This window comes from Ammodytes marinus, assembly GCF_949987685.1.
Source record: "Ammodytes marinus genome assembly, chromosome: 6".
Taxonomy (NCBI): domain Eukaryota; kingdom Metazoa; phylum Chordata; class Actinopteri; order Uranoscopiformes; family Ammodytidae; genus Ammodytes; species Ammodytes marinus.
The window spans coordinates 15381969-15517749 of NC_137235.1; the positions used below are offsets into that span (position 1 = coordinate 15381969).

General features: G+C 40.8%; 2 protein-coding genes across 2 annotated transcripts; one reads left to right on the top strand and one right to left on the bottom strand.

The window, feature by feature from the left end:
• Window positions 1-1495: 1495 nt before the first annotated feature.
• On the top strand, window positions 1496-41399 carry camk2d2 (calcium/calmodulin-dependent protein kinase (CaM kinase) II delta 2). The gene is made up of 20 exons (XM_080028773.1): window positions 1496-1856; window positions 5010-5104; window positions 19475-19534; window positions 20275-20329; window positions 21101-21166; window positions 21721-21793; window positions 23327-23429; window positions 23589-23672; window positions 23925-24019; window positions 24671-24793; window positions 25156-25239; window positions 25522-25564; window positions 26760-26800; window positions 29161-29220; window positions 30601-30645; window positions 30772-30820; window positions 35269-35344; window positions 35451-35545; window positions 38455-38693; window positions 39781-41399. The coding sequence occupies exons 1-19, from the start codon at window positions 1795-1797 to the stop codon at window positions 38685-38687; spliced, it is 1542 nt and encodes a 513-aa protein (XP_079884899.1). The 5' UTR covers window positions 1496-1794; the 3' UTR covers window positions 38688-38693; window positions 39781-41399.
• Window positions 41400-43863: 2464 nt separating this feature from the next.
• Window positions 43864-121475, bottom strand: ank2a (ankyrin 2a, neuronal; the record flags this gene model as incomplete). Its single annotated transcript, XM_080028804.1, has 56 exons — window positions 43864-44204; window positions 45768-45859; window positions 46061-46234; window positions 46378-46542; window positions 46657-46740; window positions 47113-47202; window positions 47732-48417; window positions 48871-49543; window positions 84928-85006; window positions 85170-85380; window positions 85481-85621; window positions 86072-86203; window positions 87238-87315; window positions 88092-89049; window positions 92878-93157; window positions 93937-93992; window positions 94192-95684; window positions 97311-97332; window positions 97417-97449; window positions 97554-97676; window positions 97779-97904; window positions 98289-98517; window positions 98684-98780; window positions 98957-99164; window positions 99254-99465; window positions 99543-99697; window positions 100175-100273; window positions 100472-100696; window positions 102097-102132; window positions 102473-102576; window positions 102732-102810; window positions 102995-103121; window positions 104139-104211; window positions 104336-104434; window positions 104551-104649; window positions 104732-104830; window positions 105224-105322; window positions 105613-105810; window positions 106073-106171; window positions 106410-106508; window positions 106648-106845; window positions 107091-107189; window positions 107323-107421; window positions 107586-107684; window positions 107947-108144; window positions 108578-108676; window positions 108799-108897; window positions 109351-109449; window positions 109894-109902; window positions 110400-110423; window positions 110776-110961; window positions 111083-111181; window positions 111293-111391; window positions 112296-112394; window positions 119351-119452; window positions 121350-121475. The coding sequence occupies 56 exons, from the start codon at window positions 121473-121475 to the stop codon at window positions 44000-44002; spliced, it is 10071 nt and encodes a 3356-aa protein (XP_079884930.1). The 3' UTR covers window positions 43864-43999.
• Window positions 121476-135781: the final 14306 nt, after the last annotated feature.

Here is a 135781-nt window from a genome sequence, read left to right on the forward strand (position 1 = left end):
ATTCCTTGTGGTGTAAAACCCTTCTTGGCAATAAAATCCTTTCTGATTCTGATTCTGATTTTGACAGATTTTTTTTCTGTGCTACCTAACACATAGGTTTTTTTTTTGGTGTGTTACCTACTACATAGGGTGTTAGGTAGCACACAAAAAAACCCTATGCAGTAGGTAACACAACAACAAAAAAACCTATGTGTTAGGTAGCACAAAAAAAACTTGTGTAGTAGGTAACACACCAAAAAAAAACCTATGTGTTAGGTAGCACAAAAAAACCTATGTAGTAGGTAACACATATCTATACTCAACAAAAATATAAACGCAACACTTTTGTTTTTGCTCCCATTTTTCATGAGATGGACTTAAAGATCTAAAATTCATTCCAGATACACAATTGTACCATTTCTCTCAAACATTGTTCACAAATCTGTCTAAATGTGTGATAGTGAGCACTTCTGCTTTGCTGAGATAATCCATCCCACCTCACAGGTGTGCCACATCAAGATGCTGATCTGACATCATGATTAGTGCACAGGTGTGCCTTAGACTGTCCACAATAAAAGGCCACCCTGAAATATGCAGTTTTGTCTCACAGCAAAATGCCACAGATGCCACAAGCATTGAGGGAGCGTGCAATTGGCATGCTGACAGCAGGAATGTCAACCAGATCTGTTGCTTGTGCATTGAATGTTCATTTCTCCACCATAAGCCGTCTCCAGCAACTTCGCACAGCCATTGAAGAGGAGTGGACCAACATTCCACAGGCCACAATTGACAATCTGATAAACTCTATGCGAAGAAGATGTGTTGCACTGCATGAGGCAAATGGTGGTCACACCGGATACTGACTGGTTCTGAGTCCCCAGACCCCCAATAAAGCAAAAAAAATGCACATTTCAGAGTGGCCTTTTATTGTGGACAGTCTAAGGCACACCTGTGCACTAATCATGATGTCAGATCAGCATCTTGATGTGGCACACCTGTGAGGTGGGATGGATTATCTCAGCAAAGCAGAAGTGCTCACTATCACACATTTAGACAGATTTGTGAACAATGTTTGAGAGAAATGGTACAATTGTGTATCTGGAATGAATTTTAGATCTTTAAGTCCATCTCATGAAAAATGGGAGCAAAAACAAAAGTGTTGCGTTTATATTTTTGTTGAGTGTGTGTTTCTGCCTTGAATATTTTTGTATTTAACAACCTGTCTTGACCTTGTTTTTCCAGATTGGCAGCTTTATTAAAGGTCTGTAAAAAATACTATTGATTATATAAATAAAACAATGTTATTATTAATATTACTATTGTTATTATTATTGTTGTTGGTTTGTAATTAGCCTGTGTGAGGATCATGGACTGTATGGTGAGGAAGGATGCAGGCAAAGGGGCGGGGCCGAGCGCACAGCCGGGGGTAGGTGCAGCGTCTGATGCGCGCAGAGAGACGACCCTCACAACGCTCGACGGACACGCACCAGAGAAACCGGAATGCACACAAAATGCTTCGTCTACGACCTATGACAAGCCGCTGCCTGTAGGGAAAATAAATCAACCGCAAAGGATCACGCCGGAAGCTCTGTCGTTAGGATTGAAGCGCTCGCGCAGGCAGTGTAGCCTATTTGCCGCAGAAATCATCCCACCAGAGCTCCCGCTGCCGATGCGCTGCAGCTGTGCATGAATCCTTCCGTTTGGCTTGCAGGTCCAGGACAAAACCGGGCGTCGTTTACGGCTGTGTGAGGTGGATACCGTTTGAGAGTGCACCTTATCCGCGTCTCCGCACACCCATTGGCACCCTCCTTCAGGATGGCGTTAACGATCTGCACGAGATTTACCGATGAATATCAGCTCTTTGAGGAGCTGGGGAAGTAAGAAATCATGTTTTTTTTAATCCTCTGGCATCATCTGTGTATAAAATGTCAGACTGTTATGTAATAGGCCGCCTTGGCATAGGGTCTTGGATGTTGGGCTTTGTGTGTTTAAATGCGTGTGCAAGCTGCTGATAGTGTAGCCGTGTAAACTATGATGCAGGGGGCTAAATACGATCATGTGTCAGGCAGGCCTGTGCAATGGCATCTTGTTTGATTTAATCACACATATGAAGCCCTGCTTACGGTTTGTGCGTTCAAAAGATGTCGAGGGAAGCGTCTCACGATTTGCCTCCATCCTGTGCAGCCACTGACGCTCCATTTTCGACCTTTGGGGTGCCAGGATAGCTCCCGTGTTGTAAACTAAACCAGAGTGAAATATGCACCGGGGTGTGTAAAATGGAGATATTTGAAAACCCACCCTCTCCCCCCTTATCTACCTCTTCCCCCTCCGCGTGACAAAAATACACACTCGGTAATGCGACAGCAGACCATGTAGTTGGCGATGACACATTCCCCAGCCAAGCACCGGGCTGCGGTCAATTATCAGACACAGCCAGGGAATTCCTCACCCGGGAGAGAGAGAGAGAGACAGAGCGGGATAGAGAGAGACGGGATAGAGAGAGACAGACAGAGAGAACGAGAGAGAGAGAGAGAGAGAGATAGAGAGAGAGAGATAGAGAGAGAGAGAGAGAGAGAGAGAGAGAGAGAGAGAGAGAGAGGCACCTTTTCATAGCCTACCTGACCTGCAGTCTGCCCAGCACCCCGTGGTCAGTGTACACAGTCCCAGATGCTTGAAGCCTGGGTTGACTTTCATCCAAAGCAGAAAGAGAGATAGAAGTGTAGCCTGCTCCCAGTTTCCACAGTGTCTCCCACTTTACATTCTTCCCAAGGTCCTGTTTCTAGTGAAGATATCTCCTCTACAACCCCCCTACCTCTACGATCCTTGCCATTTTCATCTTACGCTATATGTCATCAATAATGCAGCCACATTGCTTTTATAGTACCATTTAAATCAACTGGTCTCTTCACTGTTTGCACCCACCCCACCAAGTACCAGCTGGTAGCCTACTGATAAAATAAAGTTAATACTACAATGTTTTTTGAACCACATACCTGAATATTATTATCCAGAAACGATTATTTATAGGAGATAACACTCAATGCTGGTACCTAACTAACATTTAGCAATTAAAAGACAATACCAGTCTGTTTGCATTTTCTACCAAATTAACTTCATCAATCAATCATGTATACTTAGCCTTTATTATTGATTGCAAGCTCTTTAGTTTGGGATTTCTGGATGTATATTTCCTTACAATCTGGTTTATTTTAAAATCAAATAGGACACACTGGAAATATGCTGAAGTTGTGCATTGTGCAATGCATCACAGTGAAGATCAAGTCTTGGTTTTAATTCTGCCAGTGTTACATTATTGCTGAGCGGTTATGCAGTTTGAATAGTTTTTCAGTGAAATAAAAGTAATAATTCATTCATATTTCTAACACTTGTTTCTTGTAATTAGACGTAAACATGCAACACCATCGACACTATAATAGAAAACAGCATTCAAACTCTTTTAAAATGGTAAAACCCATAATTACTGAAATTCTCATATCAGTATTTGAGTTCAGTTCACATTTGGTTACCCACAAACCACGCCTCTGCATCCCTGCGGCAAGAAGTTTTCATCTTTGCGATTTATTTCTACTCTCAGACGGATGAAAGTAGTCATGTCCAGTGTTTACCATCTTATTTTGGATCCATATTTGTCAGAGAACATGAACACACACACAGAACCTTCCTCGTTGTGGATGGTTCGGCTGCTAACCCTGAACCTTGATCCAGCTAGCTATTTTTACTTTACTTTTACATACAAAAGCGCAATACATTTTAGTGTAGCTTCCATACATTCACATTTGTACTTCAAAGCACTATACTACCAAACTGCAGTCAAGTCAAGTACAATTATTATGTAACATGTTATGCTATGATCATTTCCTTTACCAAATCCCTTACAAATCAGAGGTAAGCTTTAGTGGCAAGCTGCTCACTCCAGAGGACGTTAGGTAACATGTTTATGTTACATGTCAGTATATACTCAGCAATAGCTGGTGAAAACATAGTTCCAAAGCTTAAGTTATTTCTTATATGTAGCACTGATTTAAACAATTAATGTCACATTGTGCATTAACATCACGCCACAATTGTCAGCCGTTAGAGGTGCAGTGAGGGAAAGAACTTACTGAACTGTTCGTGATAGCTCTGCTGTTGTATGGAGCCAGACAAGGAGGGGAAGAGCTTTTATTTGAAAGAGAAGGCGTGCACAGACAGACATGGAGGTTGAATAGCAAAGCGGCCTGCATGGCTGGCTGCAGAGCTGAGGGGTACTTCTTCTGTATTTAGAGATGAGAGATGCAGCACTATGCTCTTCTCCTCCCTCAAATATAGCTGACCTAGTTTTTTGATCCTCATACATGTGCCTGAAATGCCAGAACAACACATGGATTAAACAACAGAATCATAGCTGGTATGCACGTTCGTTGGTGTCAATGATCATCTCACCTTGTGTGTAGTCATGAGGACAGTGTGTTCTATAGGTATGGAGGGTGCGTGTGTTTGTGGGAGTAACTGCAAACATACAGCATCCATGCTTTTGTGCCATGCACTTTTGAAATGTGACTGAAACATACATTTTTCTCCCCTTTCTATGACATCCGAGAGCTGTTTCATGAAGCAAATGATCCCTTTAAACCATTTTCAGTAAATCTGTCTCCTTTCAGGGAATCCTGTTTCTCAAAGCAAAGCATGTTGCGACACATTTGATCTAAGTTACCATGGAAACTTATCCCACCAGCCTAGCTTGATTCCAGTCAAGCAACTTTTAAGGCTTAGCTTCACCTTAGGCTTATACTGAAAAGCAGTATTTTCTCAGAAAAATGCAGTGAATAATATGACAAGCTGTCATATTATTAGCTATGACCGTTATGAAGTATCTGATTCACTTTTATTAGACGAAACTTAAGCCAGGTTTTTTACACTTAGCTTTGGTTTTCTAAGCCAAGGATCACACCTCACATTGTTCATTTGAGCTGTTTTGAACACCAATAAGTATTTCTGTGTGTGTGTGTGTGTGTGTGTGTTCATTTCAGGGGCGCCTTTTCTGTGGTCAGGAGGTGCGTGAAGATCTCCAATGGACAGGAATTTGCTGCCAAAATCATCAACACCAAGAAGCTTTCTGCCAGAGGTAGGAAACACATACAAATGTACAGAAACACAGACCAACACACGTTCGGAAAACACACACCGTAGAAAAAAATAACATGCCCCAAGTGTCACCACGTTACGTGCGGATGAGCTGTGAACATTGCTGCCCCTGAAACAGGCTTTTGGGCTCCGAGAGAAAACATGTTTCTGTGTGTAAGTCAAAGAGTGAGAGAGAGAGAGAGAGAGAGAGAGAGAGAGAGAGAGAGAGAGAGAGAGAGAGAGAATGCCTTTACTGTTTTCGCCTAATTGCACTTATTGTGCTGCTTGGTATTTTGTGTGTACTGCTTCCTTTTTTGTGCTATTCATACCTGTCCTTTAGTTTTGTATAATGTTCGTCAAACAAAACCTTGTGTGTGCGTGTGTGTGTCTCCTTGGGTGCGTGTGCATGTGTTCCGTATTGATTCAGGGCTCTGGCTGGTCTTGTCGTCCCAGGGGCAGAGCTCTTGCGAAGCCGACCCAGTTCTTTCACATCCGTCACTGTAATTGTAGCTGCTGGCCTGGTTGCCTTAGGCTTGACACACACACACACACACGCACACGCGCGCGCACGCACGCACACACACACACACACGCATGGCCCAGGAACCCCCAGCATTAACCAATGATGTGTTGCGCCTTTGCTGATCCTTCTCCTCTTCAGCCAATGGCATGTTTTGTCACCTCCTGTGATGACCAAATAACTGCAGTCCTATACAACACAAGGAGTCAAGACATTCTGTAGATGGGAGCTGTACCATTGAATTAGTAGTAATTTACTGGAAATCATGTGGGCAGCTGTTGAGCACTTGTTATGCCATTACCTATAGTTACATTGCGATTATGAAAATCTATGTTTCTATAGTGTTGTAGCATGTGTATATACAGTATAAGCAAGCACTCACCCGACCTCTTTGCACTATTTGATCTTTCATCAATTATTTTCTTTTTTCCAGTCTCCCCCCTCCCTCTCCGTGTTCTTTGCTGTTTTGCATTTACTATTCTGCCTTATCTTGCGTTTTCTTTTTCGGCCTCTTTTATATCTGCTCTGTCTCTTTATATTTCTCACCAGGAACTTCAACCCGCCCGCTCCTTCCTGCACATTTTCTCCTATGCTAATACCTCGTCACCATTTATGCCTGGCTTCATTCCTCCATCACTCTCTCTTATCTCTCCTCCTCTTCGCTCCCTTCATGCTGCATCTCTTTTCTTTTCAATACTTTGCCCTTCCCCTCCTGCTGTCTCTCTTCCGCCCATATTGACCCTTCTGCTTGCTGAGTGCAGTGTTAGAAATAGACACTTCGGCAGACGGATCAGTGTCTCGCCACTTGCATGCTGGGACAGATTTTCCAAAAATACTGCAAAGGGTTATCTCGCCACACACATGCATTTGGATCTGCGAAGGTTCACAAACACACTCTTTGGCTCTTTCCTGTTGTCCTATGTGTATTTGTTTGTCTAGAGGTTAACATACTGGGCATGCTTGTGTGTCAGATATGGTCTTACCCTCTTCCCGCGATAAGCCCTAGAATTGCAGCTCTGATTCCCTCTTATCTAGCAGGATCATGAACTTCCCCAACCCCACTCCAGCCCACCAATGTGTGTGTGCGTTTGCAAGTGCATGCGTGTATATCATTTAAAAGGGTTTAGGGTAAGATGGTGTCTAGGCAAGATCAAGGCATTATATGTGTGTGTGTGTGTGCGCGCACGCTTGTGCATGTGTGCTTGTGTGTTTGGTTATTCTGCTTATGGATGCACACATGTGTGGTTGGCCTACAGGACCAGACACAGTTCTGCAATCTGCAATCCTGATTATGCAGTATTTCATTAAGAGCAGCAGATGAATCAGTAAATGAGAGGAAGCAGTGGAGAGAGCGAGGGGAAGAAAAGGAATGGAAGCAGAGGGGGAGAGACGGATAATCAGAGAAAGAGAAGATGGAAAGTCAGCATTTAAGTGTATGTGTGAGCGTGTTCACGCTCAATCCCTGACAGCAGCTGAATATTTGTCCTCTCCCTTCATGCATGCGCGTCAGTGTCCTGTCACTATGTCTGCTATCTTTTGTCACTTTGTGTTTGCTTCTTATATGCTGTGTGTGTGCGTACATATGTGCAACTTTGTGTGTGTCTGTTTGTGCAAATGATAGTCCTTCATTGTGAATCTATACACTTGCATCATTGCCTGAATACTGTGATCGTTTCAGCTTGTCTTAACAGTCGATTGAATTTCCGAAAGCTTTTCTTTCAAAGAAAATTGCACTGCATTGTGGGAGTGACAGTGATAAGGAGAGGGAGTGAAGATATAATTAAGTAGGGAGGAGTCAAAACATAGATTTATGAATTATTGTTCTTATTATATTGGAAGTCCCATTCATTCTACAGAGACTGCATTATCGTGATTCTGTCACTGACCATCCTTCATTGCGAACAGTATCTGTGCAGGCTTTTGCTGTTGTCATTTATTATTTTTTTATGTGGAGGTGTCATGGTTACAGAGATGATAGCTGTTGCTGTGGAGTAAGCCAGTCTGCCTTTCTGTCTCTCTCTCTCTATATATACTGTATATTTATACACAGTATATGTATGATAAAGATTTTCGTCACGTTTTTTATTTTCTCCCAGAACGTCTTTATTCCTGTCTTTCTCTGGTGTCACTGCTACTCCGTTTTGCCTCACTCTAAAGTGAAGGGAAGAAGAAGAGCGAGAGCGAGAAGGAAAGAAGATGCTTTTGTGGTAGAGAGAAAGATAGGGGAGAGATGGAGAAATATGAGGGAAGGGAAAGAAGGATTGATCATTGGAAAGAAGAGGGGGGGGGGGGTCACATGACTCACTGGGTACTTGAAGGCTAAAAATATTTTCACTCTGTTTGTCTCTCTCTCTCTCTCTCTCACACTCACACACACACACACACACACACACACACACACACACACACACACACACACACACACACACACACACACACACACACACACACACACACACACACACACACACACACACACACACACACACACACACACACACACACACACACACACACACGTATTTAAAGGAAAGGTCGATTAGCAGATTCACACCTGTCTGGCCAACCAGATTGGATAGGGAGGAGAAAGCATGGCTGGGCTTTAGCCTACTGTAGCATGGCTGTTTTTTAAATTCTGTGTACGATGTGTAATATGCGTGTTTGAATAAAATAATTTAGTGCTAAGAACTGAGTAATGAACAATGGTTATAGTGTGGTCTATATTTTTCCAATAAAACCAACATTGGCGGAACATCACTAGTATAAAATAGTCTCTAGATTAAAAGACCACGCTACCCAGACAACATCCTTGAAGCTCATTTGTAGCCAAGTTGTTATAGCTATATGTGGTGATAGTTTCAGCTGCCAACATCAGGAGTAGCTAGTTGCTGTTGTTAAAACATATATGAATAATATGATAAAAGAATTTTTGAAATGTCAACATTTCGATGCATTAAAAATTGATCCTTCAGCCTGAAAAAAACCTATAGAGTATGACTAACAAAGGTAACGACAGGGGAATTCTCAATTACAGTCCTGCATCTCCTTCTGTCTCTCTCCCTCTCCCTCTTCATTCCTCTCTGCCCTTTTCTATTGCAACCTTTTATTGTTTTTATTTTGAATTTTTGTCGTTTGATTTCCCATTTCTATACCTTACAACTTTCTCCCCTCTGTCCTCCCACCTCTCCTTCTTTCTCCCTCAGTTATTCTCCCTCAGTTGTTCCCTGGCAGAGGATCAGTCTGGGGCATATCATGGTGGAAATATTTAGACTTGTCTCCCAACTCATCACTTAGATTTCATGCCGTTGCCGTCACCGTCTTTATCTGACACTTGTGAAACTTCCAGAGATGGATAGTTGGATGTTAATGCGGCTACGAGTAACATTTAAATATCTTTTAAACAGCCTCATGTTTCCTCTGATAATCATAAATTACCTTTAACAGCAAACGAGACCATCAGTGCAAAGAAAGACGTTTTTATATAGTTTTTATTACTGCGTTTGGTCTGGTCTAGTCTGGCATGACCACTTCCGCCAGCGTCTATTCGCCTGCGTCGAAAAGCTACGCAGCCCTGACGCAGCCCCCTCCTTTTCCGGTTGCTGGCTTTCCCCTATTGTGATCCCCCTCAAATTCGGAAACAATTCACTCACAGTCAACCCGTGTGCTTATGAGCAGCGCTCTTTCTCTCTCACACACACACACACACACACACACAGGGTGTGAGAAGTCACATTACTGTAGACAGAAATAAAGTGTGGCGATACTTCGGGATAATAATATTGGCGGCGGCGGTCCGGGATGCATCCTAGCTTAGCCTAGCTGTCCAACTTCATTGTACAACTACCCCCGGGCAGAAATACCCTCATAAACTCTGGAAAATGAAGCGTGGGGGTTTGAATTGAGCACCGGACCTTATAACCGGCTAGATTAAGATCCGCCGTTCCCTTTCTTTGGTGAATTAGGGACTATGCAGCGGTGTTTTAGCGACGGGGAAAGATTCCAACGGCTTCCACTATCACCTAGCAACTACGGCTACTTGCTGCAGTTGGTGTAGCGCTCACAACGTCAAAACCCTGTTCTGCCTGTAAACAGACGGACTACGGCTCTGACTACAGCGATAGGAGGTGGTGACATAAGTTCTCGAATGCTAAAAATTCTACTCGACCGCCGTAGCCGTCCTCTCAACCGCCGATGATAATGTTACCAGAGATAACACTACGTGGGTGGCTAGTTAACTCCGGTTAAGTTATCCCGTGAGCTCCTCGGGGGCTAAAGTGTATGGTGTCTTGACATGCTGGTTAGAAAGCAACACACTATGTATATTCCTTTTGTCTTTAATAGTTTTTGTGTGGCGTTTGCGGGTTTAGCCATTTCTCTGACAGTCTCTGGACGTGAAGACGTTCCATCAAAATAAGTCTCCCCCCGGCACTATTTTGCAGAACACCGCTGCTGCTTCCCGGGGTTAGCCCCGCCCTAGATGATTGTGATTGGTTTAAACAAATACAAACAGGCTAGCCCAGTTTCCCCCGGTTTCCCCACCCGAATAGACGGCTCTAAACAGAGTGCTTCCAGACCCTACTACTTGCTGTAGTTTGGTCTGGCTTTGCGAGACTAGGTCTGGTCACACCCTGTCCGATATTCGGTTCACGCGTGCATGCTCTATGGTCACATATCCGTATTGGTCGCAGATTTCAGTGTGGCGCAGCAACGCGATTTGAGAAGCCTATCCCTCCAGGTGAGGGAAGGGGAGCGGGAGCCTTGTTTGAGACAGTTATTTGTCGTCATAATGACTGATAACGGGGCTAAACCATCAAAGAAAAAAAAGAAAATGCAATGAAGAAAAGCTAAAAGGGAGAGTGATAGGCGGGCGGGAGGGCGTTGCCAAGCAACGTATACACAATTATCACGGGAGCGAACTAGACTGCAGTGTTTACTCCTAAATGAATGAGCGGTAGCCTACTAAAACAAAGTTTACTTTGCCTCACCAGCATCATCAGATGACCATTATTCATCTGAAATAGTCATTATTTACAACAACATAAACACATTACCTCATCGTGATCCATACTAACTGCCGTCTCTCGTTCATTCGCTTTGTGTGACAATTAACTATAAGCTGAATGGAAAACTCAGGCACATTCTCTTTGGGCTTTGGACATTGTGGATAAATGTAGCAAGAATTCAGCTCTGGTAGATGAAGAAAATGTCGAATTTGTAATAAGCAACGATGATTTCTTGAGTGTTTGCTCGTATGTCTTTTAAAGTCTGTGCATAATTACATAGTTATATTTAGCAATGGCTTCCTTACTTATAAACCTTCGCTGGTTGCTATGCCAGCGTTTTGGTAACCAGGGAGCTACATAGTAGCATAATTAAGTAGAGCAGGGGTTTTCAAAGTGTGAGAGAGTGAGCCCCCCCTCAGAGAACAAATTTCAGCTGAGCCCCCTCCCCCAAAAAAGTTCTAAATCCCTGTGTGTTTTGAAAGATCTTTTAATTATTTTACACATTTTAAGCAACTCTGTTCCTATTTTACACATTCTAAACATCTTTGTGCCTTTTTAAACACATTTTTTTAAACATTTTAACATCTTTATCTAAGTATGTTTTTGTTTAGCTTTTTTAAAATACATTTGAACATCTTAATCCAGTGGTTTAATCATGCTTCCTTTAAGCATGGATAGAAGTGACTGAGCGTGCAGCTGAGTGAGAAAGATAGGCCGACAGCCTTGCCCAAATTATTGACTTTTGTTAAATGTCCTTCTCACACCCAGTGTTTTTTCGCTAGTGCCTCCAATGTCCTGCTGGGTGAAAATAGTAGCCAGCGGAGAACCAGAAACTCCTAGGGGGGTCCGGGGGTATTCCCCCCTGGGAGATTTTTTTTTTACCTTTTTGAAGTGAAATGCATGAATCTGGTGCACTTTGAGATGAAAATTAAGAGGCTTAATCTGAGGAATTTTGTGTGAACAAATAATTTGGAGACACTGGGTCGGATGAATTAGAAGCTATTGAAGAAAGACAAATACATTTTTCATAAAAATATTAATTTAAAATAAAATATTATGCAGGGTCGTCTGGGTTGGGCTTGGAGCTTTTTCTTTTATGGGACATATTTTTCTGTAATATAATGGATGCATTTAAATGCAGTGAGAGGCACAAAGCAGAAGAACTCTTGTCCCGCTATCTTTTTTTTCACAGACGAGGCTGAAATAGGCTTTAGACTATACACAGTGCATGGGCAACTGAGGGCAGCCCCATTTCCAAATGTTTTTAAATAAACTCAATACACACCGTGCTAGGACGTGAACGTGACGTCACATGATCAGTTAACCTCGGATTATCTCCCAGATGATCTGATTCAATTATTAGGCTATTAACTATCTAAACCAAAACATTTTATTCCTTTTTTGTATGATAACTTACATTTGCTTAATATGATTTTAATATAAAAAACAAACTAAAAAAAAAAATATTTTTTTTTCACATATTCATCCGCGCCTCCCCCCCCCCTGCCATAACTCCACGCCCCCCCAGGGGTGTGCGCCCCACAGTTTGAAAACCACTGAAGTAGAGGAACATTTTGTGCTGTGATAGTGGAAACAGTCATTTGATACCTTGTACCACATACTACCACATAGGTGATGTAGCCATTATCATAATTGTTTTTTGTTAATTCTGTATGTTTTCCTGTCAATATATGTGACTGTTTTTGAGTCTCTCCTGGTCAGGGTGTGTCTCCAGACTGCCACCCTCAGATTAAACCACTTTTACATATTAGTGTAATGTGCGTGCAGCTGCATTACGCTGGATAAGATAATGGCAGACATTACCGTATATTATGAGCCTCCCAGCAATACACCGGGGGCACTTTTATCTCTTGACACCAGCCACCTTTTGTTTCTCCTCAGAAGAGAAAGCAAGGGAATTATCTGTCGCATAATTCTTCCTCTATTGGGAACCAGCAGAGGGTGACGGAGTCTCAGCGTCCTGGAGGGTTTCATTAGACCCCCGAGTTTTTCTGGACGTTAAATAGAACCATATGGAGGAAGCACCACTTAGCTGCTGGCCACAGAGGATGTAACCCTTAACCCACTACATCCTTTTAATTAAAACTCTTAATTAAATTGGAGCAGAACAATTCCTAAACCCTGATGTGGTATGTGTCGAGGTTCGATTTGTTTGTGTATTAGGGTTAGGACTTCAACTAAGGTTTATTTTCCTTAATTGATTAAATTACTGATTGCTTAAGCGGATGAATCAAATCAAGCCCATAACCAAATCAAGGAGGTTTTCAAACTGTCCGACCAACAGTGATATAAAGAACAATACTTTTGAGAAGCTGCAACAAACAAATTTGTCACCCGGGGTTTACATGAGCCCAGGCTATGGTTAGGTTTAGGCAACACTTTATTATCATTGTTTCAATTACATGTTAGACATTTTACTGATACGGCCTATATCAAGGACATCAATTTTGCTTTTGAGGGAATTTTAGGTTTTGGTTAATCAGACCCCTCGATGAGGGGTCTGATTAACACAAGATGCCAGAAATCAGATGACCACCACAACTTGGTCAGCCAGGTGACGGGTCAAACTTTCTCTATTTCTGTCCCTGTTTCTTGCTTGTAATCCCTATCTCTTTCTATGTCTGCTCATGACTTAATCTGTCTGTCCCCAACTGTGGCATTAATAGAATTACAGGACATCAAACACATACGTACATTTACATTTTAAGAAACCCATTGAGATTAGATATATTTATTTCAAGGACATGCAGCAGCATAATAAAAAAAAACACATAGTTACAGGGAAGAAACACACATACACACAGAGCAGTACACTCTGCTGCAGTGCTATTGCAGACGCCACACATCAGAAGTGACAGAAAGAGAATCAAGCAGCGGTCTAGAGTTTGTCTGGTTATGTATGTGTGAGAAACTTTTCAATACAACTATCAAAAGTGTAAGCGAACTCCGTAAGAAAACAGGTGCCTCAATCTGGAATATTTGTATTTTCAGAGTTTAAGGAATCCGTCTTCCTTCCTGCAAAGTGTATAAACAAATTGATTCAGACACATAATTAGGAAACAAACTGATCGTCATTTGAATAATAGCACACTAACTAACTGCCATCTTTGATTTATTTTTATATACAGATCAAAAGAAAGTGTTGCATATGGAAAAGCCAGGATGGAAGGATAAAATAAAATAACTTAATCTGTAAAAGGGATCACTGCCCTATAGGCCTATACTACCCTTTTAAAAACATGTAGTAACACTCATATAGATGTTCCTAGTTCTATCGCTTAAATAACATTATTCTATCGCCCTTAAATAAATATAGAAATGTTCTTCAGTAGAGGACTAAAATGTTTGTTTTGAATTGCACATGTGATATGCCTCACTTCTTGGTAAAACGGCATCTGAACATCCATTTGATTTGTTGTTTGGGATACAAAGAAAATGACTGCATAATGCATATTGCACAATAAATGTGTCCAGTTTCATGAAATGTTCAGGAGGAATCTAGTTTCCTTGAAACGTTACTGCAATGAAGCATTACTGAGAAAGAAGAACCATTATTAAGTACTATCAAAAGACTGGCTTTGTGTTTCTTTTTATATTTCCGCAACAAACATTTTGGACTCTGAGTTGATTTTCTACAGTTTCCACAGTCCTTTACTTGTTATTTTATGTTCTAAATGATAATATGGACATTCTGCATTTTCTCTTATTTTCAGAACCTATAATATAGGATTATGAGTTGATATTGTATTTATTTATAATTGAATTATTATTCCAAAAGTGCTAAAACATTTTTTTTTACATATCATCACGTGACTTTCTTGATCCACATTTTGTGTAATTTGAGATTATCGTTGTTTTGTCTTAATGGTCAAAATTACTCATTTAGAATGGTCTATGTGATGCACTACCACGTTTGTATTCAGATGCCTGATCTCAAAAAGGAGTATGGCATGTAGCTTGGGCCCAACACTGTCTCTGGTCATGGTGTCAGCAGGGTGGATGGGGGTTTCAGATTTGAGCGAGGGAAGACGTTTGTTCAGTTTGCTGTCACATCGCTTGACCCACTTTTTATGAAAAGAAAATTGCTGAAGTGAAAGTTCTGTCTCATACAGTGTTACACATCCTTGCATGTTTTAAGGTGGGCATATGGAAATCCTGAAGCTTCCTTAGTGGGTGTACTCTGTATGCCTGCGTATCACAGACTACACCACTCTACTAACTAACATAGACATACATGACAACTTGGGCTGTCCTAAATATGGTACAAAGTGTGGAATCATAATCTGGGCAGGACAGATGCATACTTGCGATGCTTATGCAAAGAAATAGATTGTTTAAGACAAGATAGTTTACGACGTGACAAATGCAAGAGGTCAGTCAGTGGCCTAAAGACAGCAAAGCAGCTGACAAAGATAAAGCACATCATGTGTCCCTGCACCACTCTGTTCATTCCACAGTTAAGTGAGAGATGTGTATTCATGTCCTTATATATTCCAAATGTGTCCTTTTTAAAGACACATTTTTTTTTTTAATTTCTTGTTAGACGGAGCAGGCTTCTCTTCCACCAGTGGAGATAGAGCAGAAGATCAACAATAACAAAACACACTTTCAGCATGTTTGAAAAAGTAAGAAGAAAAAAATTACTAAGTGGGAGCAACCAGGAAACAACTCAGTATATTGTAGAACGAGTCACTTTTATATGATGAATAATGACTGATAGACAGAGTAACATGCAGACACCCAGACACACAGCCTAGATCAGGCCAAAAGGTCTGGAGAGTCTAGAACGATAACTGCTGACAGGGGGAGCTTCACATTTGTCTTCACAGTTACATTGGCTTCACATTATGTGAGATGTTGCTGTCAGTTTACACTATGTAAGCAAAAAGCCTCTCACCAGTGGCAGTGGTAGTGGGGCTAAAGCTGACATACACACACACAGTTATTTGAAAGGAAATGTTGTCAGCCAGTCAAAACTCATTGTTGTCAGTCTGAGACTGTTTGAGTCAGGCAGATTGCAGAGTCTTCTGCAGCAAGAGTTGATTCAGGGGAAGGAATAAAATACAAAACATTAAAATTGTCAGTCAGGCTAACATACAGACAATCGAACCTCAACCTATTTCTCCAATTTAGAAGAAATTAAGTTTGAAAAATAATGGTAAACCCTTCTTGTTACAACGAATGGTGCTAAACTTCAACATAACTCTATTAAAACATTCACAAAGTTGAATACAATATGTTGCTTTCAATGCAGCTAATGTTTGTCGCATCAGGCTCTCTTTGACAGTAAGTCTCTAACAGAGCTAGGCCATATAACAACTGTATCTTGGCACTTAACTGTTGCAATACAAGCCCCCCCCCCTTTTAAATTGTTTAACTTTCTAGCCTATACGGTTAAATGGTTTGATGCTCTAGAGGAATGTGTGAAGAGTATGCTCCTGCAGAATGAGTTACTTGTCCTCGCCTGTCTGTACGTATTGAGAGTTTGATAGTTGCGCGTGAACTCTCGATGTCGGCCATTTGCATGCAAGGCTGGTTCCACTGCAGAGGAGAGGGGAGGCCTGACGCTCTGATTGGTGCAGGAGTTGCTAGACAACAGATGTCCAGCCGGCTGGGAGGTGGACTACCTGTGGAGGATGGAGAGAGTAGAGAGGGAAGAGTGAAAGAAAGGTGGAGGTGGGAAATGATGGAGTGAAGCTGACAGACATTAAGTGTGAGATACAGAACAGAGAAAAATACAAACAAACTAACATGAACACCGGTGTGTGAACCGTGTTTATTTATTATTTACTTTTTGATTTTTGCACATTTTATTCATGCTATCAAATGTGTCTGTGACTGATAAATGGTATTGGCAACAGAAATAGTTGATTATTATGTCCACGATATGTTATGTTAAAAATGGACACAGTTGTAACCACTCTGAGGTTTTTTGTATTACACCCCTGTCATTGATTGGAATCTAAATGATCACAATTGAATAAAACCACATAAACTGTTCTTCCTATACCACAACTATATGTCTATGTAATCAAGTCCCACCTTTAACATTTTAAGACTAGCCTGTTGAACTGGTGAAAAAATAAATAGTTTAAAGAGACTTCTGTGTTTTTATGTCCTTGTTTTTTGCTGTGCCTGTCAGAATGCCCTTTATGGCTTTTGGCTTGTCAGCAAAGCACGGCAGTACACTTCAAACACAATCAAACTTGGCGTGTTCTCACATATGGCTGACGGGTGACCACACAAAAGAGCTGCATCAGATCAGTTTGTTGCAACTTTTGTCAGAAGTTGTCACACCCCTGAGGGTAGTTTACACTGTAATGGTTAATTGTGCTCTTTGGCCTTGGGGTGTGGGCATAGTGATGGACTTAAACTTTACCCTTGAGCGGAAAGTTGATCATTTTGTGTTTTATTGCTTTCTTAATCGAATGGATATCATTTTTTACCTGGATGGATGGGAAATATTTCTAATGCAAGGAATCACTTGTCAGACAGGCTGGAACTTCATCTATGGCTTGCGTCTCCTTTTTTGTGCTTTTAGCTAACTAACAGGGCTGGTTTTAAATCAACATCTTCCTTGTGTAGTTATTTTGAGCTTTCAACTGTAGTGCAGCCAAGGCTCATCCTGTACTTGTTTTGCATGTTACTGTTGGTGTTACTGCGACTGATGAAGTCCAGTCTTTGATGTGGAATAGCAGCCTTGGAGTCACAGTGAACAAACTTTTACTGGTATTTATTTATTTTTTACAGAGGATTTGAGAGCATGCCAGGTTTCATTGCGTTTTAAAGTGTACCACAGGCCTACAAGGGTGTATGTTGCTTCTCATAGATACCTGTACCTATAATAGGAACAAGCTGCCTGGTGTTCTCGCCTCTAAGCTGCACCGAGTCCACAGTTTCCATAGCATCCAGAAGAGCAGAGGAAGGAGACACGGATGAGAGTGAAAAATAGGCATCCTATTTTATTTTGGGAAAAAAAGACAAAAGTAGAACCTGCTGCCCCTCCTTTTCTCCCTCACTTTCTCTCTCTCTCTCTCTTGCTCTTGAGTTGGTGTCTAGGGGCAAAGCTGAAATGGGTCGCCTCAACGCCATACTGCATCCCTTTAACGACTGCTGCTCTCACTCACTTGTCCAGAATCGAGTCACTGATCTGAGTCACCTCTTATTTTACAAAGCCAGATCAAATCAATCTCACTCTGAGAGAAAGATGTGAGATTCTCTCTGAGGGCTGCAAATTGGCCACCCATTCAGGGCTCACAGTACAGACACCTTAATACCGTTTGTTTTTTTGTCTCTCTCTGAAGACAGTGTCATGTTCAGCTAATGACATCTGATGCTTCTCCTGTTGACAGGTGTGCACATGTACAAACTGATTAACACCAGTTGTTAAACTGTGCCCTTTGATTTGTTTTTTCAATTTTGATTAAGCACAATACAATGTTTTCAAATGTATTGTCCATTTTCAAAATAGGTCCACAAGGCTAACTACCGATCACTTGGGAAGTGCTAAAGTAGATATACTGTAGAGATAAAGAGCATTTTAGTATGTTATAGCTCATTGTTTGAATTTCCGTTGCACAACTTTCCTGTTTAGTTTCACTCTCACAGCAGCTCTAAGTGTTGTTTTTAGCCGCAGAACAAGGGATCCAAAAACCCAAGGTACACTACCTGCCCCGTATTAAACTGGAGTGAGACACACAGTTAGTAATAGCTTGTGGGAATATTGGAGCATTTAGCAGCTAAAAAGCCACATATATCTCCACCAAAGGTTGGACACGAAAAACAGAGCTAAAACGAGTAATTATTGGGGTTAGATTCACTTGGCAGTCAGATACATGACTCTTAACATGTTTGCCATGTTCAAAAATTCACAAGGTGCTTTTTTCCCAGATTTTAATGTCAGTTTTTGGTTTATCCATTAAAATAGATATCGGACCCATTAAAGTTCTTTATCACATGATTGATGCACAAATCCAATTCTGCAGTTTTCAACATTTTCATGTAGCTCTTCAATGCAACATGTTAGCAAAAATGTAATTCAATGTGACATAGCTATGAGCAATACATAAAACAATTGAAACATTTCTAGTGTGCTCTGTAGGGCTGGCCGATAGTTGTTAGTTATAAATGTTTATTATTTCCTTATTGCCTTCAAGCAAAATGTAATTAAAAATGTGTTATTGAATCACGTGTTTGCAATGTAAAGCAGTGAAACACACTTATTTGGACTGTACATCAATTTGATGATAGGAAATGAGATTTTGCCAATATATGTCACATTACCCAATCAGAGTCTGCTGTACATGAACAAGGCAACATTTAGAGGTGGAAAAACTTAATGTTCCTTCCATTTAGACTTGGCTTTGTTTATATAAATGCAACATTTAAATTTAAGTGACATCCTTGCAAATGTATTTTGTCCTCAAGGCAGCAAAGGGAGTTCATATTAAGCCCATCATTGGAGAATCCACTGTGGCTGTTGTTCACTGTTGCCCCCCTGTTTCTGGCACATAACCAAGCACATATCAGGTCACATTATTTTTGTCAAGCACCTCATTTCTGATAAGGAAAATAGCAGGGCTGATATAAAGCCAACACACACACAACACATACACACATACAGTACTGTTAATGTCAAGTACACAAACACATACTGACGCTGACAACAATGTCCCAAACACTGTGTCCTCTACTGATTCAAAACTAACTTGCAGCCAGCGTCACATGCAATGATTCTCGGACCCAATCATAGCAGGGAATAATGAAGAGCACTGAAAATAACGTGTCTGTTTCTATCTGTGTTTGTGTCTCCTCTGTTTTCTTTTAGATCATCAAAAGCTGGAGAGAGAGGCGAGGATTTGTCGTTTACTCAAGCACCCCAACATCGGTGAGCCACGAGTCCTCAATCTAAGAAGACGCGCACACAAAAACACACGTCCATTCAAAGGAAAACCCACATATTTTGTACAGCTCCCTGTAGAATCCTTCTATGGCTATTCATCTTCTCGACACAGATATGAAGAAGAGAAAAGAGGGAAACTAAGCCTGTGTGTGTGTATGTGTACACAGGTATTTAATGATGATGTATCTGTGTGCTCTCCAAGCAGAGTCATCAGAAAGACGCGGGAGCCCTACACCCTCTCTCTACCACTGACCCCTTACACTCTTTCCTCCTCATTATTCCTCTGATAGAAGCGTTCTACGCTCTAAGCTTCTGTTCACACTCATCCACTTGTCTTTGCTGTCCTCATTTTTCATCGCTCCTTCCTTAGTGCAACGTTTAAATGGATTTGAGGAAAAACATAACACAGTCTTTACGACCAATAAGAATCAGCACAAACAGATATTAATAATATTAACAAGTCATTAACCATTTTCCCTGATATAAATGTTACAAGGCTAATTGTGGGAGTACAGTTTTGCTACTGTTTTTTTTTAATTAATATTTGAGGCAACAGCCCATTTAACTAACCAAACTTACTTTTCTGCAGTTAGCTATGCACGGTTTAATTAGAAGGGTAACTGTTCTAAGAAACTACATCCACTCTGAATTACATCTTGAATTATCACATTAAGTGGAGATAATATATATATATGTATTGTGTTTTTAATAAATCTCTTCAACAGTTCGACTCCATGAAAGCATATCAGAAGAGGGTTTCCACTATCTGGTGTTTGATCTGTAAGTAACAAGTTCACACATGCTCTGTAATCACCCATAGCATATTCATGTTATTTTTGTTCTATATTGTATATTTGTATAAGGATTGTAACACTGAGCACATTTTGCTACACACCAGTTAAACCTGGCAGTTACTTTGGTCGAAATGTAACAACTAATGTCTGCATTTGAAATAGTTTGTGTGGTGCTACCCATTTTGAATGAATGAATGAAAGAAGGCTAAATTTTGAACATGTAAAAAAAATATATAAAAGAACAAAAACAGAACTATTACAAATCAAAACAAACAAAACAAATGAATGAAGTATATTAATTTAACATGTCTGAAAAGGAATAGGAGAAGCATAAGCTTATTTAATCATACCGCCACTACTCAGTAATTAGTAGTACTTTGTTTAGTAATGCATAAATCTCAAAGCAAATTATAGGCTTATTTGGAACTCATGAAAAGCATGTGCAACAGGCTCCCGACCTGTTCCCTCTCCTTTTGCATGTGTGAGGTGGATGGGCCTAATGGTTTGTTTTCTAGGAAGCCCACTGGTTAGATCCAAGCCCATACAAACTTGATTAAGAGATGCATACACATTCACTAACACTATAATTGCTTTTGGTTGAATAACAATACAGTTTGTTAAAGGGTGGCTTCAAATACATCATGTGTATGAATGAGTACAGTTAAAAAAAATGTTTTTTTTTAAATGATTGCGTTTAGTTATCGATACCAAGAGACAGAAACATGTACGCTTTAAGGTTTTCCCCATCCCTCCACAGGGTGACAGGAGGAGAGCTCTTTGAAGACATTGTAGCCAGGGAGTACTACAGTGAGGCTGATGCCAGGTAACACACATGCACGCACACACACATGCACACACACTCTTCTGAGAACAGCAGCCATAATGCTCTGTTACCTGAGTGTATATTCACATATGGTCGTCTCAGAGGTGTGATACAGCATCCTCGTCTGTAGTTATTTATAAAGGTGATTAACGACATGTAGCATGCGGTATTAATCATACACAGCCTGCCTTAGACTGCCAGCTTTATGTTGAAATACTGCCTCCCCAGAGAGATAGAAAGATAGATAGCGTGTGTGTATCTGTCTCCTTATCAAAGACACTGTAAAGCTGTTTTTGTCTACTTAGTGTGTTAGTTTAAATCTTTTGAAAAACTGCTTACCTTCATTTGACTTGTAAAACCCTAAAAAAACGGAAAAAACTTAACGGCATCACAGAAGATGTCTAGCAAGAGGGACATGTTATGTCTTGTTATAGGATTGCTTCCTCTTCTCTCCCCTCAATTAATCTCCCTTATCTTTTCTTCTCTGCCTTCTTTCTTTCCTTCCATTTGTTCCATCACAATCTCCCTCTTGTTCATTACTCTCCCACCATCAGCCATTGCATACAGCAGATCCTCGAGAGTGTCCATCACTGCCATGTTAATGGGATCGTCCACAGGGATCTGAAGGTTTGTAAGAATGCAACCACGGCTGCAGCCATGTTCGATTCTGACTCCGTGCAAGAGACGGAAACATTCAGAAATAGCCAGTGGCCCCCATACAGTGCCCTTACCCTTTGCATCCACACACTTTACTTTTTTTTACAGTATGTTTGATTAAATAAAACAGAAAGCTTTGAGTAATGATTGAGTGGATTTGGCCTTTACCTCAACTTTCAAATGGCAATTCTGGCTTCAGGAATGATATTAAGACTTACCACACTGTACACATTTAGAGCCTGGCTATACAATCTGCCCTCTTATATTGTTACACTCTTGTTGAGTCATTATTTTCTGCTTGATATCAGTCCTGCCAATGTGAAGAATAGGAATCCTCCTCTAATATTACTCCTGCGGTTGCAGAGACCATGCTGGCATCTTTGTTTGTGTTTGTGAGTGTAGGATTGTTTTGTACTCTGAGTGTTATCTATGGTGACTGAGAGAAGCAACAACATGCTAAGGAATGGTCTCCTTTTGAATAATTATGTAAAAATTGTGTTGAGAATGGAAAGATTCTCCAAGGTCATGAATACTCTAATGGTAGTCTGTACTCATAACCTCCCGAGAGCGTTTTTATGTGGAGAAAAGAAGGGAAGAGAGTGTAAGAGAGCTCTCTTGAATATGCTCAAAGGGATTGGGGACATGTAACTGACCCTGATGGTTCATAATATTTGAAATCTTACTTTTATTCGTGGACATGTGTTCAGTTGCCACCATAGACTGTATATAAAAGAGAGATTGTCACTAAGTGTCCTGTTGAGTCATATGTCATAAACGGACTGCTCACAAGCTGGCTGTGTTTAGAGTCACTAAATGCTAGAAATGTATTATTCAGTAGAGCACACTGTCTTCTTGGCCTTAGGTTAGCAAAGACCTTTCTGCACCTTTGTCTATGTGTGTGTGTGTATGTGTGTGTGTGTGTATGTGTGTTTGAGAATGAGACAGAGAGACAGCGAGAGCGAGAGTGTGTGCACAAGGGCTTGCTAGAGGCTTGCATATATTTAAGGTTGTGCTAACCTGTGTTAGTGTGCGGTGTGTTTTTCGTTACCCCTATGTGGCTCAGTCACACGTTCTTGCACCCACGTCTACTGTGACACTATATCTCCCTCTCGTATCCTCCCTGCAGTGTGTACTTTGTTCCCACTCATGGCTTTGAACAGTGAATTGGTGTTACTTTGGACAAGCACATCACGTCTGCAACCAATTCACTCCCTCAGAATCCATGACCTTGGGGAGAAGGTCTACACTGTCAGCACGGAAGATGTCCGTTGTCACTTAGAGATTTGGTCCCATGCACATTTATGTTTCTCTGTCATTTGTGTGGCAGAAAAAAAGGGAGTCGCCTCAGACACTGATTTAAGAGCAGTTTAGCATTGTTGACCCCTAATTGTCTGGATTAGGATTTGGTTTGGCTAATCTGATTTTAGATCGGTGTCTGTGGGCGGCTTGTTCCCAGAGCGTGTGACCTCTCACCTCTAACCTGTTTGACTCCGCCCCCCCCAGCCTGAGAACCTTCTATTGGCCAGTAAGCTGAAGGGGGCGGCGGTCAAGTTGGCTGACTTTGGGCTGGCTATCGAGGTGCAGGGGGACCAGCAGGCATGGTTTGGTGAGTATCCATTCATCCATTTTTCAACCCGAATCATTTTTTCAATCAACCAACCAACCAATCATTCATTCAGGTAGTTTAGAAACAGCCTCGTCACTGAATTGCCCACTCCTGCCTACCATTCCACATCTCCTCCCTCCCTCCACATCGCTCCTCCAGGTTTTGCAGGCACTCCGGGCTACTTGTCTCCGGAGGTTCTGAGGAAAGACCCATATGGGAAACCAGTGGACATGTGGGCCTGTGGTAAATAAAATTCAAATTTTCTTACTGCAACTGCTATGAGCTTTATGCTGGAACTAAAGCCTCAATATATGGCTTTGTCCAAAGGTGTGTCAGCTTTGATCTGCACCAACACTGATAGTTCATGTTGTTTGAAATGTTTCTTGCAGTGTTAAATTAGCTACATTTATTTGAGGTATTTTAGGAGCAAATAATACTGTATTATTTTGTAATTTTGTGTTAACATACTTAACTTACCACACCACTCCTTTCCAGGTGTAATTTTATACATCCTTCTAGTGGGTTACCCTCCCTTCTGGGATGAGGACCAGCACCGCCTTTACCAACAAATCAAGGCTGGGGCCTATGATGTAAGCATTCACACAGAAACTGTATACACTGCGGCTGTTATTAAGAAATAAAATCAGGTTTTAACAAATTAAAACTCACAAGTAACTAATTTTGATTAATTGAAGTAAAATAGTTTGTAGAATTGACGTGGCTCTGTCGTAAAGATTTATTGTAACAGGAATGTTAGCATAAGGCAGTTCGGTGTCATCACTATTGTTCAGCAAAGTTCACTTGTTTGCTCCTCTTTAACTTTTGAATATTGATGCATTGTTTCAAAATAGAATATTACATTTGTATCCACTGATTTAAAATTGGACACTTGCATACATTGAGCCCCATTGCATGCAGAAAAAACTCATTTAGAAAAAATCCTGAGAAAATCACAATGGTCTTGCCTACTTAGATCCTCGGCTGGGTGTATCAAAATTGTGAAACTTAAGTTGAAAGAAAAAGTGACAACGCTTAATACACACACATGCAATTGAATACACATACTTGATACTTTTACTTTTAGATCTCTCTTTTCTTCAGAGGGTGGTTACTCATTTTCGGTCAATTCTGTCATGTTTTTTTTGGTTCCTCCTCTCCTTTTATTTGCTATTAAAGAATATCAGATGATGCCATATTTTGTCTTTACTTTATATGTGTAATGAGCGTTTGTTTTTTGAAAGTTCCCTTCTCCAGAGTGGGACACTGTCACTCCTGACGCCAAAGATCTGATTAACAAGATGCTGACCATCAACCCCAGTAAACGCATCACTGCCACAGAGGCCCTCAAACATCCCTGGATCTGTGTATGTGGCTCACACACACACACACACACACACACACACACACACACACACACACACACACACACACACACACACACACACACACACACACACACACACACACACACACACACACACACACACACACACACACACACACACACACACACACACACACACACACACACACACACAAAGATGCAGAAACAAAGACACACATAAACAGATATACATGTACAGTACTAAAGAGCCACACACTAATAATTATTAACTATTATTGGTAAGAGGATGCCTCAGTGGCATAATTCAAATGATCCAACTTCCTCACATGCATTGTTCCTATCCTCTCTTAATCCAAAAATCCTCTCACTTTATTCCTGCAGCAACGGTCCACTGTAGCTTCCATGATGCATAGGCAGGAGACTGTGGAGTGCCTGAAGAAATTCAACGCCAGGAGGAAACTCAAGGTGAGAGTCCTGGCAATCCTTCGAGTTTCTATGTAGAACAATCCATCCTTCAATCTTTCTCTCCTCTGTCTCTATCTTTCTCACCCAAGATGGGGTAATTTAAAATTAGCAATGATGATTTGTTCTCCAAAACCTTTAAGTGCCCTTTCGGTGTGCCCCTCATTCTTGCTGTAACTTTTTTAAACCTAATCAATCTTCCTTTTTCTGTCTTCTCCTTCCTACATTCCTGCCTTCCTTCTTTCAACCATTACTTCCTTCTTTCCTTCTTTTCTATCACTGCAGGGAGCCATTTTGACCACTTTGCTGGTCACAAGAAACTTCTCAGGTATGTCTCTCTCAGCTTAGTTTCCATTCCAACATATTTTTAAATCCGAAGCTGTTCATCTTGAACAACTGGAGGGTTGAAATGCCTCTCAGCCTTTAATAATGTAGGAAGTTTGGTGAGGTACCTGATGAAAAATGCTTCGAATGAGGAAAACAGATCAGAGGCAGTGAGAAGTAGGTAAAATGTGCAGTACATTTTTAACTTTGAAAAAACAAAAACTATTAAAGGCGTTTTAACTTATTCTGAAAGCCTACGATCTGTTTCACTATAGAGCAGATGTGTCATTGGTTAACAGTCACTCTCTTAATCTCTCTAGCTGTTGCTTTTTCACTCGTATCTATTTTGCACTTTATCATAGCTTTTTGCATGCATTTCTTTTGACCTATCTCTATTTTTCAGGCTCTCACTAGCCTGCTTTCTCTCTTTTTTTTGTTCTACATTAAAATGCATTAGTGCATTTGTGTGTCTTTTTATTCATAATTTTCTTACTTTTTCAATTTTCTTTCCTTCTTTTGTTTGGATTGTGGTTTCCATTTGAGGTAAGATTTTTTGAAATGACAAGGAAAATATGTGGGACTGGGCCCAAGCACATAGCTGTGATGTTTAGACCTTACTTACTCTTCTAATAACCAATCACACGCATGAAGAGGAGGTTTTCATTAGAACCATATTGAACCTCACGCTTGAAAAAGTGCCAACGTGCCAACATGATCAGAATAAAATGTGAACATGGGTACAGCATGGATTTTGAAGAGCAATTTAATTTGTTGGGTTCTTGTCATGCCATTAGAAATACATGAAGAACCAACTGTTGGGGTTGAATGTGTGGGTGCTTGTGGTTAAGAGCATGTGCCTGCGTGCAAATGCAATTTAACAGCCGTGTGAGTCTGTTGGAGACAGGTAGATTATCCATTTCATCACCTGCTAAATACACACCTAATCAACCACCCACCCTTCAGCCCTTCACATGTGAACTCAAGAGTGTAGTAGGAGGACACCCTTGCATAAACAATGATGCCATTCTAAGCATCGGTTGCACTGCATTATGGATCTTGCGATTGGATTTTGCACCTGGAGAGTGAATATAATCACAGTCGACTGATATGCTTGCTGCATGTTAGTTTAACCTCAGGCTAAGGACTTTGTTTGCAAAATCTAATGCTGAACTGTTGCCTCTTTCTTTTTCAACTTACAGCAGCCAAGAGTTTGCTCAACAAGAATAAAGACGGTGTTAAGGTGAGTTAATTTGGAAGGTGAAGAAAATGCTTTGTTACTCGCATTAATCAGATGGTGGAACGTTCAGTGTATGAGGAGCCGTCTGGATAGTTATTATGCATTTTGCACCTAGCAGCATCATCATTCAGGGACAGCCACTCCAATCAGTGGTCAATCGTTTTAGTTCCTTAGCTAGTTGCACAGTTTTTCTTGTGACACGATGACTATATATGTGAATTATATTTTTAGTTTATCATCCAGTGTCTCTCCCCGCCTGTATTTCCTGAATAGACCATGTGTCATACTTTGTATTCCATTGTTACTTTATCTCTAAAGCAGAGCCCATGTGCTCTATCCATGTTTCTCTGTGTGTTTCAAGCCCAATCTGAAATAAGTACTTGATGCGGAAGTGAGAATATTGTGTAACTGCCCAGTTTTGTGTTCCTGTTTTACACATGAGTGAGCGTGACTGATTTGAGATTGGACCTCTGCACACATTGTTTGATTAGGTGTCTCTGTCTTTGGGTCTTATGGCCCACAGTATGTCTTGCTACGATATCCATTCCAGGGAGTTTATCCTTCATCCATGTTATCCCTTTCAATGTCAATAAAAAGGAATCTATCACCCTGTAAAATGTTGACAACTTGTTCAAATGCATTGTTAGGTAATTCTCTATTAATTCAGTGAAAATAAATGACACACATTCTTGTGTTTAGATTATACATTTAATTTAATTTTTGTCCCTCGATATAAAGTTTTAAATATTATGTTAATCCAAAGCTTTTAAAAATATTTTATAAATATATACAGTATAGTAGGGGAGAACGGGGGAATCTGAGGCATCGGGTAATGTGAGCCACCCCCTGTATCTAGGCAACGGAAAACATTTGTGGTCATGTGAGATATATGTTTTCAAGCCCCTCTCATTTCCCCTTGGCCCTGAAAGAGAGGACCTCATGGTGCTGTGGTAAGCATGTTTTTTTCACCAAAATAGGTATTTTGCATGTAAAAGTAAATTTTCTTGCTGTCAACTTAATCAACTGTTGTGCCAAAGCAAATGTATTCACGTAGAAAAACTCGTATCATACGTGTTGATGAACTACCAACATATGAAACCATGTGATGCTCATAACTGAAGATTAGCCTGAAATGCTAAGAGAGGTAGTTTTTTCTCAAATTGTGGTGGTGGGGGAAAGTGAGCCAAATGCTGTGGGGCACAAGTTAAGTTTAGTCTTAAACATATTTTAATGTAACACTACATGACATATGTTTTATTTTAATGTCATACACATTGTAGAAAAGCCATCATGCCAAGGAAATACACCAGGAAGACGACCTGGGGCAACCACACGGAAAGAGCACCTTCTCATCTTTCCCTGTAACCTCCAGGGCTGGAATGTAGAGTAGGCCTAGTTGTAGAGTATGACAGGCTGATGTTATAATCCAGTTGGGTCTTCTCCTGTGTTCTGAGTCCCAGGCTGTTCTAGCTGGTTCTGATTTTCCTATGCTTTGACCCCCAGACACTAGTTGGCTCTAAGGGTCCTGTGTTCTGACCCCCAGACTGTGTTCTAATCTAACTGCTTCTATCTTTCATTCAAATCTTATTAAAACCTTTTGAATTATAATATGTTGCATTTGATTTTGTTCAGAGTTACTTTCAAGTGTTTAGAACATTTGCTTTGTTTAATTGACCAAACCCCATCATTCTTTTACTAGTCTGACATTAGTTCTGGAATGTGTGGCTAGCTTTCAGGATTCTTACTGTTACAATATGTGTTGTTATGGTAGTTTCAGAGTGGAAAAAGTAAGTGGATCAGTTTACTCCACAGCTGGGGTAAAGTGAGCCACATGACAACTTTTTTTAAAACAATCATATTTTCACTGCCCTTTGTCTTGAAAAAATTCTGCTAATGCCCATTTCTAAGAAACATCCTGAATTAATGGGAAATGTGTACATTTGAGTGATAAATCATTTTAGCTCGCATAGAGGGGAGCAAATGTAAAAAGTGGCTCAGATTACCCCGTTCTCCCCTATATATATATATATTATTTTTTTAAATGTTTTCAAAAAACATGGACAGGTTCCTTCCAACTGCTCTTAATAGTATATCCTTGCCATGGCACATCCCTGTTAAAGTGAACTATTTAGCTTCTGCTTCTGTCTGAAGCATGCCTCAATATATACCTTCCTGCGTAGTTGCTTTATAAAACACACAGATATCATGAAGAGGTCTTGGTTGGTAACAGTATAACACTAAGTAACATCAGATCTTTGGGACACATGAGATGGGACAATCTCTTTGGAGTGGACAGTAGCAGGACTGTGTGTGTCTGAAATGTGTGTATGTGTATCATGTCCCCTCTACACTGCTCCCTGCAGGTCAACAACAAAGCCAACACAGTGACCAGTCCTAAAGACACTGGCTCTGCCCCTGCACTGGTATACTCACACAACCTCACCTTCACCTGCACCTTCATCCACAAAACCGCTACACTGCCCTACCTCCCTCACACCCCACTGTGGAGGAGGTACAGGTTTACCCTTTCACACAGGGGTCAGATAATATCCTTTTTGATCTCAGCCTTGCTTGATATGGTTAAAATTCTTAATCAGGTGTATGGGAATATAAAAGATATATAATGGGTGATAAGATGGGGTGGAACAGATGTCTAGCTCAACTTAAGGCTATCCCTGAATGAAATAGCATGTAAAAGCATTTGTGGCTGCGCAGCACGTCACAGTTCCAGCATATGTTATACAGCTAACCATGAAAGGTAAGCTATTCATTATTTTGATTGATGCGTTAATTTATTCATCTGAATTCACAGAGCAAGCAGGGGAGTACTAGAGCTTGGCAAGTTTGGATTTGCTGTATCTGAATCTTGTTCATTTTGGGATGAAACGAAAATCATTTACACACATGTCCTTTGACTGGTGTGGTTTTTAATCTGTAGCAAAGGGCAACCTCTACCTCAGAGCTCTCCCGACCCCTTCTCCTTGCCCTATTTTCCTCTGCAAGATCCCCTCCTCTCTCTTTACCTTTTTACACACCTTAGCTTACATGCATGTGCTCCTCTCATGTCACAAAATGTACTTTAGTGTTGTCAATTTTTGCATTTGATTGCTAAAAAACAAATGTATCAAGGATTTGTTATTTAAGGTCTGTCTGTGCATGGCTGGAGTGTGAGGATGTTAGGTTCACTGTGATGCTATACACTCCCCGGTGATTTGACAGTCCCTCATTGGTTTGTGCATGGTGTCTGCTGACTGACTGTCTACGTCAGGCCACATGACTGTATGATGTCAAAGGCTTTCTGTCCTCCCATTTGCTGGCAAGATGATTACGCATGAACACAGGCACATGGCATGGCATCTCTCTCTTTCGCTCTCTCCACACACACACACACACACACACACACACACACACACACACACACACACACACACACACACACACACACACACACACACACACACACACACACACACACACACAGATGTAAGCTGCTGATGTTATAATCTTGTGTAATCTAGGGGAGTGATTAGAAGGGCTAAAATGGTCATCAGGATCGATTCCACAAAAGCTCAAACATTGTACATGAATAACCAAGGCGGGATGGATGGATGGATTTATTTATTTATTTATTTATTGATTAATTGATGGATGGATGGATGGATGGATGGATAGATAGATAAACCTAACTTCAAATCCTGAAAATACACACAAACATATTTCCTGTACAATCATACCTTTCCTAGCCATATTTTGTTTTTTTCTTTCTTCTTCAAGAAGCCTACTTTGTCATTTGTTCTCTTTAGGAACCACAGACAACTGTGATACACAACCCGGTGGATGGAAATAAGGTATTACAACAAACCAACAGTTTGCAAGAGCATATGAAACCTTTTATTTAAACAATCATTGATACTACAAATGAGTTGTTCTTTGTCATTATCGATACATGTTGTCTGTCTTGTCATTCTTGTCAGGAGTCCATTGAGAGTGCTAATACCACCATAGAGGATGAGGATGTTAAAGGTAGGAATCTTGTGTTTTTGTCTGATTTACATGCCTAAAAATTTCACCTACACAGTCACTACATTTACATGACTTTCGAGAGAACCGTTTTGTTGTATTAGTCCAACTGAAACCAGAATTTTAAAATGCATGTTCGTCGGACTGAAAATATACTACTGTATATCTGATTTTTCAAAACCGGGCTAACACCCAGATAATTCTGTTGGGAGCCGGGCTTCTCTGCGTGTATACAGTTAATCAGACTGTGACAGGCCTAGGCGCTCTGAGCATGCTCCACAGTGTCCTGCCCTGGACTTTGACCCTGAAGTTGAAAAGCATTCAATGCTAACAGAAGAACAACAACAAAATAATAATTAGATAGCTGTGTGCACAGCACGTACGCAATAGCCTGGTCCAACCAGACCATCGTACTTCATTTAATTTGTACAGAAGGTCTGGAACTGCTGTAATTGGCAAACGTTCACTCACTTGGAGGCGGGTGTCTGTTGAAGTTTAAAACTATTGGATCTGCCCAGTGCCACTCTAGCCTGGCTCCGCCCGCCCACCTACTTCCGCCCCAAATTTAATGTTCCCTTCAGTAGTCAGTCTGGGGATGGGGCGTATTGGTGGGATTTTGCTCAAACTAATTTCTGAGTGTCCAATCAGCGAACAGAGGAAGTGGCTGAGAACGATGACGTCGAAGTCGTGCTCCAGTTTCAGTTGAATGCTGCGTTCCTTTATACTCGGAAATTTCCGACTTGGTAGTTCCGAGTTCCGATCTGTCTGTGTTCCAGTGCATCTGCTCGAGAAAGTATGGACGCCTACAACCTTTCTCATCCAAATAACTAAACGTTCAAGCAAGTTACTGTTGCCAGGTACCGGTAGATCCATAGACTACAGTGAAGTCGGAAATTTCCGAGTTCCCTGTACAACTGGAACGCACCGTCAGAAGCTGACCAAATGTTATGCGATTGGTTGGCTAATCCAGAGTGGCACTGAGCAGATCCAATAGTTTCAAACTTCAACAGACACCCGCCTCCAAGTGAGTGAACGTTTGACAATTACAGCAGATCCAGACCTTCTGTACAAATGAAATGAAGTACGATGGTCTGGTAGCACCAGGCTAGTGCCACCCTGGATTAGCCAACCAATCGCATCACGTTTGGTCAGACGTATGTAGTGAGCCGGCTTCTCACGGTGCGTTCCAGTTGTACAGGGAACTCGGAAATTTCTGACTTCACTACATATTGTAGTCTATGGATCTACCGGTACCTGGCAACGGTAACTTGCTAGAGCCTAACGTTTAGTTATTTGGATGAGAAAGGTTGTAGGCGTCCATACTTTCCCGAGCATATGCACTCGGAACTCGGAACTACCAAGTCGGAAATTTCCGAGTTCCGAGTATAAAGGAACGCAGCATTCAACTGAAACTGGAGCACGACTTCAACGTCATTGTTCTCAGCTACTCGCTCTGTTCGCTGATTGGATAACCAAAAAATCTGGACGAGCAGAATTCCATGAACACACACCAGCCCCAGACTGAGGTTGCGTTCCGAATCGAAAAAAGATTTAGGATGTCCCGATTCTTGTGGCCAGATTTAGGATGGTTAGAAGTACCCGGATGTCCTACTTAATGCGGCCAAGATTGTTAGTGTTGAAAACTGCATCCTATTTGGGCGATTCTGACCCACAATCCAGTGCGCACGTGAAGTGACGTCAGCCTCCATGTGAAAACAAACGGGGATGCGACGGATATAACAGCATCAAGGCGCAATGTTATGATGAAATAAGAGAGTAAAGTATGTCCCAATAGTATGCCTACTGTATCCTAACTAGATTCTTTTTATCGTCGGATGTAGTATGTAGAATAGAAAAAATAAAGAGTATGCGATTCGGAACGCAACCTGACTACTGAAGTGGAATGAAATTTGAGCGGAAGTAGGTAGGCGGGCGGAGCCAGGCTACGTACGCAATTTACAGATCTGTAAAGTTATCCATATCACCGCTCGACATGGTACCAGATTACCGCTCGCTAACCGGTAGAGGCGTGCTGACTAGTTAGCGTGTCACTAGACGTTAGCAGCCTGCTAAACATTAGCTGCGTGCTAGCAAGTTAGGTCAACCAGAAAAGGGTCCAATAGTAACAAGCTGAAAGCGGCTGAAACGCCGCATATCGCAACCTATCGTAGCGGAGTTAAACATACAGTACTTCAGTCAGTAAACCGATTCCCCTCCCGTGCTTGTATATTGGTTCAAGGACAGTAGTCCAATTAAAGGTCCTAGTCAAGCTATAACCGTAGCTTGACTAAACTGCATGTAAACGTACCGAGCAGGCCCGGTTCTAGAAAGTCAGACTTGGGGGGGCCCGTAGAAATTTTGGGGGGGCACACTGGGCAGGGAGACGGAAGATGCGAGCGCGCGCAGAGCGCGCGAGCCGAAATTTTTTGCCCTTGTAAGATCTCTGCGTCTGCTTTTTGGCACATTTACTGTGAATTGTGAAGAACACAATATGCAAATAAACGTTGAGTGTCGCTGTGTGGGAAATTTGATTATTGCATGTTTTTTTTCTCCAAAATGTTTATGAATAACATATAATATACATTATATACAACATAATGTGTATATATATAAAATAAATGATTGTGATGTAAGTGTTTTATTGGCTAATTTTATTTGATGCCTCAAATGGTGAATTAAATAGGCCTACTTCCTATTAGTCAATGCATTGTGTGTCTGAATGTGTTCTCAACAGGATAATGCAGAACTGATTTAAAAAAAAAATACACTTGGTTAACAGCAGCCAACAGTAGCCAGCTAATCTATATTTTACAGTAGGCAATTTAAATCATGTGTGTGTTTGTGTGTCCAACAGGACAAATGCAGAACAGATTTTTTGGGGGTTTTTTGATTTAGTTAACAGCATTCAACAGCAGCCAGCTGATCAATATTAATTTAACAGTAGGCTATTTCAATCATATATATGTGTGTGTGGACCCAATTAATTTTATTTGACATTTTCTTGGACAGCGAACGAAATTTTCCGTCCGATAGTGGGTCGGGAAAAAACCCAGACCCACTATCGGAAAAAAAAAAAAAAAAAAAAAAAAAATCTCAAATTTTGGTTGGGGGGGCACAGCTCACATCTGGGGGGGCACGGCCCCCCCTGGCCCCTGGCTACCGCCGGCCCTGGTACCGAGTGAGGTTCAACAGTTGGTCTTCTCCCAGTTCAATAAGACTAATCACTCCTATGCATGTTTTTCTTTATTCAGTGTTGCAATGAATTAAAATGTATTAAATGTACTGTCAACTCAGAGTAAAATTGCAGCAAAATGCATTCTGCCCAGTTTTATTTTCTGCCCTACCTTCTCGCATCCTTATGTTTCTCCTATTTTATATCTGAAATTGATGGTGACATTGGTTAACACTGCTTACATTTTCTTTTTGTTGCATACTACTTTCTACTTTTTTTTTCTCTTTCTATGTTTGTTGTAAAATATATATTTTTCACTTTATTCCCATCCTGCCTTGGTCCGAACACACACGTTTGCCAACCCTTATCTTTGTTACATCCCCCACCCAATACACACACTTGAAACCCAATCACATTCCCATCCTTGCAACCTCTGACAGCCCTTCGTCTGGGCAGCTTAGTGAGCAGTATGTTGAGCTCAAAGAGCCGTTCCGCACAGATGCCTGACTCAAGGCAGAGTCCCACCTCCTCAGTGCAGAGTAAGTCCCTCCACAGTGGGGGAAATGTCCTGTTTTGTTCCCCTCTAGTGAAATGAAACCTCTGTTGTTGACCCCTAAATATCTGCTCCTTCTGTACAATTTATTCTTCTCCAAGGAAGATCCTCTCCTGTTGTATATTTGTGTCCTGTAGATACAGATTGCTCTTCTCACTCCTGTATTTGCCTTCTGTACTGCCTTACCAAACATTGATCTGTGTCATGTTCACACACAGTGTTGCAGAGTATGGCTGTTAAGGCAATGGAACTGAAGTACACATTTTTCATGTCTTGTTTTTGCACATATTAAGTAATTTCTTTAACATCCCCCAGCCTGCACTAATAACAATAAAGGTAACTGTCAACATTAATTAGTTAAAACTGCTTTTGTAGCAGATACCTGCATCTGAGCATTGGTTTGTCTTTGTTCATTTTGAGCTTGGTTGGTTGAAAAGGATTGTGTCATCCTGCATTTTCCTGTCTGACATTACTATTAGCCATGGGAGGCTTTCTTCTTTGTTTTTTACTTGGATATGAAATAACAAAAAAAAAATCTGAAATACAGTTTTTGAGCGCCTTCCATTTCTAATAAGTAATCTGTAGACTAGAACCTATGTGAAGCTGATCTGATGTCAGACTTCCTTTATATGCACTCAAACCTACATTTGCCTGAAATACAGAAACTAATGGTAATCTTCACATCAGTTTGTGTGGTTGATGATATTCTATTATCTTGTGTTGTAGCTCGCAAACAAGAAATTATCAAAGTCACTGAGCAGTTGATTGAGTCTATCAACAATGGAGACTTTGATGCCTATGCGTAAGTTTCCTCTTCTCTGCATTCGTACGGGCACATCTTACTGACCATATGGATTTGCCTACTTCATTTGTTGATTCTTTATCCTGTTTTTTTCCCGATGCCACAGGAAGATATGTGATCCTGGACTCACATCCTTTGAGCCTGAGGCCCTGGGCAACCTGGTGGAAGGACATGACTTCCATCGCTTTTACTTTGAGAATGGTGAGTTACATTTTTTTTAACTGCCCATCTAAACAATTGGTAGTCTGAAAGGGTCACATTTTACAAAATAGATCAATTTAATTAGCTAATTACAAGTCCAACACCAGTTCAGTGAAATACTAAAATAATAGTCCAGTTAGGAGGCAATTTGTCACAATGTTAAAAAGACTAGCACACATCACTGTTGTCCAGAGCAGTTACATTTTTTGTAGCTATTTGTCTGTGGTTGCTCCAATATGTGCACGTGGCCAGCTGGCTACACCAAACAAGATGTTTATTTATTTCACATTTATTTTACACATCATCAAATAATTGCTGCTCTGGATAAAAACAGAAAGGTTTATTATGAACATGCTTGCTTACATTGACATGATGTGCTGAATGATCTAACGCATTAGTTTGTTTGATCTGGCACCCTGGGAAAAACTTGCTGGTTCAATGTAATGACCTGGCAGAACAGTTACGTTCCAAAACAAAAAATACATCTTATTTAGAGTATTGAGCAAGGTCACTGAAAAACAGTAAACTTGCAAGAGTCAGCATTCATTTTTAAAGTTATGTTTTGTCCCACTTGCTTTATTTGTTCTATCAGTAATTCTTGAGAAGCGGGACAAAAGGCTGTCTTCCAATATTAACTGCTGTTATGTTTAAAAGTAAAAATATTTAAAATCGTAGATGTTATTAGGGATTAAGAATAGAATGTCCGGAGCACAAGTATCCCCTTAAATTTAATTTTATCATTATTATGTCAAACATATGACACTTGTTATCTTCTCATGACGAACAAAACAGTGTGTCCACAAAGAAGGGTTCAATCATTCATATGCAATAAAACCTATTAAAATTTTACTTTAATGATTAGAAATAGTTTTTCCCATCAAAAGCAACACTAAATAATCTGTCATATCAATAAAAACGTTTTTTCTACAACACATTCATGTTTTATAAGGTCTCTAAGTGGTGGGACACTTTTTGTCACCACCGTCAGACAATCCATTAAAATGTAATAAAATCAGGCAAAATAATGGGCAGCTGTCACTATGAAGGACCTTTTGTAACATTCTACCTCTGCAGAGTGCATTAGAGTCAGACAGGCTCTGATAAGTTTTGTAGTTTTAGAATATTTTACATTCCAAATCTTGAAAGTCCTGCGTCACAACCATGATATGTCAACACCGACTTACAATTTCTGAAAAAGTTATTTGAAATGTTTCGATCATTTTATTTTCCTGAAGCAGTTCATACTAGCACCTATCATCAACAGAAAAAACAAATGGCTATTAGATAAACTCCATTTGTTTTGTTTAAGAAATGTTAAATATGTCAACACTGTCAGATGTCAACTTCTTCAGATTTCCTGTCTGACGGTGGTGACAGGCCAATGATGGAGTTGACATTCAATATGAAGGCATCATATTTGGGTGGTTTTCAAGTTATTATAATTATATTAAATATAGAAATAGAGTTTAGTTTTTCTAATACTGTATTTATGGAAACTCTCACAATCTTCTTTTGTCATGGATGATTCTTAAAAAATTACAGGATGATATACAAAATGAGGCAATTTGGTGTGAGTATGTTAGAGCAAGTCTGATTGAAAGACGCTCAACCAATAATATGCTGTTATAAAATCACTGTTATTGGTTATTGATGGTTAAAATGACTACATCTGGGTTTTTGTCACCACCATCAGATATGTAAAATCCATCCAAATGCATAATGATATTTCATAGTTGTTGAGGAATGGTTGGTCATATGTGAAAATCCAACCAGTCACCTAACATGACAATGTGTTTTGAAATTTGAAACATATCTTGATTGCTGTTAATTTTTAAGTAAACATACTATTACACAGTTCAACTGAAGAACATAGGCTGGATACATACTGTACATGTAATTTAATTTGCCTAAACATAGGGTTTGTATTTTTTCAACATTGCACCCTGTTTTGTCCCACTTCTCAAGAATCACTGCTATATCAATATTTATCCCTTTCAGTTTACAGTTCATGTTTTCTGGTACACCACAAAGTCATGGCTGTGATTAGGGACCAACCTTGATCCAAAAAAAAATTACAAATGAATAATGACGGCTTAAAATGGCAGAATGTCCTCAGTATGGATAAAAATAGTTCAGATAAACCGGATATGTCCTAGAAACCTGGATCACTAGGCTACCATCCAACATCAACAGACTGAGCTTTTTAAGGCTGTTACATACGAGAAGAAAGAACAAAGTTCTCGGTGACAGAGCTGAGAGAAGTTCTTTCTGGTCTGACATTACATACTTCACGAGAACTCAACTGCTGAACTCCTCACCGCGGCGCATTGTTACCATGGTAATTGACTCAGTAGCGCCAGCTGATTTCACTTCGCTTTCCTCATTGACTTCAGACTGATCAATCACACAATAGTTCTCGGACAAGCTGCGAGAAGAAAGTTCGGCCCGGGTGATGTGTTGAGAACAAGCTGCGAGAACAGCTAAACAAGAGCTGAGAGAAGAAAATGACGTAATTTTCTTCTCGCAGCTCTGTCACCGAGAACTTTGTTCTTTCTTCTCGTGGAGTATGTAACAGCCTTTAGTCTTTCCTGTTGTTATATCAGTTGGTATTTCTTTTAATTTAGTGTCAGTGTTTTTGAACATTACACACATTTTGAAATGACCCAGCCCAGCATGGAAAGTGTTGGGTAAATATTTATTTATTTATTTATTTATTATTCTTTCGGACAATTCCACACAATACACAATTTTCTCTTGCAAATATTCATACATCATACTTTGTGTTGTCCGAAGGGAGACGGAAGAAGCCAAAGGCTTATCAGGTCCCGCCCCCATTAATTAAATACATTTAATATGTGTTACCAAGTGCCATTTACTCCCTGTAATAAGACATTTTGTCCCTCTTCCAGCCCTCTCCAAAGGGAATAAGCCGGTGCACACCATCCTGTTGAACCCACATGTGCACCTTATTGGGGAAAATGCAGCGTGTATTGCCTACATTCGACTGACCCAGTACATGGATGTCGGTGGCATGCCCCGCACCATGCAGTCTGAGGAGACTCGTGTGTGGCACCGTCGCGATGGCAAGTGGCAGAACATCCACTTTCACCGCTCTGGCTCACCCAGCATCCCCTCCCAGTAAGACACAGTAAGAAACACACAGCAGGGAACTTGATTAAGGAAAAACTAAACAGCAGCTGAAGATGTTGTTTGTCGCCAGCAGTGTAACATCTCAACTTGCTTGATGTATGTGTTCTCTAGGGTGTGGTCAGGACACCCTTAACGTGTGGAGAAATCCAAAGTTTGACACATTTGCTGTTACTTGTAACAGCTGCTAAATTATGATTGGACAATTGCTGTTTGGTGGATGAGTTTTGTAAATTGTTAATTGCAAAGGTGGAGTATTTAGTAGCAATGAGCATTCTTCACAATGTCTTTTCACTGATTCTAGCTAATTTGACTTCTGCCCTGGTAAACGTTAGTAGTTCACCAACCTTGAACATGAACAAATATGAATCGTGATGGTGTAACTTGTCCCACCTTTACAACTGCAAAAAAGTGGCAGGATTTAAATGATATGGGTGGTAGGATGGCCTAGAGGTAAGGTGGCCGACCAGTAACCATGAGGTCGCTGGTTCGATCCCCGGCACCGGACAGGAGGGTGTGAGTCGTAAAACTAGCAGAGGCTGGTATTGTGTCTACGGTGCCCACCATCTCTACCATTGTGTCCTTGAGCAAGACACTTAACCCCAAAACTGCTCCAGGGGCGCTGCACTGCGGCTGACCCTGCGCTCTGACCCCCTCCGAAGTGTGGTAACTTGAGAGGGGATATGCGAAAAGACAAATTTCAATGTGCCTCGTGTACAACTGACAAATAAAGATAACTTAACTTAACTTAACTATATCCAAAAACATTCTGTACACACCCACACATTCAAGAAGAGGTTTAATTAGGCAAAAAATTAAAACACCTGAACCAAAGGAGTATATTTCAAGTGAGTTATGTCAGTGAGTGGGCATGAACAGTGGTATTGTGCCAAGGCCTTTTTAATGTTAGTAATCATACCTGTGCTTTTTCCTTCTCTTTTGTTCTAATATCTGCTCTAAAAATAAATTCTACTGGTCTGATAATTGTTTTACGCCGTCAAGATCTTTATTGCTGTTGTTATCATGTCAAATTACATTAATATTTGTGTGTTTTTTCTCTCTCTCTCTCTCTCTCCCTCTCTTTGCAGTTAATGGATTATCAACATGTGGTATAAAAATAACCCCATCAACAAATCTAGAGGGGTAGTCAACTAGCCAACCCATGACTGCTCTCTGACCTTCAACCCTTCTATAAGGACATGACATCGCACAGGACACAAGTATTAATACACTTAACTGTTAAGGCATTTTATTAATGGACATCATTCGAAACCACCACCGGGTGGCTGCACACAGTATTTGGACATTATGAAACAAGCATACTGTCATTTTTTTGTTTGTTTGTTTTTTAAGATGTTTTGGTATGCATTTTAAATATACAATAGAGATGTTTAAAAATCTACTACTGTAACCTCTCCCAAAAAATGTGTTCTGTATTTTTATGTGTATTTGTGTGTGCAATACAAAAAACATTTGGAAGATCAGAATGTTAAAATTGAGCTTGCTTTAGTTCTGGTGATGTATATACATTGTGACTGTTGATAAAAACAAAAACTAAAATTGAATTTGCTATTCTTGCTATCAGATGAATTAATAGTTTACGTAAAATCCAGTTTATGAGCTCCATTTATGTTTGCTATGAGCTAAGTCATACTGTTTTAATTGTCGATTTCAATCTTCAATACTAATTTAAATGTAAAGAAAAGCAGAGCAGCTTTCACTTTGCATTGAGATATGTTTGCCTTTATATCAGTGAAATAAGAAATAAGAGAATGTAGCATATATGTAATATATGAAAATTCAAGACTATTGTGTAGTGCATGGGGGGAATATTCTAAGTAAGATCATATGAAACTATAATATCTTCTGTTTTATTTGTGAATCACTGACTTGTTTGTTTGCATTTGTTAATGTTGTGCATCAGTCCTGTCCCAAATGTTTCTAATGTCCTGCACTCTGATAGAACTGTTGGAAGGGCAATGACTATGGTTAAAGTTATGGTTAACATTCAGCATAAATATCATAATCTCATATCTTAAGAGGAGGAAAAATAAACTGGTTGACGGACCCCCTACATTTTGTATAACAATTAGAAGAAAACAAGCTAATTTTTCATAATGTTTGTACTTGTCTTGTACGACTGTATGTAAGGTTTATGTTGTCATTTTATTATTGTCATTTCCAGTGTGTTACCTTGCCAATTGCACAGAGAAAGTGGAGATGATGAAGATGGAGCAGAGGCACTGTAGTTTCTACCTTTAGTCTGGTTAAGCATTCGTCTTACTGTTGGGCTAATATGTCTGGAAGTGTAAAGGCATTTGCTTGAAGAACGTTGCAGCCAGACAAGAGGATGCTAAAAGAGCAGTGGAAGTGTAAAATGAGAGTTGGACTATAGTATATGTTGGGATGTCTTCCTTGACGATCAGCGCTTCTACCAGACAGTGGTTTCCTTACCACTGCAGGACAATGCCAGTGTCTTCGTCATCATTACTGTTTGCTCTTTTCAATTGGTTGGTCTGTTTTTTTTAGGGGAAAATATGATAAACATTTCTTTTGACGAAACGTATGATGTCAATGCAATGCACCACTCCTTATATGGTGTGTACCTGTTGCCAGCACGGCAATAGATGGCTTACCATGTTTAAGAAATAAATAAATCAGCTAAAAGGTGTGACAATGAATGCGTTTTAACTTGTTTTGTGTTTGGTTGATCATTAATGCGGATATGGAACTGCTTTGGTGTGTATTAGACTTATTGTTGAAATGTTTCTTTGTGATCGTTGCTCTATCCTTATACACTCTTTGGATATAAAGGCATGGTATTTTGGTCTGAAAGGAACATAAAGGTGCTGGCATGCAAATTAAACTGAAATCATATAAACATGCATTAAACCGTTTTTAAAAAGCAGTTTCACTCCCTTAATGGTTATTCATTAAAGATAATGTAATAGCTCCTAAACTTGCTAATATGACCACAATATCTGGTTGGCATTTATGTTAAGTATGTAAGTTTAAACATTTAAACATAATTATTTTGTATTTAAAAGCAGGTCAGTTGTAGGGTGCAAGGCCAAAGGAGTAGATTAAGTCCTCCAAAATGGTGGATTTCATCCTGGACTGCTCATGAAAGGCATACCCATTAATTCCCCAATGCACAGATTTAAGTTTCTTAATAACAGTGGTGGATAAAGATTTTACGATTGATCCTGCTGCCCCTCAAATTAATGAGATTATAGTATATAAGATACTTTTATGCATTAAGTGTGAAAATGCATAATAAAATAATGAATCAATTGTTATTAAACCTGTCAAATGTATTTATCCTATTTCATACTGATTTAAACAACAATGTGCTGCTGACATCCATCCCCTATTGCAGTACCTATGAGGCCCACCTGATTACAGATTAAAAACATGCACTTTGTGTTATATGTAAAAAAAAATAATCTAAATTCATTTGTAGTTTAGCTTCAGTAGCACAGATTGTATTATATTGTATGTTTGAGTTTGCAACTTTACAAATACACAAGACATAACAAAGTATAGCACTATACATTTGTAGACTTTTATTCTCTACCAGCCATAAACACACTGCAGCCATTTTGTTTTTGTCTTTTTGAATTTTGATACAGTAATACATGCCCTAATAGATATTTATATATGTATTGTATATGTATATAATTGTCATCACAGAAAAGGGATGCTGATTCTTCAAATTAAAAGCATACCTGTCACAGTGAACTTCCACTAGTTTGCATTTGACACAAATTAAACAGTGATAGTGAAATAAATACAATACATGTTGTAGATACATACAGTAGCAATGTTCAGAGCTGTGAAAAATTACAATTTAAGCTCTCAACCTGCCCTCATTACGTGTTTGTCTGGTGTAACATAATCATGTATACTGTATATCATCTGTCCTTCCAAAATGAAATTCTGCAGCTAAAGTATACTGTACTTAATATCCTGTGCACAAAAAGCAGGGAGGTGCTCCCTCCTGACATTTAGAAGTGAAAATGTGGTTTGTGTAAAATAAAAATGTATTTTCTTTGCAGAAACTGATACACTCTCAAAGACTCACTCACTCACAAGCACACACCGCGTAATAGCCAACACATGATGCAACATGTTGTCTTCCAAAACAAAACAAAAAATATCATATCAGGGGCATATTCAGAGAAAAACTAATCACAGATATTCAAACATATATTAAATAAATCCTCTGTATTTACTAGTTAACTAAACTCAAAATAAATAAAACTCTCTTAAAAAAAGACATCTTCAAACAACTGGATAAAATAAAAATAAGCCTAAACTAATTCTGGAAATATCTACTTTAAACAAGCTGAATCCAGTATTTAACTCAACACACCCAATGACAGACTCTGCACAGTACAACACAATACACACATTCACCAGTCATACAGTATGAGTCAAGATAAACAATTTAAGAGAATTAGCCAAAAATTAAACACAATTTAAAAGAATAACAAGAAAAAAAAACAGAAAAGGGAAAGAGAGGCAAAAGGGCAACTACTAAGCAGTCAAAGCTATGATCATAATGACAGATGTTGATTAGTTATGCCTGCTCTATTTCACATGAGTGATTATTACATCCTAGGCTACTGATGTCAGCAATGTCTAGATTATAGATACTATATAATTCCCAAAAACAGATTACATGTAGCCCACACAAAACACAGCAGCAGCAGTTAAATTCAGTGTCGATACAGTCTGGTTCTCTTTGTGACATCATGACCACATGAATCAAAAGTGTGGATTACAGTGAGTGAGACAGCTTTTAGGTAAGGAATATCTGAGAGACTCTGGTTGTGAGGCAGTGCAGTTTGAGATATTGTCTTTAAATCAAAGCACCTACTCAGAGAGTAGTACCAGTATTTTGCAGGTAACCTTCAGGAGGTTTGTGAGTTAGTAGATGTGAATAATATTCCTCTATTTTGTGTTCTTTTATTGTGTTGCTCAGCTCTAACACAGCATCAAGACAAAAAATATCAAAGACAATTTTGACAAGGAAAGTAAAATTGATCAGGAAAAAAACAGAAGGCGTTCTTTGGTCACAAAAAGGCAAAACAACATCAGAACCTGAAAAGAAAATCAATACAAGCCAGGGAAGATACTCGAAATTGTGAGCTAAAGGTCATCTTCCAGGACTTCATTGGGAAGACTGTGGTAGCTCAGAGGTGCCGTGGTGCACACTGGGATTGATTGTGGCTAATGCATAGGATTAAGGGGGACTTGAGCATGGGCAAAGCCAGGGAGTGGGGGAGAGTGTTACACGTTCTTCTACTCTTCTTCCGCCTCTCCTTCCTCATCATTGTCCTCCTTTTCTTTGTAGTAGCGGTGAAAGAGCTGGTGAAGATGCTGCTTGAGAGCGTGTGGTTTTGACCCTTTTCTGGGGTTGTCCTCTTGCTCTAGAACGACCTGTTTGGGCTGCCCATCACCCTTCAACACTGTTCGTCTGAGGGTGCGACCTCTACGCATGTGGGCCCTACGGATAAATCAAGGAGGGAGTGGAAAAGACAGAGGAAGATGGGTCAACATCCTTAAATCCTCAAAACCACGAATTTCAAGAGTTTGTTGAAATTAAATTGAAGGAAATAATGTTGCTATACTTGTAAGATATGTTATAGGAAAGACACAACACACCCACATATTATATCATGCCTAGCAAATCCAATATTCAATTGTGCACAGCAACTTCATACCTACTTTCTAGCAGCAGACACTAACAGATTATGTTATAAAACATTTTTAACAGGTCAAGTGCAGTTCCTGTGTAGAGGCAAATTCATAGCAATTGCATATAACTTCCCAAGTTTTATTAGTATTAGACTTTACTTAATTTTCATGGACACCTACCCAACATAGAATAATCTGCATTCATGTTTCACTTATCAATTCATGCATTGATTTGTGTACACTTGTTTAAAAGGTATCTGGCATCTGGCAGCTACTGCATGCTTGCTATTGCTTATTCTCTGTGAGAGGCTTAAGGTGGCAAAATACATAATACAAATAAATAATAAAGAGTATAAAACTATGATTTCCCACACTCTAATGTTAGCAATGTTAAAGGTAAGGTTTTTCAATAATTAACAGATCCATGCACAGGACAACAGTGGGACAATCATTGTATTCATGACACGTAATAGTATATACTGTATATCAGTGATTCTTGAGAAGCGGGACAAAAGGCCGTCTCCCAATATTAACTGCTGTTATGTTTAAAAGTAAAACTATTTAAATTTGTAGATGTTATTAGTAGTAGCTCAGAAGAGACTGACATCTCCATTCCACTTAACGACACCACTGATGAGAGTTCAGATGGCCAGAAAGATGATAATGGTGACTTTGTCATTGTGAGCTTTGCAGGCAAAATCACCTAGATCTGCTAGGCCTTGTTTAAGAAAATTGACCTTCAATCTTTGTAACATATTTACTTTAAATAAACCTTAAATAAGTAATTGTCTTATGGATTTGTTTTGCATTACAGTTTAGGAGATATATATCAATGGCACAATTTACCCCATGGTATTCTCTCTTGTGGCACAACTTACACCACACCGGGGGCAAGTTGTGCCACAAGACAACTTTTTTTCCAAAAGCTATATTTCTTAAACAGTTTATTCCAGATCCAAAGTTTTTATTGCCAGGGATGCACAACATCCTGAAATATATGTACATATTTGAGTTGGATACATAACTGTCAAGGTCTCACTTTAAAATCACTTTGAGCAAAAAGTTGCACAAGTTAGGCCACTCTCCCCTACATGTTATTTAATTTTCCTAAACATAGGGTTTGTATTTTTTCAACATTGCACCCTGTTTTGTCCCACTTCTCAAGAATCACTGATATACAAAGAAATATCTCATCTGTTTCATTGTATGTTTTCTACATTTGATTGATTAACTATACAAATATTTTCCAGTACACTATTGGATCAAGTGGTTAATGATAGCAACATTACCAAACATTAGTCAATATATAAAAAAAACAAAACAAAACTACAAGCAGTCACACACACATACACTCAAACAGGTGCACTCACACCTCCTGACCACAGTTCCATCTTCCTGGACAGTCTCTCTTTCTACCACATGAGGGAGCTCTGTTCCCCTAAAACCACTTATATAACCTAGTGCCTGGTAGCATGAGAAAGAGAAAAAAGAATATTCATTTAATTTAGAGAGATTTAATTATGAAAACAAAAAACAGAGGCTTAGAACATCTCCAGACAATAAGCTGCTATCCCCAACTGCATTGTTTGCACGTTTCTGAAAAATTCACAAACAGTGTATCAGGTAAACAAATACAAGCTTTTGGTGACAAGGCTTTAAACAAACCTGCTTGAAGTCGTCTTGGGCTGTAGGGAGGTCAGAGGCCAAAGATGGATCTCCCTGGTGTGTCATTGTCCTTTCACCATCCAACAATGTTGTCCTTTCTACATGACTGACCTTACAACCTTCAGCTGCCATCTGCCTTGATTCTGAGAAACCCTCACATTCAGTGAATGTTACCTATGTCAAAGAAAAATATCTTAGTTTGTTATTTAATTGTTCTATACTGTTAATATACATTTTGACGTGTCTGGTATTTTCTGTTAAGAAGAGATTTTGAAGTTGATGATCGTGAACATGCACACATAATATACAGAACACACCTCTGTGTGGTCTCCCTCACTCTTCAGGACAGTCCGCTTAACCACCTTAGAGTATCCATCTCCCTCTGCCATACTGATGAACCCCTGGGGAGCTCCTTCCAGAGACACCTCTTCACGCTCCACACCATCCGCGGATACACACTTGCGAATAATTTTACGGGTAACCTGAGGAAGATTATGTGTTAAAAGACTATCAGGAGATAAAACACCTAATAGTCTCTGCCAGTTTAAATACTACCATGCAATATGTGTACAAAGGCTTATAGAATCATCCTTTACCTTTTTGACAACAATATGTCCATTTTCATCTTTGTACTTTTCTTCTGTCACTGATTGAGCGGGGAGGTCAGGCATTTCGTCAGCCTATAAGGAAAACAAGATCAAGAATAATCAGAAATACAAACATACTTTGGTTCATGTTTACGTGTGTAATTGTCCACTTCAGAAATTAAATGCAATTCTGTGTTAGAGAAGAAAATAGAATAGAATATACATTATGGTAGTAATTCAGTGAGAGAACAGGGGATTTGACATTTCAGGAAACAAACTTGCATTCTCAGGAAAAAGTACACACAGCAGCATAAAACACCCCTGCGAGGTTCAGCCATCAATTCAAGTGGCAGCTTTTTTATAAACTCTAAATTGATCCAAGTTTAAGTTGCCCTATGAAAGGCACAATATCTCATCCTCCATGCTCATTGAAAATGCCATCATCAATCATGCTAAATCAGATACCTGAATGACAACTCTTCTTCGCACTATTCTGGTGGTCAAAAATTCCTCATCTGAACTTTCTGACAGTGATCCGAGCTCTGCGGTGATCTCCTGACCAAGCAAAACAAATCCATTTATGATGAATGAATAATGATGAAATGAAGGACAATAAATGAATGCTGTATTTGCAGCAAAGCACACATGAATCAGAGTGATATGATGCCCTTTCCATTGATTGTAAGTATATCATTTCACAATTCATTTCCATATCATACAGTACATTGGAAAGTACAACATTGCATTCTGTAACTTTGAAAAATGTTTGTAAACATACCATGCTTTCACTTAAAATAGAATAATTAATATGCATATTGCTGAAAAACAAACAAAAAAACAAACAAACATGAAGCTTATGTTATTATGAATTGTACGGCTGTTTACAGGCAGCAAAGTGACATGCTGAGTTAGGACTGGTTAAATCTGAAATCAAAACGAAATATGGGTTATAAGGAATTTTCTATCCCATCCATGTGGCCAGGGGGTTAGCAGTCATTCCTTTCTGAAGCAAATGTAGTATTTGGTTAAGCTCAGCCCTGGGAAAAGCTTGCAGGTTGGGTTGGTTTACCAAATGTCATCTTACCCTTGTCAGAGATTGATCAGTATCATCATATGACCCAATTTTACAGACAGGGGGCACTTGTGAAGCCTCACAAAAGGTGAATTCCTCATCTGATGCTTCTGAACATTGTAATAATTCTTCATTTTCTTCAAGAACATTATAAAGAGGCTCAAGGACGAAGGGCGCATCCTCATAATCTTCACTCTCAGAGGACAACAGTACACTTTGATTCAGATGTTCTAGTAGGCTAGGATAGCTCAGATATTCCTGGGGCTGATCTCCACTTGACCTAGTCCATGTATCAGGTTCCTCATGCTCAGTCTCTGAGAAATCTGATGCAGCCTGTTTGCAGTCAAAGTAAGGCTCTGGATCAGAGTATTCACACGGTGTGCAGTCTATACCACTAATCACAACTTTCTTATATTCTGTAGGCATGTGGGTATACACTGTTGTGTTAGAGGAGGTCTCTGTATACTCAGGCGGGATACTGTGCACTTCATCAAAGGTAGATGAAGTCATCTCATTTTTGGGTTTAACCGAAATGTTCTGGGACGCAAACAAATCAGAGTCTACTGAAGTCAGAGAGTCGCCTGAGTGCTGTCCACTGGTCTTTGGCCCACTGTCAGCTGAGGATATCTCAGAAATCCCTGGAGCAGGGTATGGAAACAGCTCCTCAAAGCTGAAATGTATTGCAGAGATAACGGTCTCTGGGGTAAAATCAGAAACAGACTGAGAAGAGAAATTGTCACTCTGACTGGTTTCAACACAAGTTGACTCTAATGAATGTGGAAGCTGATTCTGGATACTCTGTGTTAATATATTTTCTGTCACACTCCTTAAGTCATCAGATGATATAGCTGTTTCAAGTTCTTTTTCACTTTGAAGAAGGTCGGTTGTGGAATCTTCTTCATGGACATTATCCAAATGTTCCTCAGACATAGAAGACTGACTGTTTGCAACTTCTTTGGGGAAAGGTGTAGAATTTACTTTTTCAGAAGCATTTTCATCATGTCCGCTGGACTGGATTATGTCCAAAGGAAAACTTGAGTTCAGTGATGGTTCCATCACCTTAAAAAATGTTTGTGGAGATTCTGGAATTGATAGGGACTCTGTAGAGGATACAAGACCATCTTTACAACTACAAAAGCTTGATGCCACACCTTTGTCAGGGCTTTTTGTTTGATTATGAGGGACTGAGATTACTTCGGATTCGTCTTGATTGGATTCCTGAAAATGTGCAGACTCTATGGCATATTTGTAGTTAGTATCGTCTGCAAGCTGCATAACAGATGACCCGCTGAGTCTGAAGATAACATTATCCTCTGTAGGGTATCGATCGTCAGGTGAAAGGTCATCAAACGTTTCATCATCATCATCACTTGATTCTAACAGCTGTGGTTCAAGTGTCTCTGGTCTAAAGTTAAGTTTCATTTCCTTCAGATCGGACAGCAGCTGGTCAAGCTGAGGGGAACCAGACCCTGGTGGCGAAGGACTGGACTCTGATGACATGATGATTTGGTCATCAGGACTGTCTTGAGCTTTTTGACAGAGTGAGTCTGGGATAACTGTGCTTTGTTTATAATTTTCCCTTTGTTCAGGCAATGAAAGCTTTTCTTGTTGTGAGCTACTTTGATAGGTCAATTTTAATTCTGATTGAGTTTTACTTAGGTCAGAGGAACCTGGAATTGGTAATTCTAGTTTTTCGGTAAAAAACTTGTTTAAATCATGTGCCAAGGATGAGGTCTCAGTTGGAAAGACCCGACCCGGTCCTGAATTAATTTTGTTTTGTTTTGAAGCTTCTGAAGGATTTGTCCTGGAAGATGCTGTTGATGCCTGCAATGAATGATACAATGGAGGGGGAACAATTATGAATGAGTTGGATCTGTGATTTATTTTGATCATGAAAGAAAGAGTGAAATGAAGCATGCATTTCTCAAGGACAGGCTCTGGTTTTATACTTAAGACCAGTGTCTTAAATGAGGAATTAACTTGTAGCCCACTTGCATTTAGGTCATTGCAATAGCATCTTATTAATGTTGATGACATTTACCGAACAGATAACACACAATTAAAAAATCATTACACGTATGTATTGTATCATGAAGACTGTTCAAAATTCAGATATTGTTTTGAAATATTGATAATTATAGCATGTTTGGAGATTACATTGCATCACATCTTATTGATAATACCATGATTTACAATGATAAAAGCAGGGCACATATGAACTTGAGTCAAAATCTCTTCTTAAGTAAATAGTTGCTGCCCTCTTGTAAACTAAGGGCTAAGCACTGCAATTCCCATGAAAATGCTAAACACACCAGTTTAAAGGGTGTGCCACAGTCAAATGCTACTACTGTCTGTTCTACTGTCGGTCTGCCCCATATCCTAAAAGGTTAATAATGCTGTATTACTGTAAGGTCAAAGTAATTCAATGTTTATCAAGGCATAGTGCAATTTTTTTCTCTAAAAATGATAAGCAACTACACCAGGTAAAAATAATACAAACAACATAATTAAACAGTGGTGTTGTGTAACTGTCTAGACATTTGAGATGACAAAATGTGGCAGAAGGGCTGTAGTGGGAGGCAATTAGGATACAGGTTACAGAAGGACATGCAATAATGTTATCATTTTACATTTTTCAACTGAACTGAATTCTACATCGAACTTCATTGGATATGGCATCAATGGTCATGTTATAAAACAATTGGGTGTGGAATTAAGTGGTATGTCTTTATGATCTGTTTTTATGAAAATGGGCTTACGTACAGGAAGGCAAACAGAACAGACAATGCATGCCGCTGGTTGTGGCAAGTACATTGGCTGGTTACAATCCGCTACCTGCCTGTACTGTGTGTGAAATGAAAATAAATCATGTGTTAATACACAGCCTTGGATCTGTAAACGGGGAGGTTGCTTTATACGGTGGACCCTGTTTGTTTACATACACTTTGTCTGCATACCAGTTTACAGAGCCTAGGCTGTGTTAACACAGGATTTTCAGCGAACAGACAGGAAGCGGATCTTTATGATATATTTATCGATTTTGACAAAATTGATACTGACAACAAACGTTCTTCAGAATCGATGACTCCAACTTTAAGTGAAGATATATATAATCCAATTTATTGCAAATAAAGCAGATCGAAAAGCCACAATCTTCTCATTTAGGTAAGATATAATGAAGTCACTCGAATGTCCTTAGGCTTGAAGGAATCAAGTCAATTCAATGAGCTTTATTGGCATGACTATTGTTGCAAACAGTATTGCCAAGTCTAAGTAACACCATGTCCATTGGTTAGCTCACAACATTCCATACCAAGACAAGAGGCTCATGTCAGAAAGACAGGGTCACTATGTAGTTTCCATTAGTTGTGCTTCACTGAAGGGCATCTCTTCTGCTCTAATGCAAACATTACAAAGCAAGACAGTGAAGCATCTGGGTGTTATTAGCGCAATCTTGAGGCAAAAGTTTGACATTCACATTTGATGTACTGCCATGTTTATTACTTTTGAAAGCAACACTACATTCACTGCTGAGCAAGAGCTTGTGCTGTCTTACCGACACCAATGATGGTTTGCTCTTCTCCTCACACGGATTTTCTTTTAATGTTCTTGGGAAACAAGTCTTGGGCTTGTTTCATCATTATTCGTGATCCAGGTTCAGTCAATTAATGTATTTTGTTCATGTTGTTCAAAAAGCCTTCTCCAGCAAGACAACATGGTGAAATTCAAAATGTAGTTTGCCAGATGGCATGTGACTCAACTCAGTGCAAAACTGGCAAATTCTAATTGATCTGACCCAATGTGGTCTACATTCTTTATTGTCCTGGGAGAGGGCCCATTTGTGGTGTGGAAGGAGCTATGTGTCATGTCTAAACTATTCTTATTGGTGGAATCAGCATCTCAGGATGTGAACCTGTTACTATAAGATGAAGTAAATCATATTGGTATGGTGAGAATTCCTGACTCATTTAAGAATCCTGGTAAAAATGTTGATTCTGGTGAAAACAACCAATGCTTTGACAGTTATACATCGCAACCTGTATGGGGAGAACTGAACTGAGGAAGAGGTGAGTCAGGAGAGAGCTCCCTAAGTCCACTTTAAAATGCCACTAACTCCACTGACCCGCCTTACTTCTGTGATCCAATAGTCTATAGAGGACTGAGGGCACTGATGGAGGACAAAGAGGTCTTGACTCAAATGATCTGATGCCCAACAAATTGTTTTCATGTTTGTCACATGTAATGTACAGAACAATATCTACATATGTAGAGGAGATGATGCAATTACAGTAAAATTGGTCTTTTAAGCCTCAATCTGTGAATTAACTGAATCTGGTGAATCTGTTCTGTTGTCTTCAAACAATTTCTCAAATGTCATGTCAGGAGACAAAGAGAGCTGCTAAACTGGTGCAACAGATTCTAGGGAAGATGCTATAAAATATATCAACCAAAAGTGCAGGAGCAAAAAGTAAAAATCAGAAGACACATATTCAGGGGACAATGCCCTGCTTCTAATAAGCTAAAAGTCTGATCAAAATGGCTGCAGGGACTCTGGTCTGGTATCGTCTAACAGGGTTTCCAACAAAATCAGCACAAATCAGTAATTTCCCAGTCAGAAAATGTTGATTCTGCTGTAAACAACCTATGCCTTGAAAATTCCACATCGTCACTAGTTGTTGAAAATTCCCAAATTAGGCGCGTTTGAAATCGCAGGATTAAAGAGCCTTCTCCCCAAAAATCTTGGGATTCCCATTGGAACCGGAACTAACTTTTACGTAGGGATTCACATAACTAGTCGGTTAAATGTTTAAACGCCCACTGCTGCACTTGTTGGCACCCAAAATAATACTTGGCTAATAATTTTGCCCAGCACCTGGACTTGAAAAGTGTGAGACTGCACATGTAGGTAAATGAGGGAGAGAAAAAGAAAGCAAAATCAAAGCAAAAAGGTTTTCTTGAGCGCCACTGAAAGGCACAGCAACTTTTTTCATCACTCACGGTCTCTGTATGAGAGCTCTTGTTAGACAGACAATCATTATTATTTTTTTGTCAGCGTGGTTATAATGCGTTACACTGACTTTACGTGACTGATGTTTGTTACGTCCAGTAGCCTACTTGTGTTGGATGACTGTGCTGTTATCCCTCACATTTCAACGGAATTGAAAAAGTATTGGTAATTGTCTAGAAGAATGGCTCAAGTTCCTAAAGCGTTTCAACGTTATAGTTCATTGTACGTGGTTTTCTAAATTAGTTTCTTGCTCAAAAACTAGTTTATATTAAAACTTCTGTTAAAACGTTTGGGAAATTAGACGCTACGTGCATCCCTACTTTAACTACTACTTTCAGGTACCTGTCCGAATGGTTCTTAGACAAAGGCATACCGAATGTATGTGCTAGAACTAATAATATAAAAGAAAAGCAATCTATAGGCCTTATCAGAAGGGAGTCGACAAACCGCCTGCGTCCTCGCTTGGACCCATGGTGTCTCATTGGATTCCTCATGTGAACATACAGGCAGAGGAGGCTCTACGAGGAAACGCCAGGCGATTATGTTTGGTAACCATGGAAACAACTTCTGTTCACTACCATATCCCTGTCATCCCAAGTGAATTATTTTTTCATGTTACAGCAAAATAATGAATTGAGTTTAGTTAAGTTGAATTTTTCTAATTAAGATGCTATTTTATTAGGTCTGGGTAAGTTTGGTGTTTAGGGGGGGGGGCCTTCATGGTGTAGTGGTTAGAGCGTCCCCCTAGAGGCTCAGTCCTCATCGCAGCGGACCCTCTTTGAATCCGACCTGCTTGTCCTTCACTCTTTTCCCCATTTCAACTCAGAGTCCCCAAATCTGTCCAATAAAAAGCGAAGAACGGAAACAAATAATATATTCAAAAAAAGTATTTAGCTTAGCAAGCAAGCTTCAGCTGGGTAAACTCATTAGGTTTGTAATCACGTAGGCATATAAGAGAGGCGGCAAATGCTATTGTGCATGGTGAATATCCCCATCTGATGAATGACCTTCACTTCCGCGGGTGCAAGTGTGCAACGAGCGCCGAAGTGACAGTTTCATGAGAGAGCGCCTGTTTGTCGCTTCACATGTCAGATAGCCATAGCCTCTTTATCTCTCAGATCACCTATAATTGAAAATGATTTACCAGGCACGTCAATTGTCTTAAGTCTGAAAAGGCCATAGTGCCAGCAGTAAATTATAAGAAAAATATACTATTTATGAAAGATACATCCCCCCACACACACCTAAAAACAAATAAACAAAAATCAGGAAAACGGGGCACAGGAATACCGGGACACTCTTTTCATTAGGGAACTGATTCAAATGATCTGATGCCCAACAAAGTGTCTTATTGTTTCTCACTTGTAATACCCCTCACAATATCTGCATATGTAAGAGGTCTTGCAGCAGAAAGTGGTGACGATGCAATTATAGTAAAATGTGTGTTGTTAACCTGAACCTGTAAATCTGGCGAATCTGATCTGTTGTCGTGAAACAGAGGTGATGATGGTCTACTTTCAGTCAACCGTAAGTAATAGTCGCAATGTTGACCATTCATCTGGCCAAATGTCATGCGAGGAGACAAGCACAGCTGCTTAACTGATGAAACAGATTCTGGGGAAGATGCTCTGAAATCAATCAACCAATCCTGCAGGAGCAAAAGGTCCCAATCAGAGGACACAGATTCTGGGGACAATGCCCTGCTACTAAATAACTTATCAAGTTCAAAATCTGATAAAACTGACTGCGGTGACTCTGGTCTGGTCTCATCAAACAGGGTTTCCAAGCATAAATCAGTACCTTCCCAGTCAGAAAAGGTTGATTCTGGTGTAAACATCCTGTCCCTTGAAAATTCCCCATCATAACTCATATGGATACAACTGAACTGAGGAAGAGGGGAGTCGGGGGAGAGGGTCCTGAATCCACTTTGAGAAGCCACTGAATCGGGAGACTGTGTTCTTACTTCTGTGAGCCAATTCTCTATGGAGGACTGTGGGCATTCCTTTTCGTAGGACATTGACGGACGCCAAAGAGGTCTTGATTCAAATGATCTGATGCCCTGCAAAGTGTCTTCATGTTTTTCATATGTAATGCCCCTCACAATATCTGCATATGTAAGAGGTCTTGCAGCAGAAAGGGGTGATGTTGCAATTACAGTAACATTTGTGTTTTTAGCCTCAACCTGTGAATGTGGCGAATCTGGTCTGTTGTAATCAAAAAATTCCTCAAGACAAAATGTAGAACACTCAACATCAGACAGTGTTGAAAGAGGTGATGATGGTCTATTTTCAGTAAACCGTAAGTAATAGTCGCAATGTTGACCATTCATCTGGCCAAATATCATGCGAGGATACAAACACAGGTGCTCAACTGATGAAACAGATTTTGGGGAAGATGCTCTGATATCAATCAACGAATCCTGCAGGAGCAAAAGGTCCCAATCAGAGGACAAAGATTCTGGGGACAATGCCCTGCTACTAAATAACTTATGAAGTTCAAAATCTGATGAAACTGACTGCGGGGACTCTGGTCTGGTCTCATCAAACAGGGTTTCCAAGCACAAATCAGTACCTTCCCAGTCAGAAAATGTTGATTCTGGTGTGAACGACCTGTCTCTGGAAAATTCCCCATCATAACTCATATGGATACAACTGAACTGAGGAAGAGGGGAGTCGGGGGAGAGGGGCCTGAATCCACTTTGAGAAGCCACTGATTCGGGAGACTGTGTTCTTACATCTGTGAGCCAATTCTCTATGGTGGACTGTAGGCATTCCTGTACAGACTCCGGGGACAATGCCCTGCTACTAAATAACTTATCAAGTTCAAAATCTGATAACACTGACTGCGGTGACTCTGGTCTGGTCTCATCAAACAGGGTTTCCAAGCATAAATCAGTACCTTCCCAGTCAGAAAATGTTGATTCTGGTGTAAACGACCTGTCCCTTGAAAATTCCCCACCGTAACTCATGTGGACACATCTGAACTGAGGAGTAGGGGAGTCGGGGGAGAGGGGCCTAATTCCACTTTGAGAAGTCACTGACTCTGGAGATTCTGTTCTTACTTCTGTGATCCAATTCTCTATGGAGGACTGTGGGCATTCCTTTTCTGAGGGCATTGACGGACACCAAAGAGGTCTAGATTCAAATGATCTGATGCCCTGCATAGTGTCTTCATGTTTTTCACATGTAATGCCCCTAACAATATCTGCATATGTAAGAGGTCTTGCAGCAGAAAGCGGTGACGTTGCAATTACAGTAACATTTGTGTTTTTAGCCTCAACCTGTGAATCTGGCGAATCTGGTCTGTTGTCGTCAAATAATTCCTTAAGACAAAATGTAGAATACTCAATATCAGACAGTGTTGAAAGAGGTGATGATGGTCTACTTTCAGTCAACCGTAAGTAATAGTCGCAATGTTGACCATTCATCTGGCCAAATGTCATGCGAGGAGACAAACACAGCTGCTTAACTGATGAAACAGATTCTGGGGAAGATGCTCTGAAATCAATCAACCAATCCTGCAGGAGCAAAAGGTCCCAATCAGAGGACACAGATTCTGGGGACAATGCCCTGCTACTAAATAACTTATCAAGTTCAAAATCTGATAAAACTGACTGCGGTGACTCTTGTCTGGTCTCATCAAACAGGGTTTCCAAGCACAAATCAGTACCTTCCCAGTCAGAAAAGGTTGATTCTGGTGAGAACGACCTGTCTCTGGAAAATTCCCCATCATAACTCATATGGATACAACTGAACTGAGGAAGAGGGGAGTCGGGGGAGAGGGGCCTGAATCCACTTTGAAAAGCCACTGATTCGGGAGACTGTGTTCTTACTTCTGTGAGCCAATTCTCTATGGTGGACTGTAGGCATTCCTGTACAGACTCCGGGGACAATGCCCTACTACTAAATAACTTATCAAGTTCAAAATCTGATAACACTGACTGCGGTGACTCTGGTCTGGTCTCATCAAACAGGGTTTCCAAGCATAAATCAGTACCTTCCCAGTCAGAAAATGTTGATTCTGGTGTAAACGACCTGTCCCTTGAAAATTCCCCACCGTAACTCATGTGGACACATCTGAACTGAGGAGTAGGGGAGTCGGGGGAGAGGGGCCTGAATCCACTTTGAGAAGCCACTGATTCGGGAGACTGTGTTCTTACTTCTGTGAGCCAATTCTCTAAGGAGGACTGTGGGCATTCCTTTTCTGAGGGCATTGATTGATGCCAAAGAGGTCTTAATTCAAATGATCTGATGCCATGCAAAGTGTCTTCATGTTTTTCACATGTAATGCCCCTCACAATATCTGCATATGTAAGAGGTCTTGCAGCAGAAAGCGGTGACGTTGCAATTACAGTAACATTTGTGTTTTTAGCCTCAACCTGTGAATCTGGCGAATCTGGTCTGTTGTCGTCAAATAATTCCTCAAGACAAAATGTAGAATACTCAACATCAGACAGTGTTGAAAGAGGTGATGATGGTCTACTTTCAGTCAACCGTAAGTAATAGTCGCAATGTTGACCATTCATCTGGCCAAATGTCATGCGAGGAGACAAACACAGCTGCTTAACTGATGAAACAGATTCTGGGGAAGATGCTCTGAAATCAATCAACCAATCCTGCAGGAGCAAAAGGTCCCAATCAGAGGACACAGATTCTAAGGACAATGCCCTGCTACTAAATAACTTATCAAGTTCAAAATCTGATAAAACTGACTGCGGTGACTCTTGTCTGGTCTCATCAAACAGGGTTTCCAAGCACAAATCAGTACCTTCCCAGTCAGAAAAGGTTGATTCTGGTGAGAACGACCTGTCTCTGGAAAATTCCCCATCATAACTCATATGGATACAACTGAACTGAGGAAGAGGGGAGTCGGGGGAGAGGGGCCTGAATCCACTTTGAGAAGCCACTGATTCGGGAGACTGTGTTCTTACTTCTATGAGCCAATTCTCTATGGTGGACTGTAGGCATTCCTGTACAGACTCCGGGGACAATGCCCTACTACTAAATAACTTATCAAGTTTGAAATCTGATAACACTGACTGCGGTGACTCTGGTCTGGTCTCATCAAACAGGGTTTCCAAGCATAAATCAGTACCTTCCCAGTCAGAAAATGTTGATTCTGGTGTAAACGACCTGTCCCTTGAAAATTCCCCACCGTAACTCATGTGGACACATCTGAACTGAGGAGTAGGGGAGTCGGGGGTGAGGGGCCTAATTCCACTTTGAGAAGTCACTGACTCTGGAGATTCTGTTCTTACTTCTGTGATCCAATTCTCTATGGAGGACTGTGGGCATTCCTTTTCGTAGGGCATTGACGGAAACCAAAGAGGTCTAGATTCAAATGATCTGATGCCCTGCATAGTGTCTTCATGTTTTTCACATGTAATGCCCCTAACAATATCTGCATATGTAAGAGGTCTTGCAGCAGAAAGCGGTGACGTTGCAATTACAGTAACATTTGTGTTTTTAGCCTCAACCTGTGAATCTGGCGAATCTGGTCTGTTGTCGTCAAATAATTCCTCAAGACAAAATGTAGAATACTCAACATCAGACAGTGTTGACAGAGGTGATGATGGTCTACTTTCAGTCAACCGTAAGTAATAGTCGCAATGTTGACCATTCATCTGGCCAAATGTCATGCGAGGAGACAAACACAGCTGCTTAACTGATGAAACAGATTCTGGGGAAGATGCTCTGAAATCAATCAACCAATCCTGCAGGAGCAAAAGGTCCCAATCAGAGGACACAGATTCTGGGGACAATGCCCTGCTACTAAATAACTTATCAAGTTCAAAATCTGATAAAACTGACTGCGGTGACTCTGGTCTGGTCTCATCAAACAGGGTTTCCAAGCACAAATCAGTACCTTCCCAGTCAGAAAAGGTTGATTCTGGTGAGAACGACCTGTCTCTGGAAAATTCCCCATCATAACTCATATGGATACAACTGAACTGAGGAAGAGGGGAGTCGGGGGAGAGGGGCCTGAATCCACTTTGAGAAGCCACTGATTCGGGAGACTGTGTTCTTACTTCTGTGAGCCAATTCTCTAAGGAGGACTGTGGGCATTCCTTTTCTGAGGGCATTGATTGATGCCAAAGAGGTCTTAATTCAAATGATCTGATGCCATGCAAAGTGTCTTCATGTTTTTCACATGTAATGCCCCTCACAATATCTGCATATGTAAGAGGTTTTGCAGCAGAAAGCGGTGACGTTGCAATTACAGTAACATTTGTGTTTTTAGCCTCAACCTGTGAATCTGGCGAATCTGGTCTGTTGTCGTCAAATAATTCCTCAAGACAAAATGTAGAATACTCAACATCAGACAGTGTTGAAAGAGGTGATGATGGTCTACTTTCAGTCAACCGTAAGTAATAGTCGCAATGTTGACCATTCATCTGGCCAAATGTCATGCGAGGAGACAAACACAGCTGCTTAACTGATGAAACAGATTCTGGGGAAGATGCTCTGAAATCAATCAACCAATCCTGCAGGAGCAAAAGGTCCCAATCGGAGGACACAGATTCTGGGGACAATTCCCTGCTACTAAATAACTTATCAAGTTCAAAATCTGATAAAACTGACTGCGGTGACTCTGGTCTGGTCTCATCAAACAGGGTTTCCAAGCACAAATCAGTACCTTCCCAGTCAGAAAATGTTGATTCTGGTGTGAACGACCTGTCTCTGGAAAATTCCCCATCATAACTCATATGGATACATCTGAACTGAGGAAGAGGGGAGTCGGGGGAGAGGGGCCTAAATCCACATTGAGAAGTCACTGACTCGGGAGACTGTGTTCTTACTTCTGTGAGCCAATTCTCTATGGTGGACTGTAGGCATTCCTGTACAGACTCCGGGGACAATGCCCTACTGCTAAATAACTTATCAAGTTCAAAATCTGATAAAACTGACTGCGGTGACTCTGGTCTGGTCTCATCAAACAGGGTTTCCAAGCATAAATCAGTACCTTCCCAGTCAGAAAATGTTGATTCTGGTGTAAACGACCTGTCCCTTGAAAATTCCCCACCGTAACTCATGTGGACACATCTGAACTGAGGAGTAGGGGAGTCGGGGGAGAGGGGCCTAATTCCACTTTGAGAAGTCACTGACTCTGGAGATTCTGTTCTTACTTCTGTGATCCAATTCTCTATGGAGGACTGTGGGCATTCCTTTTCGTAGGGCATTGACGGACGCCAAAGAGGTCTTGATTCAAATGATCTGATGCCCTGCATAGTGTCTTCATGTTTTTCACATGTAATGCCCCTAACAATATCTGCATATGTAAGAGGTCTTGCAGCAGAAAGCGGTGACGTTGCAATTACAGCAACATTTGTGTTTTTAGCCTCAACCTGTGAATCTGGCGAATCTGGTCTGTTGTCGTCAAATAATTCCTCAAGACAAAATGTAGAATACTCAACATCAGACAGTGTTGAAAGAGGTGATGATGGTCTACTTTCAGTCAACCGTAAGTAATAGTCGCAATGTTGACCATTCATCTGGCCAAATGTCATGCGAGGAGACAAACACAGCTGCTTAACTGATGAAACAGATTCTGGGGAAGATGCTCTGAAATCAATCAACCAATCCTGCAGGAGCAAAAGGTCCCAATCAGAGGACACAGATTCTGGGGACAATGCCCTGCTACTAAATAACTTATCAAGTTCAAAATCTGATAAAACTGACTGCGGTGACTCTTGTCTGGTCTCATCAAACAGGGTTTCCAAGCACAAATCAGTACCTTCCCAGTCAGAAAAGGTTGATTCTGGTGAGAACGACCTGTCTCTGGAAAATTCCCCATCATAACTCATATGGATACAACTGAACTGAGGAAGAGGGGAGTCGGGGGAGAGGGGCCTGAATCCACTTTGAGAAGCCACTGATTCGGGAGACTGTGTTCTTACTTCTATGAGCCAATTCTCTATGGTGGACTGTAGGCATTCCTGTACAGACTCCGGGGACAATGCCCTACTACTAAATAACTTATCAAGTTCGAAATCTGATAACACTGACTGCGGTGACTCTGGTCTGGTCTCATCAAACAGGGTTTCCAAGCATAAATCAGTACCTTCCCAGTCAGAAAATGTTGATTCTGGTGTAAACGACCTGTCCCTTGAAAATTCCCCACCGTAACTCATGTGGACACATCTGAACTGAGGAGTAGGGGAGTCGGGGGAGAGGGGCCTAATTCCACTTTGAGAAGTCACTGACTCTGGAGATTCTGTTCTTACTTCTGTGATCCAATTCTCTATGGAGGACTGTGGGCATTCCTTTTCGTAGGGCATTGACGGACGCCAAAGAGGTCTTGATTCAAATGATCTGATGCCCTGCATAGTGTCTTCATGTTTTTCACATGTAATGCCCCTCACAATATCTGCATATGTAAGAGGTCTTGCAGCAGAAAGCGGTGACGTTGCAATTACAGCAACATTTGTGTTTTTAGCCTCAACCTGTGAATCTGGCGAATCTGGTCTGTTGTCGTCAAATAATTCCTCAAGACAAAATGTAGAATACTCAACATCAGACAGTGTTGAAAGAGGTGATGATGGTCTACTTTCAGTCAACCGTAAGTAATAGTCGCAATGTTGACCATTCATCTGGCCAAATGTCATGCGAGGAGACAAACACAGCTGCTTAACTGATGAAACAGATTCTGGGGAAGATGCTCTGAAATCAATCAACCAATCCTGCAGGAGCAAAAGGTCCCAATCAGAGGACACAGATTCTGGGGACAATTCCCTGCTACTAAATAACTTATCAAGTTCAAAATCTGATAAAACTGACTGCGGTGACTCTGGTCTGGTCTCATCAAACAGGGTTTCCAAGCACAAATCAGTACCTTCCCAGTCAGAAAATGTTGATTCTGGTGTGAACGACCTGTCTCGGGAAAATTCCCCATCATAACTCATATGGATACATCTGAACTGAGGAAGAGGGGAGTCGGGGGAGAGGGGCCTGAATCCACATTGAGAAGCCACTGACTCGGGAGACTGTGTTCTTACTTCTGTGAGCCAATTCTCTATGGTGGACTGTAGGCATTCCTGTACAGACTCCGGGGACAATGCCCTACTACTAAATAACTTATCAAGTTCAAAATCTGATAACACTGACTGCGGTGACTCTGGTCTGGTCTCATCAAACAGGGTTTCCAAGCATAAATCAGTACCTTCCCAGTCAGAAAAGGTTGATTCTGGTGTAAACGACCTGTCCCTTGAAAATTCCCCACCGTAACTCATGTGGACACATCTGAACTGAGGAGTAGGGGAGTCGGGGGAGAGGGGCCTAATTCCACTTTGAGAAGTCACTGACTCTGGAGATTCTGTTCTTACTTCTGTGATCCAATTCTCTATGGAGGACTGTGGGCATTCCTTTTCGTAGGGCATTGACGGACGCCAAAGAGGTCTTGATTCAAATGATCTGATGCCCTGCATAGTGTCTTCATGTTTTTCACATGTAATGCCCCTAACAATATCTGCATATGTAAGAGGTCTTGCAGCAGAAAGCGGTGACGTTGCAATTACAGTAACATTTGTGTTTTTAGCCTCAACCTGTGAATCTGGCGAATCTGGTCTGTTGTCGTCAAATAATTCTTCAAGACAAAATGTAGAATACTCAACATCAGACAGTGTTGAAAGAGGTGATGATGGTCTACTTTCAGTCAACCGTAAGTAATAGTCGCAATGTTGACCATTCATCTGGCCAAATGTCATGCGAGGAGACAAACACAGCTGCTTAACTGATGAAACAGATTCTGGGGAAGATGCTCTGAAATCAATCAACCAATCCTGCAGGAGCAAAAGGTCCCAATCAGAGGACACAGATTCTGGGGACAATGCCCTGCTACTAAATAACTTATCAAGTTCAAAATCTGATAAAACTGACTGCGGTGACTCTTGTCTGGTCTCATCAAACAGGGTTTCCAAGCACAAATCAGTACCTTCCCAGTCAGAAAAGGTTGATTCTGGTGAGAACGACCTGTCTCTGGAAAATTCCCCATCATAACTCATATGGATACAACTGAAATGAGGAAGAGGGGAGTCGGGGGAGAGGGGCCTGAATCCACTTTGAAAAGCCACTGATTCGGGAGACTGTGTTCTTACTTCTGTGAGCCAATTCTCTATGGTGGACTGTAGGCATTCCTGTACAGACTCCGGGGACAATGCCCTACTACTAAATAACTTATCAAGTTCGAAATCTGATAACACTGACTGCGGTGACTCTGGTCTGGTCTCATCAAACAGGGTTTCCAAGCATAAATCAGTACCTTCCCAGTCAGAAAATGTTGATTCTGGTGTAAACGACCTGTCCCTTGAAAATTCCCCACCGTAACTCATGTGGACACATCTGAACTGAGGAGTAGGGGAGTCGGGGGAGAGGGGCCTGAATCCACTTTGAGAAGCCACTGATTCGGGAGACTGTGTTCTTACTTCTGTGAGCCAATTCTTTAAGGAGGACTGTGGGCATTCCTTTTCTGAGGGCATTGATTGATGCCAAAGAGGTCTTGATTCAAATGATCTGATGCCATGCAAAGTGTCTTCATGTTTTTCACATGTAATACCCCTCACAATATCTGCATATGTAAGAGGTTTTGCAGCAGAAAGCGGTGACGTTGCAATTACAGTAACATTTGTGTTTTTAGCCTCAACCTGTGAATCTGGCGAATCTGGTCTGTTGTCGTCAAATAATTCCTCAAGACAAAATGTAGAATACTCAACATCAGACAGTGTTGACAGAGGTGATGATGGTCTACTTTCAGTCAACCGTAAGTAATAGTCGCAATGTTGACCATTCATCTGGCCAAATGTCATGCGAGGAGACAAACACAGCTGCTTAACTGATGAAACAGATTCTGGGGAAGATGCTCTGAAATCAATCAACCAATCCTGCAGGAGCAAAAGGTCCCAATCAGAGGACACAGATTCTGGGGACAATGCCCTGCTACTAAATAACTTATCAAGTTCAAAATCTGATAAAACTGACTGCGGTGACTCTGGTCTGGTCTCATCAAACAGGGTTTCCAAGCACAAATCAGTACCTTCCCAGTCAGAAAAGGTTGATTCTGGTGAGAACGACCTGTCTCTGGAAAATTCCCCATCATAACTCATATGGATACAACTGAACTGAGGAAGAGGGGAGTCGGGGGAGAGGGGCCTGAATCCACTTTGAGAAGCCACTGATTCGGGAGACTGTGTTCTTACTTCTGTGAGCCAATTCTCTAAGGAGGACTGTGGGCATTCCTTTTCTGAGGGCATTGATTGATGCCAAAGAGGTCTTAATTCAAATGATCTGATGCCCTGCATAGTGTCTTCATGTTTTTCACATGTAATGCCCCTCACAATATCTGCATATGTAAGAGGTCTTGCAGCAGAAAGCGGTGACGTTGCAATTACAGTAACATTTGTGTTTTTAGCCTCAACCTGTGAATCTGGCGAATCTGGTCTGTTGTCGTCAAATAATTCCTCAAGACAAAATGTAGAATACTCAACATCAGACAGTGTTGAAAGAGGTGATGATGGTCTACTTTCAGTCAACCGTAAGTAATAGTCGCAATGTTGACCATTCATCTGGCCAAATGTCATGCGAGGAGACAAACACAGCTGCTTAACTGATGAAACAGATTCTGGGGAAGATGCTCTGAAATCAATCAACCAATCCTGCAGGAGCAAAAGGTCCCAATCAGAGGACACAGATTCTGGGGACAATTCCCTACTACTAAATAACTTATCAAGTTCAAAATCTGATAAAACTGACTGCGGTGACTCTGGTCTGGTCTCATCAAACAGGGTTTCCAAGCACAAATCAGTACCTTCCCAGTCAGAAAATGTTGATTCTGGTGTGAACGACCTGTCTCTGGAAAATTCCCCATCATAACTCATATGGATACATCTGAACTGAGGAAGAGGGGAGTCGGGGGAGAGGGGCCTAAATCCACATTGAGAAGTCACTGACTCGGGAGACTGTGTTCTTACTTCTGTGAGCCAATTCTCTATGGTGGACTGTAGGCATTCCTGTACAGACTCCGGGGACAATGCCCTACTGCTAAATAACTTATCAAGTTCAAAATCTGATAACACTGACTGCGGTGACTCTGGTCTGGTCTCATCAAACAGGGTTTCCAAGCATAAATCAGTACCTTCCCAGTCAGAAAATGTTGATTCTGGTGTAAACGACCTGTCCCTTGAAAATTCCCCACCGTAACTCATGTGGACACATCTGAACTGAGGAGTAGGGGAGTCGGGGGAGAGGGGCCTAATTCCACTTTGAGAAGTCACTGACTCTGGAGATTCTGTTCTTACTTCTGTGATCCAATTCTCTATGGAGGACTGTGGGCATTCCTTTTCGTAGGGCATTGACGGACGCCAAAGAGGTCTTGATTCAAATGATCTGATGCCCTGCATAGTGTCTTCATGTTTTTCACATGTAATGCCCCTAACAATATCTGCATATGTAAGAGGTCTTGCAGCAGAAAGCGGTGACGTTGCAATTACAGCAACATTTGTGTTTTTAGCCTCAACCTGTGAATCTGGCGAATCTGGTCTGTTGTCGTCAAATAATTCCTCAAGACAAAATGTAGAATACTCAACATCAGACAGTGTTGAAAGAGGTGATGATGGTCTACTTTCAGTCAACCGTAAGTAATAGTCGCAATGTTGACCATTCATCTGGCCAAATGTCATGCGAGGAGACAAACACAGCTGCTTAACTGATGAAACAGATTCTGGGGAAGATGCTCTGAAATCAATCAACCAATCCTGCAGGAGCAAAAGGTCCCAATCAGAGGACACAGATTCTGGGGACAATGCCCTGCTACTAAATAACTTATCAAGTTCAAAATCTGATAAAACTGACTGCGGTGACTCTGGTCTGGTCTCATCAAACAGGGTTTCTAAGCACAAATCAGTACCTTCCCAGTCAGAAAAGGTTGATTCTGGTGAGAACGACCTGTCTCTGGAAAATTCCCCATCATAACTCATATGGATGCAACTGAACTGAGGAAGAGGGGAGTCGGGGGAGAGGAGCCTGAATCCACTTTGAGAAGCCACTGATTCGGGAGACTGTGTTCTTACTTCTGTGAGCCAATTCTCTAAGGAGGACTGTGGGCATTCCTTTTCTGAGGGCATTGATTGATGCCAAAGAGGTCTTAATTCAAATGATCTGATGCCAATCAAAGTGTCTTCATGTTTTTCACATGTAATGCCCCTCACAATATCTGCATATGTAAGAGGTCTTGCAGCAGAAAGCGGTGACGTTGCAATTACAGTAACATTTGTGTTTTTAGCCTCAACCTGTGAATCTGGCGAATCTGGTCTGTTGTCGTCAAATAATTCCTCAAGACAAAATGTAGAATACTCAACATCAGACAGTGTTGAAAGAGGTGATGATGGTCTACTTTCAGTCAACCGTAAGTAATAGTCGCAATGTTGACCATTCATCTGGCCAAATGTCATGCGAGGAGACAAACACAGCTGCTTAACTGATGAAACAGATTCTGGGGAAGATGCTCTGAAATCAATCAACCAATCCTGCAGGAGCAAAAGGTCCCAATCAGAGGACACAGATTCTGGGGACAATTCCCTGCTACTAAATAACTTATCAAGTTCAAAATCTGATAAAACTGACTGTGGTGACTCTGGTCTGGTCTCATCAAACAGGGTTTCCAAGCACAAATCAGTACCTTCCCAGTCAGAAAAGGTTGATTCTGGTGAGAACGACCTGTCTCTGGAAAATTCCCCATCATAACTCATATGGATACAACTGAACTGAGGAAGAGGGGAGTCGGGGGAGAGGGGCCTGAATCCACTTTGAGAAGCCACTGATTCGGGAGACTGTGTTCTTACTTCTGTGAGCCAATTCTCTAAGGAGGACTGTGGGCATTCCTTTTCTGAGGGCATTGATTGATGCCAAAGAGGTCTTAATTCAAATGATCTGATGCCCTGCATAGTGTCTTCATGTTTTTCACATGTAATGCCCCTCACAATATCTGCATATGTAAGAGGTCTTGCAGCAGAAAGCGGTGACGTTGCAATTACAGTAACATTTGTGTTTTTAGCCTCAACCTGTGAATCTGGCGAATCTGGTCTGTTGTCGTCAAATAATTCCTCAAGACAAAATGTAGAATACTCAACATCAGACAGTGTTGAAAGAGGTGATGATGGTCTACTTTCAGTCAACCGTAAGTAATAGTCGCAATGTTGACCATTCATCTGGCCAAATGTCATGCGAGGAGACAAACACAGCTGCTTAACTGATGAAACAGATTCTGGGGAAGATGCTCTGAAATCAATCAACCAATCCTGCAGGAGCAAAAGGTCCCAATCAGAGGACACAGATTCTGGGGACAATTCCCTGCTACTAAATAACTTATCAAGTTCAAAATCTGATAAAACTGACTGTGGTGACTCTGGTCTGGTCTCATCAAACAGGGTTTCCAAGCACAAATCAGTACCTTCCCAGTCAGAAAAGGTTGATTCTGGTGAGAACGACCTGTCTCTGGAAAATTCCCCATCATAACTCATATGGATACAACTGAACTGAGGAAGAGGGGAGTCGGGGGAGAGGGGCCTGAATCCACTTTGAGAAGCCACTGATTCGGGAGACTGTGTTCTTACTTCTGTGAGCCAATTCTCTAAGGAGGACTGTGGGCATTCCTTTTCTGAGGGCATTGATTGATGCCAAAGAGGTCTTAGTTCAAATGATCTGATGCCATGCAAAGTGTCTTCATGTTTTTCACATGTAATGCCCCTCACAATATCTGCATATGTAAGAGGTCTTGCAGCAGAAAGCGGTGACGTTGCAATTACAGTAACATTTGTGTTTTTAGCCTCAACCTGTGAATCTGGCGAATCTGGTCTGTTGTCGTCAAATAATTCCTCAAGACAAAATGTAGAAAACTCAACATCAGACAGTGTTGAAAGAGGTGATGATGGTCTACTTTCAGTCAACCGTAAGTAATAGTCGCAATGTTGACCATTCATCTGGCCAAATGTCATGCGAGGAGACAAACACAGCTGCTTAACTGATGAAACAGATTCTGGGGAAGATGCTCTGAAATCAATCAACCAATCCTGCAGGAGCAAAAGGTCCCAATCAGAGGACACAGATTCTGGGGACAATTCCCTGCTACTAAATAACTTATCAAGTTCAAAATCTGATAAAACTGACTGCGGTGACTCTGGTCTGGTCTCATCAAACAGGGTTTCCAAGCACAAATCAGTACCTTCCCAGTCAGAAAATGTTGATTCTGGTGTGAACGACCTGTCTCGGGAAAATTCCCCATCATAACTCATATGGATACATCTGAACTGAGGAAGAGGGGAGTCGGGGGAGAGGGGCCTGAATCCACATTGAGAAGCCACTGACTCGGGAGACTGTGTTCTTCCTTCTGTGAGCCAATTCTCTATGGTGGACTGCAGGCATTCCTGTACAGACTCCGGGGACAATGCCCTACTACTAAATAACTTATCAAGTTCAAAATCTGATAACACTGACTGCGGTGACTCTGGTCTGGTCTCATCAAACAGGGTTTCCAAGCATAAATCAGTACCTTCCCAGTCAGAAAAGGTTGATTCTGGTGTAAACGACCTGTCCCTTGAAAATTCCCCACCGTAACTCATGTGGACACATCTGAACTGAGGAGTAGGGGAGTCGGGGGTGAGGGGCCTAATTCCACTTTGAGAAGTCACTGACTCTGGAGATTCTGTTCTTACTTCTGTGATCCAATTCTCTATGGAGGACTGTGGGCATTCCTTTTCGTAGGGCATTGACGGACGCCAAAGAGGTCTTGATTCAAATGATCTGATGCCCTGCATAGTGTCTTCATGTTTTTCACATGTAATGCCCCTAACAATATCTGCATATGTAAGAGGTCTTGCAGCAGAAAGCGGTGACGTTGCAATTACAGTAACATTTGTGTTTTTAGCCTCAACCTGTGAATCTGGCGAATCTGGTCTGTTGTCGTCAAATAATTCCTCAAGACAAAATGTAGAATACTCAACATCAGACAGTGTTGAAAGAGGTGATGATGGTCTACTTTCAGTCAACCGTAAGTAATAGTCGCAATGTTGACCATTCATCTGGCCAAATGTCATGCGAGGAGACAAACACAGCTGCTTAACTGATGAAACAGATTCTGGGGAAGATGCTCTGAAATCAATCAACCAATCCTGCAGGAGCAAAAGGTCCCAATCAGAGGACACAGATTCTGGGGACAATGCCCTGCTACTAAATAACTTATCAAGTTCAAAATCTGATAAAACTGACTGCGGTGACTCTTGTCTGGTCTCATCAAACAGGGTTTCCAAGCACAAATCAGTACCTTCCCAGTCAGAAAAGGTTGATTCTGGTGAGAACGACCTGTCTCTGGAAAATTCCCCATCATAACTCATATGGATACAACTGAACTGAGGAAGAGGGGAGTCGGGGGAGAGGGGCCTGAATCCACTTTGAGAAGTCACTGACTCTGGAGATTCTGTTCTTACTTCTGTGATCCAATTCTCTATGGAGGACTGTGGGCATTCCTTTTCGTAGGGCATTGACGGACACCAAAGAGGTCTAGATTCAAATGATCTGATGCCCTGCATAGTGTCTTCATGTTTTTCACATGTAATGCCCCTAACAATATCTGCATATGTAAGAGGTCTTGCAGCAGAAAGCGGTGACGTTGCAATTACAGTAACATTTGTGTTTTTAGCCTCAACCTGTGAATCTGGCGAATCTGGTCTGTTGTCGTCAAATAATTCCTCAAGACAAAATGTAGAATACTCAACATCAGACAGTGTTGAAAGAGGTGATGATGGTCTACTTTCAGTCAACCGTAAGTAATAGTCGCAATGTTGACCATTCATCTGGCCAAATGTCATGCGAGGAGACAAACACAGCTGCTTAACTGATGAAACAGATTCTGGGGAAGATGCTCTGAAATCAATCAACCAATCCTGCAGGAGCAAAAGGTCCCAATCAGAGGACACAGATTCTGGGGACAATGCCCTGCTACTAAATAACTTATCAAGTTCAAAATCTGATAAAACTGACTGCGGTGACTCTTGTCTGGTCTCATCAAACAGGGTTTCCAAGCACAAATCAGTACCTTCCCAGTCAGAAAAGGTTGATTCTGGTGAGAACGACCTGTCTCTGGAAAATTCCCCATCATAACTCATATGGATACAACTGAACTGAGGAAGAGGGGAGTCGGGGGAGAGGGGCCTGAATCCACTTTGAGAAGCCACTGATTCGGGAGACTGTGTTCTTACTTCTGTGAGCCAATTCTCTATGGTGGACTGTAGGCATTCCTGTACAGACTCCGGGGACAATGCCCTACTACTAAATAACTTATCAAGTACGAAATCTGATAACACTGACTGCGGTGACTCTGGTCTGGTCTCATCAAACAGGGTTTCCAAGCATAAATCAGTACCTTCCCAGTCAGAAAATGTTGATTCTGGTGTAAACGACCTGTCCCTTGAAAATTCCCCACCGTAACTCATGTGGACACATCTGAACTGAGGAGTAGGAGAGTCGGGGGTGAGGGGCCTAATTCCACTTTGAGAAGTCACTGACTCTGGAGATTCTGTTCTTACTTCTGTGATCCAATTCTCTATGGAGGACTGTGGGCATTCCTTTTCGTAGGGCATTGACGGACGCCAAAGAGGTCTTGATTCAAATGATCTGATGCCCTGCAAAGTGTCTTCATGTTTTTCACATGTAATGCCCCTAAGAATATCTGCATATGTAAGATGTCTTGCAGCAGAAAGCGGTGACGTTGCAATTACAGTAACATTTGTGTTTTTAGCCTCAACCTGTGAATCTGGCGAATCTGGTCTGTTGTCGTCAAATAATTCCTCAAGACAAAATGTAGAATACTCAACATCAGACAGTGTTGAAAGAGGTGATGATGGTCTACTTTCAGTCAACCGTAAGTAATAGTCGCAATGTTGACCATTCATCTGGCCAAATGTCATTCGAGGAGACAAGCACAGCTGCTTAACTGATGAAACAGATTCTGGGGAAGATGCTCTGAAATCAGTCAACCAATCCTGCAGGAGCAAAAGGTCCCAATCAGAGGACACAGATTCTGGGGACAATGCCCTGCTACTAAATAACTTATCAAGTTCAAAATCTGATAAAACTGACTGCGGTGACTCTGGTCTGGTCTCATCAAACAGGGTTTCCAAGCACAAATCAGTACCTTCCCAGTCAGAAAAGGTTGATTCTGGTGAGAACGACCTGTCTCTGGAAAATTCCCCATCATAACTCATATGGATACAACTGAACTGAGGAAGAGGGGAGTCGGGGGAGAGGGGCCTGAATCCACTTTGAGAAGCCACTGATTCGGGAGACTGTGTTCTTACTTCTGTGAGCCAATTCTCTAAGGAGGACTGTGGGCATTCCTTTTCTGAGGGCATTGATTGATGCCAAAGAGGTCTTAATTCAAATGATCTGATGCCCTGCATAGTGTCTTCATGTTTTTCACATGTAATGCCCCTAACAATATCTGCATATGTAAGAGGTCTTGCAGCAGAAAGCGGTGACGTTGCAATTACAGTAACATTTGTGTTTTTAGCCTCAACCTGTGAATCTGGCGAATCTGGTCTGTTGTCGTCAAATAATTCCTCAAGACAAAATGTAGAATACTCAACATCAGACAGTGTTGAAAGAGGTGATGATGGTCTACTTTCAGTCAACCGTAAGTAATAGTCGCAATGTTGACCATTCATCTGGCCAAATGTCATGCGAGGAGACAAACACAGCTGCTTAACTGATGAAACAGATTCTGGGGAAGATGCTCTGAAATCAATCAACCAATCCTGCAGGAGCAAAAGGTCCCAATCAGAGGACACAGATTCTGGGGACAATGCCCTGCTACTAAATAACTTATCAAGTTCAAAATCTGATAAAACTGACTGCGGTGACTCTTGTCTGGTCTCATCAAACAGGGTTTCCAAGCACAAATCAGTACCTTCCCAGTCAGAAAAGGTTGATTCTGGTGAGAACGACCTGTCTCTGGAAAATTCCCCATCATAACTCATATGGATACAACTGAACTGAGGAAGAGGGGAGTCGGGGGAGAGGGGCCTGAATCCACTTTGAGAAGCCACTGATTCGGGAGACTGTGTTCTTACTTCTGTGAGCCAATTCTCTATGGTGGACTGTAGGCATTCCTGTACAGACTCCGGGGACAATGCCCTACTACTAAATAACTTATCAAGTACGAAATCTGATAACACTGACTGCGGTGACTCTGGTCTGGTCTCATCAAACAGGGTTTCCAAGCATAAATCAGTACCTTCCCAGTCAGAAAATGTTGATTCTGGTGTAAACGACCTGTCCCTTGAAAATTCCCCACCGTAACTCATGTGGACACATCTGAACTGAGGAGTAGGGGAGTCGGGGGTGAGGGGCCTAATTCCACTTTGAGAAGTCACTGACTCCGGAGATTCTGTTCTTACTTCTGTGATCCAATTCTCTATGGAGGACTGTGGGCATTCCTTTTCGTAGGGCATTGACGGACGCCAAAGAGGTCTTGATTCAAATGATCTGATGCCCTGCAAAGTGTCTTCATGTTTTTCACATGTAATGCCCCTAACAATATCTGCATATGTAAGATGTCTTGCAGCAGAAAGCGGTGACGTTGCAATTACAGTAACATTTGTGTTTTTAGCCTCAACCTGTGAATCTGGCGAATCTGGTCTGTTGTCGTCAAATAATTCCTCAAGACAAAATGTAGAATACTCAACATCAGACAGTGTTGAAAGAGGTGATGATGGTCTACTTTCAGTCAACCGTAAGTAATAGTCGCAATGTTGACCATTCATCTGGCCAAATGTCATGCGAGGAGACAAACACAGCTGCTTAACTGATGAAACAGATTCTGGGGAAGATGCTCTGAAATCAATCAACCAATCCTGCAGGAGCAAAAGGTCCCAATCAGAGGACACAGATTCTGGGGACAATTCCCTGCTACTAAATAACTTATCAAGTTCAAAATCTGATAAAACTGACTGTGGTGACTCTGGTCTGGTCTCATCAAACAGGGTTTCCAAGCACAAATCAGTACCTTCCCAGTCAGAAAAGGTTGATTCTGGTGAGAACGACCTGTCTCTGGAAAATTCCCCATCATAACTCATATGGATACAACTGAACTGAGGAAGAGGGGAGTCGGGGGAGAGGGGCCTGAATCCACTTTGAGAAGCCACTGATTCGGGAGACTGTGTTCTTACTTCTGTGAGCCAATTCTCTAAGGAGGACTGTGGGCATTCCTTTTCTGAGGGCATTGATTGATGCCAAAGAGGTCTTAATTCAAATGATCTGATGCCCTGCATAGTGTCTTCATGTTTTTCACATGTAATGCCCCTCACAATATCTGCATATGTAAGAGGTCTTGCAGCAGAAAGCGGTGACGTTGCAATTACAGTAACATTTGTGTTTTTAGCCTCAACCTGTGAATCTGGCGAATCTGGTCTGTTGTCGTCAAATAATTCCTCAAGACAAAATGTAGAATACTCAACATCAGACAGTGTTGAAAGAGGTGATGATGGTCTACTTTCAGTCAACCGTAAGTAATAGTCGCAATGTTGACCATTCATCTGGCCAAATGTCATGCGAGGAGACAAACACAGCTGCTTAACTGATGAAACAGATTCTGGGGAAGATGCTCTGAAATCAATCAACCAATCCTGCAGGAGCAAAAGGTCCCAATCAGAGGACACAGATTCTGGGGACAATTCCCTGCTACTAAATAACTTATCAAGTTCAAAATCTGATAAAACTGACTGTGGTGACTCTGGTCTGGTCTCATCAAACAGGGTTTCCAAGCACAAATCAGTACCTTCCCAGTCAGAAAAGGTTGATTCTGGTGAGAACGACCTGTCTCTGGAAAATTCCCCATCATAACTCATATGGATACAACTGAACTGAGGAAGAGGGGAGTCGGGGGAGAGGGGCCTGAATCCACTTTGAGAAGCCACTGATTCGGGAGACTGTGTTCTTACTTCTGTGAGCCAATTCTCTAAGGAGGACTGTGGGCATTCCTTTTCTGAGGGCATTGATTGATGCCAAAGAGGTCTTAGTTCAAATGATCTGATGCCATGCAAAGTGTCTTCATGTTTTTCACATGTAATGCCCCTCACAATATCTGCATATGTAAGAGGTCTTGCAGCAGAAAGCGGTGACGTTGCAATTACAGTAACATTTGTGTTTTTAGCCTCAACCTGTGAATCTGGCGAATCTGGTCTGTTGTCGTCAAATAATTCCTCAAGACAAAATGTAGAAAACTCAACATCAGACAGTGTTGAAAGAGGTGATGATGGTCTACTTTCAGTCAACCGTAAGTAATAGTCGCAATGTTGACCATTCATCTGGCCAAATGTCATGCGAGGAGACAAACACAGCTGCTTAACTGATGAAACAGATTCTGGGGAAGATGCTCTGAAATCAATCAACCAATCCTGCAGGAGCAAAAGGTCCCAATCAGAGGACACAGATTCTGGGGACAATTCCCTGCTACTAAATAACTTATCAAGTTCAAAATCTGATAAAACTGACTGCGGTGACTCTGGTCTGGTCTCATCAAACAGGGTTTCCAAGCACAAATCAGTACCTTCCCAGTCAGAAAATGTTGATTCTGGTGTGAACGACCTGTCTCGGGAAAATTCCCCATCATAACTCATATGGATACATCTGAACTGAGGAAGAGGGGAGTCGGGGGAGAGGGGCCTGAATCCACATTGAGAAGCCACTGACTCGGGAGACTGTGTTCTTCCTTCTGTGAGCCAATTCTCTATGGTGGACTGCAGGCATTCCTGTACAGACTCCGGGGACAATGCCCTACTACTAAATAACTTATCAAGTTCAAAATCTGATAACACTGACTGCGGTGACTCTGGTCTGGTCTCATCAAACAGGGTTTCCAAGCATAAATCAGTACCTTCCCAGTCAGAAAAGGTTGATTCTGGTGTAAACGACCTGTCCCTTGAAAATTCCCCACCGTAACTCATGTGGACACATCTGAACTGAGGAGTAGGGGAGTCGGGGGTGAGGGGCCTAATTCCACTTTGAGAAGTCACTGACTCTGGAGATTCTGTTCTTACTTCTGTGATCCAATTCTCTATGGAGGACTGTGGGCATTCCTTTTCGTAGGGCATTGACGGACGCCAAAGAGGTCTTGATTCAAATGATCTGATGCCCTGCATAGTGTCTTCATGTTTTTCACATGTAATGCCCCTAACAATATCTGCATATGTAAGAGGTCTTGCAGCAGAAAGCGGTGACGTTGCAATTACAGTAACATTTGTGTTTTTAGCCTCAACCTGTGAATCTGGCGAATCTGGTCTGTTGTCGTCAAATAATTCCTCAAGACAAAATGTAGAATACTCAACATCAGACAGTGTTGAAAGAGGTGATGATGGTCTACTTTCAGTCAACCGTAAGTAATAGTCGCAATGTTGACCATTCATCTGGCCAAATGTCATGCGAGGAGACAAACACAGCTGCTTAACTGATGAAACAGATTCTGGGGAAGATGCTCTGAAATCAATCAACCAATCCTGCAGGAGCAAAAGGTCCCAATCAGAGGACACAGATTCTGGGGACAATGCCCTGCTACTAAATAACTTATCAAGTTCAAAATCTGATAAAACTGACTGCGGTGACTCTTGTCTGGTCTCATCAAACAGGGTTTCCAAGCACAAATCAGTACCTTCCCAGTCAGAAAAGGTTGATTCTGGTGAGAACGACCTGTCTCTGGAAAATTCCCCATCATAACTCATATGGATACAACTGAACTGAGGAAGAGGGGAGTCGGGGGAGAGGGGCCTGAATCCACTTTGAGAAGTCACTGACTCTGGAGATTCTGTTCTTACTTCTGTGATCCAATTCTCTATGGAGGACTGTGGGCATTCCTTTTCGTAGGGCATTGACGGACACCAAAGAGGTCTAGATTCAAATGATCTGATGCCCTGCATAGTGTCTTCATGTTTTTCACATGTAATGCCCCTAACAATATCTGCATATGTAAGAGGTCTTGCAGCAGAAAGCGGTGACGTTGCAATTACAGTAACATTTGTGTTTTTAGCCTCAACCTGTGAATCTGGCGAATCTGGTCTGTTGTCGTCAAATAATTCCTCAAGACAAAATGTAGAATACTCAACATCAGACAGTGTTGAAAGAGGTGATGATGGTCTACTTTCAGTCAACCGTAAGTAATAGTCGCAATGTTGACCATTCATCTGGCCAAATGTCATGCGAGGAGACAAACACAGCTGCTTAACTGATGAAACAGATTCTGGGGAAGATGCTCTGAAATCAATCAACCAATCCTGCAGGAGCAAAAGGTCCCAATCAGAGGACACAGATTCTGGGGACAATGCCCTGCTACTAAATAACTTATCAAGTTCAAAATCTGATAAAACTGACTGCGGTGACTCTTGTCTGGTCTCATCAAACAGGGTTTCCAAGCACAAATCAGTACCTTCCCAGTCAGAAAAGGTTGATTCTGGTGAGAACGACCTGTCTCTGGAAATTTCCCCATCATAACTCATATGGATACAACTGAACTGAGGAAGAGGGGAGTCGGGGGAGAGGGGCCTGAATCCACTTTGAGAAGCCACTGATTCGGGAGACTGTGTTCTTACTTCTGTGAGCCAATTCTCTATGGTGGACTGTAGGCATTCCTGTACAGACTCCGGGGACAATGCCCTACTACTAAATAACTTATCAAGTACGAAATCTGATAACACTGACTGCGGTGACTCTGGTCTGGTCTCATCAAACAGAGTTTCCAAGCATAAATCAGTACCTTCCCAGTCAGAAAATGTTGATTCTGGTGTAAACGACCTGTCCCTTGAAAATTCCCCACCGTAACTCATGTGGACACATCTGAACTGAGGAGTAGGGGAGTCGGGGGTGAGGGGCCTAATTCCACTTTGAGAAGTCACTGACTCTGGAGATTCTGTTCTTACTTCTGTGATCCAATTCTCTATGGAGGACTGTGGGCATTCCTTTTCGTAGGGCATTGACGGACGCCAAAGAGGTCTTGATTCAAATGATCTGATGCCCTGCAAAGTGTCTTCATGTTTTTCACATGTAATGCCCCTAAGAATATCTGCATATGTAAGATGTCTTGCAGCAGAAAGCGGTGACGTTGCAATTACAGTAACATTTGTGTTTTTAGCCTCAACCTGTGAATCTGGCGAATCTGGTCTGTTGTCGTCAAATAATTCCTCAAGACAAAATGTAGAATACTCAACATCAGACAGTGTTGAAAGAGGTGATGATGGTCTACTTTCAGTCAACCGTAAGTAATAGTCGCAATGTTGACCATTCATCTGGCCAAATGTCATTCGAGGAGACAAGCACAGCTGCTTAACTGATGAAACAGATTCTGGGGAAGATGCTCTGAAATCAGTCAACCAATCCTGCAGGAGCAAAAGGTCCCAATCAGAGGACACAGATTCTGGGGACAATGCCCTGCTACTAAATAACTTATCAAGTTCAAAATCTGATAAAACTGACTGCGGTGACTCTGGTCTGGTCTCATCAAACAGGGTTTCCAAGCACAAATCAGTACCTTCCCAGTCAGAAAAGGTTGATTCTGGTGAGAACGACCTGTCTCTGGAAAATTCCCCATCATAACTCATATGGATACAACTGAACTGAGGAAGAGGGGAGTCGGGGGAGAGGGGCCTGAATCCACTTTGAGAAGCCACTGATTCGGGAGACTGTGTTCTTACTTCTGTGAGCCAATTCTCTAAGGAGGACTGTGGGCATTCCTTTTCTGAGGGCATTGATTGATGCCAAAGAGGTCTTAATTCAAATGATCTGATGCCAATCAAAGTGTCTTCATGTTTTTCACATGTAATGCCCCTCACAATATCTGCATATGTAAGAGGTCTTGCAGCAGAAAGCGGTGACGTTGCAATTACAGTAACATTTGTGTTTTTAGCCTCAACCTGTGAATCTGGCGAATCTGGTCTGTTGTCGTCAAATAATTCCTCAAGACAAAATGTAGAATACTCAACATCAGACAGTGTTGAAAGAGGTGATGATGGTCTACTTTCAGTCAACCGTAAGTAATAGTCGCAATGTTGACCATTCATCTGGCCAAATGTCATGCGAGGAGACAAACACAGCTGCTTAACTGATGAAACAGATTCTGGGGAAGATGCTCTGAAATCAATCAACCAATCCTGCAGGAGCAAAAGGTCCCAATCAGAGGACACAGATTCTGGGGACAATTCCCTGCTACTAAATAACTTATCAAGTTCAAAATCTGATAAAACTGACTGCGGTGACTCTGGTCTGGTCTCATCAAACAGGGTTTCCAAGCACAAATCAGTACCTTCCCAGTCAGAAAAGGTTGATTCTGGTGAGAACGACCTGTCTCTGGAAAATTCCCCATCATAACTCATATGGATACAACTGAACTGAGGAAGAGGGGAGTCGGGGGAGAGGGGCCTGAATCCACTTTGAAAAGCCACTGATTCGGGAGACTGTGTTCTTACTTCTGTGAGCCAATTCTCTATGGTGGACTGTAGGCATTCCTGTACAGACTCCGGGGACAATGCCCTACTACTAAATAACTTATCAAGTTCGAAATCTGATAACACTGACTGCGGTGACTCTGGTCTGGTCTCATCAAACAGGGTTTCCAAGCATAAATCAGTACCTTCCCAGTCAGAAAATGTTGATTCTGGTGTAAACGACCTGTCCCTTGAAAATTCCCCACCGTAACTCATGTGGACACATCTGAACTGAGGAGTAGGGGAGTCGGGGGAGAGGGGCCTGAATCCACTTTGAGAAGCCACTGATTCGGGAGACTGTGTTCTTACTTCTGTGAGCCAATTCTCTAAGGAGGACTGTGGGCATTCCTTTTCTGAGGGCATTGATTGATGCCAAAGAGGTCTTAATTCAAATGATCTGATGCCATGCAAAGTGTCTTCATGTTTTTCACATGTAATGCCCCTCACAATATCTGCATATGTAAGAGGTCTTGCAGCAGAAAGCGGTGACGTTGCAATTACAGTAACATTTGTGTTTTTAGCCTCAACCTGTGAATCTGGCGAATCTGGTCTGTTGTCGTCAAATAATTCCTCAAGACAAAATGTAGAATACTCAACATCAGACAGTGTTGAAAGAGGTGATGATGGTCTACTTTCAGTCAACCGTAAGTAATAGTCGCAATGTTGACCATTCATCTGGCCAAATTTCATGCGAGGAGACAAACACAGCTGCTTAACTGATGAAACAGATTCTGGGGAAGATGCTCTGAAATCAATCAACCAATCCTGCAGGAGCAAAAGGTCCCAATCAGAGGACAAAGATTCTGGGGACAATTCCCTGCTACTAAATAACTTGTCAAGTTCAAAATCTGATAAAACTGACTGCGGTGACTCTGGTCTGGTCTCATCAAACAGGGTTTCCAAGCACAAATCAGTACCTTCCCAGTCAGAAAAGGTTGATTCTGGTGAGAACGACCGGTCTCTGGAAAATTCGCCATCATAACTCATATGGATACAACTGAACTGAGGAAGAGGGGAGTCGGGGGAGAGGGGCCTGAATCCACTTTGTGAAGCCACTGATTCGGGAGACTGTGTTCTTACTTCTGTGAGCCAATTCTCTATGGAGGACTGTGGGCATTCCTTTTCTGAGGGCATTGATGGATGCCAAAGAGGTCTTAATTCAAATGATCTGATGCCATGCAAAGTGTCTTCATGTTTTTCACATGTAATGCCCCTCACAATATCTGCATATGTAAGAGGTCTTGCAGCAGAAAGCGGTGACGTTGCAATTACAGTAACATTTGTGTTTTTAGCCTCAACCTGTGAATCTGGCGAATCTGGTCTGTTGTCGTCAAATAATTCCTCAAGACAAAATGTAGAATACTGAACATCAGACAGTGTTGAAAGAGGTGATGATGGTCTACTTACAGTCAACCGTAAGTAATAGTCGCAATGTTGACCATTCATCTGGCCAAATGTCATGCGAGGAGACAAACACAGCTGCTTAACTGATGAAACAGATTCTGGGGAAGATGCTCTGAAATCAATCAACCAATCCTGCAGGAGCAAAAGGTCCCAATCAGAGGACACAGATTCTGGGGACAATGCCCTGCTACTAAATAACTTATCAAGTTCAAAATCTGATGAAACTGACTGCGGTGACTCTGGTCTGGTCTCATCAAACAGGGTTTCCAAGCACAAATCAGTACCTTCCCAGTCAGAAAATGTTGATTCTGGTGTGAACGACCTGTCTCTGGAAAATTCCCCATCATAACTCCTATGGATACATCTGAACTGAGGAAGAGGGGAGTCGGGGGAGAGGGGCCTAAATCCACATTGAGAAGCCACTGACTCGGGAGACTGTGTTCTTACTTCTGTGAGCCAATTCTCTATGGTGGACTGTAGGCATTCCTGTACAGACTCCGGGGACAATGCCCTACTACTAAATAACTTATCAAGTTCAAAATCTGATAACACTGACTGCGGTGACTCTGGTCTGGTCTCATCAAACAGGGTTTCCAAGCATAAATCAGTATCTTCCCAGTCAGAAAATGTTGATTCTGGTGTAAACGACCTGTCCCTTGAAAATTCCCCACCGTAACTCATGTGGACACATCTGAACTGAGGAGTAGGGGAGTCGGGGGAGAGGGGCCTAATTCCACTTTGAGAAGTCACTGACTCTGGAGATTCTGTTCTTACTTCTGTGATCCAATTCTCTATGTAGGACTGTGGGCATTCCTTTTCGTAGGGCATTGACGGACGCCAAAGAGGTCTTGATTCAAATGATCTGATGCCCTGCAAAGTGTCTTCATGTTTTTCACATGTAATGCCCCTAACAATATCTGCATATGTAAGATGTCTTGCAGCAGAAAGCGGTGACGTTGCAATTACAGTAACATTTGTGTTTTTAGCCTCAACCTGTGAATCTGGCGAATCTGGTCTGTTGTCGTCAAATAATTCCTCAAGACAAAATGTAGAATACTCAACATCAGACAGTGTTGAAAGAGGTGATGATGGTCTACTTTCAGTCAACCGTAAGTAATAGTCGCAATGTTGACCATTCATCTGGCCAAATGTCATTCGAGGAGACAAGCACAGCTGCTTAACTGATGAAACAGATTCTGGGGAAGATGCTCTGAAATCAGTCAACCAATCCTGCAGGAGCAAAAGGTCCCAATCAGAGGACACAGATTCTGGGGACAATTCCCTGCTACTAAATAACTTATGAAGTTCAAAATCTGATAAAACTGACTGCGGTGACTCTGGTCTGGTCTCATCAAACAGGGTTTCCAAGCACAAATCAGTACCTTCCCAGTCAGAAAAGGTTGATTCTGGTGAGAACGACCTGTCTCTGGAAAATTCCCCATCATAACTCATATGGATACAACTGAACTGAGGAAGAGGGGAGTCGGGGGAGAGGGGCCTGAATCCACCTTGAGAAGCCACTGATTCGGGAGACTGTGTTCTTACTTCTGTGATCCAATTCTCTATGGAGGACTGTGGGCATTCCTTTTCGTAGGGCATTGACGGACGCCAAAGAGGTCTTGATTCAAATGATCTGATGCCCTGCATAGTGTCTTCATGTTTTTCACATGTAATGCCCCTAACAATATCTGCATATGTAAGAGGTCTTGCAGCAGAAAGCGGTGACGTTGCAATTACAGTAACATTTGTGTTTTTAGCCTCAACCTGTGAATCTGGCGAATCTGGTTTGTTGTCGTCAAATAATTCCTTAAGACAAAATGTAGAATACTCAACATCAGACAGTGTTGAAAGAGGTGATGATGGTCTACTTTCAGTCAACCGTAAGTAATAGTCGCAATGTTGACCATTCATCTGGCCAAATGTCATGCGAGGAGACAAACACAGCTGCTTAACTGATGAAACAGATTCTGGGGAAGATGCTCTGAAATCAATCAACCAATCCTGCAGGAGCAAAAGGTCCCAATCAGAGGACACAGATTCTGGGGACAATGCCCTGCTACTAAATAACTTATCAAGTTCAGAATCTGATAAAACTGACTCTGGGGACTCTGGTCTTGTCTCGTCAAATAGGGTTTCCAAGCTCAAATCAGTTCCTTCCCAGTCAGAAAATGTTGATTCTGGTGTGAACGACCTGTCTCTGGAAAATTCCCCATCATAACTCATATGGATACATCTGAACTGAGGAAGAGGGGAGTCGGGGGAGAGGGGCCTGAATTCACTTTGAGAAGCCACTGATTCGGGAGACTGTGTTCTTACTTCTGTGAGCCAATTCTCTATGGAGGACTGTGGGCATTCCTTTTCTGAGGGCATTGATGGATCCCAAAGAGGTCTTAATTCAAATGAACTCATGCCATGCAAAGTGTCTTCATGTTTTTTACATGTAATGCCCCTCACAATATCTGCATATGTAAGAGGTCTTGCAGCTGAAAGCGGGGACGATGCAATTACAGTAAAGTTTGTGTTTTTAGCCTCAACCTTTGAACCAATTGAATCTGGTGAATCTGGTCTGTTGTTGTCATACAATTTCTCAAGACAAAATCTAGAATACTCAACATTGTACAATGTTGAAAGAGGGGGAAATGGTGTTATTTCAGTGTACCTTAAGAAATAGTCACAATGTTGTCCCTTCATCTGGCCAAATGTCATGCAATGAGAAAAAGAGACTTTCTCAACTGACATAACCAAATCTGAGGGGGATGCTGCAACGTTTGTCAAACCTGCTTCTTTGTTTGACACTGGATTTATGTCATTTAGAAATTGCAAAACATAATTTGGTCTCTCTTTAAAGTTAAAAATCATTTTATTAGGTGACTGAATTTGGTTTAACATGTGACACATTTTAAAAGATTGCTTGTTATATCTTTGATCTGAGCATGAATTTATTTCAGATGATTCATTCCCCAAATAAAAATTCATAGAGTCTTCCACTTGAATGTGTTCTGAGATGGTTTGTCCAAGGTTTGTTAAAGGATGACATGAGTGATCTGGTGATTGTATACATTTAGTAGATTGTGGTTCCAACTTAGAAAACCAGTAATCAATGTATGAGTTACTACTGTCCTTTTCTGATTTAGGACTTTCAAATGAGAGTGGCCTGACCTCAGATGATTTTATTGTTTTACTTGAACAGCCTGAATCTGCACTATTAATACATTTGACATCTGCACGTTTAAGATATTTAGATTTTGAAACGGCATCTTTAAAAATATATGCTTTTTCTTCATCTTCTATATGCCACGTCGATGAATCTGTTGCATCTGTCCCTTTTTCATTCCACCCTTCATCAAAAGGTGATTTAGGAACCTTCATAGAATATTGCAAATAATTACATTCCATATGCTTGTACTGTGATACTGAAACATCTGGTGTGAGATAACTATTTGATGTCACAGATACCTCAGGGAGAGGAGGACTGTGATCTAAAGCATCTAATTTTGGTGTCAAAGGGAAATGCTGATCCACATCCTCAGTACAGACTGTAGTGTAAGGAGCTGACGTCAATAGTGGTGAGGGTGGGTTTCCCCCTGAATATAGTAAATAATAATTGCAATATTGACTCATGAGTTGGGCACGGACAGGTTCTGAGAGCATGAGTTCAAGAAATGAGAAACTGCACTGAGAAGCCTGAGATTCCGGTGAGGATGGTCGATACTCCTTATCTGAAGATCCATACCCTTGAATAGATGAAACTAACTCAGGTAAAGAATCTCTTTTATCAGCAGAAAAGTCATGCAACAAGTTATCACTCTTAATAACTGATGTCACAGACATGAAAGCTCCAAACTCTCCCTTGATCTGAGGACCCTCAGGTATAGTTGGACTATACTTAGATTCTTGAAAGTCAGGGGAAAGGGGCAAAGATAAGTTCAAAGACTCAAAGGACTCGCGACAAAGTGATTGTGAAATAACAGTAGTGATACAACTTTTCGATGTTTCAGACAGTGGTTCACATTCATAAGTATGTGATTGATTGGGGTGTAATTTATTTTCTATGAAATTATGTGTAACTTCTGGTGAACTACATCCATCAGATCTTGGAGAGGGTGCACGACTGTCATCTAATATACTGGAAAAGTCAGGAAATAACCTTTTCTCCCCTGTTGGAGAGTCAGGTGACATTGCCCTATAATCACTAACTGACATGACAGAGTCAGGGGATGACAATCTAGATATGGGGCAATTTAATATCCATGCCTCTGCAGGGAAGAGATCCCTTTTATTAGCAGGTGAAAATGAGCTACATTGCCTTTCAGATGCAAGATAATCAGGAGTCAAATTACTGTTCTCTCTTAAAGTGGATGATATTGTCACATCTGGCTCAGGTGATTGCAGTGCATGATGGGTGATATGTAGGAAAAGGCTGGATGAGGCAGTATTCATCTCAGAAATGTAGGATGTATTTTCCGTGACTCTAATATAGTCGCTGTCTGGACTAACATAACTGCATTTATCATAGCTATCAGTTGAGTCACAAGCCATAAGAGCAGGGCTATTTGCCACTGTCAGACTGTGTGGCACATTGGTCTTTGGTACTTTCATTTTGAATGCTTTCACAATGCTGTATTTTTCTGAAGTAATAATGGATTCAGCTGACTGGACATCATCATTATCATCAATGAAGGGCATGTTTGCCAGATACTCTTCACTGTGCCCTTGGGGTTTTGTCTTTTCTTCGTTGCTTGAATTGAAGGGTTTCAAACCCATAACCACATCAGAAACTTGAGGGACCTTGTCATGACCATACAGTACTTTGAAGAATTGGACATCATCAGGACACTTCTGAGAGAGCCTGATTTTTTTAGATACATCTTCGTCATCTTCAGTTATGGCCAGAGCTCCTTGGTGGTCCTCTGGTGGCAAGGCTAACAGGCTAGGAATAGAGATTCTTCTGGCAATGGTTTCAGCTGCGTCTGTATTGCCAAGCTGTGGTGTATAGCTACATTCATCACATAGCTCATTGAAGTCAGTCTCAGCTCGGTCTGACTCTGACAGGCTCAGACCAAAGTCTCTAATAGATAAACATGATGGTAACTTCAGAGTTTCAGTTGCTTGATCATCTTCACAACCACACAGCTTTAATGGTAAGGCCTGGCTGCAGTCAACTTTGACTTGGTGTTTAGTGCCCCCTTGGAAAGGCCCGACGAAATGAACTTCAACACTGCAGCGGTCATAAACCTGTGTTGCTTGGCTTCCCAATGCTGCATCTTTTGAAGTGGGAAGTGTACTTACTTGCTCCTCCGAGTTGTCGTAACTTGTAGGTTCTTGTATGATAACATCATCAGAGTTCCACATGTTAGGATTTAATTCACTGTAACACAGAAAGGAGGCTAAGTCACAAAATAAAAATATATACAGTACATTTGTATAAATGTGTTATGTCACAACCCTAATCCAACTAAACTAAAGGGTGCAAATAACTGCAGCCACTGTGATCTATGAAAGCATGGAATAATTTTGAAAGAATCATTTACTGTGGGATCTCGAGCTCCTCCAAGAGATCACAATGCATGCTTTCTGAATGGGTGTGTCCAACAGCCTCTGCCCAGGAAGGTATATCCAGTAAGGAAGCAACTGAAAGGTCCTCTTCAGAAACGGCTGGGGGTGGTCTGCGGTCTGAATCCACCTTTCTCACAACTCTGGGGCTGTTTGCATCTTCTTGCACTGAGGATAGGGCTACTGAAACTGAAAAACAGACATATGATGAAGAACATTGCTAAAAAAAACAATAGAGCTTTGTGTGAAAGCCTTCAAACTAGTTGTGCGTGTTTAGATGTATTCCTACCTTCACTATGATCCAGTGTCTTTTCAATCTCTGCATAAGTCCTAGATGTTTGCTCTTGAAATGACTTGTTCATTTGGGTTTCAATAAGATGGACAATGTCCATGCGGTTGATTTTGGTTAGTCTTTTAATCAGACAGTCCTCTGTGGAAGGATTGATCAGTAAAAGACTTTAAGACAGCATTCAATAACCACAACAAATATATGATTTAAAAATTGCAAATGGAAGATTATTTTGAATCTACAGTATGAGTATATGTCCAATAAATACACAAATCATTTGATAGATTACAGATTGTGTTTATCTAATTGCCAGGAGTGCATAAACATAAACTGCGTATAGTGCATTCTGTCTTCAAATAAATTAGCAATATTTACAGGATTTGAAGTACCAATACAGGGTCAATTTAAATCTGTCAGACCAAATTGCTGTGTACTGGGGGCGCTCGTGGCACAGTGGTTAGAGCGTCCCCCTAGAAGCACAGGCCTTGCAGCGGACCCGGGTTCAAATCCGACCCGGGTCAGTTCTCTGCATTTCTTCCCCTCTTTGCCCCATTTCAACTTTGTCTCCAAAAATCTCAAAATGCTGTGTACCTGTGGCATGTTTGCCTTCCCGTTCAACCCAGCGCTGCAGCAATGCATGGCTCTGCTCTTGGAGAGAATTGGGATTCTCTGTTCTCACAAATTGGATATCATCTTCACTGAATTCCAACTCTCTTGCCAGCTCTGGTGTGATTATTAAAAACAAGGGATGAAAATGTAAAAACTCTTGAACCATATATTGTGTGTTTTGCTACTATCATGGATTCCAGGGTTTCCCCCAGTGCATTCCAGCCATATCGGCCTTATTTCCCACGGGGGAAGAAGAGGCATAATTAAGTAAGTAAGTATTCCAGCCAGGGCAGCTGCCATGCCTAAATTGACCCTCTGCCATGTCAAGCATCGATGTTTGTTTTTTCGGACGCCCACGGACATGCAATGCATATGTTCAGATCAATAGTATTATTATAAACTTGCGTCACCATGGTACTGTGCAGTGTTACTGCTTATGCAAGCTGAACATTTCCTACCGCTGCAGCTTCATATTAAAAGCATTTAACCTTATACAGTCAATGCATTTAACTGGCGTAAGGTGAGTTTAATTTTATTTTGAAACAGACAGGAAGACGCAGGTAGCGCTGAACAGCTCCGCAGTGCATCAGTCACTTGTAACCTGTCTCCAGTGTGGGAATTGTACTCTAAATTGAGAAATAAACCTAAATTTTAATTTTTTTCCTTGAAAACCAAGCAAGTTAGCCTGTAAATCCAGACCTGCCACTGGCAAATTTAAATTTGCTCAGCCTGTTGGTCTGGACACAATCCATTGGAGCTCATTAACTATGTTGGAAAATTCGGAGCTGCCAATCATGTATGTGGCTCTGGGGCAGGCGTAGCCGGATGACGACAGTGCTGTGCATGTGCCGTTTAAGGCGTGATAGTAAACAACAATTTGAAATTAATAACATTTATTTATTATATCGCATTGCAAATCGCAATATTATCCACTATAATCACAATTTCAGGATTTCACCAAATGGTCCGGCACTATTGACACTAGGCCTAACAACTTATCTGGGGGAAACCCTGGATTCTGCTTTATAATATTGTGAGCTATTTCCCCAGTTCTACTCACAAATAAGTCTGTGCCAGTTCAAACAAAATCCACTATATATTGTTTTTTACTAAATTGAAAACAGAAAGTTATTTTTTTAAAAGCTTACCTGTCCAGCTGAATCCAAGAAGATCTGCAATGATAGCTAATGTCTCCTCTTTTCTGTCAGCATCATCCTGCCAATCCACTAAAATATGCCGTCAAAGTCAGACATTAAATCTTAATATCATGGTCAATAGTTCAATGTCAAACTACCATACAATAAAATATACTTTGTTAGTGTAAATGTTACATGAGATACTATGTTATGAGCTGTAATACTCTGAAATTAACCATGGATCTGTGATGTTGGCATGGATGATAAGAAAAGTTGGAATTGTTAACAGACTATTTGGTCAGAATTAGCATGCTTTTTTAATCATTAGTATAAGCTATGACATTAATGTGCCGATAAAGCAATGTGCTTGTTAATATTAGTAAAGCTGTATAGTGGTCTGATTTAAAACAGTTAATGCTACCACTTATTTAACCAACATGGCTGTTCAATCTTGAGATTGCATACATAAACACAGATGGAGACTGAACACCACAAACACACAAACACACACACACACACACACACACACACACACACACACACACACACACATACACATACACATACACATACACACACACACACAGACACACACACACACACACACACACACACACACACACACACACACACACACACACACACACACACACACACACACACACACACACACACACACACACACATACATACACACAAGAAATCACAATGCAAGATGATGGGACATGACAAATCACAACACGTGACACAACTGAAAAGGACTTATGTTGAAATTATGTTTTTAGGAAGACAAAAAGGGGTCTTGCTGTTGAGGAAAGGAGATAGGAAAGCAAAAGCCAATGTAGGTCTGGCCATACCTGGCATACATTGTGGAGTTTGTTCATCGATGATTGTCTCCATCTGAGTTTCCACTGTGTCATCCCAGGCAGGCCTGGATTCAAATACATCTTCTATCCCAGATACACCCGGCAACAGATTGCCATCAGAATTGGAGCTGTGTAAGGCTGGGATGTCATATGTGAAGATAACAGAATCTGGACTCTTGTGACTACCACTGCTTATATCATCAGTATCCAGAGAAGAATTAACAGATGTTTCTGTAGTCTCAGAAAGTTGGATTGCTTTCCTTTGAGGAGAGGAGGAGGAGATCGTCTGAGCTAGAGGTTTCTGGTGTGGCATGACAGAAGGTTTGGAAGAGGAAAGGTTAAGTTCATAAGTGGGTTGAAAACTGTTAGAACGACTCCTACAGTCTTCATAAGATGCTTTAGTTGTGTCATTATCCGTCTCAGATCTAGTCCTATGATCCAAAGTTGAGTTTCTTTCTGCATTTCTTTGAACATGACCAATATTAGACATCTCGGAGTCTTTTGTTGTTATATCTTTAATTGATCCGCTAGGTTTTATTGCCAAAGGTGAGGCTGAATCCTGATGATAGGTTTGGGTGCCAGGTTGTGTAGATGAAAGGGACATCTCTATCACTGAGCACTGGTCTTCTTCATCTTCATCCTCCTCCTCATCATCATCATCAGGAGAGGATTCTGAATAATCATGGCTCTGCTTAGAGTACACTGAATGGTCAACTGTGGATGTGTCTGATTGAAGATTAGCTATGGTAGAGTCTAGATAGTCTAGACCAAGGCTTTCAAAACCACCAACCGCACTTTGACTAATAGTTAGTTTCTCCAAATCACTGTGGAAACCAAGCTGAACCTCAATTGAGCAGCCAAAATCAGCTTGAGAAAGTGGCTTCTCATTCATGGATGTGTCACTTGAAAGCTTAATGAGAGTTCTGGGTTTGGGAGTAGGAATTTCCTCATTGGCACCCTGAGTCAGAGATAATTTGGGGATTATTGTATCTGTATCTCTAATAAGATCCATATTCTCTAAAGATAAATACTTTGTTTGCAGTTCCCCGGTCATCTCTGGCACAACGTCATCAACTGGATGTTCCCCTATGTGAAAAAAAGCATATCCCTCCCTTTCTTCATCAAAACTTCTTCTTGTCATATCAATAGCTCCCCCTCTTGTCATTTCAAATAGCTTACCTTCTTGGAACTGAAATGGATTAGGGGTTTTCTCATCACCTGGTGTTCTAACAGGTGTTTCTCTATCCTCTGCAGGACAAATATTCTTCCTTTCCTCAGCCTCAATATGTGCATTGAAAGCGACATTATTATCACCCTCACATCCTAGAAGTTCTTCAGTACAAACCATAGCCTCAGGTTTGCTGTCCTTTAAAATTGTGTCTTTGTTGTCGCCTGGATGGTGCTCATCTGTCAAACAGCTTGGAAAATTTGTGTCAGTGACTGAGGACCTGTCATCTTCTCCATCATCCCTTTTTCTGTTTAAGTGATCTTCTCCTTTGGCTAAGAGTGACCCATATTGCTCACTCTCTAGATCAGGTTCCTCTATGTGAGTTTCAGATACACACAATGAACTGTCAAGTGACTGGGTAGTTTTAAGTTCTGAGTGAATTTCTACATGCTCCTTATGCAAAGTAATATCTGTTGCCTTACTGAGTGTGTGAGTGCTGTCTGTTACATATTTTTCAGAATTTTCTGGGGAAAACTTTACATCTATATCATCATATTTGTGATCACCTGCCTCTGAAAGTGCAGTGACATCTAAAGATTTTTCTCTCTTCATTTTAGCATCGTGTTCCATTTCCTCAAATGTTTTGATCTTTGCAGCCATTTTAAACATCTCATCTTCTGGAGTGAATTGTTTCTTGGTGGCATCATCCTGATTATCATCTGTGTCGAGAGAGTATTCCCTTATGGGCGCGAGACGATTCTCACTGTCACATGTTTTGGTGTCAAAGCACATGTTTTCATCAGTCTCTGTCGTTGCTGAGGAGGAACATTTTCCCTCCTCAATTTCACTCTCCATTTGGAAGATCTCATAGTGGTTTTCTTGCACAGTATGCTCAGTGTCATCCCTGTAAATATTTTCATCATAAGCAAAACATGCTTCTAGCTGGGAGGCATAGTCTTCATAAACAGCTGTCTTGGCTGAAATCTTAAGTTCTATTTCATTTGAATGAGTGGGACTTCCCTCAAGTGAGTCTGGACATGGGGATTCTCTGGTAGGGCTTGGCTCAATTGAATCAGGGGACGTCTTTGAAGATATATCCTCCATGACAGGAGTTGCCTCTAGTGAGTCTTGATCACATACATCTTCCACTGGCTCATCAAAAAGCACTGTTTTTAAGTTCCACAAATTATCCGGTCGTTGTGATGTGTCAGAACTACTTGGTAGTTCCACACAAGTGTGAGTTTTGAGGATTGAATGAGCAGCAATTACATTGAAATCTATATGATCATTACTACAGTCATCTACTGTCACATATGATTTTGTAATTTCCACAGTCCCTTGGGTAGTGTCATTGAAATGTGAGTCTGCACTTGGGGAGATTTTAGTCTCCCCTTCCTCCGATTTTAAAATAGCAGGATCTTTATCTTCATAGGAACATGGCTGCCATCCAATTTCCAAAGCTGTCTTTTTATTGATGTCCACAGTGTCTGAATTTGTATCATCTGTTGACATCATCTCATGTTCAGGGTATAATATAAGAGTTTCTCTTTTAGTGTCTTTTCTCAGAATTACTTCCTTGAAGCTCTCATGGACTACCTCCTTTTCAGGGTGGCATTGTATCAACACTGGCATTTCCTTTAAATGTTGATCTAAGTCAGTACTGAGCAGTGACAACATGCCTGACATATTCCTCTGAGTAGTGGACTTTTGTTGCTGTGTCTGTCTCTCGATGAGAACTTCTTCGTATGGTGCCTCTAATAAAGAGGTTGATGACAATTCTTCAACTCTAACCATCTCAATCTGCATATGTTCATTTTCCGTTAAAACTTTATTATCCTCCAAATGATTACTTGTCAGTTTAACTTCTTTGTAACTTTCATGGATTAGATTCTCTTCTGACTGGCATTGCATTTCAACCGGTTTGTCCTTTAAATATTGATCTAAATCACTATTGAGAAGTGACAGCATGCCTGACATATCCCTCTCAGTTGTACACTCTTGTTGCAGTGTCTTCTTCTCAATGCAAACTTCTTGACATGGTGCCTCCAATACAGAACTTGGTGACAATTCTGAGACTCCAATAACATCGACCTCTATGGGTTTATTTGCCCCTATATCTATCTTATCTTCCAAATTCCTACTTAATATAACTTGTTTGTAGCTTTCATGGATAAGATCCCTTTCTGGGTGGCATTGTAATGTGTCTGGCTTTTCCTTGAGATATTTATCTAAGTCAGTACTGAGAAGTGACAGCATGCCTGACATATTTTTCTCAGTTTTTAACTGTTGTTGCTGTGTCCGTCTCTCAATGCAAACTTCTTGGAATGGTGTCGAATTTGGTTTGAGTTCTTTGTGTTCCACCACACCAGTATGTGTATGTGTCATTCCACTTATCTTATCCTCAACATCAGGACTAGCTACTGTTTGTGTTTTTTCACATATTGTAATTGTGTGCTCCTCTCTAGAGGACTTTCGGATTTTGGTGAGAGTAACTTTTTCAAATTTCTCCTGGATAACATCCTCTTCTGCAAGCATACTTTTCACAGGACTGTCCTTTAGGTATTTATCCAAGTCACTGTTAAGAAGAGATAGCATGCCTGACATCTCCTTTAGTTGTGTAGATGGCTGATATGAAGTATTTTTCTCTAATTGCTCTTCCTTCATTGGGACTTCTTCATTCAAAGTTGTTTGGGAGTCCTTAAATTCACTCGCCACTTCTTCACTTCCCCCTGTGGCTTCATGTTTCATACTAGCAAAATCTGATTCTTGTGTTGTGCTATCCATTTTCACTCTGTTTTCTTCATCAATGAATGACAGGGACATCTTAAACTCCCCCTGTGTGTTATCCATTCCTATTAACCGACCAGGTGCGGTTTGTAGACACTGATCCACATCATTGTTGAGGACTGACAACATCAATGATGTATCTTTTTCTTCTTTAACTTCTTTAAATTCACTCACCGCCTTTTCAACTCCCCATGCAATTGAAAGTTCTTCCGTTGGTGCATCATATTTTTCTTGGGTGGTGCAACCTTCAATTGCTCCTTTATTTTCATCAGCAAAAGTTTTGTGAATTTCTTTATCGCTTGTTAAGATAATTTGTTCACATTTCTCCTGAACAATATCCTGTCCTGCTGTCTGACTTGCTAAAGGCGTAGCTAGCAGACACTGATCCAAGTCGCTGTTCATTATGGACAACATCCCTGACATATCCTTTACTGCAGCAGATGCCTGGCTTGAGGTTTTCCTCTCAATGTGGACTTCTTGAAATTGTGGCTCCTCAATTTTGACCTGTGTTACTTCAATGTCAGTTCCTGTATACGTGTTTTGGCTTCCATGATCAATTATTTCATGTTCTTTTCTTTCATCACAAAGTTTATGTTTCTCTGACAATGTATTTTTTTCTTCTCTTCGATTAGTCAGTGTGAGTCCATCATAATTATTGCTCTCCCCTGAGCTGGACTTATGGGTCCAAATATCAACCCTTGTGTTTGAGGATTTGGCTATATCTTCATGATTGTGACTCTCGGGACATAGATCATCATCTTTCATTTCATTCTCAATAATGCAAACACCATCACAAGAATACGTTTTCATACAGGGACTGGATATGGGTACGGAATGTCCAACAAAATCATCAGCCAAGCTGTCCTTCTCAGGTGCCTCCAGCTGATAGGTTACATCTGCAGCGGTTGATGTCTGCTTGAAAAGCTGGTACTCAGGACTTTCTTCCAGCTCCGCCTTTATGTCAGCACTGAAGTCCTCAGAAGGTCTACGATCAGGGCTAATCTGCATGTCTTCAGATAAACTACGACCAGTGCTTAGGACTGGTTCTTCTAAGTGCATCCTACCTAAGCTCTCCTCTGACAACTCTGGCTCCTCTCTCTTAGGGCTAACTCTACCACCATCAAATTGAATTTTATCAGCAGTTTTTACTGTCTCTCCAAAATAGGCAATATCAGAAATTATATGTGATTCCTCAGATTCATCTTTTCGTAAGCTTACTGTTTGAACTTCTAAATCAGATTTTCCACAAACGTTGACTTCATTTTGTGTATCAAAAATAGTGAAATTCTTCATTTGGGTTTTCAATTGTGGCTCTTGAGTGGGACCGTGGTCAGTCCTCTGTATCTCTTCAGGGCCCACATATTCAGATATCAGTGTTGAAATTGAAGATAAAGCAATGGTTTTGTGTTCAAACAGCCCAGGTTTACTTTCCAAAGGGTCCTGCCCGCTTTGGAATGCTCTCATTAGCTCCTTCACAGACGTTGTCTCTTTTTCTGACAACTGTGCACCTCCATTGTTACATTGAATTGTATCAGCAAATGTTACTGTGTCTCCACCAAAAGAACCATCTGAATCTAAAAACGATTCGTCAGAGGTATCTATGACTAGGCTTACTAGTTGATCCTTTGAGTCTGTTATTTCACATATCTTGACATCTTGAGATTTCAGCTCCGGTGTAGGGCTTTGTTCTGTAATCTGTACCTCATCAGAATCTGCTGATTCAGATATCCATGTTGAAATAGAAGGAGGTGTCGCTGCTCTTTGCTCAAAAAGCACAGCTTTATTTGTTGAAGGGTCATGTCCAGTTTGGAATGTTTTCATCAGCTCCTTCACAGACACAGTCTCATTTTCTGAAATATCTGGTGCATCTCCCTGTGAGCTTATGCTTACATCATCACATTGAACTTCATCAGCAAATTGTACAGTCTTTCTAACGTAAGCACTACCTGAAATTAATAGAGATTCATCAGAGTTATCACTGATTAAGGTTACAGATGGCTCCTTTAAGTTTGTTTTGTCACATAGCTTGACGTCACTCTGTTGGACAAAGATTGGGAGGTTCTGAGTCGGGGTTTGCATTTTCGGCTCTTGAGTAGGACTTTCTTTAGTATTTTCTGTATCTTCAGAATCTCCCAATTCAAATACCAATGTTGAAATGCAAGACTCCTCAACTTTGTGTTCAAAAGTCCCTGGTTGAGTTGTTGAGGGATCATGTCCAGTCTGGAATGTTTTCATGAGCTTCTTCACAGACACAGTATCCTTTCTTGACAACTCGGACGCCTCTCCTTGGGGGTTAATACTCCTGTTGTCCCTTTGAATTGGATCAGCAAATTGTACTGTCTTTCCATCATAGTCACTATCTGAAATTAATTTTGATTCCTCAGAGTTATCTCTGATTAGGCTTAATGGTTGATGTTCTAAGTCTGTTTTATCAAAATTCTTGGCATCACTGTATTGGTGGAAACATGTTCGACTCTGAGCTTTGGTTTGTGGTTTGAGCTCCTGTGCAGGACTTTTTCCACATGTCTGTATCTCTTCAGGGTCTCCTGATTCAGATATAAATGTTGAAATACAAGAAGCAGCTGCTACTTTGTGCTCAAAAAGCCCACTCTTGTTTTTCGAAGGGTCCTGTCCAGTCTGAAATGCTTTCAAGAGCTCCTTCACAGACATAGTCTCCTCTAATCTTTCTGTCTGAGATTTGGGGGATGTAGGGGACCTGGGAACTCTGGGAAGCTCTGGTGTGTGTGCCTCAGCCTCCTCCGTGCCGAGTGAAGATTTTGCCTGGGGAATTAATTCCTGCGTACTCTTTTGCACCTCCTCCTCTTCAACTTTGTTCTGTAAAGCTTTTACTCTGTCCTTTATTGATCCTATAGGTGTTTCAACAACTAAAGGAGAAGCAGGACAATCCATAAATATGGTGGGTTCAAGGGCACTCTCCTTAAGAATAGCATCGCCATCTAAAGACTCTTCAGAGCTCATAATTTCCAGCTCACCTTCAGAACTGCTACATCCAGAACGTTCTCTGTCTCTAAGTTTCTTCCTAATGGGTTTCTTAATATCTGGGGGACGCCGTTTACCATCAGTTTTTAGAATAACTTGTTCAAATCTGTCTTGGAGAAGGTCTTCTTGAGAACAACATGTCACAATAGGTGTCTGTTCCAAGTATTGTTCCATGTCCATGCTGAGATGTGAGACCATGCCTGTGGTGTCTCTGACCTCTGTGGTAGATCTACTTAAAGTCCTCCCCTCTATGCAAATCTCTTGTAAAACTGGTTCTTCGACAGGGGAATACTTAATTTCAACCGTCTTTGTCTCATAGAGTGCACCCCATTTCTCTTCACTAGGATCATCTTGTTGTACTTTGTGTCTACTATTGTTTATGCCATGTCTTTGAATCCCTCCAACCTTTTCCATCCTGTCTTTAAACTGTTCCACAATGGCCAAAGGCTCTTTTTCCTCCGACCCTCTAGCTCCAGATCTCTCTTCATATATTAAATGCTCCATTTGCTCTCCAGTCAGAATAGCAGACAATTTTATGTCTGACATGTCTGAAAGAAGGTCCGGGCTTGCAAGGGTTGCGGGGTCGAGAGGTTGGTTAGTTCTTAGGGAGAATGTCTCAGTGGATTCAGATTCATCATCTTCAATTTTAATAAGTTTCATAACCAAAGAGGGTAAAAAACAGAATGGACAAATGAAGTGGGGAGAGAGACATCAGAAAATTGTGGTCAAGACAATGCCATCAAAAATCCATCTTCAGTTCACAGAGTAAGGAGAGGAATGACAGGGCAGAGGATAAAGGAGTTGAAAAGAAGACCAAAAAGAAGATGACAAAGTGATCCAGAAGAGTTTGGAAGGAAGTACAGCAGCTACAGCGTAAGCAAAGCCAGGAAAAGTAACACAATAGGTAGAATATGGACAAGAATAATATTAATCTAGTTTACTTGATGACATATTCCGAAATGTAACAGAAGAAAAAAGAAAAAAAGGGAACAGAGAAAGCTACATATGGAACAAATGGACAGAAAGGAAGGATAACAGACAAAACCTCTCAAGATTGTTGCTGACATGAAGAGTCATGTCTGCCTACAAATTAAAGTTATAAAACATAGAAAACACAATAAACTTTCAATATAAAAAAGTAAATAAGTAAGTAAGTAGAAAGTGATCAGGTCCTTGTTACTAGATTTTCTGAATCGCGTTTAAAGTTTAAAGAGTAAGTATTTGTGAGCAAATTAAAGTACCCAAGTATTTATCTTAACTTTGTGTGCATTTTCCACAGTATCAAATACTACAGGATTTTTTTGTCGATGTTCATAGAGTGTATAGTAATTTACTCAGTTGTATCTTATAGTTCTATTAGCTCACATACAGAAATAAAGTAGTGATGTAAAAATATATAAAAAATGTAAAATTGCAAATAAGAAATTTGATTTATAGTGCAACTAAAATAATTTATGGAAGAAACTCAGAAAAGAGGGTAAATGAAAAAGAAATAGGTGCTTGAAGTAAAGAAGCAGTATCCCAATTCATACAAAATGTATGAAATTGATTCAAATAAACCAGCAATTCATCTCAACACTGTAACAAAAACAAACAACTTGACTGTGTCTGTCAATGTTTGTACAGCACAGAACTGGCAAAAGTTTTATTGGAGTTTGATCTGAGATAATAATCAGTCAATATGATTACTTCCTATTTAATATGACCACAAAAAATCATTATTCTTAAGATATGATGACATTCTAAAATGAATTGCTTGAAATCAAAGGAATTATGAGAGGCTATACAGAAAAAGTAGTATTGTGAGCTTCTTGTATGATTAATAAAAAAAAAAAAATGTCATAGCAATTACATGAAATTAAAACATATGGGTGGGAGAAAATCAATGTGGTTTGGAGTGAGGGGAATGCAGAGTACGCCAGCCATAGCATAGCTACCAGTATCAAACATGTAACTATATATATATATGTTAGTAGAGCAAAATAATAGTGCAGGGTTAATCCAAATGGAAAGTAGCATTTCAACCAGTGCATTTCTTATAACAAACATGTTCATATTTCAAATATAATACGGCACAACATTGTATAATGTTTCTGTATAATTATATAACAATGATTTTATTTTACCTACAGTACCAACACCCACTAGTGAAAAATTGATTGTAAAATGTCTGCAATGCCTGAATCAATTTCTGAAAAATTTGTGTAAAAAATTTAACTTTAAAATGGCATACAAATATACAAAAACAATAAAGTTCAGCTTACATTTCTTTTCACTCTTCTCACTCTGCAACAAAGAAAGAAAAAAAAACATTTAGCCAAAACGTAATTATGACAAAATCCGTTTACTACTGTATCAAGTAAACTTTACCTCATCATCTGCATCTTGGTCTGAATCAGACTCCTAAAGAGAAGATTAAAATGGAGAGACAGCATACAATGCCGTTACTACAAATGTATTATATACCATAATTATATCAATAGAAACTGAGACATATTCAAACTTACCTTTGAGTATGTTGGGAGAGTGATATTAAGGTTGCAGATAGCATTGTGGGTAAGACTACGGTACGTGCGCGGTTCCTTGGTGAAGGACAAGCGGCCACATGGCTCCTGTGCTGTGTCTCTAATCTGTCCATTAATTAAACAACAATCCCATCAATTAATTATACAAATTTAAATTTAAGTGAAAAGTAAAAGTTTCAGATATTTCTATCCAATGTGAACTCATACTTTGATGAACAGGGCCAATCTGTTCTCTTTGAAGGCAAAGAAGCTGAACACATGGTGCTGTCCGCTCTTGGTAAGAGGCACCAGGTTTCCAAAGCAATCAGCAAATATAGGTTTCCCCTCCAGCACCTGTGTGTGAATATGGGAGCTATTTTCATGATTCAAGCCAAACATTATGGTCTACTTCAATTCTAGGAAAACAATATTGTCAGATGTTTTAAAGACATGCACTGTTTTATTGAGAGCAACTTGGCAGGCTGTTGCTGCACTCACCTCTTACGAAGAGGTAAGGCAGGTGGAATGTGTGTAAGATACACACATTCCACCTGCCTTACCAAATTCACTATTCATTTCTTATACTTTCTCCTTCTCCTGCGTCTATCCTTCTTTACAGTATACCTCTTCAATGTGGCGTCTGTAGCTCAGCATTATTTCTCTGAAATATTGTCCCACCCTCTTTAGATGAAGACACTGTTCCCCCTTTTTTATTTATTCCCCATCATCACACTGTACCTCAACATCTCGGCTACGGGCAACTTCAGTGAAGTTTTCTTGCTGCTCTAGGGTCTTGTCCATTTTGTCGTCTGTCATGCAGAAACAGCGCAGGCGGGCCTCAATTGGGTCGAGCGTCTTAGCAAAAATGACGAACTTGGCCATGTATGGAACACAGATGATCTCTCTGTACAGCTGAGAGGCAAAACTAACAGACTCCTGGATCTGTCTGCAGTCTATTAGCCAGAACCTATGGATATAATGTGAGAATTTCTGTCAAATATTGATAGATATCACCAGGTAGTTGTACAGTACGCAAGTTACTTGCGGTATAATGTTAAATCACCTAAATAAACTAAAGAAATAAAGCGGATCAAAGTTTTAATTTCTATGTGAAGGACTATGGAAGAATTTACCTCGCTGACACATTTGTGGTGAAGGAAACACATTGGTTAACAAACGTGAGAGGTGTGGAGCCGGTGATGTCCTCCCATTGGGCAGGAGTGGTTCCACCTGAAACACAGACCAAGGTTACCCAACCCCTGATGAGTGCACACTGAATATAACTTAGTTACATTTAACAGTGTTTGGGGCTATCTTACAATACCACAAACAGCTGCTAATGAGCTTTGATATTTTTTTTTATTGTTTGCTGTTGATTCTCATGACTTATTATTTCCCATACTTACCCGTAATACTGCAAAGTAGACGTAAGGTGGGGGTATCTCCACTAAACTCTGCGCTTGGCCCGTCATTATTTGAGCTCTTGGGAATAGGGATTGTCATGGTGATCGGTTTGTGGAACTTTCTCCTTCTTGGTTCCAATGTGACAATTGAGCTGAATGTGGCTCGGTTACCAAGAATCTTTCTCACCACTTCAACATCAATAGGCTGAGCCTAAAACAAAGTACCAAAAAGTATCAACATAACTTTATTGATAGTCTCAACTTTGCCTTGTTTAGAGTCTAGCGAAGCACTGTATGTACCTGTAGCCCAACTCTGATCTTCTTGGTGAGGGCTCCTTCTGGGAAGACAGCCTGGACCTGGGGCACAAGAGTGCTACTAAGGACCCCACCCTCTGGTCCAATCAAATTACTGTCCTGCTTTATCCGTGACACCACCGCAAAATACTGTGGGAAGTCTCTTGTGATGATGCGACATATTCTTTTTTTTTCAAGCTCCTCAGGGGAATCAAGTTCTGTGAAAATTCAAAATATTACGTAAAATTACCCTCTAAGCAGTTAATTGTGTATCAATGAAGTGAAGATCCCTTACTTTCATCCATGCCGTTAAGGATCTGGTTCAGTTCCTCTTCAGTGAAGTCACAGTGGTGTTCCCTCCAGTTCTCCCCTGTCTCACTCCTCAAGATCACTAGCTCTCTCTCTGTGCCCCGCAAAGCTGCGAAATGGGGGATCTCCACAATCACAGGCCTAAAAGGGGAGACAAGGTAAGTCAAGCACAAATTGGACTTAAACATGTGCTTGTGGTAACAGTTTGGCAGGGCTAACTATCAGAAATAATATGATGCTCTGGTTGATTTATGCATGACCTTAAAAAAACACACAAAAAAACAACTGGTAAAACAAAATTATCCATGAAAAAGTAACTTGAAAATGTTCAAACTAAAAGAAAAAGCCATTATACAGGAGCAGAATCAAACTAGAAAAACATGTTTAGGGATTGCTACTATACACTTAGGGAAGCACAGGGAGAACTCAACAACATAAGGCTATAGGTCAGGTGGTTTCGGAGGCACTTTTAAAGTACAACAAAATAGAAGGAGTAACAAAATCAAAGTAACTTGTAAATATCCTATCATGGAAAACGAAAAAACATGACATGGTGGAGAAATAGGTGAGTATATGACCGCTCCCGGATCGTAGGGTATTCCCCCACCATGGTCCTACCCGAGGAACTTGGTTCCTGGAGGACCCAGCTGCAGGATGCGACTGACCAGGCTCTCACCCTCATTTAGAGGGGGTGGAGCTGTGGGAAGGTGGAGCTTACTGATCCATGCGCAGCACAAAGGGGAGCGAAGAAGAAAATATGAACACAACAGGCAACAGTGTAAGCAAACTCACACAAGCAACACACACACACACACACACACACACACACACACACACACACACACACACACACACACACACACACACACACACACACACACACACACACACACACACACACACACACACACTTACCCCAGGAACTGGGCTCCAGTAGGTCCCACTTCTATGATGCGACCAGCAAGCCCCTCACCCTCCACCATGGGGGGCATAGAGGCCAGACGATGTCTCTTCACAAGCCTACATGTCACTCGTGTGGGTGCAGAACACTTTCTTGGTGGTACGATAATACGCAGGCCGTTGTGCCGGCAACCACGCATGGCTCCACCCCTGGCATCTACCATGAAGCTGACCAAGAAGCTGAAAAATAAGTTGGGTAAAATATTGTTTTTTAAAGATTCCTTGTTAAAAATGCAGCATTTCTGGTGGAGATGTTAAGTCTATTGACTGTGAACCTCCATGCAGACCAGGCGGCTGAGATTATAGTAAAAAACTATTTAATTTATGATAACATTCAGCACTGAAATAACAACAAGCATATCTTGCAGATGATATTTCATTCCATGTTCACTTTCATTGTTTATTATCCTGTCCAGTTTCATTCCACTCTCACTTATTTGCAAGCAAGGCAAGCAAAGGGGCACATATTTTTTCTAGAGTATCTTTTGTGTCAAGGAGCTAATGGGTATAAAATATTAGATGTCTTCAGGCAATGAAGTGCTTACAGCAATACTTAAGTGTTCTGTGTATGAAATGTTATCAACTTAAAGGCCTACTTCACCGGTGGGAATATGAAGGTGTATTGAATTCTGAGATCCTATGTAGTATAAATGTGCAAAAAAAAAAAAAATCGGTTCATCCTAGCCTGAGAAAAGGCAGAAAGAGTGTTTTTTTTAACCCTATATTAATCTTACTGTGACATCACAGTAAGATAAATATAGGGTTAAAAAAAAAATTACTTTGTAAATATTACTGTGATGTCACAGCAGGAGAAATCACAGTAATATTTACAAAGTAAGGTTTTTTTTTTAACCCTATATTTATCTTACTGTGATGTCACAGTAAGATTAATATAGGGTTAAAAAAACACTCTTTCTGCCTTTTCTCAGGCTAGGATGAACCAATTTCATTTTTTTTTGCACATTTATACTACATAGGATCTCAGAATTCAATACACCTTCATATTCAAACCGGTGAAGTAGGCCTTTAAAGATGTCCTTGGTCAAACTTCAAGACCAGTACTTCACTCCTATTTGAGTTACAGTTGCTGTTCTAGGGAACACTGAGACTGTTTAAGATGAGCGATAATTTGCAAACAGATTTTTTGTCTTCAGTGAAAACAAATGGGCTTGGAGATTCATTCCACAGGCAGGGTAGGGAAGTCGTACAATATTAAGACGTACAACCTAATTGTTTATTATTATTGCTTAAATTGTTACATTGGATTTGTTGACAATAACGAAAACATAGAATAATACTGGTTTTATTATTTAGGATGAACAATTTATGATCCAGCTATGATAAAACATTAAAACCAATTCTCAACAGTTATTGGTGCTGTTATGTTAGAAAATATAAATAGTGCATGGAGTCCAACTATTAGTAGATGGACTCTATGCTCAAGATTAAAGGAGCCTGCATCATGAATAAAGAATTTGTTGGAACATCTCTGGTTAGCGGAAGCTGAACCCTAAAAATGTCAAGTCATGCATTGTGAAGAGAAAAGAGTAGAAAGAGAGTTGGCGAATCAAGAGGATCACCTGCTGTTGTCATGGTCTAGGCACGGAGAGGAACGGCTAGAAGCAGAATACAACGACACACACACACACACAAAAACACACACATACACAATCACAAACAAGACAACAAAGTGCACAAGACGCCAAAAACAAAACAGAAAAATAGAATAAAGAATGAGTAAAAGTGACCAAAACCTGACAAGAGACAGTAAAATACACAGCAGCAAAAGAGAGTATAGGAGAGAAATATGTGGGAGAATAGAAAACAAGGACACCAAGGAGTGAAAATAAATGTAAGGAAAAAATGAATTGATTCCTAGGTGATACAGACCGGAGAGTGACAATAAACAAGTGAAATACCAACATCAGGACACACTGTGAATGTTTGTGTGTGTACCCAGAGTGCAGCAAACTGGAGGACAGCACCACGTTATCAAGGTGCTCAGCACCCCAGCTCAGACGGAACGACTCTTTGTCATGCTCTCTAGACAGTGCTGAGACCTACAACCCAAAAAACATCAGCAGGCCAGTTAGAGTCACAAACGTTAAGATATTCTTAAATATTTTAAACTAAGCTGCAATGTTAACCAAGTATAGTTAACATTGCTAACCCAACAAAATGACAACCACACACTTTCTGTATGGTTTGTTCTTACCTGGTGGCTGGTGAGCAACTCCTCGATGAAGACTCCTTCCTTCTGATGGAAACTTTGATGAATAGGAGTGTGTTGCTGCCTGAAGGAAAAGCAAGTTGAGTGTGTGACTGTCTTTGCACACTGCTGTTGAAGGACATGCATGGGCTGTACATTATTGCTGGTCGGTCAACAGCAGTGGATGAAGGTATGAGTATTACAATGTGACCTACTTTACACACGTGCTGTCATTTAAAAAATGTGTGTATGTGTCTGTTGCTCGGGACCTGTCTAGGTTGTGGCTCATGTAGCTGAAGCCGTCCAGGTAGTGTCCTGGCAAAGAGTCATCTCCCAGCTCTCTCAGATCCTCCGCTCTCAGATACTCTCCTCCATCACCTGTCATAGTGTCTTCACCTGGGAAACAAATCAAGTGCCATTTAAGATCAATAGATTTTTTTTTTTTTTACAAGAAACCAAAGTTGCTGTACATCCAATTGTTCAGGAAGTTCTGTATATTTTATCACTGTACTCATGTCCACAATTCTGCTGCTTCTTTTTCCAATCTCAACTCATTGAATCATGCAGTAAGTGCAGCATAAAAGCTGTGATTTGAAACATGAGTTAATTTTGATGTTTCACTCATCAGAATGCACTGCATACTTACAGCACATGCTAGGGCCTATGAGAGCTCTGTAGTAGAACTGTGCAATAACCTGCAATATGTGATCTTTTGCAAACAATATTTTTTGTTAAACATGACTTTGCCACCATTTGCGCAAATTGCTTTTGTGAAACGGGTCACTGGTTTTGAAGATGTGATGGCATTGTGCAAAATCTATTTTAGCATGTCCGCATTTCTAAATCAGTCTATTCCTAAATCATCTATAATCATCTTAAACGTCACAATCGTATATACAGTCCCACACAGTTCATGCAGTTAGTTTCCAACATTACATGAACACACGATCCACAGAGTTCTGGTTACACCCTATTAATAACAAGGTTGTGGATTGAGCTTTGTTTATGTAAATCAGATTCATTGCACAACAACAAAACTCAGCCACTGCATATACTCTCTATAGGCAGACATTCTGGAAATTGAGGGATTCTCAAATTCATTGTTTTAAACAAAATAAATCAATGCATTTCTGCACACTTCCAATATAATCACAACATTTAGTCGCAAGAACACAGGCGTGGTCCACAACAAGCTGTCAGAGCAGGGCAGTACCTTCTAACTCCACAGACATCTCAGATAATGGCTCGTCGTCCAGCCTCAAAGCTATGGGACATACAGCTTTAGGACCCACAGTTACAAAACCCACAATACAGAGCTCCTTTTGACTAATTTTGAGTTATAGTATATGATGACAGGAGTCGTCTAAACACATTTGTCAATCTATTTTCCTTCATAAGGACCAGAAAACTCACCTTCTTCATCGGACACATCAAGGATCTCAGTCATGGTCTCAGGAACATTGAGCTTGTGTTTCTCTGTGACCGTCTGATGTGACCCCCATTCACATAAAGGAATAAGGCATCCAGAATAAACAAAACAATATTTTGGTTTACTTGGAAATTAAGGACAACATTTCCAGATCTTGAGTCTAAAGGTATCACAAGCTTACCGTTGTGGTAGTGATGATTTCTTCTGTGACGACTTTCAATGTGTCCACTACAGAGATGTAACCCAAGCGTCTTGCAATGGAGAGAGCAGTGTTTCCATTCTAATAGGAAGACAGAAGTTTTGTTCATGTGACTTAAAAGTGAGATGTATCCTTCATGTTTTATACAACATTGCTTATTCATGATGAGAGGGTAAATTATTATTTGTTCTTCTTACCACTGTAGTGGAATTTGGCTTGGCGCCATGTTGTAGCAACATATTAATAATGTGTGTATTCCCTTGCTGTGCTGCCTGGTGAAGGGGTGTGTATCCATTCTATGGAGTGAAAAAAGCAAATGAGATTGTGCTAATTCTTGCTGTTTATATTAAGCAGGATTTCTGTAGTTTTGAATCCTACCTTGGTTTTGGCGTTGACGCTGGCACCTTGCTGTATCAGGAAGTTCACCATCTTGGCATTGCCATAGTGACAGGCCACAATCAGAGGGCTATAACCAAGCTGAAGGGTTGAAAGGATGGGTTGATGATGAAGACAAAAAAGTTATTTTCAACTTTGCCTGATTTGCATTTGCTGTGTATAGCAACACACTGTCATAGAAACAAAACCCTGTGAATGATATAGATGTATGAGGTGGACATTGCCATGCGTCCTACAATCCACTAGATGGCAGATATTCTGACATTTTGTGCATGCGTTTTGCTGGTAAACACTTGACTTAAGAATTTCTAAAAGATCATTGTCCTCAATGAAGTCTCCATGTAAATACATGACTAGTAATTACTTTAGTGTGGTTGGGTGTTCACTCACAGGTATGTGTGAGTGTGTGTGTGTGTGTGTGTGTGTGTGTGTGTGTGTGTGTGTGTGTGTGTGTGTGTGTGTGCGCGTGCGTACCTTTGTTTGCTGATCCAAGTTGGCATCACATTTGGCCAGTTCTTCTGCTGCATTGACCCTTTCTTCTTGGGCTGCGAGATGCAGAGGAGTCAGTCCATTCTGTAACAGACACATTTCACAGTTGTTTTTGTGTCTTCGTAGTGTGTGTCTGTGTGCTACACTACTTAGGTTCACCATTTGATTAGCAAATTTCACATAGGCTACAGTAAAAACTGAAACCTATGACTGGATCTGTGTTGTATATATTTTATGGTTGCAAGAGTAAAGATCATTACTAGATAGCTGAAAATGTGATAACTAATGATTCACCATAAAACATAGAGTTAAAAATAGTGTTTAATCAGTGTCAATAAAAGTTTTTCACAGAAATATTAGAATATGTCTGTGACCTTAGTGGCTGCGTTGACGTGGGCTCCTTTGCTCAGCAGCAGGCTGGCCATCTCAGCATGTCCTTCCTGGGCTGCCAAGTGTAGAGGGCTGACTCCCTGCTTGGTCAGAATGTTGGTCTCTGCTCCGTACTGCAGCAGCGCTAATGCAATGTTTGTCTGGTTCTTTTTGGATGCGATGTGCAGAGGGGTGTAGCCATTCTGTTAACGAGGGGAAGGTGAACAGTTACATGTTGTAACAATCACTCTACATGGATAAAATCAGCCCTTTGAGAGAGTGTCAGAAACAGAAGGCATTCATGATACAATATAAATATCTAAGGTTTGCTAACAACATCTTAGCGTCACTCTCAAGCTCATGTTAGCCGAGGAAAAGGGTTCACATCAATCACAGAATAACTGCAACTGCCAAATGCATCCCATGGAAACCATAGTGTGATAGTGTCTGAATCCTTTGTCTAACCTTTGCAGTTGAATGAGGCGATGCACCATTATCCAGCAGCAGCAGAGATACTTCCTGGTTGTCATAATGAGCAGCTACATGTAACGGAGTAAGGCCATTCTGTAAGAGAAAGCATTTGATTAAGTGATTGATTTTTTAGTAACAAAGCAGTAAACCTTTAGGAATGTTGCTATGTTTTGGCTAGGTGCTTACAACAGTTCTATTATATTCTGTAATGAGTCAATACATTTTAGTAAGATACTAAAAGATGTTGTGCAATTAATAAGTTTGCCCTGTAATAACCTTGTCTTTGAATATGACTCTGCATGCACAAAAACATTTAAGATTTTCAGTTCACCTTGCCAGCATCGTCAGTGAGAGCTTTGCGTTGAAGGAGAAGTTTTGCTACATCTAGGCTTCCATACTTAGCTGCTACGTGTAATGGGGTAAATCCTTTCTGTAGAGGGGAAGAAGAAAAAGCTTGTTTCAAACATTTGTGTCCAAACTGAAACTGTTCAACAGGATTTGTTCAACCCATATAGGATTCTTGATTTTGTTTGTTTGAATAGGTATTTCATTTTCCACCATCTGATCACCTTGGTGGCGCGTGAGTGTGAAGCTCCGGCCTCCAGCAGCACGGCAGCAGTCTCTACCTGGCCCTCTCGGGCTGAAATGTGGAGGGGAGTGTAGCCGTTGGTGGTGGCAGCATCTGGATGTGCCATGTGTTGCAGCAGCAACTGGACAATGTCAGTTTTTCCCAAACGGGACGCAATGTGGAGGGGAGTCTGGTCCTCCTGGGGTTGAGGGGATGAAAAGGTTGGAATGTTTTGAGTTTAGAGGTAATATGGGAGAGAAACAGAAAAGGCAGAGGTTTGAGTAGAGGCAATTGGAGTAGAAGTAATAATACACACACAGTAATGAGGGATGAGGCCGGTGACTTGACCCACCATGGGTATGATTATGTAATGCAGTGGAGAAAATGTGTTTATTTATGCTGAATAGAAGGAAACAGTGATTTACTCCAATGATGCTGACTCACCCTGGCCATGGCATCCACCAACGCTCCATTCCTCAGCAAACAGCGAACCACTTCCATCTGACCTGCTCGCGCTGCCATGTGGAGAGCTGTCTCACCACGCTGATATGCAAGACAGCACATTTATGATCATTATGACGCCATGATGAATGAAATACTCATGGTTTCTGATAATTATCTGCCAGGTGGTAACATAACGTCACATTAGTGCTTGTTACATTTTGAGACTACTCACAATGTTTCGGACATCAGGAGATGCTCCATTCTGTAGCAGAAGCAAAACAATGTTGAGGTGGCCCATGAAGGCAGCTACATGGATGGGCGTCAGGCCAGACTAGAAAAAGAGACCGACAGAGAGAGAGAGAGAGAGAGAGAGAGAGAGAGAGAGAGAGAGAGAGAGAGAGACACACACACACACACACACACAGAAAAGTGAGCAGTTGCACAAAGAAAAGTGTACTGTTTTTACAGATGCTGTTCTGAGACAAGGTGGCTCACCTCAGTAATTGCCTGAATGGAGGCTCCATATTTGACCAATAGTTCCATCACCTTGACCCTGTTCTTCTTACAAGCAATATGGAGAGGAGTGAAACCATTCTGGTAGAGAAGGCGAGAGAAATATAAACAGAAAAGTAGTTTACTCGAGAAGGGAGAGTTATTTTCGAATTTGCTTTTTATCTGACTCTTACAAGTAATTTAGCCCTAAGTTGTCAAATTCTGACTTATTTTCCACTGTTGGCTAAAGGTCTCACAGCTTACTGAAGGGAATGATGCTTCCAATGTTTAAGTACATTTTTAAAGGAATTGAAGTAATCAAAAGTAATCAATCCCAAATTATCTTTTGATAATTCCTTCCTACCAGGGCTCTAATGTTTGGATTGGCCTTCTTGTCCAGCAAAAGCTTGGTGACTCTGTAGTGGCCACAGTGAGCTGCGACATGCAGCGCCGTGAGGTAGTCCAGTGTGACATCATCAACGGGCGCCTTGTGCTGCAGCAGCAGTTTAACACATTCTATGTGGTCTCCCTGGGCCGACATGTGCAGTGGGGACAGTCCGTTCTTTGAGAGGACGAATGGAGAAATGCGAAAGATCCGAAAAAGACAGAAAAAGAAAAAAGAAATAGCAGAGATGAGGAGAAACACAGCTACATTCAATTGTAACAATATTATATATATTATTCGTAAATACTGTACTTGTTATTATTTGTACAGTAACACATTTTTGACCTCTTATTATATTTATGGCGATTATTATTGCTATTTATCACTTTATTCTAGTCTTGCAAAATCATGCAAGCAGTGCTACTTTCATTTGACTGCATATACTGCATGTATATGAGGAATACAATTTTGGAATATCAATTGAGTTCTCTACAAGTACAATATTAAATATTAAAACCTGTAAGTTTTTTGAAATACCGAACTCAAGGTCTATTCAATGGGAACATTGTTGGGGTATGCTAACCCAGTAAAAGGTAAACCCATATACTACCTTGGTTCTGGCTAAGATTGGAGCTTCTCTCTCCAGCAGAATTTCTACTGCTGGGTCATGTCCACTCCTGGCTGCACAATGCAGTGGGGTCAGTCCATCCTGAGGGAAAAAAAATTGGTGATTGAGAGTGGTAAGTGTATTCTATTAAACAGTCAATAGGTGGGAGGTACAGTTTTGTGACAATTTTATAAAAAAAAAAAAAGATTAAATCCGAGACTCACTCTGGTTTTGACGTCTATCTGAGACCCACGGTCCAAAAGCAAGGCCACCATGTTGGTGTTGCCTCTCTTGGAAGCAACGTGGAGAGGTGTTATTCCATTCTGAGAAGACATGGAAGCATACAAAACAATGTATTAATGACTCTGTTTGGGAGCTGATATAATTCAAATCCCAATTTCAATTCCGCATACACAGGAAACCCTAGAATCTGTTTCAGTTACAGTTTGAGTCATTTAAATGTTTCTGTTGAGTTGAGTGCACTTATATACAATCACATGACTAACTACCCAAGTGCATTTAAAATAAATTAAACTAACTTGAACCAGTCTCAAGAAAGCAATGTGGCTGAAAACATGCAAGAACTAATCTACCCTCTGACAGGATAAGGGGAAATGCAGTTTAGAAAGACAAAGAGTGAAATATAGAAAGATAGCATAGTAAACAGTAAACACATCGTTCTGCAAGATTTATACATACAAAACACACATCAAGTTTTAACTGACAGCAGTTCAGAAAGTGTATTGAGTTGCCAAGAAGTGGAAATGGGACTATACCCTGGCTGTGAAGTCCACAGCAGCTCCTCTGTTCAGCAACAGGGTGGAGACATTCACGTTACCATAGTGAGCCGCGATGTGCAGAGGGGTGAACCCACTCTGTTTGAGACAGAAAAGGAGAGGAGGGTAGGAGATAATGAGAGGGAAAGAAAGGGGACACAAAAAAGAAGAACGAGAAAAAGGAGTGTAAATGGGAACTGTTGCAGAAAGAAAGAAAGAGATCAAAATGTTCTGTACTGAAGCACTATTACGATGAGGTGGCATGCTGAAAATGAAACATTGACACATTAAGAAGCATAAATTAATTAGCATATCCCAAAATAGCACGTACAATACATGATGCATGCAAAAGAAATGTTTGAATTCTTCTGCATGCCATACAAATAGAAAGATATTTGGTTTAAACATAAAAGGAAATATAAAACCAGAACTGAAATACACAAAGCAACTATGCACTATATGCTTGGACAAATGGACATTTATGTAAAAGCTATATCTACATAAATATCTACAGTACACATTGTAGGTGGGTGTATTCCTTACCTTCCCATTCTGATAGACATGGTGCAATTTAATTAAAAAACAAGAGTTAACTTAAAGATACAGAACGTGTTTCAGATAAAAAACAATGCTGTCACCGTTCCTAGATGTACACATGCCGTGCTCAGAAAAAAAAACCAATAAATCATGAAGTGATATTTTGTGAAAGAGTGTTTCAGTTAAAAAACCTGCCACGATAATAGTTTTTTTTATAGAATAACGTATCAATTAAAAAAGGAAAAAATAAATTGAAGGTAAAACAAGTCATCTAGAATTAAAATGCAACAAACTAACATTCTCTGGTGCCTACTGATTCAACACAACATCCTTTACTGTCAGCCATGCAGGAGTGTGTGGTACCGCGTAGACAGCTACATGCATTCGTATTAACATATATCATTTGGACATGCTCAAGTCCTCAATAAGGAAAAGATCAGGAGAAAAGAGCTAAAAAAGTTGGACAGAAGTGACAACAAATAATTGAATGAAGAGGTGACAAGTCTGTATACCTCTGTGGTTCTATTGACCATCATCTGGTTAGGACGCATAGAGAGAAAAAGGGGGGAATAGGGTGTAGGGCTGTTAGGGAAAGGGCTTATCACAACATTCAAATGAAACACAGGGTAAGTTTACAAAGTTACATAAAAACAGACAAGGAAGAAAACAACAAAGCATTTCTGAGAGAGGCTCTGTCTATTAATATAATTATATTACTTAATATAATGGACACACAAAAAGAATCAATATGATTATCCATTCAGTCAGATGCATTATCACAGACTTCCGACCAACTCTGGCCTCAAGTTCAACTTCCCGCTCGCTCCACTCCTATCTGGCACTCCACCTCCACCCTTCATCAGTTTATGGCCTGTAGCCCGGCCTCACCTTAGACTGCACGTCAGCATTGTGGTCGTTCTGGAGCAGCAGTGCAGCGGACTTTGTGTCATCTTTGCGAGCTGCGATGTGCAGTGCCGGGAGGCGGACCTTACCCTTGGTGTCATGCTCCAACAGCAGGGAGACCACTGAGTTGTGACCCTGCTGGAGAGCGATGGCCAGTGGCGTGAAGCCATCCTGGATGAGCAGAGAAGAAAAACAAAAAATTCAGAGTGAATGACTACAGCCAATTTAGAAAAAAGGGAAAATAAAGTAGGGATATTGAATATAAAGTGTTTAGCTTCATTATTTGTTTAACCTCTGTTGCAATGCTTTGGTTCCCGTCATTTTCCAACAGGTATCGCACCACCTCCAGGTGACTCTCCTGGGCTGCCATGTAGAGCGGCGTAAAGCCATTCTGTAGAGGCAAATGCATTTAATACCCACTTGCACACACAAATGATGTAAAGTCATATTCACTATTTAGGGTATGATTTAACTGCTTATCTATCATTAGGTTGCTTTTCACCTGTGACTGAGAGTTGACATCCGCTCCTCTCTTCACCAGTAGTTTGACTACTTCTTTTTGTCCGGCCAGTGAGGCGATATGAAGGGCAGAGTTTCCTTTCTGGAGAGGAAAATAATGTTAAGGCCACTTGCCAAGTGTGTGTCCTGCGTGGATATAAACGCCTTAAAAATCATACCTGTTTGAAAGATTATGTAGGTTTTAAAGGTGTGATGGAATCAAACTCCTGATATTAATATCTCCTTCTTGAAAACCAAATTACGCTTAGTCATAGTACACAATCGTTTTGATCTGGCATCTGTTTATATTTCATGGATGTGAACGACTGATAAATATCAAAGGCAGAAATCATGTCAATCAAAGGCCAAAGGCAGCAAGGTGACAGATTCCTTTGCTTGCTGTTAAGTGTTACTAGCTGTCAGAACTGACAGATTAGACATCCACCAGGTCACACTATGAACTGCTTGCCAGGCAGCTAACCTTCCCCTCACTCTCTCATTTCCAGTAATGTAATCTAATCATGATGCAATGTTGGGTCAACTGCATTCTTTCAAAGCTGCAGCCTTAAAGAAACGTACTTTACATTTTTCTATAATGCAATCTTGTAATTAAAGATAATGAATCCAGAAAGGCACATAATACATTTTAGTTGGAATTTGAGACAATGCTTAATGAGACTGTAATTGAGAATATATGAACTTAAAATATTTAATCTTTTCAAACTTTCCAACTATTAAAATCACCATCATGTGCACCACCACCCCTGTGTATTAAGTTTCCTACTTCAAGAGAGAAGCAGTGATTTACATAGTTCTGATAACTGATACCAGTACTTCACTCCTTCTCGTATTTCCCTCTTTCTTTTTCTCTTGTCACTCTGTCAGTGTCCTCCCTTTCTTTTCCCCCACATATCTTACCCCTAAGACTAAAGGTCAAACTGTGATATTCATATCTGGAAAGTTGATGAAGCGTTATAGCCAATGACTAAAACAATATAAATGTGTACCTTGGTGGAGGAGTCAACAGATGCTCCTCTCTCCAAGAGTTCATCCACTAAATCTTTGTGTCCCTCCTTAGCGGCCAGATGTAGCGCATTTAGACCGTTCTGGAGAAAAAACAAAAAGAAAACATTTACATGAGACATCAATTAAACAAATGTGTTCAAGTGGTTATTGCATAAACGCAGTGGTGCTCATGGAATAACATTAAAAACTTGGACATTACAAAATACTGTAGTTGCCTTACAACATAGGAAGAATAATATACAGGGAGTGGACACAATAACATTAACTGAACAATCCAGTGCATTGAAATTCAGTACTCCTGCATTTAAGTCTACGGTATAATGCAAGTTGTTGAGATCTCAATGCTTCGTAATATAGAGTACTGAAGGTGTGTTATGAACATTTTGTGTTATGAACGTTTCTCACTGACAGGCAATCACACATCACATCTGATGAATTTATACAACACACATGCACAAACATATTTCCTCTGAGGCGGAAATATTCAAACACAGCAGAAGAATGATTCACCTCGTCCTCCTCCTCCTCCATTCTGCGCTCTCTTTGAAACCCACCAACTAAGAAAGTATTTTAACTTTGTTCTTATATGCTTAAGTTTCCCTGCGTCTTTCCTCAAAATTGAATGTCAAACTCTCTCCGTCTTCTTCTGCTCCTTTGTAAGGGTTGTCTAACTTTTGGCTTCTTAAATGCTGCTCCAAGCAGGATTCAGAAGTGATAGAGATCCAGCCTTAAATTGCGGTGCTCAACCTGCTTCCACTACATCCCCTGGTTTGGATCCAAGCTTCTTGAGTCTGTCTGTCTTCTTTGCCCTCCCTGCAGGTTCCTTTAGATGGGTGACAGAGAGAAACTGTGTCTCCTGGCACCGATGGAAAGGAGTAGCTGTAATGTTGGTTACACCTCTATGATTGCCCAATTCCTTTCCTCGTGCCCGTAACACACACGCACACGCACATATACAAATAGCAAAATGAATACACACACTCTCCCCTCGCTCTGAGTTGCCAAATGCCAAACGGCAAAAAGGGTGTCATGTTTCTGCACAGTCATAGAGGGTATGTAGGACACACACACTCACACATGCACACACAAATGGATACTCATATATTTATAAGCTACTGCAAAAAAGGGGACATTCCTTGGAGGCCAAAATGATATATGAGTGAAAAACTGTGTGAAAAACACATGTAATTTCCTTAAAAAGGTAAAAATAAGAGCCAAAATCATGTCATAGAATAAAGTGTCACTGATGTCTTCATGCAAGAAGATCCATTATTGATATCAGTGTAGCCTATAAAATGGGGAAACATGTCCATTACTATTTGTCAAAGGTGACCACTCCAAATTGTTTATTTGGTGCAACCAAATAACCGAAACCCATTGACAGCAAGACAGAAATGATTAAAAAGACCCAAATATTTTAGACTGTATAATTATAAATTGATTATTTTCTTTATAATCGAGTTAAAAAATGTGTCAATTATGAACATTGTATGAGAAAAGATTTGATACTACTCAATCGTCCGTTCACACAAAGTTTTTCTTGCATCAAATTCTCCTATCATACAAAACATCAAAGAAAATATGGCATGCATGTTATCATGTACAGGCATACACATACCTGTATATACATACACAGTTGCAATACAAATTATTCAACCCCCATTGCAAATAAGGTTTATTGGCCTAATTTACGAACTTTAAGCTGTTTGCAATAAACAACTTTAACAAGAGCAATTCAAATAGCTCAGCGTAACTAATATCACAAGTAGTTTCTCCAAATCTAACACCAAATGCCACTTTTAATGGCTGCTGCAGCAGGCACTGAGGTTTCAGTTTGCAGAGTAAAATTCATACTAAACGCTGAAGGCCAAAAAAAACACAAGAAAAGTAAGCTTCAATATGCTCAAAATCACATCAATAAGCCACAGAGGTTTTGGGTTTCTGTTCTGTCGGGCGATGAAACAAAACTCGAACTTGGGCCTGTGGATCAGCGGTATGTCTGGAGGATGAAGAATGAAGCATAATGAAAAGAACAACCTGCACACAGTGAAGCATGGCGGGGGATCTGTGATGCTCTGGGGCCGTTTTGCTTCCTCTGGCACTGGCAAACTGCAGCGTGTCGAGGGAAAGATGGATTCTATCAAATATCAGGAAGTCCTTGGAGAAGATGTTATGCCGTCTGTGAGAAAGCTGAAGTTTGGGCGTCATTGGACCTTCAAACAAGACAATGATCCTAAGATAACCTCTAAGTCTACCAAGGCTTGGTTTCTGAAGGAGTCCTGGAAGAACCCATAGTGGTCGTCACAGTCGCCTGACTTGAATCCCATTGAGAATCTTTGGTGGGATTTGAAGATGGTGATTGCAGCATGGAAACCAAAGAATGTACGGGAACTGGAGGCCTTTGAGGAATGGGCTAAGATTACTCAGGAGCGATGCCAGAAGCTGGTGACTGGCTATGCAGCAGGACATTAAAGGAAAAAGGTGCTCTACTAAAACACTTGCCATGAAGGGGTTGACTGCAGAAGTCATTAAAAGTTGCATTTTGTGTTGAATTTGGAGAATTGTGATATTAGTTATGTTGAGCTATTAGAATCATTCTTTTTTATAATTGCAAATAGAAGTTCGTAAATTATGGCAAAAAAAAAAAATCTGCAATGGGGGTTTTGCAAATGTATTTTTATTGCAAATGGACACACATCCTATTGATCCCAGTCCCAGTGTGGTTGCACAGCCATGTGAGAGGGGTTGTATGATCGTAATCCCACAGCCTGTGCAATGGGGATTCCAGTTTTAGCCAACTAGTCGACACTCACACAGCAAGAATCATGTAATCTTATTCGTGCATTTCCATCCCATTTCAACCAATATATATTTCAGGAGAGACACAAAAAAAACATAGGGACTCACACATACACACAATCTGCCACAACAACTGATCTAAATCTCCCTTTCATCTGACCTGTAAGTGAGACCTTCATTTAACTAATGGACGTTCAGCTCAACAATGTGATTCCTGGCAGTTTATGTAGCCTCCTGGCAGGAGAAACACTGCTGAGTTCTGGCCATCGCAGATTAATATTTTCGCCCCAATGGCCGCTGACCTTTGTTATAGACACAAGTGACACTATGGTCAGGCCTGAGTTCCAGAGGGGATAAACGTTGGTGGAAAACGAAAAAAAAAAATTAAATGCGTGCAGATTAAAGAGTAATATCACTCACCAAGGATTAACATTTGGGTAGATTAGAGGGGGAATCTGGATTTTAATTGTGAGGACATGGAAACGAAACTGCTCACATTCACAAAAGATACACTATTATGGAACAAACTGTCTCTTTCTCTCCATGCACGCACACATGCACGCATGCACACATTCACACACACATACAAGAAAGAGCCAATGTCTTGAAAATAATTCCAAAATGAACAGATCTTATATTATAAACATACAAAAAACCAAGAGATAAAACTATCTTTCTGAAAGGTGTTTTTCATCCATCTCATTCATAAAGTCAGTCCTAGTTTGACTGTGGCTTTGGCATACAAGTGGTGTATCTCTTTCTGGCACCCTTAATATACTTAGACAGACTTCAGACATTGGTGCCAGACTAAGGTTCTCACAACCATGTTCCTGCTTTCTAGGATCTTACTTTTCAGTTATTAAAAAACAAACCACCAATGCAGCACTCTTCATATTCCAAATGTACAGTATAACTTGAGTTAAGAAACCACTGACAATATTACATCTCCCACATCTCCCATTATTCATTTTAGGATATAGCCTACATTTCCTGGATCCTGTATGATAACAAGACAGAAAATAGCAATTTATATTGTGTACTGTATATTGTAACACAGTCTATACAAATGTGGAAATAGGATGTTATTCCCCCATTATTACTAACAGTGTTAATCTCATCCAAGTGATAACAATCAGATCAATTTTGTACTTAACCCTTTAAACCCAGAGTACAATCAACTCGTTTTATCTTTTTACTTGAAATAAAATATATAAGAATACATTTTTTCAACCTGAAACTCCATGGCCTTAGCTAATTTTCTATGAATAATGTTCTAAAGGGAAAAAAATCATAGAGCATACATGCTATATTACCACTACACATGTGTGTCCCTCATGAGGATATACATGTCAAATACACACACAGACACACAGAAACATACATGCATAGACAAAGGTACACACACAAACACAAACACACACTCACTCACATAACCCAGACAACCAACACCAGAACCACAAATTGTTCCCAAAGGTATGCCACAAAGTCTCAATTATAGTGTATTTTGTTAGACATATCATAACTTTATCACAACAAAATGAATGGCACTTCCATCGTTAAATGTGATCTAGCAAAGATTAATTGCAAATATTAATCACAAATTTTATATTTTATGTTTGGAATTGATATAAAAGTCATATATGTGAAGGAATTTTATGTTTTTTATTTTATTTATGTAATGATTTTAAGACTCCAATAATGTCCCGGGTCAATTTGACCCGAGCAGTAGAGGGTCTAAAAAGTGAACAAATTTGGCCATTGACAAGAAGAATAACAAGACATATGTTTGTCTTCAAATGTTATACTCAACATCCATTCACTACGGCAGTGTATGTTTCTGTCTCTGTCTGTCTGTCTGTCTGTCTGTCTGTCTGTCTGTCTGTCTGTCTGTCTGTCTGTCTGTCTGTCTGTCTGTCTGTCTGTCTGTCTGTCTGTCTGTCTGTCTGTCTGTCTGTTCCATGTTATCAGTTCTCTAATACAAAGTAAAAAAAGCTAAAATTAACTGCTTAAGGACAAGGTTCATAACTGAGTTGGCATTTGTCTCTCGTGACTCCCTCCCTATCATAATTACATCGTCTGCATTACTGTTTATTTCCCTCACTGTCTAAGAAACACGCACACACACAAATGCACAAACACAAACACATGCACAAAGTGAGAGCATCACTGGGATATATATGAAAATGTCACTTGCACTTTTGGTCAACTGACAACGGCTCAAATTTGATCACCCGACCTCTGACAGATACTATGAAGGGCAAGGCTCTCCTGTTGCAGGGAGGGAGCAGTGTGTGTGTGTGTGTGTGTGTGTGTGTGTGTGTGTGTGTGTGTGTGTGAGTCTGTGTGAAGGAGGGAGGGAGGGAGGGAAGGAGGGAGGGAGAATGTGTGTCTAGAATCCAAGTCCCTGAATAGTCATGCCTCCCCCTTGGTGCACAGAAACAAAAAGCAATGACAACAAATAGTAGCGCTATGGGTGGGCAGTTGTTGCTTCCTGTGTGCCAACCAATTACAGCACAGTGTATAATGTACATAGCTGGGATTAAACTGCTGGAAATTTACAAAAAGCTCCAGCAAGGAGAGAGCATAAAAAATACGAGTAGCTGACAATATGCACGCACACACTGCATGCTGCTTTAAGCTACCTTGTGACTACTGTAAATCATATTGGGGGAGGGAGGGGGGGGGGGTGCAGAGCTCTAGGGGGAAGTATTTTGCACCCTCCCAAATCCCTCCTCCTCAATGGAATGTGTGTAAGGGTGGGTACGGCCCGGGGGTTTTGAGGACAGTTGTCAGAGCGACACAAACCAGTAAAATCTAGCTGAGATTGGAGGGGGTGAGGTGGAGGGGAGAGGAGACGAGGGGAGTAATAGTAGATGTGAGGGTGCTTATGATCTTGTGACTGGGGCGTGGCAGGTTAAGGTATCCGCCGACCTGGCTCACTTGTGCGATGCCAGCGTGACACAGCAGGGTGAAGATTAGGCAGGTTTGACGGACAGACCAGTTATCAGCTTTGACCTACTGCTGACAGTGACATGTAGTGTAGTGTATGTACAGTATCATCATCATCTTTATTGGCAGACTCATGGTCCATATACAACACACACAATAAATAAAGACATAAACACAAGAATATATATAAAAAAAGAGACATCACAACAGAGATTTGTACCAGAACTTCCATAAGGAAGACTGGTATCGCACACAACTACATGCAGGATTCACCAGCATCTGCACAAGACTGTTCTTGCAATCGTTTAGGGCGGAGAATAAATCTGTACATTATGTGTCTCAAGAGAGCTTCAAAGGTGTAAACATTAATACTGCAGAACAATTGACTGGCACTAGTAGATCTGGGCTTTTTTAACAGGATCCTCATGGCATCGTTATAGGCCACTCGAAGTTTCTGTAAACTTGCTCTCTTGTACTTACACCACAATGAAGCGGTATACAAGGGAGTACAATAGGTTTTAAACAGTTTGATTTTAACAACATCAGAGCACATATGAAATTTTCTAGCCAGAGTATTTGCTTGGGCATAAAGCATGCGACGCTGGCGATAAATATCATCATCATCCCTCAGCTGATCTGTGATAAAATGCCCCAGTATGTGATGTTTGTTACTATAATCATGAACCATTAAACGGCAGGTTACAGAAAACATTTCTGAGGTGCCAATTCTGAGTTTCTGTTAAAATCAGAATCCCTCCAAACTGTGAAAAAGAAAAACAGAACTAGATAAAATAACTAATGGGATTGTCATATGCTGACCAACAACATTAAATCATGCAGTTTTGAACAGTCTTGCTTAACTCCATTAAGGCCAATGTGATGCTGTAGGACTTGATCATATCAGAGCTTTGCAGCAAATATAATAATCTGAATCAATACCCCAGGTATCCTAAAACAGCTGTTTTACATCATAAGTGATGTGTCACTTCTTAATCTCTCCTGTCTTGGAACAGTCAGCAACACAGTGTTGAGATTTGGTACGGGTAGCAATGTGATATGAATCCAACAATAACAGGACTTCATGTTACATTAACAGTTCATGGTGAAGAAAAATGCATGTGAAACTTAAAAGCTGCACATACCAGAAAAGGCACTGTGACATCTATATGTAGCTATTCTAGTGTGGTGGTCCATTTGCAAAGATACAACAGGAAAAACAATGAACCTAATCATAATCAGCAGCAGAAACAGAAATATCGTCAGGCAACAAGCTATCAAGTTTCCTTACCTGGTTACAGGTGCTGATGTCTATTCCATTTTTCAGGAAGTCGAGGACTTTGTCGATGTTCCCCGCTCTGGCAGCCCGCAGGAAACTGGTGTTACTGTCAGACTAGACAGATCAAGACAGCAAGGAGGCTAATATTAGTACAGTTTTCAAAAATGTTGGTTTCATTAGGTTTCATATTGACTTTAGGTATTTCTGGTTGATTTTGAATATGTATCAAGGTAGCAGTACAGCTTATATCAGATTGGACTTATAACAATAGTTTAGAACATGTTGAGTGTTCCAACTATTTGAATACAAGCCTTTAGTCTTATTATGTGCAAGTGATGTTTTTAACCTCTTGTTTTAGTCTTAGTTCTGTTAATTTTCCCATTAAAACAATCAAGTCAATAAAGAAAGATGGATGGAGCTGGTTATTGCTGTGCATGATGGGAGTTTATTTGATAAACAAAGCTATTATAGAGGATTCAGAAAGGGTTTTATGGATTTATGGAAGTCAGACTTCCTGCTTGTATCAATAGTTTGTATGTATGAGCAGGCTATTCTAAATTTAACCGCCAGACATCAAGGCTGCAAAGCAGCTGCAACACACACACACACACACGCACACACACGCACACACACACACACACACACACACACACACACACACACACACACACACACACACACACACACACACACACACACACACACACACACACACACACACACACACACACACACACACACACACACACACACACACACACACACACACACACACACACACACACACACACACTTTTGACAACAAGTACTCAGGGAGGACGTTTTACACACACATTTAACCATTTAGTGTTCAAATGAAAAACAAAAAACATAAAGGTTGAATTAGGAAAAATATTTAATTATGTAGAATTCTAAATACTGATGCATTACAATTTTCAAATGTTCATGTCTGCCGACATACTGTATGTACAATAATACCAACACAACTGTGGTGAGCCAATGTTAGCCAATAACATCATTCTGATATATATTAAGGGCTGCAAAATGGATTATCAATTAATATTTTCTGGGCGTTATTTGTTTGTTTATTTAATCATTCAAAACCTCCTTAAAATTAAGTTCACTATCACATTCAGTATGACCAAGATCATCATCAAATCCTCATCTGACAAACTGAGAGTAGGGAATGTTTTTTTTGCTAGAATGTTAATCAATACTTTTCGGTTTATCAACTAATCAACTCATATTGAACTTGTACTGAAGATATTACTTCACATATGATAGGAGCCTCCATATTGTGCTACAGGAATTCCACAGTAATTCGCGAAGGCAAACTTGCTTCATGATTCGAGAGAGTGTTAAGGTTTTAGCCCTTTTTTCCCCTTTTTTTAAGATTATTTTCTGGAATTTTAACTTTATAAGACAGATTTGGATAGACAGAGTTGAAATTTGGCAAAGAGGGGAGGACTTGCAGAGAACCAAACACAGGTTGGATTTGAAACGGGTCTGCTGCAGGAGGACTGAGGGGGGGGGACGCTCTAAGCAATACACACCGAGCGCCCCCAGGTTTTAGCCCAGTATTTAGTGGCGTTAAGACAGTAACATGTCAATCACCACTGGTTGTTAACCTGCGGGGTCAGCACAATCAAACTCCCTGTTGCATGTCTGAGATGAGACCACACCCTATGTTGGATCAAGGGTTAAATCTCTCGTGTATGATGTCACCACACACACACACACACACACACACACACACACACACACACACACACACACACACACACACACACACACACACACACACACACACACACACACACACACACACACACACACACACACACACACACACACACACACACACACACACACACACACACACACACACACACACACACACACACACACACACACTAGCAGAACAATTAGATCATCAGAATAACTTCCTCAGTGAAACACATTTAGCAGAAAACTCAAACGATGATGAATCATTCTTCTCTCCACCTCTTACCAGTGAATCATCAAGTTCAGATCCAGAGTCAGCAGCTTCGTAGTAGTAAGTGAAATCGTTATCACTCCGAGCGGTCTTTAACGCTGTACCGGATCCACAGGCCTTACATGTTGCTGCATTACCCATGGTCACCATGCAAATCTGTACCAGCTAAAACAGTGGCCTCTCTTCACTAACTCTATGGGGGTCCACCCAAATCCAATCCTTGAGGATTCTCACTTTGCTTCCGTAGGTAAAAGCCTCTCCAGACCACTTTTCAGACGTTTGGCTGCATCAATCAATTTTATAATCCATTAAATCTCTCTATCTCCTCTGTCCAAATGTCACTTACTCCACTAATACCACCACTATGTTCCCTCTCCACTTTTGAGCTCTTCAGTCTTAGATTTGTCTGCCTTCGTCTTGGTGTTTGAGCTGAGTCTAGCCAAGAAGAACCAGTCTCTTCTGTCTCTATAGGACAACAAGCACAGTCTTTAACACAGATTTAACCCTTGCGGTCTCTCCCGCCTTGGCTATTTTTACATTACAGCCATACAGACCCTCTCTCAACATTGACAACCATAACCCTCTGCCGTGTGCATCCAGGGTGTGGTGCACGGCAGCTGGGTTTGAGTCTGGCCTGACGACTGCATGGCCTGCTCTGCTCTGCTCTGCTCTCCAGGAATGCAAAGGGTCATGATGGAGGGATAGAAGTCGAGCCTGAACACAGTCTACCTAGATCAAATTGCAGTAACCTACAACCCATTGTACCACATTGTGGGAATGAAGAAAATGTGTGCCTGTATCACTGGGGGCTGGGGGTTTCATTGCCAAGCTTAACACACACTCCAACACAGATTGGATTGATTGAGAACCAGTGGTAATCTCTGCATCTATACAGGATTTGACCTGCATGCAGTCATTTAATGGTGGACACTGGATTATGCACTGTACAGTGTCCAAGTCGAAACTATACTCAGTATCATAAATCAAATTATAAATATTTCATCAGGAGCTGAATCAATGTGACGTTAACACAATGTAAGAGGGGGGCACAATTCAATATTGTATATCAGAAAACCTCAAATGTTCCATTCAACAGTTAAATCATCATTCAACATCAGTGCCTGGGATTAAAGTCCAAGCAATCACATCAACAAAACTCATTCTTAAGTGTACATCTCGACTTGAACAAAAAAGGGTCTTTGAAACGCCTCTTTTGTAGACACGCTGTCCCTTAACCATGGGTTCACACCAAGAATCACGAAAAATATCTTTAAAATATTTTTTTCCCTTGGTAAATGTTCATGGAATAAGATCAACAGTGTTCCAATACCATATAATAATGGATTAAGCTAGGCCTTTTTTTATACCATACCCACTTATTTTTTTATTTCTATTAGCACTGAACGGATGCTGCATACAAGGTCTGATACTATCAGCATGTGACCTCCCTCTGAGCTTGAGCCTTCCTCACATCTGTCATCTATTCAGACACCGTCCATCTCCCTCACACTGTATAATACATCATCTAAAAGTACAGTAATACAGCTATACCAGCACACTGTTAAGCCAACCACATCCAAAAAAAAAATATTCTCACACACAACGTCCTAGAACTAAGGCTTACTGTTCACTTTTAAGGATGTTTTTTAAATAAAGATGGCAATAAGCATGATATATGACACAAACTTGTAAGGCTTATGTGGGTTTTACCTGGCGCTTTCGCTCTGCTCTTTCACGGTGCCGTCTCCTCCTCTCCCTGGCTTTCTGAATAGCTTGGTACTCTGGTAGTTGCTCAAGCTCTCGAGCTTTCTTCAGGTGGGCTGCAGCATGGGCCATGGCTTCACCTTTTTACCTCTTTCTGTCTCTAAACAATTGTTTAAGTACTGCCAAAGTTTCCCTTTCGAAAATTTCATGCGTCCTTAACTAAAATTAAGTCCAATATTTATACACTAAACCTTTGCCAATTAGTGTACACCTAGATTATTCACTTGAAAATGAAATTTTAAAAAAATCCGTGGATTCACTCCAAAAATTATCCTGTCCTTTAGACTGACACTGTTTCCCATCTCTCAGGAGAAGATGAGGAGGAGAATCAGACTTGGATCCTGCACATCAACTCGAGGAACAGCTACTCAATTTTCACATTCTCACAGAAATAACTCTGATGGTCCACGCTTCAATATGTGCCAATTGAACCATTCTCAAACATGACAGACAGAGACAGTGACTGAAAAGGTTGATGAATGATGAAAGTAAAGCCCAGCCGCTTACTCATTACACACACACACACACACACACACACACACACACACACACACACACACACACACACGTTCACACACACAGGGAGTGACCCAGTCCAGGGCTCACATGAAGCTCAGATGTGAACAGATGTGGCTACAAAATGTGTTTGTGTTTGTGTGTGTGTGTGTGCATGTGCATGTGTATGCATGTGAGTGTGACTGTGTGTATGTGAGCTCCATTCAAAGTAAGGCAATTTGTTTGTGTGAGGCATTCCGGTTCTGGTGCCACCCAGTGGTAGTTTCAAAGCTATGTAGCCCCCGATGGATCTGACCCAGGGACATAAATGGTGAAAAACTAATTTCTTTGTTTATTTATTTTCTAAGGCATATATTTAATCACAAACGATTTGACAAATATTTTATCACATACAAAATCTGACTCACTGGTGCTTTAAGAAATCAGCAAAACATAAATGAAATAATTTTTCATAATATTCTTAACATCTTCTCATCCTGTTAACAATGTCACAGCAACATTACTGACAATTTAGCTAAACATTCATCCGAAATGTTTACTTTCTTAAACATTGCTTTATATCTTCCTTTGCTTTTTGTCCAGATAAAAGGATAAGATGATGTTCTACTGCACAGACAGAAGATATATACAACAAGTTACAGGGTTTCCCCTCTCTCTCTCTCTCTCTCTCTCTCTCTCTCTCTCTCTCTCTCTCTCTCTCTCTCTCTCTCTCTCTCTCTCTCTCTGAGGTTATTGGGATTCAGCATCAGGAACAGGTACCTCTACTACACATCTATTTCTGTTCACACATTTTTCCTCATGTGTTTTCACAGGCCCACTGTACAGCAACATCATCAGCTCAAGAATGGGACAGAAGATCTACAGAATTACTCCACACTGTAATGCTGTCTAAAGGAGTTCTACACTGCAAAAACGGCCCGAGAGGTTAATTCAGCTCAGGCTTGATCCTTCTATTGGAATATTTCTGTGGCTGTGTTCTGCACCTCTAGCGCTCTCTGCTGGCAAAACAGCCATTCTTTTTTTCAGGCAACATTTATGGATCAGCATAAATGGAGTAGAACATATTTTTATAAACTACTCTCTAAGATTTTTTAAAATCATTATTCTGTGTTACTGACAAATATTTATCTAACTTTTTATATATTAATGAGGTTTGTATATGATTCTACATTAAGTAATCCAACAGTTGTTGTGGCTTTGTTAGCCTTAAAACATTTTACCAACACTGCTTCGCGGGGCAATAAGTGGCTGTGCTAAATCTTGACTATAACAGAATCTTGAAAATGTATTAGGTCTTATTGTAAAGCAGTAAATTGGAAAATCAAAAGTAAATCACAAAGAAAATCTTTCTTTCAAAATACAGTATACTGTACTATGATGATAATCTGCTATTTTACCGGGCTTGAGTTTCAGACAAAATTTATTTTTGATGTTTATTTTTCATATGCACAACAATGCACAAGAGCCTTAAATAGTGTTTAGTCTTACTGTAATATTGCTATACAGTTGTGTGTGTGTGGTACACAATATGTCTTTATTAATACAAATCAACAAAATTCATCTTCAGTGTCTATGCATCAGCAAAGACTGATCAATAACCTGTACTGACACCTACGATCACTCATGCCAGATAATGGAAAACACTATACACTTAATAAGTGTGTGTGAGAGAGAGAGAGAGAGAGAGAGAGAGAGAGAGGTAAGTGCGTGTTTGTGTTTGTGTGTGTGTGTGTGTGTTGTGTGTGCGTGCGTGTGTGTGTGTGTGTGTGTGTGTGTGCGTGTGCGTGCGTGTGTGTGTGTGAGAGAGAATGAGTGTGTCCTTTTAGGAGTCAGATTACATAGAAGTGGAGGGCCTGATGTGAGCTCTTGTTTCTCTGGTCTAGCGGACCTCGTGCATGGGGAGGGGTTAATGGTCTGCTTTTCATTTTATAGATCCAAAGGCTTTTATTTGGCCCATTAGGCGATAGACTGATATGGAGACGCAGAGACTAGCACTCGTATACCTGCACGTGCCTGATCATGTACTTCAAATTGTGAAGCGATGGATGTGGGTGTACTTCATCACATACACAAACACACGTTTACACGTATTGATATGTAAACAAAAGCTTGCAGCCTTTTTAATGAGATAAATAACCAATGACTACGTTTTAAACAGTGTTTGTGTTTAACCTAAGTCTTTGTGTATGATTTTCCGACAACAAATACTGAAGTTCAAGTAAATCTTCTATTCATGGCTTGGACTCATCTCCATTATCAAGCAAAAAAAAAGACTTTGACAATACATCATTTAACAAATGTTCACTGTCATGGATTGCCAATGCACAACTTGCTTGTCTCTGCAAGAGTATTGTCATCAAACTGATAGGAACTAAGATTAACCAGTGGCTGCCTGGGAAGGAGGAGAAATACATTAAAATACTTAATGTTTAGCCTGTGCTTTTTAGCTGTAATGTAAAGTAAATATGTGAGGTACATTATCTTGTATATGACCCCTATACTTAAAGTGGCTACAAGGAACTTTGGCGACTGGCGGCCCCTTTGGAAAAAAGCGGTAGTATTTTTACGACACCAGCTGTCGTAAAGCTGTTTTCTAGCGCGAAAGTGTGAGGGCATGGAATCTGTGAGAGTGGTTAGTGTCACTAACCACTCTCACAGAGCTGAAAGATTCCGTGCCCTCACAGTAAGCGAATGAACGAGAGACGGCAGTATGGATCACGATGAGGTTATGTGTTTATGTTGTTGTAAATAATCACTATTTCAGATGAATAATCATCTGATGATAATGAAGCAAAGCCAATTTTGTTTTAGTACCGTTCATTCATGTAGGAGTAAACCCTGCAGGACTAGTTCACTCCCGTTAAATTGTTTACACGTTGCTTGGCAACGCCCTCCTCCCGCCCGTCTATGACTCTCCCTTTTAGCTTTTAGTTGTTCTTCATTGAATTTTTTTTTCCTTTGATGGTTCTGCCCCGTTATCAGCCATTATGACGACAAATAACTGTCTCAAACAAGGCTCTCCTTCCCTTACATGGAGGGATAGGCTACTCAAATCGCGTTGCTGCGCTATACTGAAATCTGCGACCAATACGAATATGTGACCATAGAGCCAGCATGTGCAAGCCGAAAATCGGACTGGGTGTGCGACCAGACCAAAGGCATTAATAAAAATATATAAAAACTGCTTTCTTTGCACTGATGGTCTCGTTTGCTGTTAAAGGTAATTTATGATTATCAGAGGAAAAATTAGGCTGTTTTAAGATATTTAAAAGTTCCTCGTAGCCACTTTAAGCTCACCTCTCTGCTCCTTGGAGTCAGAATCTTTTCATTGCATTTATATCCATGGTTGTTTTGGATGTTGTTGTTGTTGTTGTTGTTTTTGTTAATGATTTGTTGTTGTGGGCATGCTAATGGAGCTCCTGTGCTGACTAGTGGAATTATGCCAGTGAGTGTCTGGTAGCACATAATGCATCTGAGATTTAATAGAGGGAGGATTTTTTTCTGTTTAAGATGGCTCATGTAGACTTCTAGAAGCCAATACATTTTTCATGATGGCAATTTTCAACCCCCTCCCAACTGCTCCTCACTGAGAACTGCTAGTTCTCAATAGTGCTTACTGTATGTCTGTTTGGTTTAAGTGATGCATTAGGGTTAAGGTAACATGGTAAGTGAGCGTGTGATTGACTGAAAAGTCTTGGCACTAAAACAGCCGGACTACTAACAGACTGATACACATTTTTTCAGGGTGGACTGGAAGGTGAAATCAATTAGGCCCAACTGCTATACAGGTTTTAATGCAGTTTAAGCAGTTACTAGAAGATAATTTGGGCTTAAATGGCAGTGAAAAAGACATCACACTCTAAACAATAAGACTGCAGTAACTTCACAAGTTTTTTTATCAGCTTCACTACAGGAATGACGAATGTGATAACCTTGTGGGCTTCATTAATCAACCAACGATCCCTACAAACATAAGCAAGAAATGATTTTTGCACGTTAAATGTAGGTAGGCTAATTCAAATATGGGTAAAGGTTATATTGCTCAGCAATAAATTATTTTGCCTTCCTGTAAACACATAACAGAGTGAACAAAATAAAGAACAGCGACAGTAATGGATTGGTTCAAAGATATCTTTTAAATGTCAAGTCATCTTGCGGCCTCTTTTACTGCTTAAGAAAGGTCAGTGTCATAAAGTACACAACGCACACAGACTCCGGCTCCCACCCTCTCTCTCCCTCTTTCTCTCTCTCTCCGTTTCCCACTTAACCAAATCACGCAGACTCAAATTTAATAGCAAGTGGGCAACGCAGGCCGTCAAGAATCCAGATCGGCCACACCCAAATACAGAGAGCAATGGCACAGAGACATAGGTGGGAGGGGGGCTGAAACGAGAAGAGAGGCAAATATGTATATGTGCTGTAGATGGGCTATATGCCCAGAGAGAAAGATGACTGGAGGGACAAGGACAAGAGGACCACACCCTGCTGTTATTGAAGCAGTGACACGTCCACACACCGACATGTGGACAGACACAAATGGATATATCTGATGTGCAAAGTAGTTGCGTAGATGTCTTGCCCAATTCGTCTTTTATCAAGCATACAAGCCTACAGTAGCGCTACATTAACTGATTGCTTGCAGCTTTTGTTGTGTTGCTACAATACATACAACAACCTTTTTCCAAAGCAAACCACGAGGAGTCTAAAAAGATCTAGATGGTAAGAAATGCAGAGTAGGCGGCTGATTATGTCTGTAAATTCAATATCCACTTCCCGCATGCTGACGCCAGGTTTATGAGGTGTTTTATCTTAAAGCTATCAGTAAAATGCAATGCCTGCAACAGCAACCACTATACCCTGCTTCTCTGTGGGTTGGTATGAAGCCTTGAAAATGGCCGTCATACAGATTTACGGCTTTCCCTTTTTTCCCCTTTGATGTGCTGCCTAAGTCCTTTGGGAACACATGACGTCGGTTTGCCCATCCTGTTAATGAGATGAGAGGCCACTGGAAATGTAACCACCTTATTCCAGTCAAACTGCCCATCAACTGCAGATGCTATTAATGCAAAATGCAAAGTAATATCAGTATCCTGGTATCAGGATGTTATAGACGATATAAGGAAGTGTGTGAAGAAACCTGTAATGTACGGAGACATAGGCTAGAAAATCAGTAATTGTGAACATAAGGAAATCATCCAATTGTTAATTTTTTGTACGAGTTAAACCTTGAAATTTGACTCCTCTTCATCTCTAGACCACACACTGAGGGGCCACAGCAGTCGAATGTTGCATGCTTTTGCAGTACACACAGAGAAGCCCTGTTTTTGTTTTGACCACACTGATCATGTGCCAGCATTGCTAAAATGCTGGCAGAAGGTATTTTCATCTGATGGCATCTGATGGCTCATGCAGCGTCAGTCGACGAAGGGTATTCAGGCAAAAACTGATTTCACCTCCAAGTTGAATTGTGTAATGAATAATGAAGCGTGTGACCTAAAATTTGCAGCAGCACATAGTTATACCAGGAATGCTGAGTGATGCTGTCACATGCAGAGAGAGAGAGACAGAGAGAGAGACAGACAGACAGAGAGAGAGACAGACAGAGAGAGAGAGAGAGATATCCGAGCAGACAATAAGTCAAACAGATATAATATAGTAATAGTGTGTGAGAGAGACAAAATTATTCAGACTAAAGAAAAATATGCAATTAAGTATAAACATTGAATTGGCAACCACACTTTTCATGTTTTCTTTTGAGCTTAAACCAAACATGATGAGTTTGAGTTGGTGCAGAGAAAGCAATTTCAAGTAAGACAAAACATTTAAAAAAGGTAAAGGTGTGTAAACAGGTAAACTGCACTTTTCTAAACATCAATCTGGTGTAGGTTTTTCTCTGTCTGTGTTCAGTGCTATGAACCATGCTATTCTCAACAACACGGCAAAAAAGCTTTGATGTTTCATGAGCGGGGGGGGGGGGGGGGGGGGGGGGTAGCAGCCAACGAGAGGGAGAGAGAGAAAGAGAGCCCATCTACATGAAGGTGTTTGAGTCGAGCTTCTGAGAAGTGTATTGATCACCAACCACGCCCTCCTCTCTGTCCCTCTTCATGACGGGAACCAGAGTTATAAGGCCATAATTAATAATTGACATCTAAATGCATCCCACATCCCCCAGTCCAAAAACACCTGCCCTCTAAATAAGCAAAGAATGCATCTGAAGACAACATCTTTCTACATCCTTCCCTGCTTGAGGATGCATTAGAGCAGTCCATCTTGTATTTCTTATATCCTGCAGCTGTGGTCAGTTAATGTAGTCATCTCTCTGTATGAGGTACTCTCACTGTCTCTACTCCTTTTGTTTTGTTGACTTTGTCTGTGCTTGTTTGATAAACAGCCTTCATTATAATCATTTACGAAGTATGACTCATCAAGTGATGACATCTCTGCCCTTCAAGCTTTTAGTAGGGTAATTTATGCCAGTGGGAGATGGTGTAAGCTATCCTAAGACACCCCAACTAGTTATGAGGTATCATGACAGCCAAGGACGGCTCAGGACGCAGGAGTGTCGGGACACCGTTTGTACCCTAATATAGACACGCTGACGACCTCTATGGATTTTGGATTTGGGACAGAAATACCAATGCTTTTCTTACTACCCTATTACTATTACAGAGAATGAAAACTAATACCAAACCCATAGATAACATCACATGACTGTTGCTTGTATATTGCATCAGAGTTGGTCGCTAAAGTGGCTCCTTGGTGGTTAAAGGTGTACCATGCCAAATATGGTCACTATGAGAATGGGATGCAAGTATTTCATTTAGGTTATTAAGGGAAGAAAGTAGAACATTTAGGCATTAGTATTATTGAACCCAATGTGATGTATTCCAATTGCCTGTTATGCTCACCCAAAACAGAAATAATTACGTCCACTACAATAAGTACTTTTTCGGACATTATGGCATGAAATCAACTCATAATCAAGTATTCCTGATTACGTTGATGGTATACAGAAAGTGAAAGTGTACATGACATATATTGCTAATACACACAACAATGTAGTTGTACCTTTTTCACAGTAAACAATTCTTAATGGGTTTTGCTATCCATCAAGTAAAGGTACTGGAGTTGTTGACTTGCGGTCATTTACAGGTCTCTGTGCAAGCACTTCTAACCAAGCGTGTGCTCTAACAGCTCTTGTAAATACAGCTAATGCAGAGTGTGTTTTGGCTTATGTACGCACATACATACACCTCATAAAACTGCACCCACAGAGACCCCAACTGTCTATTGGACATCACAGATTGGAAGACCGCTATGGCTATATGTGGGTGTGTTTTCGTGGATGAAGCTCATCAGAGATAATGTAATGAAGGCCATGGCTCCATTAGAACTCCCTTCCTGCATCATACCACTCCCAGTGGAGAAAGACAGACGGATAGGCAGGCAGACACAGAGAGGCAGAGGAGACACAGACAGATAGGCGGAGAAAAGAGAGAGGAAAATGTCAAAGGCTGCGATGAAACCAGACCTGCTCCTCCTGGCCCCTCAGGAGGTTAGTGTAGGGACCAGTGGGTGGGGATGGAGTGTGGGCCAGACAGGGTAAAGGGGAGGGAGGTATTTTGGAGGGAAATGAGAGATGAACAGGATTGACAGCCAAAAAGAAAGGGAGAGAAGTAGGGTTAAGAGTCAAACCTGCATTTTAAAGTAGTGAGATGAAGTGAAGCTCATGAGGTAAGGTGGATGGCAAGCTAAGAAAAAAAAGTGAGTAAGGAACGTGGTGCAGGAGGAGCTGTAAAATGAAGGGAAAGTCATGAAGATACATTACGTTCACCCGAAAAAGGATATTCCCCCACAAAGTGAGAAAGAAATAGGTCAAATTGTCTCATCCCAAACATAAGGCATCTTTAGATTTAGGAAAGAACATTTAAAATTAAGACGTTTGTGTTTTGTGATAAAAAGATTCCCTAATAGATCATTTTTTATTCTGCAGGATTCACATTTAACTCTGAGAGCTTATATTACAAAGTCGTCGTTCATGTGTAAACTGAAGCCTGGAGGTTCTAAATATTCAATTATCAATATCAGAATGAAGCGGACATAAAATCTAGTCCTGAATTGATCTCTGCAAACTGAGCTTTTAAGCATTCGAAGGGAAGCCGACTGGCACAAGCATATGGTTGACACATTATGAAGCAGTCACTGTATTGCTCAGATCGAGGAGAAAGCAGAATGCGGAAAGCAATCGCTCAACACCAGCCCAGATTGGCGAGTAAATGCCTAGTGGCACAGGGACATGAAAATACAGTGCCTTGGCTAAGGAGAAGCTATTTTCCCCAGGACAATCACAGAAGAGACAGTATTTTTAGACCTGCAAGTAAGAGCCTCACATCACATAATGTCCTTTTGTCGTTTTCTCTTTTCGTCTCACACACGTAGATCTTTTATTTCTGTTTCCAGCTCTTTCTGAACATTACCTCATAAGTGATATTCCATTGTTAGTTGCCCTTACCGGTCAATTCATGTTTTGCAGGAACTACACTTTTTCACTATTACAGAGCCCAAACCTGCTTAAAGTGTCGGTTCCCACGAATCACAGAAAACATAGCTTTCCACTTAACCACTATTGGTATCACTACTGTAAATACTGTTGTTATGTGCAGATATTTTGCTATATTAAATGAAAATTTTGAAAAAGTCAACAGCAATGTGTCTCCCTAAAATTAATATCATGTTTACTCAGGGATGTAAGTTGTCTGTCAAAAAGGAAGGAGTAAAAGAAAAACATATCCAAAGCAAGGTTTGTAAATGTTGTTCAAATGCATCCTAACCTATTGAGGAGGAACAACTTTCACTATTTTCATTCTTATTCAATCCTACAGTGTCTTCACTGTGCAATGATACATTGAGTTTGGTGACCTCAATTCTACCAGAGTGCTACCTCTATCATGTTTTGATATTTTCGTATTTCTGCTTTCCGAATTCCAACTTGCAGTTAAGTAATTTCTCATTTCTGTCAAAGGTGTAGACAAAAGAAACCCCCACAGACAGACAGACAGACAGACAGACCAACCACTAGGAATAACTACACTGCGACAAGTATATGATCAGTCATCAAAACTGTCACTTGTGAATTATCAAAGAGGCCATGTTAGAGGCACTGCTGCTGAGTGTAACGGGAAATACAGTTTTTTGTGATCTGGATGAAGTGATCATTTAGCACTAAACAGCACACATTGTATTTCAACAGTCAAAATGTCCTTCTGTTGAGGGTGAAAAAAAAACATAAAAGAGGCTTTTTAAGCTGTGAATAAGATGACTTAAAGAGCAAGGACAACTGTGCATCCATTTCAAAAGTGGCGGAAGACAAGATTCTAACCGAGGAGATGTGCTTATCCAAGTTCAGCTGACATAGACCTACTGATAAATGAACTTAGGAGATACAGTATATCTGCATGCATGTGGATACAGATCTCAGAAAATGGCGAAATAAATAGGCTTTAAGTCTTCTACGTGACTTATTTTACCTGTATAGCCTCCAAAAAAGCCTTCACACTTTACGGAAACACTACACGTTTGGTATGCGGGTAATATGTGCTTTCAATGTAGGGCAAAGAAAGGTAAACAGACACACATGTTGAGCACATGTTAGAGACCTATGATTAATCTTAACTTCTTTCTGTGTATAAAGAACACACAATATAATACTGCTCTTCGGTTTCACTTGGCATAGTGATAATCATAAAAATGTGCTCACATTTTTCAATGCTGACCATACAAAACTCCTTTGATCGTTCAAGTATGTGAGCTCAGTGGCCACACCCTTTAAGAAGAGACTTGTGTGTGTGTGTGTGTGTGTGTGTGTGTGTGTGTGTGTGTGTGTGTGTGTGTGTGTGTGTGTGTGTGTGTGTGTGTTGCACTAGAGTCCATTACTGAAATCACATTAGCCTGATAGAGTGCACCGAGACAGGAAACAGCCATCTACCATCTCCTAACACACTTTCACTAAATACACAAACACACACATTACATCAACACATTTAGATGGTAACACTTTGCACTCATGTCCAAATTCATACATTCATACATTTACGAAAACAGACTCATAGACATAAATTAAATGAATAAATAGATGTATAGATGTATAGATTAATTGAAATCTTCAGGTCTCTGCAATAGATGTAGCCTATTGTATGTGATTCAAGTTGTCTTGTGGAGAAGAGGAGAGAGAAAGATTTACTCGCAACCCATCCTAGCCCAGGAGTAGCATGAGAGAGCAAATGTACTGTATAGCTACCCACTGGGCTCACACACTCTTAACCCAGCAATGCATTATGCTGAAACCGAACAACAGGCAAAAAGACACTGCGGATATGTGTCTCTGACAGAAGACTATGAAACAAACCATAGCCTATTAAAATAAATACGAGCCCAGTAGGCAACTGAGAACTAAATAGACTTGGCAAAATGTCACGTTTTTTCTTAAGAAAGGTGAATGAGACACGCCAGAAGTCAAAATCAGGGATGCTCACATTAAAGCAAACTATGGTCCATGTAAACAATACACCTCTGTAGGCCAGCGTTAGGTTGTAAACATTCCTCGCCGCTGCCTTAGACGGTTCAAGTGGAGTATAACGTTCTGGTGGTGTTTATTTGACTTTCAAAACAACTGCCACAATTGGCCTAGGCTATTTATTTAGACATCCTATTACCGGTATAACGTTCTTTTAAGTGATATGCACTCTACAACAAGTTTTTCATTAAACCATTTGTATTTTCTTTTCAGAGTGTTGCACCTGTCAGTAGCCAATTTGAACAACATTTATTGCAACATATTTAATAAGAAAACCTGTCACATCACCAGCGCCGATGTGCTGAAACAAGGCAACGCCTTTGACTGATCTTCCTAACCGCACAGCAGCAGCAGCGGTAGGCTCTGGCTTTGCAGAGAGCGGACGGACACCCACCTGCCGTAGACGGTTCTGGTGCAGCGGTGGTCGAGGTTCACCCTCGGGGGTTGTGTTGCTTGAAGAGGCCATTTTCAAGTCACAGTCGGAGCCGCCGCCCCTGGAGCGACTTTCTTCGGGGGTACTTGACATCTTGTCTCGGGCTGGCTGCTGCTGTAGGATGCGATGCGGTCAGTGAGGGTCCTTCTTACCGGTGCAAGGTGGATTTCTGCGCGGGCCTCAGAATCCAGAAGGCTCGGCAGGGCCCGGGACCATTTTGCGGCGTCAGAAACAATCAGTTATCAGACGTGACAAATGTTAATAACAGGCAGCATACAATGTTTCTTCCAGATTGAAAAGGGAGCACTCCCTCAGTTCAAGGATGCTCACGGTGTGTTTCTGTGTGCCTGCGTGTGTATGTGTGTGGAAATGTGAACGCGCATGTGATGCGCTTCCCCGAAACTCCGCAGGATCAATGCTGCATTCAGGGACAGTCGTAAACTTGTTTATGATCAATCTGTAAAGTTGTTAATTTCTTATACCACTCTCTTAATAAGCCTACGATTTGTAGGGAGCGAAGACCAATAGTAAAATGAGATAAAATATGTTATGACTGGTTTATAGCGTAGGCTAGGCTGCTCTAAAGCGAGTAGAGTAGGCCTAGGCTAATAGCGTGCCCATTTTTTACTCGTTGCCTGTGCTTAATCGTGACATAATTTAACATAGCCTACGACACCACTTAATACAGTAGGTCTAGACTACGTACACAACCGCAGCAGGTTTAGGCTACTTGTGTTTATGACCAATGAGGAAAGTAGCTCAGCTCTAGGCCTACTCCATCCCTATAATAATAAAAACAGACATAGCAAATCTGTGACTAGACCAATCTCAACCAAAAGCACGCGAATGCAACACCAAGAGGTAGTGCGTTCCTGTTTTGCTTAATGTTGCCCCCACCCCTCGGCTCCTCTGCAGCAGCAGCCTAGTTAACAGCGTGAACCATGATGTCCCATGATTCAGGGGAAACTGTAGGACTAGGCTACTCACACAAAAAATAACTACTCACGAAATCATTGCAACTCAGGCACAATGGATTGGGATTATAAAATGTAATCTCGCTCATATATTTCTATAGTCGTATGTATAGTGTTCTTCAGGCCCCACCTTGGTCTGTTTGTCTTCCCTGGACCCTGAGCTACACATTTAATGGAGGTTGACAGG

Excerpts from the sequence above, each read along its gene's own strand:
- camk2d2 (XM_080028773.1), top strand. The coding sequence starts at position 1,795 with ATGGCGTTAACGATCTGCACGAGATTTACCGATGAATATCAGCTCTTT. Across the intron at positions 30,646-30,771 it reads ACCCGGTGGATGGAAATAAG|GAGTCCATTGAGAGTGCTAA; the intron begins GTATTACAACAA and ends CATTCTTGTCAG. Across the intron at positions 30,821-35,268 it reads AGAGGATGAGGATGTTAAAG|CTCGCAAACAAGAAATTATC; the intron begins GTAGGAATCTTG and ends CTTGTGTTGTAG.